Below are 117669 nucleotides of genomic sequence, written 5' to 3' on the forward strand. Positions count from 1 at the left end.
TTCACAAAAATATAACTCATTGCCAGGTCTAGAAGTAAATGAGGGAAAACTAAAATTATGATCCACCAATATAACCCTTAAAAATAATGAACAACATTAACATAGATTTCATCAAGCACATCATATTCAATATTAATAGTGAAACACACAAAAATAAATTTGGTTGTATGTATCCTATAGGAAGAACATAAAACACAAACAAAAGTGTGTAATTGTTTTCAGCATAAATAGGCAATGAATAAAGTGATTATACGTAAGGCTTTTAATTCACTTTTTTCCCTTAAAAATAAAGAACATTTGTAGAGACATTTCATCAAAGATTGATCATATTCAACATTAACAAAATATATAGTATCTTGAATCAATATTGGGAAAACAAACGAAAAAAAAAATTGGAAATCTAAATTTTGGCAGTTACCAAAATGAGTGCTATACAAAGGAACCAAATTTATTGCCATCCAGTGTTCACAAAAATAAATTTGGTTGTATGCACCCTATAGAAAGAAACATAAAACACAAATAGAAGTGTGTAATTGTTTTAAGCGTAGATAGGCAATGGATAAATTGATTATTTATAAGACTTTCAATCCACTTTTTTCCCTTAAAAATAAAGAACATTTATAGAAACATTTCATCAAAGATGATCATATTCAATATCAACAAAACAGAGCATCTCGAATCAATATTGGGAAAACAAATGAAAAAAAATTAGAAATCTAAATTTTGGGAGTTACCAAAATGGGTTCTATACCAAGGAACCAAATTTATTGTCATTCCGTGTTCTGTCTTTTTAATTACTTAATGAGACTATATATATATATACATATTTATTTTTTTTTTTTACAAAGCCGCATAAACTGGTAATTCGATAAGTTATTTTTGATAAAAACTCACAAAATTGGGTTGTTTAAAAAAAAAAAAAATTTACAAAGAAGAGTGCCTCACCGCCTCAATTATTTTTTGGCTTTTTTATATTTTATCCACCTGAATTTTGGTCTCAATCTCACTTCACCACCTACAAAAAAAAAAATTGTGTTAATTTACCACTTGAATTAAAAATTTGTTACACCTCTGACTTATTTTGTTTAAATTTTTGTTAAAAATAAAAATATTTTGCTCTTTTTCAAGTTCCTATTGTTAGAAAAATGATTTTTTAAAATTTTATTTGCTTTTAACACAATAAAAAATTAACTTAAGAAAATCAAAACACTCTTATTTTTAATAAAATTTTAGATAAAATGATTCATAGGTGGTATATTGTAACAAATTTTTAATTCAGATGTATATTGACATAATTTTTTGTTTAGATAATAAAGTGAGATTGAGATCAAAATTTAAGTCGGTAAAGTATAATAAAACTTTATTTTTTTTATTTTTTTTTGGGTTTTGGTGGAAAGACAAGCGCCTCAATTCAATTTATGAGGAAAGAAAATATAATATCTGGATTTGAGTCTCTGAACAGAAAGAGAATATAATTTCTGAATCCTGAACCCCATACTCGAACAGTATATATAACTTAATACAAAAGAAAGAAAAATTGGGAAAAAGCCATGGGAGAGGAGGAGCCGGTGATGGTGGGCTCGTCTTCTTCCGCCATAGACTCCTCCAATATTGGGTTTCAGGTACCCACTTGTAGCTGTATGGTTTTTACGAAATTCGAATAGGAGTTATTTTGTAGTTATGTGTTTGAATTTGAATGCAGCTTTTGAAGAAGCAGGGATGGACACAAGGAGCGGGTCTTGGTGCTTCCCAGCAGGTCTGTATTTGTAAACCCTTGATCTTTATTATTTTTTTGGGAATAGAATATGGAAATATTGGTGGAAGACTTGAAGGTTTAATGAATAAACATAATACGCTATTCATGGGTCAATTGTTACTCAGAGTCACCACCTCTCAACAATCCAAAATTGATATTGATTTATCGTTGTTCAGATCTCTCTGTTCAACTGTTTTATTCCTTGCTTCCACAAACCGCTTGAAATGCATGCCTTACTGGTCAGGGTATAGGTAATGTTTAGATTTTAGAATGATTATCAACAATTGAAAAATGAAGCAAGCTCTCTATTCTCTACTCTCTACTACACACCCCCATGCACATTTCAGGTTTAGGGTTGATAACTAATTTCTTAAATATGCCAAGCAAAGTAGTGAGAAACTGCTCTGGATCAACTAAGACCATATTCGATATCTGTCACTCACAATAAAAGGTCAGAATTCTGTTTAAAAACTATTTGGAAAGAACATCACAAAAGGAAAAATAGAATAAAGCCTTCATCCCCAACTAAACTTAGAAAGATAGATTTTCAGTTTTTACACTAGCTCTAGACAATGCAGGGGTTGCGACCTACGAACTTGGGTTCCAAGTTTTCATGGTTGGCTATACTTCCACATATGAATAATTTTAAAAGTCCTATATAGTAATCCAGAATAACATGTAGAGCGGTCGAGCCCACTAATTAAAACCTAACCTGGACAACCATCCCAAGAACCATCTGTTAGGATGATCCAAAAAGCCAAAATGCCTTTTACTCTAATAAAAGCCAAAATATTAGATTTGGACAGCAATCTTTCAACTGCTCCAAGCTAGTTTTGGGAACCTTGTCAAGTTACCATGCTATCTCTTGAATCAGTTTTTCTTATTCACTCATACCAAGCATATTGTTTGCATAAACGTGTCTTTTTCTATGTTGGACTGTTATACAATTACATATACGCACACGCACACACACACACGTGTGTGTTTTTATGTTTGTATATAAATGAGTCATTAAATTTATCTTGTCAACAGGGTAGGTTAGAGCCTGTTCAAGCTTACTTGAAGGACAACAGACGAGGCTTAGGAGCAGATACCTCAGAACAGAAATTCTTGCTGGTTTCTGAAAATTCAGATTCTAGTGGAAAGTATGAAAAGGTTAGGTTCATTGGCATTGCTAGTTTGTTCCTGAAATTCATCTCTTTTTCCTTGTAGGCAATGAGAGCCTGATTTAAGGCTAATAAACAAATTGCATTAGAAAATCATAAAAAAGGGCACAAGCTAAAGGAACTTGGAAGAGTGGTTGTTGAATCTGTGAAAGGAGAAGTGCACATAAGCAAACTAAACAAGAATGTATTCCACCTAGAAATGTGCATCAACGATCTAAATGATAAATTATCTGTAAATCTAAGTGGAAGAATGGAAGAATAATTTTTTTAAGGAAAAGGTAAGAGGAGAACATAATCCATTGTAAAGCTCTTGGGAAGCTGCCAGAGTACTATATATGTTCAGAACAATAACTTCATGCATTGGGTTCAGGAGGAAGAAGGTACGAGAAAGGACATGATGGTTTCAAGTTGTCCATCAACAGCCATCAATTCCTCCAATATAGGCTTTCAGGTATTATCTCACTGTCTTTGTATATATAGTTTTTCTTTAAAAGATTTCGATATTATACTACCTTTTGGTTTGATCATTTACTCATTGTCTTGTGATTGGTGTTATGCAGCTTTTAAAGAAACATGGTTGGAAAGAAGGAACTGGTCTTGGGATTTCTGAGCAGGTTATTATATTGATATCTCTTTGCTTTGTTCACTCCTATTTTTGTTTAATAAAAATCATCATCATAAAGAGAAAAACTTGCATGGGACGGACATATACGCCCTATGTGTCTCTCTCTCTTCACGTGACCTAGAATGTTCCTTTGTTCGGTCATCATTTTATAAGTCTGTTAAAAAAATAATTTTATAAGACACATCAAACACAATGATTTATGAAATGGGGGTTTTCAAGTTTTGTTTTCTTTGCTGCACCTTAACTTTGTACTAAATCCTACTAGTTATCTTGATGGAATGTCTGACTAGTTAATTTATCATGTAAACAGGGAAGGTTGGAACCTGTACAAACATACTTGAAGAATAATAAACGGGGCCTGGGAGCAGATAAATTACAGAAGGCACCAAAGCCCCCTAGTTCTACTTTGAATCGTAAAAATGACCAGGTGAGTTCATTTGCATGCGTAGTCATAAATTCAAATATTCAATTCTTTTTTATTCGTTTTGTCCTCTTTTCCAGCCATGAAACTATGTTAAAATATGAAGTGATATTGAAGATATGAAGAAATTACTAATTATGTTATTAGATAGAGGGGAGCTTCATTTAGAGAGGATGTGTTTGACCATGTAAGAGGCTATAAGTATTGCTGGATGTAGAGTAGGTACTTATTTTCTGCTGACAAATTAAAAGACCGACGCAATACAAATTGATCAATAACAAGAGCTACTTTTAGAATTAGTGAGAAAAAAGGATAACTCTTTGGTAGGTTTGCTTATGCCAAGGTGTTGGATCAATGATTCACTCAATACATAGAAGGAAGAAAGAAGTTAAGTGGACTATTTTAACTGGCCACATTCTATTGGACAGCTAATTATCTGCTTTTTTTAAATCTTTTTCTAAAGAAAATAAATCTATTATTTTTTTATTTTATTTATAGAATCTCTTGTTTGTACCTTGTACCCAAGGATGAAAATATCCATCTACATACCCATATTTTCATTGAAATTTTTGTGTTTTGAAGCCACCGCTATCAACTTATCAATTATAATGCGATGCTTAATTAAATTGTGTTTTGCATGTATGTGTTAATAGCAGTGACCTGCACTTTTTCCCATCATGAGTCAAATATCGTGGAGAAATTATTTAATGAATTTTTGTATGTTTATACAAAATTTCTGTTGTTTCTGTAAATTTTACCATTATCTCCACTGGTATGAACTACTGATATATTTACTGATACCAATCATATGATTGACCTGCATATGAGAATAATTTATAAGAATGCTGTTGGTTCGTAGGAGCTGCATTCAAAAAAGTCCAAGGGACTCTCAAAGAAGATGAGGAAAATGCAGGAGTTAGAAAAGAGATTGCAGGAGAAGGAATTTGAGCAGGCCTTTTTCAGGGAGTTCTGGCCAGATAATGTTTGATGGAAGAAATGCATCAAAACTGGTCATTGTCTTGTCCCCACCTTGCTTTTCATATTTTAGTTTCTGTACAGATGTGATTTATTTTTTAATTGAGTTCATGTTATAAAGTGTATAGTGGCCATATTACACACCACAAAAATCTAATGTGCCAATGTGTCGCGTGAAGTTAGATTGTTCACATCGTAGATAGAGTTGTATCCAACATCAAGTGTAGAGGTCGTTGATAAAACCAAGGAAACATATTTGCTTGCGTTTATTTCTAACAGGGCTTATTTATTCCATACAAGCAAAAGTTGATGAAGGTTTGAAACTCATGTGTGAATTTTTATGCCCTTTAGCATAAAGATAAACTTCAAGCAGCAGAGATAGTGATTTTTATATAGCTTATCCAACAAAATTCAGCTTGCTGAAATACTCTAATGGGAAAAGATAGCTTAAAAATACTTGCCTGTTAAAACAAGGAAATACCAATGGATTAATAGTTTAATACTTTACATAGATCGTGGCCAAAAAAAATACTTCACATAGATGAATTGATTCTGCAACCACCATGGCCCTTCGCATTAATTCTATTACTGGATGGACCCGTACATTTACAATCTAAATGACAGGAGTTAAAAGGAAAATGGGGTGTGTTTGGATAAGATTAGTTAGTTGATTTATGATATTATAATTGTTAGAAGTAATTAGGGAATACAACAAATTTACATGTAATGCTTTAGAAGATGGGTTATCAAATAATAACATAATACATAGACAATAAAGAAATTAATAAAGAAATATGAGTTGAAAACAAACAAATTTATCTATCTACCTGCTGAATATATGAAAGGATTTTTCAAAAAAATTATGGAAAACCTGAACTCGTGTAATATACTAAGGGACCCAGTACCAAATTAAGTGGAAATTAAATCCATTTGGTCATTTACAATTTTATAGTAGGCATTATACACGACGGATGTTTATGATTTCTTTTTCTTGTTATCATCAGGTTTAATGAGTTGAACAGGAGCTGCTGGTATCCTGACCCACCATTCTCTAATCCGCCTCACCCACCGGTCACTACTTTCTTTCCTATATGGCATTTTCCTTGTAAAAGCCTCCAGAAATACTAGCAGGATTATATATCTCAGAGGCACAAATGCAAACACTGCTGCCATGAAAACCAGCAGTATAACAATCCTGTCCGTCGCCTGCCAGACAGACCAATTTTGAATATATAGCACATTGGTGGGAGAGAGATAGTAAAGAAACTCTTAATAGAAATTTAAATGATATCTTATTTCATGTTCAATCTGTTGGTGTAACATATTGCAAATATCAACAACTCAATCTATAATAGTAAAGTATGAGAGCTGAAGAATAAAGGGAAACACAGGACTTTAACAAGTTTAACTGGATTGCCTTACATTTCAATGCAGAGAACTTAAGATGCAGTTATCTAATATTATTTTTTGATGAATTTTATAATGCCATATGCAGTTACATTAAGATCAAATAAACACCCAACAATAAGTTAAATTGGCTGAACTTTCTACCACTGAACCACAGGTTTATTCCAATTGAAAAATGCGCTTATAAAAATCCATATCCCATGTATACCAGTTTTGCTAGGAAAATTAGCATGGCTTCGACACATACCTGTGGAAGAACTGCAAAAAGGAGAGCTCTTATCTTCAGGAGAATAATATTCCCAGCTCGAAGTAATGCTTCAACTTGTGTGATGGCTTCTTGCAATGTCAGCAGCTGCTCTACTGCATTTCGGTTATGGGGAGGTGTTATCCTGAATGGTTCTAACGGTTTCCCTTTGTTAAAAAGCCTGCACCAGAGCATGAGAACTGCAAGGAATACACAAATGGATGGCAGTATATATCTGATCCAACCCCTGTACATCAAAATTAACAGCTTTGTTATTACTTATTTTCATCCAAGCTATTGCTAATATTTTTACATAGGGATCAAACTCAATAAGGGGGCCACATGCTCCGAAAATCCAGATTTAACAGCCATACAAATGGAGAGGAGCATTTCCGGTATGGACAGTCAAAAAATTATTAATACTCTTGGGACCAGGCATGGATAACTCCAGTCACAGACAATTACCTTACTATAGAGTAGCTGGTCAACACCAGAAACACTGTTGATTTGTAAGGGTCTTCCCATGATGCCAAAAGTTGAACACGGCTAGCTAATTCAATAACTGGAAACAGTAGTTCCTACAAGTAAAAAACAATGATCTTCACAGTAAAAACATAAGAAATTAAATGTGTAAGCTTTACAAACGTTATAGCAATGAGCTTTCAAAGGAATGAAAGCTACAGGTTGAAACAAAACCTTAATAATTGTGTATATTATAAGTATGTCTGTCCTGTCTCTATCCACATTATACTATGGGATTCCATTAAAGTAGAAAATGAACACCCAAGTACAACAAAAAGATATCACAGGATTTAGCCATAATGCAGAAGTTATAAATTGTTTTCACATCAATATGGCTTGCTGGATGTACTGCAATGGTTCAACAGATTTTTCTTTTATTTGGTTGAGCAGGAGGGACAGTACGGTTATCACCTATTCAAGAACAGATTTAGAAACCAGGCTCCCAGCTTAAAGTAGGGAGAAACCCCTTCATCTTTCCTCCACTATGAAGAACAAAATATAATCTCTCATAAATAAAACACTAAAAATAGATTCATCCTTAAAGGCATTTTTTTTAACATTTCTAAGTGCTTTCCTTCCTCTCTAATATTATTCTCGGAAAAAATGGAAAGTGTTTTGTTGGCTTGGAAAACCCAATTTAACATGAGAAGTTCAGTATTGACCTTCATTATTGCAACATTTGTATCAATCCCATCCACCTTCACCTCGTCCACAGTTGCCTGTGCAGCTTCAGCCCTCCCTGTGTCCAATATTGACTGTTTCACTGCCATTTCCAAGGGATTAGTCTCACCAACACAAACATCTCCGACTATTATTGGTTGTCCATCAAGGTTTACTTCTTTTTGTACTACGAATCCAAGTTGAGTAAGTGCTATAAGTGAAATTGGAGACAGTTTTGTCTGCCGTTTTGCATATGGACTCCCAGAAACATCCTGTTGGGCAGCACCGCAATTCAAAAGGACCAATCGACTTGACAAAGTTTTCAAAATCGAGTCTCCTCTTGGAAGACTTTCAGCAAGGTTAAAAGCAAGTAGGGTTTTATAATGAGATGAAAAGAAGTGGAAGGCTTCTCTAACTGCACGATATCGGAAGATGCCTAGAATAGCCCTTGCCAGTACTTCTGATTTCTGAATCTCTTTAAGATTGTTTTTCCGAATAAACATGTGCACACGCAAGATCTCAAGACAAATATCCAACCAATAGTCTCGGCGAGAATTGCCTTTGAATTCAGGAAACTCCAAATAAACTGGCTCTGCTCTGTAAATAAATTATAAAACAATTAAATAAAAAAATAAGTTAATCATGATCTGTAAATAAATAAATTGAAAACAATTAAATCATGATCCTCATAAATAAATAAGTTCCGTGCTATGTATATATGTCAACAGATAACATACACAGAAGTTGATTTGTACATAATGGCTTTATCGAAAAGACGAGCACCCAATGGTCCAGTCAATTCAGGTTTTATGACCTGCTTCATATCTGTTGCCAGATCATATCTAACAGCTTTGTCATACAAACCAACTCCCAGTGATTCAAAGTACAGCGCAGAATTGGTCAGTGTCAACCGCCCTACAAAAACAGAGATGGATATAAAACACTTTCCAGATTTATATAATGCATACAAAACTGAAACACATTATCAAAGCTTGCCACAATTGAGATCATGACCAGAATTAGTCAGAGCACTTTTGAAAAGTTTCCGGGAGAAAAAAAAAATCAAGCATCTGTTAAAAGAACAAAACATTTAAGACAATGGGTATGAAGAAGACCACAGCGAGCTCATGTTACAAATAACATCACCTAGTATCAGCATGCTACAGACATGAGTTCCAAACTGATGGAAACCTCATTATGAAAACGTTCCATGCAGAAATTGCAAGGATATTTGTGATCACAACATAGTATGAAGTGTGCTTTCCAAGAGGTCAGCTAATGAGATAAGGTCACATGAAGCACATCATTGAACTGGTGGTTTGACAAACCTGACAGATATTAGCAGGACCAGTGCCTAGCTAAGTAGGAACTGATCTTTACAAATAAAGGGGGAAAAAATCCAAGACACAACTAACAAGTCTATCTGGGAGATAAAAGTGCAATTGTACATGTGTCAAGATCAGATGTGATTGAATCACCATCTTTACCCAGAAAAGCAAATCTGATGTGATCTTTATTTATCTTTTATTGGGTACCCAAGAAAAAACAAAGTCAATAATCTGTATCGGAATTCAAAAAGGATCGCTTTTTATCATATCATTAGTAGACCATGCCCAAGGTACAGTCGTGTCTCAGAATTATATTAGCCCTAAAGTTTGTGGTTTTGAAGTAACCTGGAAAACCAAATTTACTAGATGCAATAATATTTTGATCCACCTTCAGGAATACCATCACTTACCAGGCCACAGGGACATCCCAATATGTTGTAGCACTGGTTGAGTGGGAACTGTACCATCAACATCAAGGATGATTTCTTCCTCTGTGAGCTGAAGATTTCCAATGGAAGAGGCCAATGCATTTTTGGAAGCCTTAATGATCCTGCAGAAGAGCCATTTATTATAAAAAAGATTGATAGTATTCTGCTTATAAAGATACAAAATATAGAAAAAATACGAACCAACAAGAAACAATAACATGAAGGGGCACACACACACTTTTAGGCTTTTAGCTATAACCAATCAAAAGTAGATATCCACATGCCGCACCCAACACACCACAGACATTTCACCAGATTTCACCACCATTCCAAAGGGACTGATGCACCCATATGCACACATGAGAGAGAGAGAGAGAGAGAGAGAGAGAGAGAGAGAGAGAGAGAGAGAATTGTACAACCAAACCCAGAAAACCTTCAACACTGCTTCAGCAATAAACCCATCATAGTTAGTACTCTCTCTCACACACACTGTTTCTTTTTTCAGTTGGTTTTTTTTTTTTTTTTTTTTTAAATTTTGGTTTTCTGTTCCTTAGCAAGATAGCAACACTTTTATTCTTTTTCTCTCTGATATATAACCTAAATCTAACAACCAAAGCTAAAGTTAATATAGTTTGATAGAGGAAAATGTATTTCTTACTAGTTACCAATAAAGTATACACCATTTTCATATCATTGCTCAAGGTGTAGTGCATGCATGGCCCAACCCCCTTGATTGCACCATATCATATATGCATCATTTTGTACAAACAAATTTTAGAAATGGTTTCCATGTATAGCATATTTCTTTCATATAATTAAGTTTTTCGTGATTGTCTGTTTCACCTTGAGGCTTGATATAGAGTTAGGGACTACGCATGCTGCAAATCGAAGTTAAAATGAACAAGAATTTGACCTTAAAAGCGACATCGAACCAAAGGGTGGCAAAGTGATATAAGGCCATGCCACAAGGATTTAAACTTACATGTGAATTGGGGTAAAAGTTTCACTGCAAAAAGGAAATGGAAATCACACAAATGATAACAATCAAGGAGCAAAATAATACTTTTCGAGGCTTCGTATGTATTTGTCATATACAAGGAAATGAAGTCGATGGCCAGAAGAGCTTGTGAGTGCATCATAAAGATTGTGGACAGTTATTATATCTGCAACAGCAGCACAGGCAGGAGCTATTCGTGCAAAGGCCTCCAACCCAACAGTTTTCTTGTCATCAACCTGAAGGAGAAAGCATAACAAACATAAATATCAGTACTTCTTGGAAGTCATGACAAAAATGTCTCAATAATTTGAAACTAAGCCGTCCTATGAATATGACTAGGTAACATTGGTATAATGTGCTACTTGCAGATAAAGAAACAAGGCAATTGATGAAGAAATGAACCTGAACAGCCATTTTTGTAGAACTTGAATAAAAAAGCGACCAACCATCTTCATCCTCTACTTCCTGGTTACTGCAAGAAGGGGTTTCCTGTAGTTGAAGATGGTTCAGGCACCATCGTCAAGCCAAAGTAGAAGAAAAAGCTTAGGACCTACACTTGAGAGTTTCTGACTAAATATTAGGAAGAAAAAAGTCTCTATTATCTTAAAATATCAACAGATAACAATGAGGGGCTGTCTCACTTTGTCTAGTGGGTTACTCTCAGCGCTGGGCGACTCCCATGCAAGCATCATGTCAAATGTCATACGACAGAACTCCTTGTCACTCAGATAATCTGGGCGACTACTCACTACATGGAGTGCTTGGTATGAGCAAAATTCCAAAAAATTCCTAGCATAAGTCAAAAGTTCCTTAACACTTTCAGGTAGCTGTGTGTCAAAATGATGCTGTAATTCTTCAGTAGGGATTTGAAGAATCCTGCGGCAGCATGAAATGCATTTAGAAGCGTAGTAGTAGTAGTAAGATAAAAAAAAGTATCAAAGGGTCCATTTGGTTATGCTGCAATATTTAAAAAATAGACATCAAATTTCCTTCCCCATGTGGAACACACTCAACAGTGCTCAAAGCGAAACGGTTTACAAGGTGTAAGACAGACTAGATGGGATGGTAGAAGGTTTCATCCAACATTACTTTTGACAAGTGAGATTTAATCCAGCAATAATGACACAAAATGAAGGAGGAGGAATTTATTTGTGTAATATCCAGACATGGAAAAAGCATATATTGAAAATGTCGAAACCGAAGCTTAAACAGTGGGTCACATAGTTATTGCTCATGACAAATTTCAACCTCATTTTTACTATTGTTCGATGGACCATTTTTAAAATGGTGAGCTTGGTATGGGACGCCCAGCATTCTAAAATCCAAGCAAATGTACGTATAAAAGACATTCAGATGAATCTTTATAGCCGCACTTGAATTGGCAAAACAAATGAAACCCAAATGCAGTGCGCAGTGCTAATTCTTAGACTTAAGAGTGTAGAACAACTCCCCCCTCTCAAAAAAAAAGAAAAAGAAAAAGAAAAACAACTGTGACCCAAATAACATGCATGTAAACGTAATGAAAAAATCTTTGTTTCTGGATTTAATGCAAAAGAAAATAAATATGAAAACCAACAGATATGGATACATATAGGGTGTAAAAGAAAAAAGAGGGAGGAAGAAAGGGAATGACTTGGAACAGCGAGAGACGACGGAATTGGCGAAAGGAGAGAGCTGAGGAATGGGTTTTGGAGAATTGACAGCGGAGGAAGGGGAGTCTTGTTCATCTCCATTGGACTTGTTGCGGCTGAAAAGGGATTTCAGGGACTTTTGATGGCTTCTTGTCAAGAAACCGTCCAACATTCCCAACTTCACGTTCTCCATTTTATTATTTTGTTTGGTCTCATCCATCTCATCATCGATACCAAAATCAACAACAAAACAAATAACTCAATAACTCATAACAAATTAATTTACGGACGTTTCTTCATTCCTCTACTTTCTGAGATTTGAGAAAATTATTGACAAAAAAAGGGGAATCAGATGCGTCAATCCAATTGTAAAACTAACACACACTATAGCCTGTCTATTAGACTATTACGCTATTAGAGATCGAATATGAAATTTGGGCCGACCCTAAACAGAGGCCCAAATTAGATGTAGAAACAAAGACAAGTACTGAATTGAATGGGCTGGGCTACCAGCCCACAATCTCTTGGTCGGTTGGTTGACTGATGAGTTCAGACTTGAGACTTGAGATAGCTGCTTTTTTTTTGGTCGAATAAGATAAGATGGCTGCTTATTGCAGCGGAGAAGAGGAATAGATAATAGAGAATAGTCGAATAGAGAGAGATAGAGAAGACGATGGGTCAAGTTCAAAGCCAGGCGGAGGCAGAAATAGTGGATCGACAAGGCCACCGGGTCTCCTCCTCCTCTGCTGTTTCCATGGACTCTCTTATTGCGGGTACGGACCTCTCTCTCTCTCTCTCTCTCTCTCTCTCTCTCTCTCTCTCTCTCCACCTCCTCCGTTCGTATTAGGTATATATAGGCTACCATTATTCCCATCAGGCTATGGGTGCTGTTTGCGGAATTTGTTCGAATTCATTTTTTCTTTTTATTATTTGCTTTATGCTAAAAAGGCTTCTTTTCTTGTACAACTTATTGTCCAATATCCAAGCCTAAATGTTTGCTCAACGGTACGATCACTGTGGTGCAGGTGCTTCAATAATTCTGAATCTTTGTTTGCCTTCTTGCACTCTCAATTTGTTATGATATCATCTAGAGAAAACTTTGAGATGTCATTTAATACACCAAAATCTTGCAACGGAACAAAACTCAAGTCCCCAAATATAAACATTAATTATAACAGTCCTACTTTGCACGATTACTGCCAAAATTGGCGGATATTTACTTTATTGGATTGCACTACTTTAGGCATCAACTGTGCAACTAATTTCACATACTAGTAGACAAGGTTTTCTTTAATTTGCCTCTACGCTCTTCTGTATAAGGTTTAACTCTTAGAGACAACTATGCTATTTGTGTTTTGAAACCTTAATTTCTGGAACATTGTTTTCCTCATCATTGGCTACTAGTTGATAAACTTTACAATGTTGTGCATGTACAGAAGCTGCAACATATGGCAATGATGGGAATGAGGTTGGTCCATTTCAAAGACAAACTTGTTTTTGTTAAAGGGGTAGGGCGGGGTGTTTGTAGGTCATAGGGTTTATGTCTTGCCAATAGGATATTTATTTTTAAAAAGGGCATACTTCCTTTTCAATTAAGAGTGGCAATTAAAGAAGTTGAACTATGCATTTTGCAGTCTCTTGATGCCAAGGCTCAGAAGGCACTGGAATGTCCTTGCATTGCTGACTTACGAAGTGGCCCTTGTGGGCTTCAGTTTTCTGAGGCATTTCTCTGTTATCTTAAGAGTACGGTGGAAGAAAAGGTAATTTCTAACTATTACTAAATACAATTTATGGGCTCCTTGTGCTGCAAATAGGATTATTTACCTCGTTGTGGCATGTTATTCTGCTACAGTCTACAGACTATATATTATTACATTCAAGTCCCTTTGTATGTAACAGAACAACATAATCTATAATACGGCATATTTATCAACTCTTTTTTACTTACTTGAAGTTGAATGTAATAACATAAAACATGTAACGTAAGATATGTCATAACTAGAAGGTAACATCACTATAAAAGAGAAGGCAAAGAAGAAAGGAAAAATAGGTCACATAAACTGAGTTGCCTCAAAATTGGAGCTAGTACTAGGATGTAGTTCTGGTCTAAAAACTATCATTTATTGACCTGGATTCTTAGACTTTCTGCTTGTAGGTATTTTTAAAGTTGAAAAAGAATCCACTTAGTTTGATTTAATGATCCATCTGGCTGCCAAAGATACTGGAGATCAGGAGAACATTTTTAATAATGGCTTGGCAAAGACATTTTTCATATATTACTCCCTTTTTTCTTCCCTTCTGCCGGATGACAAATTCCTTAATTGATTAGCCAATTCTGGTTATGGTTGTGCATAGATGCTATTACTTCGTTAGTTACAATGTTGGTCTGTTTGTACCTACTGAATACTGATGATGCAATCAAGTGAATGTCCGGTTGGCTGTAACTACTACAATTTTGATGGTTTTAAGTTGAAAATCCATAAATTTTACTGTCATTAGATGGTCCTGTTTCATGCGGAAGTAAATATATCAATAAAATCTCTGAATTCTCTACAAGTTATTGACGTGAATTCTTTTTTCTTTTTTTCTTTCTTGTAGGGATCAGACTGTGTGCATCCATTTGTAACTTTGCAGAATTGTATTAAGGCAAATCCTGATGCTTTTTCTAAAGACATTTTAGAAGAAGATGAAGTTAAGAAAGATGAAAAGCGGACCCAGAAGTACAAAATCATCCCTCCCACATGGTCCACAGAATCTCAAAGCCCAAAATCGAAGCTTTAGGAGAAAGATGTAAACCTCATTTATTCACATAGGGAACATAAACCATTGAGTTATTTGATAAATAAAGTTGGCCTTTTACAGTTTTACTGAAGATGCTCAAGCATTGTTCCACATTTATTTGTTGTAAAAGAAAAATTCTGAAAGTTGAAGCTATTTACTGATTTAGTAGGAGGGGGGAAGTTGAGCATACGTTTGGTGCATGATTTCTGTAATGAAAAATTGTACTTACCCTAATTAGTAATCTCTGCCAAGGTATGGCAATTAAGGGTTTTGAAGTGAATGTGCACAGTGCACATTGAATTTTTTTTCATTTTTTCTGGTAAAAAAATTTATAATGTGTTTGAATTGAGAGCAAAGAATAAAGATACAAGAGAATCTTAAATTTTCTCTTGTTTCTATGGTTAATTATTGTGAAATTGGAAAAAATAGAAGAGTTTTGTTGGAGCCTCGAATTTTCTTCAGTCCTTTTTATTTCTTTTTCTTATTGTGTAAATGGAGAAATTTAGTGCAATAAAAGTGAGATTTGTAATTTTTAGAACCATTTGGACGGAATGACTGAAAATTAGGGACTCGAATTTGAATTTTTTTTTAAAAGAAGAATTAATCCCCATATAAAAAAAAAATAAAAAATTGATTGATCTGCCAGCTACCTAATTAAACGAAGAAAGAAAGAAGAAGATAAAAAAAGTTGTAAGCAGAATAGATTAGAATAGGGTAGCAGCGAGCGGCAAGCGAAGTAGCTGAGTGAGGAGAAGTGAGTTGGCGGTTTGTTGAGAGTGATGGCTGTTGCTTTTGCGACTTCCTTTGCTTCCCAATTACTTCCCGGCGGAGCCGCCAAGAGTCCTCCGCCGTTGGTATTTCATTCTTCTAGACTGAGAGTCAGAGCAAGCAGACCCTTTTGCGTTGTATCCGCGGCGGCGAAGAGTAATTCCAATCCGACTACGACGAGTCCTAACCAAAACAAAAACAGTAAAGTGGAAGAAGAAGAAGAAGAAGAAGAAGCAGTCGTCGAAGAGGTGGAAGAAGATCTCCCCTGGATTCAGGAGAAGGCCTTGGACCTCGTGGAGTTCACCGGCTCCGTCACCCAGGCCATTCCTGGACCCAGAGTCGGCTCCAGCTCTCTCCCTTTGATTCTGGCTCTTCCTCTCGCCTATGCCGGTCTCACTTTCGTCGTTGCCTTTGTCAAGACCCTCAACAACTTGTCTTCCCCTCGACAAAAACGCAAGAGGCTGGTCGGTCTGCTTCTCTCTTTTTCTCTCAATTTCTTTAGGGTTTGGGATTTGGGCTCTGAAAATTCATTCTCTTGTAACAGGTCAATAAAAATGCTATGCTATGCAAATCAATAGACGACTTGTTTCACAGTGGCGCTGATCAAGTCACACCTCAAGCCTTGAACCAACTTGTGGAAAAGGTGACATTCTACTCACACATATGCAAATCATGTGTCTGTAACCAATAACTTCTCTATAGTCTACACCAACAATGTAATGCATAGTTATAATTTAGGATCTCCTGATAACGCTTTTGTCAACTGCTGAACCAAGCGACTGCCGGATTATTTCTCATTTCAAATTTGTTAATTCACTCAATTGGATTGATGGCTTTCCTGGGCATCTTTTTGACTGCGGCTCTCTTCTTGCCATTTTGAGTTTGATAACAACCCTTCATTCGTATCCAGACAGGTTTTGGCATGGAGGAGATTTTGCGCAAGTACATTCGGTATACTTTGAACGAAAAGCCATTCAACCCAGACATGGTTGTCAACTTAATTCAGCTCAGAAAAGCTTCCATGTTCAAGGATTCTGAGGTTGCTCAGATTCTAAATGAAATTTCAAGAAGAATTGTGCGAGACAAAGGTAACTCATTGAACTACTGCTCTCATTACCTGTGAGCTAAAAGAGATGGGTGCTACTTCATCTACTACTACTTCTTTTGATTACTTTCTCCATATATCATTATCTCTTCTTTATTTGTTCTTGTATGTGTGGTATTGCTTTTTTCATCCATGTATTGCTAAGATACATTGAACTAAGTGGCTTGCTTAATCTTCTAATGAACATATATAGCATGAAAAGTTAGAAGAATTCCTTCCAAAACTGTGCTATCAGATGCTGACAGCTTGTTTGTGACTTCCAGGCCCAGTTGTAATGGATGTGTCAGGTTATACTGAAAGGGGTTTCAAGAGAAAGCTAGCTGTTCAAGCCCTTTTTGGAAAGGTTTTCTATCTGTCAGAGGTAAGGAGCTGAACAGTCAAACTGCTTGTATGCTTCAGTTTTTCTCACTCTCCTTTTTCTTTTTGTATAAAATCTTACTCGTGTAGTTGTATAATACACATAACCCCATTTTGTGCTAATCTTTTCAATTATGATTTTGTTTGATTTGTGGTAAAAAATTACCTCATGATAAGAAAATATATAGCACTTATTTGGTTTAAGTTTCCAAATTAGTTCTTACCAGTTGTCCTGCCTCGGAGAAATTCTTGCATAGAACTGGTTTATACTTTATACCCCTCTCATGTTCACCCCATAGCGTCCTGGTCACATAACCAATTATTGTGAGAGAGGTGTTGTATACATTCTTTGTATGCAAACTTTTTTACCTGACTTGAGATGCATTAGTCCTTGGAATAGTCAAGCATGTGTGTTACGCATGTGAGGGTTATGGTCCAAACACATGACACCACCAGTTAATTTATCTAATTGGGCCCCTAAAACATTTTTGTCCAAAGGTGGTTGAGATGCTGAATTGTGGACACCAAAATGGATGTCATTTGGTAATATGACCTCAAAGATTCTAACTTTTACAGAAGCATGATGTGAGTACGTGCCCGACATGGAAATTTTATGCGCTAAATTTGCTTGCACCACATGTTTAGCTCCCATTCTGTAAAAGAGCCTTTTTTTTTTTTTTTTTCTTTAGAGAAACCCACATATTATCACTAATCTGAATTTGTAAGTTCTGAGTAGCCAGTTAATGTTTCCTTGGTTTTTGGGGCATTGTATGGTAATCTTGCTTTGTTACATCTTGGTTATTTTGTGAATTCCTTGCCTTCAGTATGTTAATAATCTTCATGGAAAATTTTGGCAGCTGCCAGAGTTTTGTTCAAGGGATAGCTCCTTAATTGTCAAAGAGATATTTGGTGTTACAGAGTAGGCCTCTATCCTTTATTTCTAACTCTCAAATATTTCTTGTTAAAAAATGATGGAAAAGAAATGCTAAACTATATATATGTCATTTGAATGTTTTACCATGCCACTTTTTTTTTTTTGGGGTGATCAGAACAAGACTTTAAAATCAATGTTTTCTGTGCTCATGATTAAATTTTGTCTCTTTCTTCTTAATCCCAGTGAAGATGCAGACACATTACGGATACTTACACTCTCTGAAGCTGGAGATATAGATTCGCTAGAAAAGATGGTTGATGTTTCAGATTCAGAAGATTCTGGCTAGGGCTCCGGCACATAAAAGGATTCTGGCCATGCCTAAACGAAATCTTTTTTTCTTTTTCTTTTTCCAGATCATGAGGAGTTACAAAATTTTGTTGGGAGCATCAGTTGAAATTCTGTCACATAAAGCGTGTATTAACTGCATTTTTAAATAGGACAATATTCGTTATATACCTGCAAGTTACTGGATATCTGTGGAGATGCAGTAATATATGGTGTTCTTTCAGAGAGGTGATATACAAGTTGATTGCAAAACTATTGTGCATGGGCATTTGGTTGTGTTGTGCCATGACAAGGCTGAGATGTCATCTCCATCCTCGACCATATGTCATAGCAGAACACAGCGGACATCCCTCTAGAGTCTAGAGCAGGTGGTGTTGCCTTTGTATCATGATAAATTCGAGACCAGATCATACAACCCTGCAGTCCACACTCCAATCAGCATCTTCATGCACCGTAAGCTCCACAAGGACCACAACCCAGTTCAAGGTTCAAACTATGGAAAACAAAGGAATGCATTACCTGTTTATAGTAAGTATGCACAGGCCAAACTTTTGTCAAATTCCCTATTTAGAATCCCTCCATGCTCGGTGACTTAGGCATCATAGTCTTTGACATTCTAGGCTTTCTAGCCCAGGACACTGGTATCACTTTGATAATTCGTCTATTTTTTTAAAATTATAATTAATGTTAATAAAAAAATTACATTTAAATTTAATCCAATCTTACTCATGTTATTACATGATCTTATATAAGATTATATAAATTTTTGGATGTTTTTCGTCCTTATGTAAATAGTAGTTTTTAGTGAAATACGATTTCTGCATAAATTCCCAACTAATAACCAGCAATACCAACTAGTATGTACCAACCAGACCAACCAAGAAAAATCAACAAATGACGGAAATTCCAAAGCCAAGAACTTTGGACTTGAAGTGACGCACCACAAACAACGAACAAAGTAACAAGAAGGCCTCCTTCAGCGGCCAAAAAAAAAACAAGAGAGGCCTCCTTGTACTCCAATCTAGAGAAGAAGAAGAAGAAGTGAAGAAAGATGATTCAGCAATCCCAAATTTCAAGAGCTTCTTCTTCTAATTCTTCAATCCCAATTCCAATTCCAATTGGAAAAGCGTTGGCGAACAGGAATGTGGTGCGATGGAGAATAGGAATACGATGTTCGGCCGTGGCGGGCGGAATCGGAACGGGAATGGGAATGGGACCTCACACGGGGAGAGACCCAAAGATAAAGAAAGCGGAATGGTTGAGGCAGAAAGCTCCGCAGGGAAACAAGTATGAGGAGGTGAAGGAGTCGCTGTCCCGTTTGAATCTGAAGACGGTGTGCGAGGAGGCGCAATGCCCAAACATCGGGGAGTGTTGGAATGGAGGTGGAGATGGTATTGCCACTGCCACCATCATGCTTCTTGGGGACACCTGCACCCGCGGCTGTCGATTCTGTGCCGTCAAGACCAGCCGAAACCCTCCACCTCCCGATCCCATGGAACCCATTAATACTGCCAACGCCATTGTCAGTTGGGGTGTCGATTATATTGTTTTGACCAGTGTGGATCGTGATGACCTGCCTGATGGTGGAAGTCGACATTTTGCTCTCACTGTCCAAGCCCTCAAGGTTCCTTTCTACTTCATTCTGAATGCCATTGCCAATTTGCCATGCTTATGCTTTCATTGTTATACAATACAATACCAATACAAACTCACTTTGCAGACTCTCAAGCCTGACATCATGGTTGAGTGTTTAACTTCTGACTTTCGGGGCGACTTGACGGCTGTCCACACTTTGCTGCACTCCGGGCTTGATGTCTTTGCACACAACATTGAGACCGTCAAACGCCTCCAGCGAATTGTCAGAGATCCTCGGGCTGGGTCTGCTGCTCTACCCATTCTCTTTTTCTTTCTTTATTTTTCCCCAAAGGCCTTTCGGTTATATTTTGCTTACTTCTCATCTGCGTCATGCATTTCTCATTGTCGATTTCACTTCTTGTCTGGATATCCCTTTTTGGCAATTTAACACCCTTATGGAATGATATCAAAGAGTGTATTGCTTACTTATCTATTTCCTTGCTCTTCTTAGCTTGCCTTATTTTACCGGGGATAGACAGATGGGTTTCAGGTTAAGTGTGAATGGTAATGAATTAATGTTTGGTCACAAAGGAGCTTACTTTGAAATTCAAATATGTTCCAATAGTTTGCACATGATACAAGGTCTATGAGAAATCGTGAATGTTGCATTATTAATTTTTGTTTTTGGCCACTGCATTATCAATTTACTTGAACAGGAAACTTAGATTAAGAAAAATTCCTTAAACATCTGTCTTGGAATAATCATATATGTCATGGAGTTAGGTCTGCACCCTAGAATAATCACAATTGCTTCCTTTCTGAATTGAATTTAGGAAATTATCTTTACTTTTAAACCTGTTTTGTATTAGATTGCCTCGCTATCCTGTCCAACCAATTGATGCAATTACAAGGGGACCTCTAATTGAAGAAATTAGTGAGATTGAACTGCCTAAATGTCACCTGTTTGCACCAATCCAAATCCAGTTTGATCATATGCTCATATATTAACCATTGGTTTTATTTTTGGACAATGAAACTTGAAAGCCAGAGATAGGCCACATTAACCACTTTGAAAACCTTGATATGGAGAAAACCTGTCCAGGCAGCCCACTTAGAGTCTCTTCCACTGCTCTGTGTGTGTGTGTGTTTGTATTCATGAAACTGTAGATGTGCTTTCCACTCATTTTAACTTAAACCTTCTGTAAGTTGATGAAATGGTCAAAATCTGTAACTCATTTTGAAATTATGCTCACTGCTGCTACTTGAGATTTATATTAAATTCGGTAATGCAGGTATGAGCAGAGCTTATCCGTTCTAAACCATGCAAAACAAAGCAAGAAGGGGATGATAACAAAATCTTCTATAATGTTGGGCCTTGGAGAATCAGACGATGAGTTGAAGGAAGCCATGGCTGATTTAAGAGATATAGATGTTGATATATTGACACTTGGCCAATATTTGCAGGTTAGTTAATATGTATAGCTTTCATGTAGTTAGCTTTGAGTAATTCATGCAAATACATTGGAACTTACAGATTGTGGGAGTGATGTCATTTCATTTGGGTACCCAAGGTTGGACCTGGAATTGAGGTTGTCTAATCTTGTTGCATTCTTAAAGAATGGCTGTGATATCTGTTTATCATGGTAGTTTTTATTTGCCATAACGGATTTACTTTACTATTTCTGAGACAATTTTCAAATGGGACTACGTTACTCCAGTACAATTTTGCCATAGAAATTTTAATTTTAATTGCTTAAATTGCTGCAGCCAACTCCATTACATTTGACTGTCAAAGAATATGTTGCCCCTGAGAAATTTGCTTTCTGGAAGGAATATGGGGAGTCTATTGGATTTCGTTATGTAGCCAGTGGGCCCTTGGTAAGATCTTCATTAATTTTTGCTTGACATCATGATGATCATCTTTTGTTTCCATTATTGAATGAATGCAGTGATCTAGTTTGAGCATAACCTAAACCGAGTTTGATTCTGCTACTTCATTGTGTTGTATATTTCACTCAATGGAGAATTGTATTAAAAACATTTTTTGATTAGATAACTCTTGTTGAGTTCATTTCATCAAGATATCTTTTCCATTTAATTTTTTTTTGGTTGGATGGTTAATTGGTTTAGGTGATCAAGCTCTTCATAACTGCACTTTTGAATTTAATCAAAGAGATCTTGACAAGAAATCTTTGTATTTTTTTTTTCAGGTCCGATCCTCGTATAGGGCAGGGGAGCTATTTGTTAAGACAATGGTCAAGGAAAAGGCTAACAGCTCTATTGGCATAAATTAGCAACTTATGCACTTCCATGTTAATGGCTATCAAAAGGACAAGAATTTGGTGGCATAAGCAGCTGAAAATAGAGCAAGTTATATAAATATCTTCAAAGTCAATGACCAAAAAATTTTGGCTAAATTTTACAAATGTTACCTGTAGTTGGGGTGATGTTTTAATGTTACACTCGTGGTTTTAAATTTTTTTTATTTCACACTTGTGGTTCAATATGTTTTCAATCTCACTTATTTCGTCAAATTAATGTTAAAATTCTAAGTCACCTGATAAGTAAATTTGTCTTTTCAAGTGAAAATTTATTACTTTCTACATAAAATCAAAACTGGGTTGGCCTCTGTGAAAGATATGATAAATCACATGAAAAATACAAGTTAGGGTTGCGAATAAGCATTATGGATTATACTTTAGAGTTACAAATTAATCTGTAACCATAATTCGTAATCTTAATTTGTAGGCTTATTTGTATCCCTAATCCGGAACTGTAATCCAATCATAAAATTTAGCCTATATTTTATCTTTTACATGATTGGTAAGAGAGGTAGGATAATTTTTATGTTTCTTTAAGAAGGTGTAGTATTTTTATCTTTTTTATTTAAAATAAAAAAAGGAAGATAAATGGTTACGTGGTCTTAAGAGTTGGGATAACCTGCACGGCAAGAGCAGGACAGGAGAAGGAGTGAAACAGCGTTTTTAATTAGCAAATTGGGAATTTGAGTGACGTGAAAGACTGAAACCCAGAAACGCATTCTGTTTATTGTAACCTCAGATTTCAGGATTCACGTACAAGAAGAGTAAGAAGAGTAGGCACATTGAAATATTGAATCATTGAAAATTGACATAACACAAACACAATAGTCGCTCGCATAAGTGAGTGCCCATGTGGGTTGGGTGGGGTGGTGTTGGCATTTGAAAACTCTTATCTATCACCTGTCTCTCTAGTCTCTGCCAACTGCCAAAAGCAGAATTAAAAATATTGAACCTATCCATCAGTAATCAGTATCTTTTTTTTTTTTTTTTTTTTGGCCTTCAGTAATCAGTATCTATCTAAACTAATATCACACCCTTCTCCATACAAATGACTTTCGGTGCTGCTTTTGGTCTCCTTGTTCCTTGCCTTTCTCCTTACGCCTCTATCTAGAACACCACACTTTTCTTCAATTCTCTTCTTTTGGCTTCTGGGTCTTTTCCTGAGTTATCATTTCGGGTAAGCAATCTTGGATCTCTCCTTCATGGCTGCTTAGTTTTCATTACCCTTCATAGTGACTGTTGCTTATGTTCTTTTTTCTATTCTTGCTTTGATTATTGCTTTTTTTTTTTTTTTTTTTTTTTTATCTCTTGCTCTCTTAATTATTATTATTACATTTTATGATGTTCTGGACAGCTCTCTGAATACCATCTCTTGAGCGATTAAGCCATTGAATTTGCATGCCTATATTTATCATTCTGATTCAAATGTCAAAGTCGAGCCGAAAGAATCAAATATTCGTAGAATTTTAAGGAATCATTTTACTTAGAGTTCAAATTGCATTTCCAATGTTTAGAGTTCAAATTGCATTTCCAATGTTCCTTCTTTCTTCCATTTGAAATGCGGAAGTTTGACCTATTAGTTTTGAGTTTGTTTTTTTAAATGAAAATAAAAGTTGGGTTTTATGGATCCTCACCTTCACTATCGTATTCTGTAAAGTGATATTTACATTAGTTGGGAAGATTCCGATATTTACTATCATTAGTATCATCATAATATTGTCACAGGCTGACAGGCCTCCTCAAACCATCTGGGTACTGTATTGTTCATGGAATTGCAGGCTTCAATTTGGCATTTCAGTTTTTAGGTGTTTGAACTATTGGCTTAGCCAGAAAAGCCCTCAATTTGGTGAAATTAGATGTGAAACTTGTGCATCACTGCCATTAATTCGAACAGAATGAACACTGCTTCCCTTATTGATGTTCACTATAATATTCTTTCACGGGCAGACATTGTTCATAAATTCTGCCTTTTTGATGATCCTTTTCATTTTATTTTATATATGGTCTTTTACAGTTAGGTGCTCAGTTATAATTTGTCAGTGCTTTGTCGAACCTTTGCGTCTGCTTATCTTTTGCTTGAATACAATTTTCTTTTTCGAAGAGTTTCATGGGGGTGCATCTGTGATTAGGTGTTTTTCTTTCTTAAATTTGTTTCTTTTGACTTGTAGAAATTATATATGGGCTGAGTTGAGCATTTTATGGGAGGTATAGAAGACTGTGAACCACCTTTGAAACGTGTTAAAGTTCCCTTGGGGGAGTCAAAGAGCTCCTCAGAAGATTCATCTATTACAGACCCTGTTGCTTCCTCTTTGGGAGACTCAATGGCTAGGCCTCTTCCCTCCCAAGGAGATGAAGAAATAATTGGTGCAAAAGGAGTAGTCAAAAGGTCAGAATTCATTAAAGTTATAACTAGGGCATTGTACTCACTAGGTTATGATAAGACTGGAGCCATACTAGAGGAAGAATCTGGAATACCAATGCACTCATCAGTGGTTAACCTCTTTATGCAACAAGTGATGGATGGACAATGGGATGATAGTGTGGCCACTTTACGTACTATTGATCTCGTGGATGAAAAGACCATGAAATCAGCTTCTTTCCTGATAATGGAACAGAAATTCTTTGAGCTTTTGAAAAAGGAAGAAATGGTTGCTGCCTTAGATACTCTACGGAACGAGATTGTGCCTCTTCACATCAACGTGAGCCATGTTCATGAACTTGCTGCCTGCATTATTTCTCCCTTTCAGCCTGTGCAAATTGGGCGTTCAAGTCAAGTTACTGATGGTGCAAACACACGGTCAAAGATATTGGAGAAACTGCAGAAGTTGCTTCCTGCAGCAGTCTTCGTACCTGAAAAGAGGTTAGAACATCTGGTTGAACAGGCCCTAGATGTGCAACGAGATGCTTGTGTGTTCCATAACACTTTTGATAGTGATCTGTCTTTGTATTCAGATCATCAGTGTGGAAGAGACCAGATTCCTTCGCAGACATCACAGGTTAGAATCTCTTCTGCATTTATGGTACTTGCTTCTGTTGCCTCTCATACCGTATATATGTTTGTTTCTTTCCTCCGTTGGCCTATGAGCTGATTGACTCTTGCATAGTCTTCGGAATATTGGAACCCAAATCTTCAGGGTTCGTAATTAAAATTATTAAAACAGTTTCCCCCTTCTATCTTTTGTAATAGCATGATGATTTGGTATTGTGCTGCATATAATTTGACATGTAAACAATATCTTAATTATTGTTGCAAGTCTGTATGAGAAGTGTACTTTTGGTTGATACCTATGTTGCACTTGTATGGAACTATATGTCATCAACATGATCCTCAGTGATAAATTCTTCTATGACTTGTTGAATTCCATCTTCTGTTCAATCAATTTTGTGCGTCCCATGTCTAGCATACCTCGAATTGGACTGCAAATTTGCATTTGTTTTTTACAATGTATTTTAATTGTTTGGATGTGTGACATGTGCCAATTTGAAAACTTTTGCTCATTTAATGTAACAGATACTGCATGCACATAGTGATGAGATATGGTTTTTACAATTTTCACATAATGGGAAATACTTGGCTTCATCATCTAAAGATCAGTCATCAATTATATGGGAGGTAACTATCTCTCTAATTATTGGCTTTTAATTTATTGAGACAAATTATATTATCTATCTATCTATCTTTTTCAGTTTGTTTATGTTAACTCATACAATATGCATAATATTTGGATCATCATTACAACTTATTCTGCTCCATGTCCTGAAAATCCCTTCTACAGGTGGAAGTTCCTGTTGAAATCTCTAATATCTCCTGCTTTAAAAATCAAAGACTCACATTGCAAAGTTTTTGATACTTTTTTAACCTATCTTTAACTTGTTCATTATAGTGACATATAGAATTGCAATAGATTATGCAGCAGGAAAAATAATTATTTGTTTTTGCCCTTTATGGTAATTGCATGCATGTACAATGTGATGCATTATGCAAACTTATGAACCTTGACTGAGTCAGATTGGGAATGGGCTGTGGCCTTCCATGATCTAACCTAATTTTGCCAAGTACTTATAATAACATTTTTAGTAAATATAGAGCAAACTATCTGCTTGTATTGACTCTAATTTTTCCATACTGTAAACAGTGTATAATACTGAATTTGCTCTATTCAATTATATGCCCTAATTTATGTAATTTCTTATATTTAGGCATTATGCTAGGCTTCAGTATTGTAGATTGATTATTCCTAATATTGTGTAATTACTAATATTTAGGCATTACGTTAGGCTTTAATTGTGTTAACTGATTATACTTGTCTTATTTGTCATTTAATTGCACCTATAAATATAGCCTGCTTGAGAGAATAATATACAGAAAATACTTTCAGGTCTAAATTTTCTTACAGTTCTTAACCTATTTATTTATTTTTGGGGCTACAGTTCCTTGGAAATAGTCAAAATTAAGCAAAGTAGACGTTATGTTTTTAACTCAAATAATTTTAGTTCAACCAAGATGTTGAGAACTATTTTTAATCACCAAAAGGAATAAACATATGGCATCTAGTGAGAGCTTAGTACTTCATCTAAGGATTGAGACTGAGGAGGCAAGCTGTGGTGGACAACCTTGATTTAAATGCCACCAAAGCAAGGAAGACATAGAGCACTAACCATTATTTAGTTCGTAGGAAGGATTTTACCAAATCTATTGATGATTAAAATGTCTAATTTCAAACAATAGTTGTCCTGATGCTGCAGTCAATCTATCCACATCATTGTGGTACTTCCAAGAAATGGCAGAAGTTGCAGAGACACCTTAGTGCCATACATACTATTTTGATGTGCACTTTACCTGATTAATCAGTGGACTGATATTTTTCTAATATCATTTTCTCAGGTTAGAGGGGATGGCCAAGTGTCATTGAAACACATATTGACTGGTCACCAGAAACCAGTGTTGTCAGTTTCATGGAGCCCTGATGACCTCCAACTACTGACATGTGGACTGGAGGAGGTCATTAGACGCTGGGATGTTGCTTCTGGAGAATGCCTCCATGTTTATGAAAAAATGGGTGTTGGCCTTATTTCTTGTGGATGGTTTCCTGATGGCAAAGGGATATTCTCTGGCATGACTGACAAGAGCATCTGCCTGTGGGATTTGGATGGAATAGAGCTAGAATGTTGGAAAGGGCAGCGAACGCTCAAGATATCAGACATGGCTATAACTGATGATGGGAAGAGGATCATAAACATATGCAGAGAAACTGCAATATTATTACTTGACAGGGAGGCAAAGTTTGAAAGGCTGATTGAAGAGGAAGAAGTGATTACTTCATTTTCATTATCAAAGGACAATAAGTTCCTGCTGGTCAATCTTATAAACCAAGAAATTCATCTTTGGAGCATAGAGAGTGATCCTAAGGTTGTGGCCAAATACAGAGGTCACAAGCGTGCCCGATTTGTCATCAGATCTTGTTTTGGTGGATTTGAGCAAGCCTTTATTGCTAGCGGGAGTGAGGATTCGCAGGTACTCTTTACATAAGCACATGCGTGGATATGCTTGTTCCTTTTGGAATTTTTTAGAACAGTTTGATTATTCGATATGCTTGTTTTCTCAAGATATTTGGATTTACGGTTGTAGTTTAATCTTCCTTGTTGTAGGTGTATATATGGCACAGAGGCTCTGGGGAGCTCCTACTGGCACTGCCTGGGCATTCTGGAGCTGTTAATTGTGTGAGCTGGAATCCTGTAAACCTTCACATGTTGGCTTCAGCTAGTGATGACCGTACAATCCGAATATGGGGTTTGGATCACCTCAACCTGAGCCAGAAAGTCTCTCAAAGCAATTACATTGCCCTTGCCCACCACTCTAATGGTAGAACTTGAATGGAATGATTTCTTTACACTTGGGGTAGTCAAGTATACTTAGATTTAGATATGTTCTTTAGAAGGTGTTACATTTGTGTAGTGTAAATTATTTGATCGGTTGCTTTCTTATTCTTGGCATAGCAGGCAAAGCGTATCTCTGATCCATCGTCTGTTATCTGCCGAATTCAAGACAAATTAATGGCCATGATTATGATTTGGTTCTGGTTAAGCCTGTGTGGAAGTTGTTTTTTATTTTTTAGGTGAGAGGGGAAGTTGCTTTTTCAGAAGCTATATTGATTGTCTTGCATGAAGTATCAAGCATGCTCCACCATCCGGCATTAATTCTGATTTCTGAATATATTTGAAATGTTAAACTGCATATAAAGTATAACAATGGATAGATGAGTTTTCTGGGTCATAATTTTAGGAATGCCATGGTAATCAGTACAGTAATCACATTGAAATACATTTATATGTGTAATTGTCAGACACTACAGTCTACAGTCGACCACACAGTCACTCTGAGCCTGAAGCTGGAACTAGGTTGCATGATATACAGACATACAAAGGATTCAAGTAACGAAATTTTCACTATCAACAATGAAAAATAGTTTGCTAGTGGTTTTTGCACTTTAATCTATAAATTGATGATTGATAATTGATGTAAGTTATCCCTTCTTTTCATATGTGAAATTAAATTAATTAATAGATGAAATAAGCATAAAAACAATTTTCGAGTTGGATACAAATGCACAGATTTCTCTTTTCTCTTCCCTTCCTATCGCCCCTTGACATGTGCCAGTGATTATCTTGTAACTTAAACCTTATAATAATTTTTTTTTGGCCAGGAAACCTTAAAATATCTTAAGTTGAAAAATAATACAATTTGAAATAGTAAAAGGCATGTATGATACAGCTCAATATATTTAATTATTTAGAAATATGGTAAAGAAAAATTCAAGGAATAGATTTGGAAATAATAGGTTACAAATTTACTAGGCAGTTGTATAATATTAATTTGACGGTAAAAAATCTTAATGGTCTCATTTTTACATTAAATAAGTTTAAGAATTAAAATCTAATGTTAACATTTATTAAATGTCTTTTTTCTACCTATTTCACAAGATTTATTATGATATAAGGCTGTCTGAAACCTATATCTTAAATTTCTAAAAAGCGACTACATTTTTTTTTGTTTTTGTTTTTCTAATAAAATTAGAAGGCGATCTCACTATCTTAGCAAGCGACTCTTTGAGGACGAGTGGTGTTAATTACGTAATCAGTATTTAATATCCTTAGAAAAAGAAAAGGAAAAAGAAAAAGAAAAGGAAAAGAGATATGCTAGTAATATTCTGTCGGTGAACCCCAAGGGCCAAGCCGCCATGGGTTGCTTTCTACTGTTTTTTTACTTTCATTTGTACTGGATACACTTAGGAGTTGTTTTTTACTTTTTTTACTTAAAAGTTTTTTCCTTTTGGGAATATGAGGGTACACTGGTTTTTCACCGTCCACTGGTTTCTAAGTTGCCCACGGTTTACACATTGTGCTTTTGTGAGTTGCGCTAAAGAGTAAAGAGAAGGGCAGTCAACTCAATTTCTACGCTCTGCTCTTTAGTGCGTACTGAGTGTTTAGGTAAGAGAAGGGAAGGTGTAGTCTACTAGTCTGTGAGGAGCAAAGCACGCCACCAGCAGCAAGTATAGCTTCAACTTTCTCTGTGTGTGTTGATCTCATCTAATATTCTAATTGATTGATTGATTCGAATCGTGTTTGTGGTAATCAGATCTTTGAATCAGTTGAATGGCGAACATAGACATAGAGGGAATACTGAAGGAGCTGCCCAACGATGGGCGTATCCCAAAGACGAAGATCGTGTGCACGTTGGGTCCTTCATCTCGGTCGGTGCCGATGGTGGAGAAGCTGCTCAGGGCAGGCATGAATGTCGCCCGCTTCAACTTCTCCCATGGGACCCACGAATACCACCAAGAGACCCTCAACAACCTCCGCACTGCCATGCACAACACCCAGATCCTCTGCGCCGTCATGCTCGACACCAAGGTCTCATTTCCCTCATATTCCTTATAATAATATTTCTTCTTTTCTATTTTCCTCTAGTAAGATAAAATAACTTAATAAATAAATGCGCAACAGGCCAGCAGCTACCTGCTTTGTCTCTCAGTCTCTGGATTTCAGTGTGTTTGTCCTAAATGACTTTTCTTTTGCCTGCCATATGACTTTTCTGCGCTCAAATTCTTCATCTTTAATATCATTTTGGATGGAATTTGCACAAAAGTGCTTGCCTAAAATGATGTTATAAAGGTTTGATAAAAAGATTTGCAATTAGCATCAAGTATTCCTCCTAAGTTGGCATTGCTTGAGTTTAAATAAACATATTATTCATTGTATGAAATTGTATTTGTAGGCATTCTTACTCCATAGTTTAGCTTCTGAGCATTCACGGATATCATTGGGTAATTCATCTACCACTTGCTGATGCATCTAGTTGACTGTTCGCGTTCTCTTGAGATAAAATGGTCTAGATCAGTAAACAATTGAGGTTCTTTAACTTAACTTTGTCCTTCGTTTCTGAAAGATAGAAGAAGAGTACACACAGTTGTTCATTATATGAAACAAAGACTCTGTAGTTCGTGCCTTCTACTGAAATTCTAATTGTTGGAATATAAAATAATCGTTGGTTCACGTCCTAATAGCTTAATTTTTTGTGAGTTTTGGTAACAAACTTTATCATGGTACCTGAGCATGAGATCCCAAGTTCGAATCCTTGCAATTGCAACCTCCCAATATTAAGTTGAACTGTACATGTTGGGCTCTAGTGGTGGAATGAGGTCCATATGTGGGGGGAAGTGTACAGAGTATAAATAATTGTTGAACCATATCCTAAAAGCTTAAACTTTTGGGAATATCGGTAAACCAACAAACTTTATCAATAATTGAAGATCGTATGGTCTACAAGTTCTTTAAAGCTCACATGTAGAAGATAAGGTTTTTTATTTTTTTCCCCCTCTCCCTTGGTATATTTTATTGATCATGAACAATGTGTTTTTATAAGGTCCTGTGTGTAAACTTAAAAGTCATAACCAGAGGATTTTTTTATTCCAATTTAAAAATAGAATGCTATTCTTTAGGGGTTATTTCATCTCTGAATCATTTTTGCTACACTTATTTTAGAAACTGAATGCCTGCTACTTCCCTTTCTGTCATGCCTGACTGACACTTCAAACAATATTATTCCACTCTCTGAACATTTAATGCAATTTGAATTCTGGGGATGATTTCATAATCTTGTTTGTAATAGATCTTCTCTTTTTGGCCTACTTATGCTTGAATTGCTTGTCACTAATTGGAATTGTTCAACTATGAAACTGTCATTTTTTTTTCTTGTAGGGACCTGAGATTAGGACTGGATTCCTCAAGGGTGAAAAACCTATTCAACTTAAGGAAGGGCAGGAAATCACCATTACTACTGATTACAGCATCAAGGGGGATCAAGAGGTGATTTCCATGAGCTACAAGAAGCTGGCTGTGGACTTGAAGCCTGGAAATACAATTTTATGTGCAGATGGCACCATTACTCTCACTGTCTTGTCTTGTGATCCAGAAGCTGGTACTGTGAGGTGCCGCTGCGAGAACACTGCAATGCTGGGTGAGAGAAAAAATGTCAATCTTCCGGGTATTGTGGTGGATCTTCCCACACTGACGGAGAAGGACAAGGAAGATATTCTGGACTGGGGTGTGCCAAACAAGATTGATATGATTGCTCTTTCATTTGTACGCAAGGGATCAGATCTTGTTAATGTCCGCAAAGTTCTTGGACCTCATGCCAAGCGCATACAATTGATGTCAAAGGTATGCTATTCCTTTTCAATGTTTAGTTGTTCATGTAGTAAGATGACATGTAGCTTCATTTTTTCAGGTTTCTTTTGTTTTGTTTTAAGTGTATGTCTTGTATGCTTAATTAGCCAAACCTGGTAATTTTTTCAGCACCCAAGCACAGATCAGCTTACATGACCAGAAATTTGTTTAGTGCAAGTTTTCATTTATTTTTTAAATAAATGAAAACTTGCTTTTACTTTTGAAAGAAATAAGCAATGCCCATGTGACATCTAATTGCTCTGTGTCTGTGTGTGTTTTGTATGTGCATGCATGTATGCAGATTACTCTGTTTGTTTGGATGTTAATGCTTGTATATGCGTGGTGAGTGCAATTTTGTAATTTGCATATTTGTGGGGAGTCTTGTATGCTTTTTTATTTTTTATTTTGAAGGAAACTTTGACATTTTTAAGAGCAAAATCAAGATTAGGGTTTTTTCTAGACTAGATATAATTTTAATTAGTTAACTAGTGAATTTGAGTTTGCTGTGGTTTCTGAAGGTTGAGAACCAGGAGGGAGTTATAAACTTTGATGAGATATTGCGTGAGACTGACTCATTCATGGTTGCCCGTGGTGATCTTGGAATGGAAATCCCAGTTGAGAAAATTTTCCTTGCTCAGAAAATGATGATATATAAGTGTAATCTTGTGGGCAAGCCTGTGGTCACTGCCACTCAGATGCTTGAATCCATGATCAAGTCTCCACGGCCAACCCGTGCTGAAGCCACAGATGTAGCTAATGCTGTCCTTGATGGCACTGATTGTGTCATGCTAAGTGGTGAGAGTGCAGCTGGGTCTTATCCAGAACTTGCCGTGAAGATCATGGCTCGAATATGTATTGAGGCAGAATCTTCCCTTGATTATGGGGCTATCTTTAAGGAGATGATAAAGTCAACACCACTTCCAATGAGTCCGTTGGAGAGTCTTGCGTCCTCTGCTGTCCGAACAGCCAACAAGGCCAGAGCCAAACTCATTGTTGTGCTGACACGTGGTGGGACGACTGCCAAATTGGTGGCCAAGTACAGGCCAGCTGTTCCTATTCTATCGGTAGTTGTTCCAGTCTTGACCACAGACTCGTTTGACTGGACCTGCAGTGATGAGACTCCGGCAAGACATAGCCTGATCTACAGGGGTTTGATTCCTCTATTGGCTGAAGGATCTGCAAAGGCCACTGATGCAGAATCTACAGAGGTGATCCTGGAAGCTGCTCTGAAGTCAGCAACAGAGAGGCAACTGTGCATGCCTGGTGATGCTGTGGTGGTACTTCATCGTATTGGAGTTGCCTCTGTTATTAAGATCTGCTTGGTGAAATAAGATTGAGGATGCAGAATGCCAACATTTGCATCTCAAGGCAATGTGCCTTGTTGTTGAGATGGACTTGTATTTTGGTTTCTAGTTTCTTTTATACTCTATGCTATTTTAGCCTTCACAGCGCTGAAAAGTCTTATTTTTTCTTTGCCTTGGAACTATGGGAGAGGGTATGATGCCTCTAGATTTTAATTTTTCTTGTTTTATGCTGTTCACTCAATCGGCTATTATGGGGTATTCTGATTTGCCCTCCTGGTATAGAAATAAGATTCAGGAAACCCTTCCGTCTAGTATTCTCGGTCGTTGGTCATGTCAGATGTTCGCACTTTCTCTGCTGAATTAGTCATCTTTACAGCTTTAGATGGGAGAAAATGCAACGTTGCATAATACTAGGAAATTCTCTAAGGTTTTTGGGGCCATGAGGTCCTCTGGTCCCAAATAGGACCGTGTGCGAAACAGAACCCCACACCATTGATACCACCAAGGTAACAAGGCCAACAAGGAAATAACAAAAGTCCAAACTAATAGTAAGGTAAACTTGTCAGGGAAGAATCTCGCTTCTATTGTCATATATATGTAAGTCACGTGATGTAGTAAGGCAAACTTGTTAGTGGCGTGGAGAGTAATCGCATGCGTGTCAGTTGGGTCACTCGCATAAAGCATGTGTGATTTGTCTCTACTAGCTAAGCTAGTGAGTGAAGTATTCGACCAAAAACAAAAGCCAGTGAAGTCTAAAGACCAACTTTCAGCTCCAACTCAACTCATATATGATTTGTGATTATCCTAATCCTTATCTTAATTTCAAATATCTAAATTAATTAGTCTTTCCTAATACACTGTACATATAAATTTTTTATGGTAAGCGATGGATGTTACACTAATTTAATTTCTTTATTTACTTACCTTTTGTCCTTATTTATAAAGACGATTTGGTGTCAGAATTAGCATTATAATTTATTGGGTTTAATATTTTGGTCCCTTGTAGTTGTTGCTGAATTCCTCTCCCTTTCCCAATAACAGTTCATGAATTAAAATGTTACCCGATCCCTATAAGATTGGTGGTACTGTTGTGAAATTGACACCACGGGCAAATTCGTCGAAACAATTATCCTTCTTAAAATGATTGTAAACCAGATTAATTAAAATGATTATAAACGAGTCCTTTTTTGGAAACATTATAAACGAATCCTTATCTTTTTATCCTAATCTTGTCTATATACACATAGCTGCTACTTTCATTAGACATTAGTTTAGAGAGAGAGTGTCTGTGTGTGTTTGTACAGTAGTAGCAGAGAGTAAACTGGAGAGCAATAGACTAGAGGAGAGAGTGACAGAGTAAGATATAGCAAAGAAGAAGCAACAGCAGCAGAGCAGAGCAGAGCAGAGCAGTAGTAGTAGAAAACAGAAATGGTGAACATGAGGAAAAAGGGTGGTGATACTCATACTGATGCTGCATTGCCAACAGCCACGATTGTACTATTGACAGTGATGTTATGCTCATTTGTATCACCCCCGATGTTAATGGGTGTTTCTGCTTCACAGAGAACAAGAATGATGGTCGCACATACCAAAGAGCAACTCAGACGAAATCTGCTTGCCAATGGGATTGGAATCACTCCTCCCATGGGGTAACTCCTCTGTTTTCTTTCTCTGTTTTTACTTGGTTTTCTTTAGTGGTCAGATCAGACCCAAAAATATCTTTCTGCAAAATTAGAAAATTGGAGTCTTCTCTTAGGAAAAAAAATAAAATTTGGTAATGACAATTTTGCATTTTTGCAGTAGTCGTAGCAATTCCAGTTCATGTAAATCCTTATCCATCGAATCATGAATCCAGACTGTATAACAAGGATAACAATTCATCTTTCAGCTTCTAATTATGTATATTACATTGACCATTTGATCTACTTTGTTGTAATCTCTCTCTAGTATATATCTCTATAATCTCTCCCTATTTTACTTTAATAATAATGGAAAATCTCATGATCTATTTACTCAATGATTCCTCTCTCATTTGAAGTTGTGACACTTCAAGGAATGATAAATTCTCTTATTGGTTGCACAAGATATAATATTCTCAATGTAGGAATAGCTTACAAATGAGAATAAATCGAATGAGAGTTGTTTAACTCTTATTCCCATATCCTATCTGTCCTCCACATGTGCAATTTTTTTTTGCCCAATGTTTTCAATCCTTTTCAAATACTTGTAGGTTTACTCAGTTTTCTTTTTGCTTAGGTGGAATAGTTGGAATCACTTCAACTGCAAAATTGATGAGAAAATCATCAAAGCAACCGGTAACTTGACCTTATGCTTAATCCAAGTTTCCCGTACTAAAGTCATGTTCACGAAGCTATGGCAGCATAGTGATAAATGCATCTATTGAGATGTGTTAGATCGACTTGTTGGTTTTGTACATTTAGGGGTTAATAACAGTTCTTGTTTCTCTGGTTTGACAGCCGATGCTCTGATTTCCACTGGTCTCTCTAAACTTGGATATACCTATGTTAACATAGGTACATTGCCAAAAAAATTTCTGTCTTTTCCATCTTTCATTTAGTCACAAGTGGCTGATGAAATACTTCATTTTCTTGCTATCTATAGATGATTGCTGGGCCGAAATAGCTCGTGATGACAAGGTATTTGTTTCTCTTTTTAATCACAAACAATTTTGGCTGTAAAAATTATATGAAAAAGATTATAGAGATTTACTAAACCTGAGATTTAATATTCAGGGTAATCTAGCACCCAAGAAATCAACATTTCCATCAGGCATTAAAGCTCTTGCGGATTATGTCCACAGCAAGGGTCTTAAGCTAGGAATCTACTCAGATGCAGGGTAACATGACCCTCTTACACTCTACTCTAATACAAATATATGCTGCATAATTGTTGTTGAATGTCGATATATAATACTCATATAATTTGTTACAACTAAACAAATAGTGCACGCACTTGTACTTGACAGGTACTTTACTTGCAGCAAAACCATGCCTGGTTCACTTGGTCACGAGGAACAAGATGCCAACATCTTTGCTGCTTGGGTATGATATGTTCTAATGATTTCAATCACAAGTAGACATAACATCTAGAAATGATGATATAATAGAATCTTGAAATACTGGACTTTCATTGCAGGGTATTGATTATTTGAAGTACGATAACTGTAATAATGATGGCTCAAAGCCAACAGTTAGGTAATATGGAATATCTGTCATGGTACCATACTTATACTGCATATTGATTGCTCTTTTTTGCTTGCACTTAAGTTTCCCGGAGTTATTTATCTGTATACCTGATAAGGATTTCCATACCTTCATGTAGATACCCTATAATGACCCAAGCTCTGATGAAAGCAGGCCATCCCATATTCTTTTCTCTTTGTGAATGGTAATCTTCTTTGTCAAAACTCAAACTCAAAAGCCATGTCATTTTTGATGGCAATGGTCCTAGTGTTTTTTGTTTGACTTTATTTTCTGTCCTTTTTTAGGGGAGATATGCATCCTGCTTTATGGGGTGCTAAAGTGGGAAATAGCTGGAGAACTACTAATGACATTTCTGATAAATGGGAAAGGTAGAGAAAATTGAAAATTGTGCTTTAGCTCTCAAATTGGTCTTATATTCATTTATTATTATTTGTTTTCGCCGGGGGGGGGTTTAAGTAAATTGGTCTTCTATTCATGGACCCCAGATAATGTTTTCTTGCATTTTCCTTGGCAGTATGGTCTCTAGAGCAGACATGAATGAATTTTATGCTGAATTTGCCAGACCTGGTGGCTGGAATGGTTAGCATTCCCTTAATTAATGCAAGCATGTTTCACCAATAGTCTTTGGGAACATGGTTGATGTTTTTTCTAAAAGGCTCATCTTATTTTTCTGTTGAATTTGAACAGATCCCGACATGCTTGAGGTGGGAAATGGAGGAATGACAAAAGATGAATATGTAGTCCATTTTAGCATATGGGCCATTTCTAAGGTACATACCATAAACATTTTCTTTGCTAGATGCATGTTCTTCTTATATAAAATGCGCATCTTTGGATCATCTGTTGGGTTACATACAAGCAACATTGCAGGCTCCCCTTCTTCTTGGTTGTGATGTGAGGAATATAACAAAAGAGACAATGGAGATCATTGCGAATAAAGAGGTTATCTCCGTCAACCAAGGTATCTACAACCTTGAGAGATAGACACCATTTCTCCTTCGCAATAGGTGAACTAGTCTGCAATATTAATAGAACTCTGAATTGATAATTTTGTACGTGTCGATTAACTATAACAGATCCACTTGGTGTCCAAGCTAAAAAGGTTAGAATGGAAGGGAGTCTTGAGGTAAGATTGAAAGTGCCAGCAATTTCTTCTGATATGTTTTATGTAGGCTGCTGTAGGTTCTGCATCCGTAAGAATTGTATCACTGTGAGATTGATATATCATTTATTTATGTAATGTCCAACAGGTTTGGGCTGGCCCCCTTTCAGGCTACAGAGTAGCTTTACTCCTTGTCAACCGAGGCGCTTGGCGAACTTCTATTACAGCCCACTGGGATGACATTGGGATCCCCCAAAACAGTGTTGTTGAAGCAAGAGATCTTTGGCAGGTATGATCCATCTATAACTATCTGTGTCTTGTGAAATAATAACTTACTGATATATATCTCTGCACGTCTCATATGCAGCACAAGACATTGAAGACACGTTTTGTTGGAAACTTGACAGCCACCATGAACTCTCATGCATGCAAACTGTATGTGTTGAAGCCAATCTCTTAACCATGAATTCAGTTGTATGAATTGATACTCATGATGTTGTAATATGAGATCAGCATGTCATGTGTCATGAAAGTAAAATAAAAAACGTAATTCAATTTTCTTTTAACATTAATATTATATTTCCCTCTCAATGCCAAACTCATTTTAATAATAAAGATAATGGAAGACAACGTGGCAGACAGTCGCCACCACTTGTGCCTGAACTGAGCCATAAGTTAAGACTTAAGAGAGAGAGAGAGAGAGAGAGAGAACATACTTGAAGGAAGGAGGGTTGGAGGGCCATTCAGGAACGTACTTGTCCAGAGGTTAGCAATGGAGTCTAAGATAGTCTCTCTAGTTGTGAACCGTCTCCTTTTTCACATTAAAACTGGTAGACAGTCTCATGGTTTTTGATGGGTCATCTGAGTACAACTTCATCTTTTCCGAAACTTGATTTCCAATAACAATATGGAGGAAGGACACAGAACTTCTCTCCCACTGGGTATATGTGTATCGATGTTTGCATTTTCTGGCATATGGATACGAAGGAATGAGTAAATCATTTGCCACATCACAATCCATATAATTTTTTATTTTTTTAATAAGTGAATGTCCTTTATTGATAGTTGTCAAAAAATGGTAGTTGAGATACGTCTGTGCAATTTTTTTTGGGAGCTGCTATTTGCACACCCCTATTTTTCTCTTTGCACACCCCTAACAACCCAATTTGTGAAAGTACTTAATTGACACAAAGAGAAAAGACCAAAAAGGACAACCTTTATTATTTGAAAAAAAAAAAAAAACTCTCCTTACACACCCATCCCAACACTCTTACACACCCCACCCAAACTCTTAAACCTCAGCCAAAATACTCTCATTGCACACCCCCTCCTCTCATAACCTCTTCTCTTCATTTTTCCTCCATTAAACCCTAAGTTTTCATTTTTCCTCATTGAAAGTGTTTACCCATTTTGCCAAATAAGTCTTCATTTTCATGAATGGAGCCTTCACTCGTCCCGTATTCGCCTTCCGACGAGGTATGATCGTGATTTTTTGAGTTTTTTTTCGTCTTTTTCATTTCCTGTTCGCGGTTCATTCGGCGAACCAGTACCGAACGTTTCTGCATTGTTCGACAGATGACTACCGAACATAACTTACATATTCGGTGGTTAGCTGCCGAATGAAAATTACAAAAAAATTTTAAAAAATCCATTCGGTGACTGTTTGCCGAATGAACTTATAAATTTCGACAGACACATGCCGAACATTGTACATATATTCGGAAGACATCTGTCGAATGAAGTATTTTGTTTACAAAAATCGATATTGTTCGGTAGTCAACTGTCGAACTAAGGTTATTGGTTCGGTAGATTACTACCGAACAGTATGATTTCGTTCGGTAAGCTTCTACCGAACAGATTCATTAAGTTCGGTAACCTTCTACCGAACGTACTGTTTTGACATTATTTTCATGTTTTATGTGTAGGATGATGAACCGACTGAGCAATATGGTGGTGCTTCTACTCGAAACAGCAAGGTTGAGGACTACATTGGGGCCGAGGTCGAGGTCGAGGTCGAGGCCAAGGTTTTGACCGAATACTCACGTGACTATAGTAATGAATTCACAACAAACGAGGTATGAATTTGTTATTTGGGAAATATATGTTGCAAATGTAGTTGAAATGTGAATAATGTAAATTTCATATGTGTAGATATTTCATTCGAGGGATGCATTGGTTAGCTGGGCACGTGCACAAGGAAGGACGAACAACATAGTCATTGTCATAATGAGGTCTAATACAGCAGGGGTGGGGAAGAAGAAAGCTAGAGTGTTCCTTGGTTGCGAACGAAGTGGTCACCATAGGCCATCCAAGTATGATGCTGATAGTTGTATAGTAAAACGTCCTAAGGATGGTAGGGACTCTACCACAAAAAGATGTGGATGCCCCTTCTCATTAAAGGGTGTGCAAACTGGTAATGAGGATGAATGGATGCTAAGTGTGGTATGTGGAGTGCATAACCATAGAGTTTTAGTTACTGGTGAAGGACACTCATTTGTGGGGAGATTATCTGAAACAGAGAGTTCTTTATTGGTGGATATGTCTAAGAGTTTAGTGAAACCGAAGCAGATTCTGACCATCTTGAAGGAAAGGGATTATTCGAATACAACAACAATCAAAACAATATACAATGTCAGACACCGCAATAGGGTGAAAGAGAAGGCTGGAAAAACTGAAATGCAGTGTTTGCTAAGTAAGTTATCTGAACACAAATACTTTGAGTGGCATAGATGTTCTGGTGGTGATGATATTGTGACTGATTTGTTTTGGAGCCACCCTGGTTGTGTTGATCTCTTACGTGCATTTCCACATGTATTGATCATGGATTGCACGTATAAGACTAATAGGTACCGTCTGCCACTCTTTGAGATTGTTGGGGTCACATCCACAGACATGACTTTCTCAGTTGCATTTGCTTACATTAGTTATGAGAAGGAAGACAATTACATTTGGGCTTTGACTAGATTGAGGTCGTTACTCAGCGATGATTGTCTTCCTGGTGTGATTGTCACAGACCGAGATCTAGCACTCATGAATGTAATCTCTGCAGTTTTTCCTACTGCTAGACATTTATTGTGTAGGTGGCACATTAGCAAAAATGTGATGGCAAATTGCAAGAAAAAGTTTGGAACCAAGGATGATTGGGATAAGTTTTATAGTTCATGGTATTCCTTGGTAAATTCAACGTCAGAAGATGTGTATTTAAGAGACTTACAGCAGATTGAATCTAAGTTCGGTTGGGTTCCTGGAGTTATTGACTATTTGAAGGACACTTGGTTGATACCTTTCAAGGAGAAGTTTGTGGCTGTATGGACAGACACATGTATGCATTTTGGTAATACAACTTCCAATAGGTAAACACTTTCACATATTTGGCATTACTTGTTAATTATTATATTGTGTTGTATATAAACTAACTTGACTCTATTAATAGGGCGGAAAGTGCACACGCGAAGCTAAAAAGGGAACTTGGCTCTAGCCAGCTTCCCTTTGATACCTCTTGGGCACATATACACTCATTGTTAGTATTGCAGCATACACACATCAAGGCATCATTTGAGAAGAGTCGAACGTTTGTCCAAGTCAAAATGAGACAGCCGGAATTGAAAGATTTGATTGGTTATGTATCTATGGCGGCATTGACTATAATTGCTTGTGAGATTGGCCGGTAATTTGGATACTAACTCAACTATAATTACTACCATGAACACTTCATTAATGTGATGCTTACTGACTAATATAATTCTTTTCTTTTTGTAGGGCCGATTCAAATCCGACTGGAACATTACCGTGTGATTGCACGATTCGCCATACACACTGTTTGCCATGTGCACATGAGATTTTGTCGTATAGGCGACGTAAGATGCGTATTCCACTTGATTCAGTGCATCCCCGTTGGAGAAAGTTGGATATGCTTCACGAACCACAAGTGATAGTGTCAAATCCACCGGTTCAGTCAACACTTGATAGACTAGCAATATGGATGGAAGGACAGAATGAGGACACTAAGAGGATGATGAGTTTGAAAATAGAAGAGCTTATGAATCCAGAGATAACGGTGCTAAAAGAACCGCGTGCGAAGGTAAAGACTAAAGGGCGCCCTAGTAAAGCCGAAAATTCTACCCGCCGTTTGCCATCTGCCTTCGAGTATGCACTTTCGGGTCAAGGTAGCCACTCACCATCACCTACAATATGTACAGTTGGCACCAATTCACCAAAGAAGATGCCAAAGGCAAGAGTATCAAAATTGAAGGTATATAATTCATTTGGATGATCTTACTTTATTTTACTAATACTCATTGCATAATCGGATTTATTTATATTTTTCTACAGGCATATAAGACATCACTCACGCCATCTGTTCCGACCCACCGGTATACACAGCAATTCAACGCTAGCATTAGGCCATTCATTACCGGTGCCACTGATGTGAAATCCGACGGTCATTGTGGGTATAGAGTCGTAGCTTTGGCATTGGGGTTGGGTGAAGATGCGTGGCGGAAAGTGCGTATAGATTTATTCCACTCGTTACGGTCATTGTCCATCCTATATGAGTCCATATTTGGTCGATCTCGAGTTGCTGAGCTAAAGCATTCGATTGAGTATTTTGAAGAACCTCTTATTGCACCAAAGGATTATTGGATGGACATGCCGGAGATGGGATATGTTATCGCGACATGCTATGGTGTAGTGGTGACCCATGTATCTAGGTCGTTATGCTTAACATGCCTACCATTTAGCGTACACCCAGATATACTAGAGGGATCCGAGATTCGTGAGATTGGTATCGGTTTTGTCAATGACGATCATTTCGTACAGGTACACATTGAACTACATGGTTTGTTTTATTGGATATTTAAATTATCTTTATAGGTACACTTAGTGGATATTTATTCCATATTTATTGAACTCATGTGTAATGCTATTTTATAGGTACACTTAGTACCGGATCACCCCATGCCACCTATTCCTACTGTGTGGACCTTGCATGCCACCGAAAGCGCAAAAATGTGGTATACTAGATACCAACATCGCCTTGAGCAATTCAAAGAATTTGTGTGCCATAGTGATCCATCCACACAAGAACCAGTGTCTCTTGATAGTGATTGATTATGTTCTGGACTTGATGCATTTACATTGAGTTATGATGAGATTATTGTATTATTTAAATATATATAAGTATGTGGATTTAAGTATATATAAGTATTTGGATATTTTTTTTGCATGAACCTAAGTATTTCACATAAAAAATGAGGTGGATTCAATTATATAAATTAACCATAGTATTTGACATAAATAAAACCTTATCTAGTTACGGAAACTACAAAAATATCAAGTTATAATCATTGGCGGAGACGCCGCCTCGAACCGCGTTGGTATGTCATAGTGTCCTGCAAATGCGTCCCCTGTAAAATATGTTGCAAACTCTGAACGGACTGATAGAGGTAAGTAGGACGTGTGATAGCAACTTCTTCGCCCATGTCAATAATCGGCTGGGTAATCCGTAGCATCCGAGCCTCGCGCTCCTAAAAGCCAAAATATGCGAACATTAACAGATGCAATCGGAAAATGAGAAAATTTATTGTGTAAATTTACGTACCCGGTAGTATGCAATATCCGATGTGGCGTGTGGAATATCCGATGTGGCGTGTGGGTCAAATGCACCTCTGCGAGTAGGGTTGTGGACGATTGGATGTGATATAGAGGTGAACCAATCGAGGTACCCTCTCACAGTATCCGATGGCCGCCTCACCGGTATACTGCGCGCCTCCTCAGACAACACGTGATTCCCCCATGCCTCCCACATACCAGCTAAATAGTTGTACATGGGTCTGTATGAGTGCGCATTCGAACCTCTAACCCCCTGAAAAACCGCACGTGGTGCAGGGGGGATCGTCTGTACCCTCCCAAACTGCCTAAGTACTCTCTCGGGACAATAAGGCTCAACAACATCAAAACACCTTATCATCCCTGTGAAGAATGCTATAGCTGGCAATGGGTGTGCTTGTCTTTGGGATTTGTATGGTTCCCAAATAACCTGAAAAAAAACAATAACATTATATAGTTGAAAACATAATATAATCCTAAATTTATAAAAATAATTGTAAATTACAAATCTACCTCGTCAGCCGACAAAACATCAAGTCGTTGCCGTATTCTTTGCACTGCTTCAAGATCACTGCCACCATCCCGCCTTGGAGTCCAGCGGAGCGCACGAGGGGTATTCTCGGAATAATTCATATCGTACGCTGGACCGAAAATGGTGTGCATGTGCTCGTACACCCAAGCCTCTATCAGTGTCATATATCCGCCGATTTGTTTGACACCAGCTCGAGAGGCAAATCCAAACTGCCTAAACAACCATGCTAGGCATCCAGCGCCCCATGCATAATGGCTAACGGTGTCTAGATTAGTGAGCAGTCTGAGATATTGCACTTGTACCCTTGTGCCAGTCTTATCTACAAACAGGGTACAACCCAATAAATACAGAAGATACGCCCGGGCTGCACATTGGATTTCATGCTCAGAGTCGGCATCAGTGACATCACTAAAGCACGTACGTAACCACTCTAATCGTACGTACTCACCACCAAAGTCCATCAACTACTCTGATGTCTGATCCCCACTAACTCCTAAATATGCAGTTAGTAGATATTCACAAGTAATGTTATCCTCCACAAGTGTAGCCACTGGTGCACCACCAACCGGAATGCCTAAAATGTTGGCTACATCATCTAGTGTGATGGTCATCTCACCAAAAGGCAGGTGGAATGTATTGGTCTCCGGATGCCACCTCTCAACAAAAGCGGACACCAACACTTTGTCAACCGTACGATAAGAACACTGCACCAGTGATGTCAACCCAGAATTAAGGACATATCCCTTCAACCGGTCATTATCTGTTCTGGCCCACAACTTCCACTCACGAAGCTTGGTGGTTTTGGACATGCACCTCAAAGGCTCCCGTTCCTAATTCAAACATAACCAAATAAATTCACTCATTATTACTGCAAGTTGCACAAGAATAAAATACCAACTGTTAAAGATCATACCTCGTTGTTCCAAATTTCAGCAGCTACGTGAGTTCCATAACTCCTCAGCAGGGACGTGTCAATGGGACCTCCCGGGAAAGGCTCAGCAAGCTCATTGGGATTATCCTCATTGTAATCCTGAACCGGAACTTCAGCTTGTTCAGGAACTGCCTCACGACTAGCTCGTGCTTGTACTAGCCTTCTTCGCCCAGATGCTGTGGGTCGTGTTCTTTGCATATCATCGGCAACATCGGGGACTTCCCCTCTAGATGAAGATGCACCACGTCTGATTCTTCTTCTGTCCATCCTATAATTTCAAACAAGAAATTGAAAATTGTTTTAGCAAATATATGATTTTTTAAAAGCTAAAAAAAAAAAAAAAAAATTTCAACACAGGTGGTTCGGCAGTCAACTGCCGAGCAAAGTGAAACTGTTCGGCAGTTGACTGTCGAACACAGTTCCACCATTCGGCAGATGGCTGTCGAACCAAAATAGGGAAATTCGAAATTTTCCATTCGTTCGGTAGCGTGCTGCCGAACTAATTCAATTTGTTCGGCAGGTAACCACCGAACCAATATTCATTGTTCGGCAGTCACCTGTCGAACCAAAGTATGGGCATTTTCTGATTTTGCATTCGTTCGGTAGGGTACTGCCGAACCAATTCATTTAGTTCGGTAGATGACTGCCGAATAGAATGAATTCGTTCGGCAGACCAGTGCCGAACGAGCTGCGAAATCAGAAAATGGAGGAACCCCGAAAATGCTCACTCCAAAACCCGAAATCCTCCCTACAAATCTAGTGAAACAGACGAAAAAGGTATTTGAGATGTATTAACTAATTCAAATTAGATAAAAAAGTATTAGATTTACATTTACAACTAATGTATTTGAGAAACTCACTGAATTTTAGAGCTGTGATGAGGCCACTGATGGAGTTCACGGCGGTGCTGACGACGGCGATGACGGTGGTGATGAAGCCGGAGATGGGTGTCGGCAATGGTGGGTGTCGGCAATGGTGGCTGTGGGGGTGTGTCGGCAATGGTGGCTGTGGCTGTGAGGTGAGATAGGGTGAGGTAAGGGGGTGTGTAGTGTAGATGTGTTTGTGGGGGTGTGTGTTTGTGGGGGTGTGTAATGTTTGGGTTGAGAGGGTGTGTAAAGAGAAATTTAGACTTGGTTGTGAGATTGGGGTATTTTGGTCATAATAGGGGTGTGTAAAAAAGAAATTTTATGTTTGACAAATTAATAAGGGGTGTGTAGGAGAAATTTGTGTGCAAAGAGAAAAATAGGGGTGTGCAAATAGCAGCTCCCTTTTTTTTTTATTGAGATACTAAGTTGAAAAATAATGTGAAGGTGAGGTGCATCAGATAACCAAAGCCAATCCAGTGTGGATACAAACTTGAGAATAAGAAACATAAACGCCCGCCTAGTAAGTAGGTACATGTCTCTTAAAATAACAGTAGTAAAGCAAGAAATGCGAGTGATTACTACCTTTGCATCCAGTTCCACTTGAAGGTGGGTGTAACCCAAGACACTGGCTAGCTTCAATTAAAAACTGCAGCCATGACTGATGAGTTGAGTTGATAATGGTAATTGGTAAGACACTAAGACATTTTTTGAATTGCGGAACAATCCATATCACAATAAAGAGTAATGTTACTACTGACCAAATGATCTAGCATCTGCCACATCACATTAGCATTTGGGTTGTTTGGTGACATGTGGCCCAGCCCAGATATGTGAACTCTTGTGGGGGGGTTAAGTTGGAATGAAGGGGAAAGAGAGTGAAAGAGAGGAGGGGATAAATGAAGGCGGCCATAGGCACAGGCAAGGGTGGGTCTGGGTCTGGGTTTGGGTTTATCTCTTATAATAATACTAGAATTGAATCCCGCTCTGATTCATGGAACAAGAAAACGCTGTTTCCCTATCCGTATCCGTATCTGCCAAAATTTCAGGTAAAGCCAGCTCGGCTCCTATTGGTGCGTGCCAATGATACCACCACGAATGGAATGGCCGGCGCTCCCAAAGGCTCGGGAACCACTGCCAGAGGACGCAGACTTGTCAAAATTCGTGAAGAGAAGAGGAAGCGCGAGTTCGATCGCCTTCACAACTATCCTTCTTGGGCCAAGTCGCTCTCTCTCTCTCTCTCTCACTCTCTGCCTCTCTTTTTTCTTTTCATTTTTTTAATATTAATTTGTTCTGGCAGAGTGTTAGAAGACGCCTGCAAAGACGATGCTGAGCTGCGAGCGGTTCTTGGAGATAGCATTGGCAACCCTGAGCTCATGAGGAAAAGGGTTGAAGAAAGAGTCCGCATCAAGGGCAGAGACTTCCGCAAATCAAAAACCGGTTCTATCCTTGCCTTCAAAGTCACCTTCAGAGAGTAACTTTTTACTTCAAATTTGCTTCTCCATCTCTTCCAATCTTTGTATAATGTTTCCTTCCATTTGCTTTTTTATAATACTCTTTTGCTACCTCACCTCACAGCTTCAATCCTCTTGATTCCTACATATGGTTTGAATTCTATGGATCGCCGTCTGATCGTGATGTTGATCTCTTTGGTAGTGTATGTGCCTCCTTTCTGTATACTCAACATTATTAGCCCATCCAAAACACTCTTCTTTTATTTTCCTGTCCCTATCATATTTATTATTTCTACTAAATTTAGTGGGAAAGTTATGCAGGTAATTCAGTCATGGTATGTTATGGGACGCTTGGGTGCCTTTAATTCTACTAATCTGCAGGTTCGTCCATAGTTTTTTTAACCAAATTCCATTTATATCCATAAAACATTTCAATATTACATAATAGTCACTGTGGATTCTCTTTTACTTGGTGTGCATGTTATTTATGTCCCTGTGCCACTGGCCTGCTACGGTTAACTTCATTGTTTCTTCAGTTAAGACCTTGAGTTCTAAAACCAAAACAAAAAAAGTATTCTATTTTACTACTTCTTTGAACATTTACAAAATCGTATATTGATATTCCGGAATTATTTGCCATCTAAAAATTCTTTTTCCTTTTTCTCTCCTCGTACAAGCAAACTGGGCGTAGACTCGTAAAAGGTGTAAGAAATTTGGTTTCTGAAGTTTATTTATTTATTAATTACTTTTTTGTCTCAGAAATTTGATACCACGGAGTCCCTACCATACCAGTTAGGCATACTGTTGCCATTGCTGTTATTAGATAGGAACATAGTATCAATTCGTATCAGTATATGCTATGTCAAGTGATTTTTGTAGATAATACTTGGCTATGTCAATAACACAATGGTGTAGATTCATATAATTGAGTTTATCATTCAACTAATTCTAATTGAGTTTATCGTTCCTCTAATTGTAATTGAGTTTATAAAATATATACATGCAGAAAGTTTGTGCCTCATCTTGTCATTATCAGCTTTATTCTTTTGAGTAATAGTTGTTGCTATGTGTAAAAGGGTTGAAACGTGCTAATAGAATATTGATGGCAGCTGGGAAATTCATCTATGGAGTACAATCCCCTCTATGATGTGGATAAGGGTTTCAAAGTGATGCCATCTTCATTTCATGATATCAGTGATGTTGAGTTTCAGGATAACTGGGGTCGTGTTTGGTATGCCTTCCACAACTTAAGCTGAATTCTTATTTTGATATACTTTTGCAACTCTTGTCCATATGAGAGTTTCAATATAAATGTATTACAGGGTAGACCTTGGTACAGCTGACTATTTTGCCATTGATGTACTCCTCAACTGCTTGACAGTCTTGAGTTCAGAGTAAGTTCAACTAAGAAAACAATCTTTGACTGGACGGACTTTCATTCTTCGACTAACTTCATTTGTCCTTGACTAATTATTGCATTGTTTCCTTGCCATCTTGGTGGCAGATATCTAGGCATTCAGCAGATAGTTTTTGGTGGTCGTAGGATCGGTGATTGGGAAGAGGGGATGACCAACACAGAGTACGGATATAAGTACTTCAAGATCTGAAATAGATGTCTTTAAACCTTCTTTTACTGTTTGGAGGGCTTTGGGTTGACAATTTCAGAGTATGTATTTGACACCAGTCTTACACCATGTATTTACGCTGTCCATGTTCAATCCTTACCTCTTCAAAGGGCTTAGACTTTTAGAGTTAACAATTTTAGGCCGTTTATATTTATTGCATGTATACGCTTTGCTCCTTCCAGCACCTCCTCTTTCCCCATCTCAAACTCATGTCTAGTTTATCTTTTCATTTCATTTCCTATCTCACAAACTTGGTGTTCTTTTCTATCTTTTGTGAAAGGAGCCAAATTTTAAGTGGGGCTTCATGCGGTACCATTTAATGACACTATTGTAACTAAATAACAAAGTCAATAATAAAATTAGAGTGCATGTAACTGTTTTTTTTTCCCTTGGATTTGTGTGTTAATTTTCACATATAACATGTAATGAAAAGATATTTGTATATTGTACCAAAAAAAAAAGAAGATATTTGTATATGAGAGAGGTTCCATTAAGAGATCCCTTAATTAACGATTTATTGTGTGGCACATTCTGAATTGTAAATTTGCAACTCACTAATTGGAACCATTTATTTTTCAAGTATTTATTCAAGAATTATCCCTGCAATAACCATTTGATTAAATTGTGATATTTCTAGTGTTTATCAAAAATATTGTGTTTGTCTATTTATTTTGTTACAATCAAATGTCTTAATAGTTTATGATTTTTCTAATTTTATTTTTATAAGAGTAACCATTGAATACAAACATAAAAGGTATACTTATTTAAGAAGAGGTTTCTTTGTGAATACTACCTATAAGTATAATCATAATTGTCAAATATAATTGAGTAATAGTTACAATAGATCCCATCAAAACTTTTTTTTGTTTTTCTTGATTACTTGAGTTTGTGTATGCCCTTATATAATATAACCACCACCAGCAGCCCCCTAAAATTAACAAACATGATATAGGCTATGCATCCCAAATTTGTATCTCAATGAAGAGATGTGTTTCCGGCCAAAAAAACAAAGAAGACATGTTACACGTGCAAGCAAATAGGTCAATTGTATGAGGCCACCCTGTGGTGGTGTGGTCGTTGATGAGAGTCACACGTGGATGTTGATGCTAGGAATTAGGATCTCTTTAAAAAGTTTAAGATTGGCTGTTGAGCATCTAATTGAATTTGGAACAAAGTGAGATGGGTGGTCATGTTTGGCTCCCACAAGATAAACTAAAGAGAAAAAGGGGAGAGAGAGAGATTGGAATTAGTTGATACAAGTAAATCATCAATTAGAATGAACAATAAATTGATACACCAAAGAAAAAAAAAAAAAAAAGGAAAAAAGAGGAAAAGAGATATAGAAAGGTAAGAGGGAGTTAAGGAAGGTGAGTGATAGTGATGGGTGTGTTGTGTGTAGTCCCTTGAATTTTGATTTGGGGAGGGAGGGAGAGAGGCCCCCGCCCGGCTCAATTGCTCTCATTTTAAGACTCGTTTTAAAAGACGAAAAAAAAAAAGCAAAAAAATTAAAAAAAGAAAACACAAAAGAAAGAATATCGAAATTAAATATTGAAACGGGTACTTATAACTCATAATTAACGAGAGAGAGGGAGGGGACGGTGACTCAAATCGTGAACTGTGTCGGTCTCTAGATTCATCTTCTTCATGCATATAGCATATATGATATATTGGCCTGCCGCAACGGAAAAAGGAAAAGAAAATCTTGGTGGACTCTGCTCTGGAAATCACTAACTCTCCGTTTACTCACTGCCACAGTAACTTCCTCCAAAATTATCTTCTAAGTATACTCTATTACGCTACTGTTTGTTTTGCCTTTCTCTCGCTTATATTCTCACACCAAAAAAAACTCTCAACTTTGAAGGAACAACGAGGAGCAAGCAACGTTTTTCATTTCCTTCCACAATGCACTTTATGTAAGCTTCTATTCTTCATCTTTATTAATTATTATTCTCTTTTTCTCTCTTCATACTCTCGAGTCTGATCGAATCTATTTTATCCCTAAAATTATTGTTTTGCTTTAAACTTTTGAAATTTGAAATTTGAAGGCACGGACTGAATTCTTTGAGATCTGGAATGAACCAGTTGCAACGACCATGATCATCATCATCAGCACAAGATTTGATTTGAATGTGTGGAGTGGAGAGCTGCTATTTCTATATTTGCTTGCAGAAAAATAAACCATAAAAAAGAATTAGAATTGCTAGGGTTTCTCTTTCTCCTTCTGTGCCCATGACTACGAAACGCGCTTACAAGCTACGTATCCTCCTCTTGATTTAATTAGATTTGCTATGTTTCTTTTAATGTTGAAACCGATGTATGTATGTATGTATGTATGTATCAGTATGAGTATCAGATTGACAAGAATATATCCGATAGTTTTAGCCTTAACCAGGGTTGTGCCTCAGAGGAATTCGTAGCACATTCCGCAACTGTCAATTGCCTCAAAATTGGCAGGAAGTCTTCCAGAGTTCTTGTCACCGGCGGAGAAGATCACAAGGTCAATCTCTGGGCCATTGGGAAACCCAATGCCATACTGGTGATATTCTCTCCCTCTAGACACACTTTTTTTTTTTTTTTTTTTTTTTTTTCTCTTTCCGCTTTCATCATCTTTTTGTGAGTTGAATTAATACTGATGCAAATTTTCCAAGGAAATTGTATAATTATCAACGGCACTTTCTTTCTTGGATCAATTTTTTTTTTTGTTATTTTATTTATTCTAATCTACTCAACGTGCCTTCATACCCAGAGTTTGTCTGGACACACCAGTGGAATTGATTCCGTAAGCTTTGATTCTTCAGAGGTCTTAGTAGCTGCAGGAGCTGCAAGTGGTACAATTAAGCTTTGGGATTTAGAGGAGGCAAAGAGTATGCCTTTTATTCTTTATTGTGCAATATATTCCTTAAATTCCTCAAAACGATAGACTCCCCCCTATTGAAACTGCACTGAGTTTTTTATATATCTATTTTATGCTGTCAAATTGTTTTTTAGATTTGTTTGTGCTTTTTCAATGTGATTTCTTTGTAGTTGTTCGCACACTTACCGGTCACAGATCCAATTGTATATCTGTGGACTTCCATCCTTTTGGGGAGTTCTTTGCATCTGGCTCCCTGGACACAAATCTCAAAATATGGGATATCAGGAAGAAGGGGTGTATTCACACATACAAAGGCCATACACGAGGAGTCAATGCCATCAGATTCACCCCAGATGGTCGTTGGGTTGTTTCCGGTGGAGAGGACAACACTGTTAAGGTTAGAATTGCTTTCCTCTTGTAAAATAATTAATAAAAAAATTTCTATCTTCTCGGGCCATTATGCATGCTAATACATGCAATCTGTAAATAGTGAACCAAAATATGTCATTTTCTTCTGAAAAGTTTATAAACCAATATGTAATGTTTTAACAGTTGTGGGATCTGACTGCTGGAAAGTTGCTGCATGATTTCAAGTCTCATGAGGGCCAGATTCAGTGCATAGACTTTCATCCCCATGAGTTTCTGCTAGCAACAGGTTAATGATGCTATTTTTTTTTTTGTACTCATCAATTATACATTTTTCCTGGCTTTATTAGCTGTCTATTGAAATGCTATTATTTCCTCTGTCAATTGAAAATGGGTCGAGTTGTATCCTGATTGTCCTTTGAGATATTGGATTATTATTTATATGGTAAAGTGTCATTTTGTCATCCTACACCTGAACACAGGTCATTGCCTCATTATTGGCCGATTCTCCCTTGCTATAGATAGTAGTTTAGCAATTTTTTATAATTTTCTTATGAAAAATCGGTCTGCCTCTTATCTTTTAACTGTATCGAGCAATAGTTTGATCATTGAATACCCTGGTCTCTGGGGCTTTGTGTTGTTTATAGTATGTTTTGTATAATGGACAGGTCAAGCTATAAAGATGGACCCCTTCCCCCTCTTTGGGTTTAGGAATTCATATTGACTTCTTTATAGATTGTCAATATTTATTTCTTTAACTTAGATTTGTTTTGGTCTGAAATTTCCATAGGCGGGCGTTAAGCAATCTTTAAAAGTGGAGCCACTAGCTTTAAATTGGTTTAAATTTTTTTAATGCTGATCAAATTATATTTATATATCAAAAAAATCATGTGGATAAAATATTTAGACCTGGACGTTTTTGTGATGCCCCTAGTAACCAATGAATGTCTAGTGCTTTTCCTTGTGGGTATCCTATTTGAATGGGAAATTGATGAGTCGATCTGCCTACAATTGCTGTTGCATTTCTTAGAGGCAGATTGTGTATCAGCGGCCAATGTCCCTTTCGAAAACTAACAATAATTGTGTCATTTTAAAATTGTGTGGTATGTTTCACTTATGTTTATACCATGCTGTTCAAATCGTATAAATTACTTATTACTCTAGCTTGTGCCAGTATGACCCTCTGATAATGTGTCATCATGAAAGCTACACATCTGTCCTTGTGTATTATTTTCAAATAGATATTGCTTCCTTATTTTTTCCTCATTTCTTTTCAGGTTCCGCGGATAGGACCGTTAAATTTTGGGACCTTGAAACCTTTGAGCTAATTGGCTCGGCTGGACCTGAGGTAATTTTTTGTCCCATTGAATACTGCTCGTCTCTTAACTAATAAAGTTAATGGTTCAAATTGCCCAGCTAAGGTTCTTACAATATTCTTTCAATAAGGAGATTATCCGTCTAATTTCTATGTTTCCAAATCAGACATCTGGAGTGCGTTCTTTGACTTTTAATCCTGATGGGAGGGCCCTACTCTGTGGATTGCATGAAAGTTTGAAGGTGAGCTCATGTGATCCTTTATAATAATTAGGGTTATGAAATATGCGTACTTAAACTTTTACTATGTAGGTATTCTCATGGGAACCAATAAGATGCCATGACGCTGTGGATGTGGGATGGTCTCGATTGTCAGATCTTAATGTTCATGAGGGAAAGCTTCTTGGATGCTCGTACAATCAGAGTTGTGTTGGAGTGTGGGTTGTAGACATCTCGGTATGACTCAGTTTATAATTGTCTTACATTGATGTGTTTTCTTGTTTTCTAGCCCTGGAGGTATTAGCTATTAATTTCAAACTTATGCGTTGCTTGGCATAGCGTATAGAGCCGTATGCAATTGGTAATGCTAGCAGATTGAATGGGCACTCAGAATCTAAATCCTTGTCTGGTGGGAACCTGTCAGTACTCAATGAGAATACTTCTAAGTCTAGTTTGGGCCGGCTCTCTATTTCCCAAAGTTCAGATTCTTTAGTGAAGGAAACAAAATCTCTTGGAAGGCTATCAGTTTCTCAAAATTCAGATCCCGCTAAGGAGCCAAAAATTTTGGCATGTATGCAAATTTTTAACCTTTTTCATTTTAATTTCTTCATGGAGTATTTTTGTGTTTGTTTATTGTTTTTGGAATTCTCAGATTTTTTTTTTTTTTTTTTTATCACAATGTTTATCTCATCTTCTTTTTGTTGTGACTTCACTCTGATGTTTAGACTTTTTTATGCCTGGTTATCCATCTTGAATGAAGCCACAGGAAGTGTTCCTGGTACTCCTCAAAGGATCAATTTGAACCCCAGTCCAAAAACTATTGCAGCTAGTTCAGCAGCAGTTCCTAGTGCAACAACCCTGAAGAGGAATTCCACTAAAACCCATTCAACAGCCACTGTTCCGACTTTTAACAAGTTGGATGTCGTACCTGTAATTGTGCCTAGAACTAGTATAAGGTCAGAGCTGGCAGCCGAGCCCCGAAAAGAGGTTGGTGTTGCTGGAAGAACAATGACATTCTCTATGCAGTCAAAGGCAACTGATTTCCGAAAGTTTTCCAACAGCAGAGAAGAAGTGGATAAGCCAACTGTCTCTTCAGTGTCTGAATCCACTGCTTCTAAGGCTACTGAATCAAGCAGTGTTGCAGATAGGAATGGTTTCTCAACAGTTATAAGCTCAACCCAGGGAATACATACTGCTGAAAAGAATATGAAGGATGACAGACGTGTTGGACCTGGGAAGCATGAAACAGATTCAATGATGGAGCCCAATGCTAGCTATCAGCATGATAGTTGTATGTATCTAATCCTTAGTACTATACTTTCATTTCATAGTTTTCCTACACAAACAACTAAGTACCAAACAACTAATATAGTTGGCAAGAAAGACAGCGTTCTGCTTAGAACTTTTTTAAATTTGTGACTAAGCGTCATAGCTACCATGAGGTGCTTGCAGTCTCAATTGAAACATCATTTCATTTGTTAAGTTGTTAGATTGAGAATGTGGAACATGTCGCAGATGTACATCTACCAGTGGCAGAAGGCCAAAACCTACCAAAACAATATAATCCATCAACATGAGTGATGACAGATCTCTTGGATATAAGAGTGTGGTTTGTTGTTGTCATTATCAGTAAATAGTATTACTAGTGATGGTTGTGGTGGTGGTAGACTGGTAGTAATGCAGTTCATTTGATTCCATGTCAATTGCCATGGTTAGTTTCCACACCAGTCTTTAAGAGACACCTCCTTGATTAGAAGAGGGGTTCTTTTGGCAAGGAAGTTTGTTCAAAATAAATTTAAGAGACACCTCCTTGATTAGAAGAGATCAAGAGAAGTCCCCCCTCCCCTCTGTCCCATCCTCCTAAACCCATCACTCTTTAGTACCAACATAATGTTATATAGGTGTTTATACGATAGCTTGGAAATCAAACAGTGAATTTTTCATAGTTAGCTTCAAAGGTTGTACGAAGCCTGTTGAATCAACCATTCACACACTAGAACCACAAACCGTCTCATTTCCTTAAATGGTTGGTAATCATTCTTCCTCTTAGGTTTTAACAAAATAGTCACTTCAAAGAAAGGGCCTTGTTAGACTAGTGTAAAAGCAAAGCAGATGGATCTCAGAGCACAAAAACCATAATGCAACTAACCATTTGACAGGAAGAGGTATTGCCAACACAGGGGATGGGGAAAACCCTTGCTCTGAGGATGCATTTTACATGTGCATACACTTATGGCAGTTAAAGGAACATGTATATGTTGTGCATATTAATTGTCGCCATGTGCTTTATCTTGGTTTCTCTGTTGCCTATTATGTAATTCTTTATTTCTTGTAATGTTTTCTCTAATGATTGATGGTCTTCTACTGTGCATGTGGATTTCCCTATCTGTCTTAAGTTCTTAACATGTACATTTGTCCTTTTGAGACCAAGTGTCATACTGTCAATGCTTAAGCTCCTCTTTTTATTTATTTTTTTTCTTCCTTAGATGAAACTCGGGGGCACAAGCTGAGCAGAGACGCATATTCTGCTGAAGGTCAAAGAGGAGGTATAACTTTCTTTACTTTTGCTTCATTTCTATTTACTAGTCTACTGTAGTATGACCCATGTTCTTTATGGTATATTTAGGAAGAATGCGCTCAACTGCTGTGAATTGGGAGAAAAGAGATAGATATTCTAACTATGAGGGACCTACGTCCAATATTACCCTGGGAACCGCATCTGCAGTGAACATTCTCCCTTTGAATGCGGTATGGCCACAGTTCCAATTTGTTCTGCCTTTTGTGACACCTATATTTCTTGACACAAATAACAACATTCAAGAAATTTGTGCACAAATAATTTTTATTTTTTAATGAATGGCATCTTACTATAAGTTAAACTTAATTGCAAATTTATTGCCCAATCCTTAAAATATTTTTCTTTCCCCATAATGCCATTGTATAAGAATTGCATAGAAACCATGAACTGTACAAGGTTTTATCATTTTCTCATGATAACTTCTGGATGGTTGTTTTCTTTTGGTGGGTTAAATTTGTAATTGATACAATCCTCTATTTGTTTTAGTTCAAGCAGAGAGGATATCCTACATCTACTGAAAAAGAAACAGTGTCTGCTAGTGATGAGGATGCTATTGCAGATCTCATGGAAAAACATGACCAATTTGTTAGCTCCATGCAATCTCGTTCAGCCAAGTTACAGGTTCCTTAAATGATTTTGAGGCTATGCTTATGAGTTTATGTAGTGCCATTGGTTCTCTATGTATCTTTTCTTTCTTTACACGGATTTTGGGTGTCTTTGAGTTGATTGTAGCTCAGTGCTTGTTAGTTGGGGTAGTCAATTATGCTTAGATGGACTTCTTGCCCATCATTTATTGTATCCCATCTTCCTTCTTTCTTTTTTTTTTAATTTTTATTTTATTTTATATATAAGTTCTTATTTCCTATTAAAAAAGAAAAAAAGAAAAAAAAAAGAACCCATTAGGCCTCCTTTGAAATCAAATTGCAGTTCAATATTTCTTTGCTGATTGCAGGTGTTTCTTAGTAGCTGTTAATATCAGTGCTTTGTGATGATAGCATTAAATATGGGAGAAAAGCTAGGGGATAGTAGAGGGCTTGGGTTTGTGATAGGTTTGAAGTTAATGGTATCTAGGTTTGCAATAGGAGATTACCAAACTCTTAGAACAGCTGAGCTGCATTGTGGAATTAGCAATCCTTTTATGTTTTGCTTAGTTGCCATAATAATAGTGAAAATTTGCAGATGGAATATATTTATTATAATCAATAAATTGCTGAATCTTGTGGGTAAATCTTTGCAGGTAGTCTATAGATACTGGCAAAGGAATGATGTTAAGGGTGTCATTAGTGCGATGGAAAAGATGTCTGATTGTGCTGTAAGTATATTGTGTGGTATTTTCTTAATTTGGTTTTTCTTCAGCCCCCAGTTTCTAAATACTATTGTGGAACAACTGGCTCTTTAATGTTTGAATTTCGTGTTAATTTCTGTGCTGTTAATCCAGGTCATTGCTGATGTAATTAGCATTATGACAGAAAAAATTGACATTGTCACACTGGATATATGCACTTGTCTTCTGCCGCTCCTTACTGGCCTTCTAGAAAGTAGCATGGATAGGTAAGAAGTTTTAGCAATCTCTTCTTTTTTTGTTTGGTGCCATTGTTGCTAAGTAGTTTCAGGTAGCAGATCTATGTTTGTTTACTTGATGCATGAAAGCATCAACTGTTCAAGTGAAGAGCTTTGCTATTCTGCTAATTTTTTTTTTTTTTTGTTTTTAATTTTTATATAAGTTTTAATTATGGTAAATTAACGCAGTACTACAGTTGTTTATGTAAAGTTGTTGCACTTAGATTTTCTCTGGTATTCCCTAGTTTTGGGATATGCTCTGTTCATATCATCTGAACCATCCGTTCTGGTCATGGAAGAGTCTTAAGCACAATTCTCCAGGAAAGGATGTACCTGGGGGATGCATTATGATCCTGCATTTGATTGCTATATGGTAGGATGACATACGCCTTTCTAGTACTTGAGCTGAACTTGATAGGCAATGCTAACATTTTTAATTGTCAAATAAAATCTTAACCAGCACTTGTTGGATTTTGTGTTTGGATTCTTTCATCTGCAATTTTGCTGTTCATTATTTGATGGCCTGACCTTATCCAGGCATTTAGGCATTTCTTTGGAAATGCTGCTCAAGCTAGTTAGAGTATTTGGTTCTGTGATCTATTCAACGTTATCAGCATCATCATCTGTTGGTGTGGATATTGAAGCTGAGCAAAGGTATACTTTGCTTGCTCTGATATACAATTTTCTTTACCTTTTTTATTTAGATTTTAAGCATTGATCAAAATTGAGATGGGTTTCTACTTTTCATTGGTTAACATAGGCTGGAGCGTTGCAACATCTGTTCTATGGAGCTTGAAAAGGTCAAATGCTGTTTGCCAGCTCTTACCAGGTGCCAATTTTTTTTAGTTTAGTTGGCTTGACCACTATTTGTTTTGCATAATAATTCATTATGCCAGAGATGCCAATATCCTTTTGTTCACTCTTTTGCCCATAGAAGAGGAGGATCAATTGCAAAGTCTGCACAGGAGTTGAATCTAGCTCTTCAGGAAGTTTCATGACTGAAAGTATTGCATAGTGAAAGTGCAGTTAATTCTGTTTTGCTCATGTTGTTTTTGAGGGAGTTTGTGCATTTTGGAGTTACGAACCCCTCTTCTTGCAACACTTGATGGTTCGATGCTCTGTCTTGTCTGGCCCTGGCTTGGGCAGGCCCTGGCTGTACATTAATGCTAAGTGGAGACGTTAACTACAAGCTAATTCTAAACTACTCACTAAAACGAGAGGCTACTTGACATGTCACTCTACATCCTGCTTGCACAGTTTTGTCAACTATCAATCCATTTCTGCTCAGCGGAGAAGAGACTACTACTCCCTTTCACTCTAACCCAATGTGTAGCATCAAATTGTATCCTTTGGCTACATTAATGCTGATTAAAATTATTTTTAAATATCTATGTTCCCAATGTATAAGATTGATGATCGACATCTTCATGTGAGTAATGGCTGAAAAACCTTCATGTGAGTACTGGCTTTAATATGAGATTCTTTCAAGGCCTCTTTCGCCTTTGTAATGGTGATCTATATTTTTTTATTTTACCTTTTAAAACTCTTTTCCCTTTGTTGAACAGCCCTCTTTCTCTGATTATTGCTATGTACCTTTTTAATTGAGGATATCTTGTACCTTCCAAAGATGGATCACATCTCTTTCTTTTAGAGAGATGATACAGTAGGGACAAATAATTTTCTTTGAAGTTAAGTAACCATTTACTTTTAGAGTCCGTTTGGTTAAAACAATTTTTGGTTCAAAGGAAAGTGATGCTCAAAAAGGGAGAAAATGAAACTTTCATGCTAACTTGGGTTTGGTTTTTCCTTCCATGGAAAATGTTTTTTCAAGACCGTATTATCCCTTTTAAAAACTGAAAAATGCCATTGCTATCTATAAGAAACTGTTGAGTGTTGACAGTCTTTTTATTCAGTAAATATAATAAATAGGGGTATAATTAGAAAACTGAACTATTTTTGTTTCTTAATATTGTACAAACCAAATATGGAAAATGAAATCAAATATTACTTTCCTAGCATTATCAAATATAAGAATGGGAATCTTGTATAAAACCCACTTTAGATTCATTTTTTTAATCTTTGTATTTTGTTAATTAAAGGGTAATTATGATTGTTAATATTTTGACATCTAAGGAAGGCTAGAGATTTATTTAGGTATATCAATATTTTTTTAAAGAATTGGGGGGGCGGAAATAGGATTGGCGAGTGACAATAGTGACATTCTAATTTGGGAAACATATAGTTTGCATGTAGTTTCCATCATAATTAAACTTGCCCTCAGAATGCTTCAAAACCCAACCCCCGCATTGGTCCCTGTTGGTGGCCACGTCTCTACTTCTGCCATCAGCACCGCTCCATGTACATTCTCGTCGTTTCTCTCTCTTTGCGCTAAAACAAAAGACTTGCCGGCCAGGTTTTGGTGGCTAGCCGATGCTGGTCGGGGAGGGGAGTTGTAGTCAAGGATGGGTGGGTATAATGAGTTAAGGAGTGTGTTATAAGGTACTAAAAGAATTTCTCTTACGTTTACAGAAAAAATAATTTTACTGTGGCACTTTAAAAAACTCCCAATGTTAAAGGTTTTTCTGCAACTACAACAAAACAAGAGATATTATGAAATAGTACTGAGTGAACAACAAATTTAAAAAATTTAATGAAAAAACTTGTTAACTTTTGATTTCTGCTTTCTTCAAAAAATAATGAGTTTTTTTTTTATTCCATACTGGACTCAGAAGGACAAAACAGCCTACATGCGGAAGCTTATATTAAGTTTGTCCACTTTAATGAGTTGAGTGCTCGACACTTGAATTTGTTGAGTAGTTTCATCAAATCCAGTTGAAACAGTTCAACAACACTAAAATCGTATAAAAATGATATTTATACAAATATTTTGAGCAATATATATGTTCGTCCTCGTGACAACACCAAATACATTGTTTTTTTGTTACAGATATGTTTAGGAGGGAATCTTTGTAAATTTGTAATTAAAACCTTACGAAATTGTGAAAACCAGAGCAAAAGAAATTAAAAGAAAAAAAGTGGTAATTGCAAATTTCCGTTACTTTTTAGAAGTTGTCAGTTGCATGTCTGGCTTCTCTCTCCATTGGCCAAGTGTGAAATCCGTTGCTGTCTTTGTTTGCATTCAAAGATGCCAGCAGTGCTTCTGCCTCAGTCACTCCGTCACTCTCTAGTCTCGAGTCTCCTCATATTTAATCTTGTTAATTTCTTTCTTCCATAAATTCATTTTTGCCCCAGATATAGTTTCTATATATTCGTTTGAAAATTGAATGAAAAGGAAAAAGACAGATGCATTAATGGAAAACATATCTGGCTTTGTGCATAAAGTAAAGGAAGAGATTAAATTACTAACCCTCTGAGTTCTGACCACGAAAAGAAACGCAAAAAAAAAACTAACCCCAGGTAATTAATATTTGTGAGCAAGCAAGACGACAGACAGTGACAGACAACAAGGGAGAGAAAGAAGGGGAAAGTGAGCAAAGGGAATGATGGATATATAGTGAAGTGAAATGCTAGCTAGGTGTCTGGTGAATATATTGATGAAGGGAATGCAATTCAAGATGTGGTAATGGTAGACTTCAATTAGCAGCTGGGAACGAATGCTTTGAAGCTCTTTTTCTTTTTTACAAATTATTATTTATGCTTTTATTTTATATATATATGAAAATGTTTGCTTGAGATCGATCAGATATCATCCCTATTTGCTAATACCAGTAGCTGCTGCAGGTAGAATTTGGTCTAGTTTCTCAAATATCTAGCGAGCTACCTACAAGTAATTAAATACCAGCACAACATCAGATTAAACCTAATATATATATCATGCCACACTCTCTCTGGGACATGCCTTTGCTATCTGATCCCGAGGAATATTCCAACTTCCAATCTTTTCTTCAATCTACAACTCCCTCAGTCCTCGCTCAGGAGCTTCCCAAGGTTCGTACGTAATCATCAATACAATTTCATTTCCTTTGGTTTTAATTTCCTTACATTTTCTCTTCGATCTCTTGAGATAAAAACATTGTGGCTAGCTATATTAATTAAAGTAGATCGATCTTCTTTTGTTCCATTTAAATGGTATTGCTAGCTATGATCGATTAATTGTCAACTGTAGGTGTTTTTGTTTCTATTATATATGCTTTAGATCCTGCTGTAGTAGCTAGGAATAGTAGTATATATGCAGATGTAGATATGATCTAACACACTAGAATAAGTACCAATTAATTGTTTAATCTTTTGCCTAATATTACATCTCTTTACCCTTTATCTTACGCCTCTTGCCTATTAATTGCAGCCCTTATTATTGTAACAAGATTAAAAGACTGCATGAAAAAATCTTGGATGATGTGGAGGGCTTGTATCTCCGCGTAATCCGGCGCCAAAATTCGAATCTCACCCTATTTTACCTTTTTTTGTAACCACAAATAATGTTGGATGACGTGGAGGGCTTATATCTCCGTGTACTCCGCCGCCAAAATTCGAATCTCACCTTTTATTACTTTCTTTGTAATCATAAATAATGTTGGATGATGAAGCTTTTACAAAATTTATTACGCAAGTATTAGTAATTAAATGTGTAGGTTTTTTGTAACTTCATCGCTACGTGCGATTACCTGAACCCTAAGACTTAAAACATGTATAAAGTCTAGGTAGGTTTTGTTTCATGAAATGAGTTATTTTAAAATGTTATTCCTATATATATATATATATATTTGCCTATTCTACAAAGATGAGAATGTTATTTTCATTTGAGTGTTTTGTTTGTGTAGTAATAGGAATTTTCAATCAATTTCTCAATAATATCCTTATTTATTGTATTTAAATATTTAGGACTATATATGTGCATTATTTGTCATTAAAACCCTTATTACAATTTAAAAATGATTGCTTAATACTAGGGTAAAATCATGAAAGACCATAATAAATGCATTCTTAGGGGATGAGAGTGGCAAACCTAATAGGCCCATGGGTCTCATATTCTCCCCTTTATGGGTATTCAATCTATTCTCATGTAAAATGTAACAAATTTTCAAGAATAGATCGATACCAAGTTTGAGAATAGAATCTCATGCTCTTTCTTAAGCTCTCATTAATACAAAACAAATACTATCTAAGTTCTAATATATTCTACATCCTAAATTTGTCGGAAAAATGAGAAAATGCTCTTTTATCAAACAATAACTCTAAACTACAAATTCGTTAAAGAGTCAACCTAATCAATTATTTAGATTTACAAAGATGTGTCACAATGTTCAAACTCTCATGCTTGAGCATTCAAACGTTGTGAGACATCAGACACGATTAGCCTAAAAAGCTTCTCGTACGCACACACACATATATATATATATATATAACGTACCTAAATATATTTTTTCCAAATCAAGCCCTTCTATCATCAATTTCCAACCCAACCTTGCCTTTCTTGTGTAATTTCTTCAAACCTAGCCATCTCACCCCTCAACGCGTGTTACACATCTATCTATTGTCCCCAACAACTGCAGCCATCAGACGACGTACCCATCATTATTGAAAACATCCAACCTTATGCACCATTGTAGTCATCTCTCAACATGATTGTGTTTATTCCAAATTGGAGCATCTATACTATTATAACTACAATTTCTTCATGTAACCATGTTGTGCTTTCTTCCTTAATACAAAATAGAAAAAAAAAACTTATTGGCACGTGCTTCCAAGCGTGCCATTAGACTGGTTAATTATACTAATTGTCAATTGGAATGAGGTGGAAATTGAAATATTAATTGTAAAGTTTGATTGAGTTTTATTTTATCTACTCATTGAACTAATTGGAGTCTTTAATATTGAATGTCATAGAAAATTTTCTGATTTTTCTATGTAGGAGGAGGATATATAGCTCAAACCTTTATTAAATATTATTTATTTATGGAAGGAGTAGTGCTATTAATGCGGCCTTCAATTCCTATTTTTAGACTCACTCTTGTGTAATTTTTCGGTGTAATCGTAATATGAGTACGTGGTGTTACTAAATAGAGATGGAAATTAAAAACATATATATGATTGGATAATAGGGATGGGAGCCAATAATAGCGCCACTCTTTGTTGGTTTCATTTGTTAATTTTGGGAAGAATGAGATGAAGAAAAATGAAGTTCTCCTAACGTACATGATCTTATCAATGATCAAACCATTATGTTTTTTATTTATAGACAAAAAGTTGGAATAAAGAGTTCTCCCACAGTATATTGTAATAATATATATAATATTTTATTCATTGTTTTTATTTTTGCCTGAATTTTGTTTGTTTATTGTAATAAAATTAAATATGAAGATGAACTGCAAATGCAGAATGGGATTTGGCAAGATACTACGGAGTGCTTCTCCTTGAAGGACCTTTGGGAGTTTTACAAAGAGTGGAGTTGCTTTGGTGCTGGTGTCCCGATTCTATTGAACAGTGGCGATAGTGTCGTACAGTACTTTTCTCCATCCTTATCTGCTCTCCAAATATATACTAGGAAACCCATTAAGTATTCCAGGTATTTAAAATTAGTTAATTTAATTTCATCTTTCTCCTGCTCTCTCAAACAAGTGCATGTGATTCATTTGAGTTGTGGTAACATGGTTGGGGATGAAACTGGAGAGTGACAAAAAATCTGTTTCTTTGAGTAGGACCTCAGATGATTCTACCAGTGACCATGAAACAATTGATCGCTTTGGCCACCTGTATTGCAAGTACAATGAAACTATTAGTCCTTATGATAGATTTCCCTTAACTGACAAGGTAAGTATCCGAATAATCCTCTATTTCTTTAAAGTTAATACAACTAATTCCTTGTTTTGATCATATATATGTAATGGAATGTTTGATCAGATGAATGAATTAGCTAAGACTTATCCTGGCTTGGTCAAGTTTCAAAGCGTGGAGCTCTCTCCTTATAGCTGGATTGCTGTTGCTTGGTATGTATGATTTATTCTTCTTATTACTAGTCATGTCATTTTCAAGTGAGGACTCCACTACAAATGCTTCTTCACTGTTTATTAGGTATCCTATCTATCAAATTCCATTGGCAAGGAATGCCAAGGAATTATCTGCATGTTTCATCACTTATCACACATTATCCTCTTTTCAAGGTAAAATGTCTTCCCTTTCTCTGTCTCCCTCATTTGGAATTCTGTTATTTATTTCTATGCATGCCTTGTTTACTTTTCTAAGCATACTTTGTTTACTTTTCTAAGCATATTTAATTACATTTATATATTCTAACTTTCTTTAATTTTTTATACCTTTTATGAGATTTAATATCTTTGATTCCTTGCAGTTATATGAGACACAATTTTTAATCAATCATCTATATATATGCAATTCTTTCCTTATATATACTTCATAAAATTAGATTGCCATTCAAGACTTGCTCAAGGTGGTAGCTAAATGTAGAGAACGCTGCTATAACTGCAACACATATATTACACCATATATGATAAGTCCATATTGCAGTATCTAAATTAATATAAACGAACAATATAGTGCACAAAGATTATTGAATATCTTAAATCTATTTACAGACTAAAACAGTACATTACAATATACTAGAAAAGTGCTTATTGCCTAATTTAATAATGTATTTCCCCTTGATCCAACAGTTAGCTCTTGGAATCAAGTTTCTTCAATCATACACTATGTACTAGCATTTTGGACGAGTATGTTTGTCTCCTTTCTTTCTCTCTGGGGTAGAATTTTAACTTCCATTGAAATTTGAGGGATTCTGAGGTTGTGGGCTTTGCTCTTTCCTCTCCTTGATTGCGATCATTTCATTGTCACCATCTACACTTGATAGTAGGCTTTGGGGTCTTGAGTCATCAGGTATTTCCTCATTTAAGTCTTTTTTCAACACATTAAACGTGAATCACGCAGTCACTATTCCAGTCCATCCCTTAGATTTGGAAGGCCTAGGTGCCAATGTCCAATTCTTTCCTTGGATTGTTGCAAGCAAATACTTGTGAAGTCCTTCAACGGAAGAGGCCATATTTGTGTCTATTGATTTCTTCACTGGTGTACTCATTGTCCAGTGACTGAGATTGTGGTATAATTTGTTTCAAGCTTCTAGGTTGAGCTGGGTGCTGCCCTCATCATGTAATGCTTTGTTTGTGGAGAGTTTTTGTGCTTTCAGTAGTGGGGAGAGAGCAAAGGTGCTGTGGAGATGTGGAGTGTTAGCCATTCTTTAGGTTATATGGACGGAAAGGAATAATTAATCTTTGAGGGGAAAGAGGGGGAATCTGTGGATTGCTTATGAGATAGGGCTAGATTTTGGGCTTCACTTTCAGCATCAGTTTCTTCTTTCCGTCACTGTCCTTTCTTTCTTCTTAACTTGGACTAGGATGTGACTGTTTCTTAGGTTTATTTGATTCTAGTTGTCTGGTTTTTGCTTTGATTTGTTTGTTTAGTAGTTGTTTTGACTTGCACTTCAGTTAAGGATGTCCTGTTTTTTGTCAGCTTTAGGCTTGTTTTGTTCTTGTGAACTACTTGGGTCCACTTTGTTAGTACATCTCAATTCTTATATATTAATATTTCCATTCGGTTTCCTATAAAAAAACATGTATTAAACACCCAATCAGTGCCTTCTTCTCCCTTGGATCATAAATCTTCCAAAGTGTATATTTTTGGATCCTTCAAGTACATATGTATGTTTACCACAGACCCAATCTTTAATGTCTTTGTACTTGGAAAATCCAAACCCTAAACCCTAAGATAAAGAATAGTGGCAAACTCAAGCACTGAAAGAAACCCTGTTTAATTGTTTCATATACCTATATCCCAAAGCTTGGAACAAACTCTTTTTTGGTCCCTCATGTTCTGAGGATTTGAGACAAATTAACCCTGTCCCTCTCGTTTGGTGTTGTATCCAATCTTACATGTCTACAAATACAAATGTCTCTGAAATTCTTACAAACTCATCTCTTATAACTGTAAATGTTTCATATACCTATATTAACACTTATCGTTTATATTAAAGTATTCTATGGGGATTATCTTTTCTAATTTTATGGGCATAGGTGGGATTTTACTCAGTTAAATGTATTTTTCTTCAGGACAGGTTTTTACCTTTATATGTTTGATATTTGAATTTGGTATATATTGATACACTTTCACTTATCTTGAAATAACGTGTAATTTATCAGTGGTTGGATTCATGTAATTTTGTTAATACTTAATAGTATAAGATACAAATTTACTGGGAGCTAGATTGCAGATTCTGAGATAACATGGGAGCTTAAAAAGTTGTTTAGTCTCCTTGTAAGAAGCAAGTTGGACGCTCCAAAATCATTTTCCATATGCCAGCACAAGAGAGATTGTTGAAGTGTATAGTAATTGAATTGATAAAAAGCATTAGTTGAATGATTATTAGCATCTAATTAACCATATACTTGAAATGATGCATATGATGGTGAGTTTTCTGATAAGATCAAACTTTGTGAAACTTTATAATGGTTGGAACTGAACTTTCCTTTTGTATTTGTTGGTTCTTAGGGCTCCCAAGTAGAATATCAGAGGAAGATGAGAGGTTTCAATGCATTAATACATTGGGAAAGGAACATGGAGGCAGGCTGCAGCTAGAAAGAGATGGCAGCAGAGGTGAAATTGTTCTTCCTCCTTTTGCGGTGGCCACTTATAAGATGTATGGGGAAATTTGGACAAATCCTAAGACTGAGGATAAGGAAAAGATTGCCTCTTATCTGAATGCTGCAAATTCCTGGTTGAAGCAACACAAATTCCAGCACCATGACTTCAATTTCTTCATGTCTCGTAGGTAGTCATGTCCATCCTCAGCTAATTACCTTCTTTTGTTTACAAGTTCTAATTTGAACCTTGGACATAGTTCAGATGCTATGGTTTCCCGTTAATAATATACAAAACTTATGTTGAAGGTACAATTGATCACAAAGACATCCAAAATAGAGCTTTCGTGAGCTTATGAGACAATGAGTTTTAAGGAATGAAATGCATGCGAATTTCATATTTATGTCTATATATTGTGTCCAGAGGGGCCTGATGGTTTTCTTTTTTGCATGTGGATATTATTTCCTATATCATTGAGTTGCAGCATTTAGTTGTTGACCTCATATGCCTGTCAAAATTTCTGATTTTCTCATGTTGGGCAAATAAATGGAATACAAGTTTGGTTTAGAATGAACTTGGCATGATAATTTTGGATGAGCTCTACTGAGTTTAAGCTTAGGTTGAGCTCAATTGCTTCATAGATGTCCGAACTAGAAGCCCTTTCTAGATCTCTATAGATCTGGAGTAACTTCCTCTTTGAAGAAAATGTTTCAAACCCACTCTATTGAAAATGCATTTCTTGACCTTACTGGAATGTGGATTATTCTAACAATACATATCCTAATTGATTCCAACACTCTTGTCTCTCATTGATCTCAAAATCTACAACTACGAAAAACCCCTGAAGACAACTAGGTGTTCTGTAAAAAATTGGAATTACTAGTAGTCTATGGATTGGCTTTCTAGAGAAATAATTTAGGTCAAATTACGTACCTCTATGGTTTTGAATCATATTTTAATATTAATCCCACGGTTATAATTTTCAGATAATACTCTTGTAATCAAATTCGTTACCGATCTCAATTTAACTTGAGACATGTGTCAGTTCTCTATTGGTTTTCGAGTCATCTATTTATTTTTATTCTTTTTTTCTAAACGAAGAGACTTTTATAAACACACCATAACATAAACAGTTACTCTATTTCACTACAGGTTTCTGCGGGGTCACTTCCATTTTATTACATTGTAAACCACCAAAGATGGCGGACCCATGGTGCTCACCAGCCTCCCTGATGTTGGTGTTGCCAAGGAAAACAAAGAATCTATATTCTTTGAGTTTATAAAAAAAAAAATAGTTACAATTTTCTTTTAAGATTTATTACTTCTAAGGGCAAAAAACTTCTTCAATTACTCAAAACTCTGTCAAATGACATCTACTTAATTTGTTACTCAAAATAATTGTTTGTGCACATCCGCTAGCTAGTTAGATCGTCGAGTGCTCAACACTTTAACCGAGCACTGAGCAGCTGCATCTGCAGTTGCCACTTGAGATTTTTTTTTGTTTTTCTACTTGAATCTAATATTTGTGGGGGTTTTTTTTTTTAGTGTTAAGTATGTTTTGGATTGATTAGTATTTGTTTTATTGAGAATATATAATGTAACTACAATATTGTAACTGTAGATACAATAAATTATAGATGTAGCTACGAGTCATGTAGAAACAAATAAAGAATTTGAATTCATGGTCGGTGGTAATAGTGCCACTTTTACTAGGTCATGCTAGTTACAAATATGAAGGTATTATAAATATTTGCAAAATGCTAGTTTCCCTAAATCAACTAAGGAAGGTCATGGTGCACAGAGTAAAGGAAGAACTCCCAAATGAAGTGGATCCTCTACCAGATTTTTTGGTACCCAAACTGTACGAGACTATTAATTATGGCCATCCAAATTGTTTACATTGTGCCGTTTAAATATTTTCGCTGTTCTGTCGTGCATGCATGAAGGGACCTTCTCTCTTTTCATCATTTGCAGAGACCTCTTCTCCTCTACAATTCATTCTCTCTTTTCATCAGTAAATCATCTCCATTTCTCTACAACCATACAAGTTCCACTCTCACCTCACCTCCATCTCATATACCCACTTCCTACAAAGTATCAAATTTAATGTTGTTGGAAAAAGAATTAGACTTGATAATGAAGAAACCCATTAGTAATGATACAGAAGCTCATTAAAGAATTAGATCCTAGAAATTGACTTCCTCTTTTCAACAGTAGATCCGATGGTTTGTACTGTTGCTGCCGGAAAAAGAAAAAAGAAACCCAACTTACTGAAATGGGAAAATTTTTATCCTCTAAGAAAAAGTGGGTATGAGAGGGAGCTTAGGTAGAGATAAAATGGTGGTTTATTGATAAAAATAGAGAAGGAGATGTAGGAGGCGACTAATGAGAGGAGCTCTCTGCAAGTGATGAAAAGAGAGTGATATAACAAAAAGAACAATGAACAGTGAACCAAAAAAATTAAAACAGTAATGATGTGGCACAATGTCAACCATATGATTCTTTTGGATGGCCGTAATTAATAGTCTGGTATCGAAAAAATTGGTAGGAGATCTACTTCCCTTCCAAAATCCTAAAACTAAATACAGGAATTTTTCTTAGGTGCGGATGATTGGCACTTGTTTCTTTGCGTGTGTGTATAGGATGATGTGCTTCTATACAAGCTTCTTGTATAAAAGCATGTGCTAAACGCATCTGCAAAAAAAAAAAATAAGGGCAGAGTGCAAACATCCTCTCTAGAGAAGGACTGCTAAATACAGAATATCTCCTTCCAATACATATTTAAATGGTGCAAAATAGGAATCCAGACTCTGCAAGAAAGCACTTAAAAAACATTCTTATAAAACAAACTCCATAAAAGCTTTTGATAACAAAGAAATATGCATACACCTTTTGGAGGAAGTGTATGTATTTCCTAAAAAAATTTTATGTATTAAGATGCATGCCTTTATATGTAAAAATAAAAACCATGCATATACTAATGAGCTTCAGTTGCACCAACGCCTACACTATATAACAAAGAACTAAGCAAAAAGCTGACTTCCTTAATGATAAAAATGAATGCGCTTAATGATCAAGGTAGCAGTCTGCTCTAAAGAAAAAATATGATGACGATGACATTAAAGCTCCACATAAGCTTAGGCTTCTATTCTCACTGTCTAAGCAAATTTATACCAGTTTTCCGGGCTCACCCTGGTATTAAGGCTAAGAATTCATATACAGATTGTTCCAATGGATCATAACATTCAACTAAGAGGATAAAAACCAAAACTAATTAACTGAATCCAGTATAAAGTCCAGGAACAAACTAAAGTAGAAAGTGAGAGAATCTTAAAAGCACGGTGGAAAAACAGAAAGAGAACATATTAGAAGTAACAAAAGTATGCCTTCAGTACAAAAGAAATCCAACACTAACAAAATAATCATCAACATGTAATCCTGCAGAGATCAGTTCTAGGCCAGGATAAGTTGGTCCAACCCTGCTGAAAATAGAATTCTAAACAATGAAAGAACCTTCTATATTCTTGTTGAATTTGGACTGAACATTGGATTCTGGTAACCGTCTTGAACATGTGATAAAAAGCCCAGTGTATTGAGCAAACTAGCTGAGGGCACATTCCACAGATAATGTCCTGGTTTTAATTAATTATCCTGATTAACGTCCAGCAAAAGTGTCTTAAACAACTTGGCTTCCTAGCAATGATATACTAATTTCTTTTTTGCGAGACTCCATTAAATAACTTGGGATTAGCATTATAATCCACCTCCACGATCATTAAAGCAATCAATTAAAGAACTCCAGGATGCCACAACAGCAACCTCTCTCAAATTTGTCCTTGTTATCAATTCCAGTCTATGAAACAATAAGGCAAAATACTCTCTTTTTTGATTTATCAATGCAACTCTAGCTAAGGGTTGGGCAATGGGCAGGCTACCCAGTTTGGAAGCCCTCTTTGCCTAACCAAATTTCAACAATACCAAAATAGGGGGTGAGATTCATGAGCAAATACTTTCAAAGAATGAAAATTCGAAATAGCTCTGCTTTGTTAAGAAATCTCTTGACTAAATTTTTGTTACATACACTAGAATGTGACTCGGGACAAAGCGAAATACAATTGTGCATGAATCTCGAGCCACTTAAAGAGTCATTCTAACATCAAACATCAATGCTTAATCAATTTAATAGATTGGTTAAACCAAAAAGATCAACTAGATATGGGCAATGGAAATAATGACAAGAGAATAAGATGTCGATTCGTGCGAAATACATACAAATAAAATAGAATCCATGTGGCTAATGTTATTTGATATATAATGAGAGAGAGAGAGGGGGGTAATAGCCTGATATATATGGATGATCCATTGATCAAAGGTAATCGAACTCGTCCTCCTTGAGATGGGCGAAGAACTTAACAGGGCCACGGTCTTGGACATCGACAACGAACTGCACCTTATAAGGGAGATTCGCCGAAATCCGCTTGCCCTTCCAGAGGCCAACATACTGCTTGAGCTCACCTTCCATGGCAGTGATGTCGACCTCTGGCACTCTCGGCACGTGGTACACCTTGAGAGGTACCTTCACCCTAACCCTAGCTCCGATTTTGGTGGATGCGGAGGTTGATGGAGACGCATCGGCCTCGGAGTCTGATCTGATAGCGACCTCGCAAATAATCCTTCTACTTTTCCTCCTTGGGGCGAAAGCGGTGGGAGTCAGTTTGTGAGGTGGAAATGAGATTGCGCAAGAACAAGCGAATGAAAATGATAATGATTTCATTTGTCCGCCATCTGCGGCTGTGGCTGCGCCTGAACTTAATAAGCCAACTGTTGCTGTACTCATCGTTTCTGCCTGCCTCTCTACTGTCTATCTTATCATTCTTATCCAAAGACACTCAATCACTCTTCGACCATAAAAAAATCTCACAATTCCTTGTTTTTGTTTTCTCTGTTTTATTAATTTAAATATATTTTGTTTTTTTATTAACAATAACATCTGTCTTTATTTTTACTTTAATTGAGCATATTTTTGCAACAGAGAAAAAACAATTGAAAATTAATAAATTAAGAATATGAATAGTCTCCGCATGTATACTTTACCACTTGTCTGTGCGATCTCACTCAAATCCTGACAGGTGTGTCAAAGTGAGCATCACAACTTGATTCTTCCTCATCGCAAACGAATGGGCAATAACCACTCTACCGAGCTCTCACTTTACTCCTCTAGTGTTTCCTCGAGCCAATCGTTTTAACTTTTAACTTGAAATCGTTTTAAAGTTTGGGACCAATATGTATGCATGTAACTATATAACTATATATAGTAAGTTTGGGACCAATGAGTGCATAACTACATTTTTTTTCAAGTTATGCTTACATGCAAGGAAGTTTATGAAAAAATATCAAGTTATATGTAATCCAAATAAATGAACTAGGGCGAACATATCTGAACAACTGGTGGCTGATCAATTGTTAACAAAATAAATATCATATGAAGATGAAGATGATCACAGGAAAGTGTGTGCCAGAGTCGTAAATACACAAGCAGCTCGCACCAGATAGCAAAAAAGGGACAAGGTTACATAATCCGCAAATGAAATAAGAGCCAGAAACCAATAAACAACAACAGATAAACATAGCCGAACAAAAAATTTACAGGCGCCTCAGCTGTTTAAAGGTGCAACGGCTAAGGGTCAAACAGAAATAGTGCAGACGGTCTTCTAGTAGGTATATGGACAATCTTGCATATTCCATAAAGTGAAAAAGAGGATAGATGCCCCTAGCACCCAATAAAGAGATCCAGAAGAAGATGCATGGTAGTCAGACATGATGGCTAAGGGTGCGACCAATAAGTCTGCATTGTTCTGGAAGTAAAGAAGAAATGACTTGCCCATTAAGTGGAAAAAGCTCTCCATCGATGCCACAACCATTATGGGTGTGCTTTCCTGATGCCTTAATCTTCACAGACTTTACCTGCAATGGAAGACCAAATTAGGGAGCCCCCTCTATAAAATTTTACGTATTTTTTTAATTAAGCACCTGCACAAGAAACAGCATATAAAACCTCCGATGCCCTCCATCCCCAGAAGGCCAGAACCCAACCACAAAAAGGAAACTAAAGTGCATCTTATTGTTTTTACCAATGACAGAACGTGATCAAGAATCTGCCATGTGCCTTCTTCTGGACCATGACAGAACATGATCAAGAATCTGCCAATCAAGTGACAACTTTGCCACTTACTGTTTGCTTCAACCAGCATGTGAAGTGCACTCAAATTGCAGCTTCATGGTCTCAATAAATGCAGTTAGTCAAAACCCTAAGTGCAAAGGCATTACTGGAGTAAATGCCCATACCTTGACATTTTCAACGTATGGCAGTGAAAGGTGTCTACCCATCTGCAGCAGCATGAAAAACCTCAACAGCCTTAATCGCCCACTTCCATGAACTAGGAGCAAATCCAAGGTGTTGTCATCATGCTCAGCTTTTGGTGCCACCACTTGGGAACTCTGAACAGTTCTGCACGCATGATTGCAAACCAGAATACCAAGAAACTGGCCCTTATTCACAACCCATTTATCTTCATATCTAGGCACAACTTCCCTTGTTCCTGCTTCCACATCATCTGATGGCCCTGGCAATTCAATAGGATTTTCCACATCCCAATTAGGTTCGGTGTCCCACTTCGGTTCAGCATCCCAAATTGGACCTGGATCAGACAGGGTTGATGATATATCTTCTTTATCATTTGTTCCAGCATTGCCCCAAGAAGATCTAGAGGAATCATGTGTGGCTGTCAATCCAGTCCATCCTTTATCTGTCCTCGACTTTGACCGAGTCCTTGGCCAATTTGGAGTTGTTGACAGAGGTAGCTGAGGATGAATAACTTCTGGCTCTGCAGTTACATTGCTCCTTCCAGTTGATAGTCGTTTTGATTTTGGATCTAGGCCACGCACATACTCAGATGGTTCAATGCTAGCATGAGTGCTACTGCAGGTTGTATCCAAGTCTCCTCCAGACATTTGACTGGGAGTCATAATGGAGTCAATACTTGATAAACTAGAGGCTCTTGGAATCCCATCTGTGTTTGATCTCCTCATAATGTCTATGTATAGGTCTGACATGTCAACTACTTCCTTTTCTGCTGAGAGTTTTCCTTCTAGATCCTCTTTTGCTGCTGGAAGATATTCAATGTCATAGCTGTACTTCGGTAGGCATAAGAATTTGAGAAATCCAGCAACAAAATAACGCAGAGGACCAAAGCGCTTCTGATATTTCTCAGAAAGCTCCAACACTGCAACCAATTCAATGAACCAATGTTACCAACCCATCTGTCAAAGAACCAATGGATCGTAAAGCTATTAATAAAATTTAACAGCCACAGGACACAACAATATTGAATACAGAGGCTTTGGACTAGCTGCCAATCCGTACACACACACAGTAAAATTTTTGCAGTAAAACTTTAGCAAAAACAATTATCGTCGAGAGAGAGAGAGAGAGAGAGAGAGTTTATTCTTTGAAATGATGTACTTTAAAAAATAAAGTCTACTAATGTCTTAACACATATTGCAAACTTTCACACACATACACAGAGTGTTCTAATATCTTGATCACCATTGATCATGAAAATCCATGATCACCATTGGAGTTTGATCCAACAATTGTTGACCATGAATTTTCAGTCAATGGTAAAAAGTAAAATACTACTAATGCAATATAGATGGAATGGCTAGAGATATAAGATTGACTGGGAATTTGGTAAATATTATGTACATGATAAAAACATTAATCCAAAGGTAGGTCATTGGAAGGCTTGAGATTTATGTCAAAAATAACTCAACTTAAATTAGAACTTCTTAAACAAATATAGAAAATAAGAACATCAGATGACTCTGATCAATCTTAAAAACTTCCTAATAATTTAATAACATGTAATTCGAAGACTATCAGAAAGGAAGGAAAGAAGGAAGGAGAGAAGGAGAGGCTCAAGAGGGAGAAGCTCAACTGTGTTTTCATACTATCAGTTGGATTCGGACCAAGCACCAACAAACAAGTGAAAAATTGAATACTAGGACTGAAATCTAAAGTCCACATGCTTGATGCTTTCAGGGAAACTTAAAAGTTAAAACCCATAGAATTCAAGCCAACTAAAGTGTTTCAAAATCCAAACAGGGATTGACTAAACATGAAAACCACAGAGTAAGATAAAAGTATTGCATTAATAGTCTTTATTCACCTAGTTTGCTGATAAAATCTAGAGGAGATGAAATATTGGTTCACCACATTACAGATTAAGCTCATAAAGATTTAATCCTAAGTATCAGAAATTACCATCACTCACAAAACCATAATATGATACCGTCATCCCAAAGTGAATAACACCAGTCTGAATCCACTCAACAGCAAAAACATCTGTAGCAGTAAGACCCCCCTGAAACCAACAAAAAAGCACATCATTCAACTTTTTTTTTTTTTTTTTTGAAAAGATCATATCAATTTAAATGAATACTAATAAACGTAATGAGAACCTTACAGATAAGAATGTAGTTGAGAGGTCCTTACATAACTCCAAAAAAAACAAAAAAAATTAATGAATAAATAAATTAATGAGATCTTAAATTGTTATGCAATATAGCTGATAAGAGGTTAAATGGAATCGACTTTGGGTGTGCCCTTGAGTGTTGAGTTTGTCTGTCCTCCAAAGCCTTCCAATGAATTTGGGGTGTCCAGTAGCCATACCCTAACCAGTGTCATGTCTAATTGGCATAGGTACAGAAGGATGAAGTATTAGGGTCTGTTTAAGTAGTGTTTTAGAACTAAGTATTTTCAAAATATTTACAGACCATAACAAAGTTCGCCATATCAGTCTCATGCTCACCCAGTTGGTAAGAAATTGATTGCAGCAAATTTAGAGCACTTCTTTGCACACACAGACACATAAAAAAGTGAATTGATTGCAGTAAGAAATTGATTGCAAAAAATTTAACACGCAGACAGACATATATACCCCAGTGATTTACCTCATCCAAGATCAACAATTGGAGGAGAAATAAAAATAAGAGGATTAAACCATTTCTTCTGACTCTTTTTCAAATTTGAGGGGTTTTCTTCGTTCCTGAGAAGGCTCTTTTTAATGCTAGCCCTTGGGACGAGAAACCCTTGTATCTGACTCAGGGTCCGCAGATTCTCCATTCCTCTCGTATATCGTCGTAACAGGTTGACGTGGATAAGGCTTATATGTAGCATAGGGGTTGAGGGTAAGGGTGCATCCTCGCAAAGCTGGTAGCACCTCTTCTAGGATTTTGACTAAACTTATAGATGATTTGACAATTTATTCTAATAAGCTACACTTTCTATTTTAAAAGGAGGGAACGGGGTGACACTTTCAGAAGTAGCAGGCTTATCAATGTCTGATGTTAAGAACTTCCTGTTTGAAGAGAGATCTAGAAAGGGCTTCTAGTTCGGACATCTATGAAGCAATTGGGGAGGCATAGGGATTCAGATAATTATTTTGAAAGGGCTCCATTCCTGATCAGCACCAATTTCCCAATACCAAGTCCCCCTTTCTCCTACATCTGGATACAAGCTCCGAGCATATCAGATGATCTTTCTTACCTTCTTCTACGGTTCTACCCCATCCCACAAAAAATCTCTCATCATTTTTTTGAACCTCTTTGCCACCCCTATTGGAATTTTGAACAAAAGATAAATAATAAGTGAGTAGACTGCTTAGAACTGCTTGAATCAACGTAAGTCAACCGTCCCTTGAAAGAAATGCTTTCTTCCAACCCTCCAACCTTTTTTCAATTCTCTCCATCACCAGATGCCAGAAATTGGCTCCCCTAGGATCGCCTCCTAAAGGAAGTTCCAAATACTTCAAGGGGCATTGTCCAACTTAATTAACATCCCAATTCCGCTGCCAACCTTTCTACTTTGATTTCTTCTGTGTTTATCCCAACGAAGGAACATTTGCCTTTATAATTTTCAAACCAGAAAGCATGCAGAAGCAATCCAAGGCTGAAATCAATTTGGCCCACTTCTGCTCATCTCCATGCACACACAAAAAAAAAAAAAAAAGGTATTGTAAAAACTGTATGTGTATGGGTAAAACTTCCACGTCCTCCCTTTCAACAACCAGCCCCGCCACCAATTGATTTTCTTGGCTTAATCAATAATCCTGCTTAAAACATCCACCAGTGGAGTGAAAAGAAAAGTTGACTGATAAGTATTCATACCTCCCTGAGCATCAGTCAGTAACTCCAAATCCACCTCCTAGTGGGGAACTAGGAATAGGTGATGCAATTATCTTTAATCATCAACTTTTGAAAAGCAGGATAATTGATTAAGCAGAATAATTGAAGATATTAGGTGCTGAGTATGCTTAATTTAGTGCCAAAAACCTTCCCAGAGAAAATGTATCAAAATCATTGAGTATAGCCCTTTCTAATATCTCCTGGTAGTTAAATTCCTAATATTGGTTTCTCCAATAAAAAAGAATATCACAACCATGCACTTTTACATACCTCACCCTCTACTAAAGTGCATCCATCCAATAAAATGTCATAAATTTTTAACCCCATAAGGCAATATTATGACGTTGGACTACGGATCACATTCCAATTCAAGCTCAAATCTATGGTTAGCATGCAATTTACACTCAGAAATAAACACTGGAATATCCTTACAGTAGGCTTCATTTATCCCATTATAGGGCACCAATACAATGGACCATAAGATTCTTAGCTGCAGGACCTACTTGTCACCCCTCACTGACATGACCTCTTCTTCAATTTAGTCATCTTTGATCATTAAACCCTCTCCCTCTCCCTCTCCCTCTCCCTCCCAAAAACACACTCATGCACATGCACCTATCCATGGGAATCGGTCTGATGCAAACAGACAGATATAATTTCAGTTAATGCCAACATATTAATATGCAATCAATAAGTTAGAGATTCTTGTTGCAGAAAGAAGACAACTCACTCAATCTTCAAACAGATCCCATGATTTTTACATTTGCACTGAAAAACTTGAATTGATTTTGTTTCAACCTGTACCTTCAGTCTTCCTTTTACCAAATGCGAGAGTTTAACGTACAATGCCATTTCAACCTAGGTTTGCTTGTGGGACAGTCTTGTAGTTCATGCAAGTTAGCTATATGATGTTGGTCTCAAATGGAAAGTTAGACTCTTTCATGGAAAATTATTTCTTGTAGCATATTTACTTTAATTGGATGTCATCTACTTTTTGTTTATAGACGTAATGAACCCTAAGCACATTACCTTGACAATAGCCATTGCAGCAGAAACTGGATCTCTAACTCCAAGAACAGTCCAAACTAATGAATTATCGGAACCAGCGGGTATAATTCCAATTGGTATGGAAATTCCTTCTTTTTGGTTGTCTCTACTAAGTAAACCATTTAGAACCTGTACACAAATCAAGTTTCGTGTAATTGTTTAAGAAAGAAAAAAGACAGAAGTGTTAATGCGGTATATAATACAATACACAGCATTGAAGTCAGCAGAACAAGTAACCAAACCAAAAAGAATAAAACAATGATGATCCTTTTTTTTTTTTTCTTAAATGTCAAACACACAGACACGGAAAGAAACAAAAGAATAGGATTCACGTTAGTGTGATATTGTTGGAGAATTTGATTGGTAAAATAATGCTAGGAGATGATTATCAAATTACATCAAATTTTCCAAGTCCTAAATGGACATTTCTTGGGTCCTCACTAGTAAGGAGTGAGGACTCACTTTGTCATAACCATATGCAAATCTTTCAATGTGTCCAAGTCAATTAAAAGTGCAGGAATAAAGCTTCCTTTAAATAAATAATTAATTTGGACACAACAAAAAGAGAGACTATTAAAAAATAGGGAATGATAAGGCAAATGATTTACCTCATTAATAATTCCATCACCCCCAACACATATGATTCCTGAAAAGAAAAATGTGGTATAAATGGACAAAAGCTCTAAAGATGATGAAGAAAATCAAAATTCACAAGGAAAACCAAAAATAAGCCATGTACTCAGATAGTGCATTATCAGTAGTACCATCAGGGCAAGTGCTGATGTCAACACTAGATGCAAGTTTCCTAGCATGACCTGCAGATGTTGTTTTGACTACCTCCACTTTGAAACCTGCAAGCTGTCACAGTTTACAGCTGCAATATGAATATGAATATGAACAGAAAGTCTGAAAGAGTTCGTTAATACCTATCACGATTCAAGCAGTCCGCGAATTCAACCATGAAGGTCAAGTAAACAAGAAAAGAGAATTATAAAGAAATGAATTAGAGAATGACTTTATAAGAGTCGTATAATATACTTCTTTACCTAGAATATACATGATTGGGCTTATCTATGAAACTAAGTTTGACATGTATGCTATCTGTAAAGGTTATAGAATCTTATATGAGGAAGCTTCAAGTAAGGATGTCCTTACTTTAAGTAAAGTCAGAGCAGAGCATCCTCTCTGGACCTACAATTCAATGATCGGAACCGTCCATACTTTAGGGCATCATTCAAAGATCACCCTTGCAAAAAATCAGCTAAATTGGAAACTGTTTAGCCAGTTTATTACTATCAACATCATTTCAATTTTATTTGACGGACTGTGTTTGTATGCACACTTTAGATGACCAAACAATTACCAATTTGACTGATTTTTTACAAGGACGATCATTGAAGAAGGACCTAAAAAATGGATGGTTCCGATCATTGATCTTCATTATTGGGTGGTACCCATAGAGGATGTTCTTACTTTTCTTAAAGTACAGACATCCTTACTTGAAGCTCCCTCCACATTTCAAAGTCTCAAGGATAGATATTTATCAAAATTTTAGACACCAATTAACAAAGCTAACATAACATACAGCTAACATTATCCCATGAATCTAAGTCGCGCTACAAATCCACCGTGCCAATCCTAACAACTTGCACAGTAGTTAAGGAGCGAAAAGAAAGTTGATCATCTTTCCATCTGTTTAGATATTTGTTTGAAGAAAAAGAGAGGGAAAGGCAACTTTCCTCGTTTGGCAGCCAATAAGTATACATATGTATATATATACACACACACACTCTAAGCGGTCAAAGGTTATCTTTGAAGAGGTTTAGACAAAACAGGAAAGCATTTGTACAAAACTAAATGACTAAGCAGTCAACCACTAACTCCTCCTTAAAATTGTACAGCTTTGGAAAAAGAGTGCACAAACTTAGAGTGATTTCCTCCAAGGTCCTCTATTTTTACCCTTCCTCAAATAAAAAGAATATACTCTTCCTCCCCCATGCTCTTTCCCTTCTCCCTGAGTTTCTTCATCCAAGTACACTCTTCAAAAAGTTTCAAACATTAAAAGCAGGGCAAGAAGTCATATGCATAGTTATCACTAGAGGCATATATAGAATTCAGACACAACTGGAGCCTTAAGAAATGAAGCATATATATATATATATATATATATATGAAAATCCAAGCTCTAACATCTACGAACTATTACTACCATCCAAAGCATATTTAACTCTCTTAAGTTTGAATCTACAATATAAAAATGTTCAAATAAACGGAAAGCATATATACACACAAGCAGCAATTCACAAATTTAAGTTTTACTTTCAGGTAAGCTGTGTGGGAGATGTAGTAAATCTAAAATAAGAATAAGCAGTTTTTTTTTAATGCTACTTGTGTACGTGGGTTGCACCCTTGGTCCTTTTCTATATTTATATTAAAAAAGGTGCATACATGAATAAAAATTGTATTTTCTTTTTGGTGAGACTAAAGATTGTATTTTCTATCACAAATAATATGTTAGATATAACATTCTACAAACAAATGGAGATGATTAAGCCTTTCACAAGTATGTGTGACATGCAGCAAATATAAATAATCTATCTCCTGAATAACAAAAAGCAGTAGAATTATCAGCTAGGATTTAGGAACAGGAAATGCATCATACCTTAAATATGGGTTCAACGATGCCATGAAAAACCTTACTTGAACGGCCACGTCCAGATCGTGGATTTAATATCACAAGCATTTTTGGCGGACTCTTACATTTGAAAATTAATTCAGGAGGAGTATCAATTGGAAGTAATTCTGAAGAAGCCTGCTTCTTAGAAGATAGCAATGGATGAGGCAAACAATTCAAATAACACTGCTGATCCGCAAACCCACCAACCCATTGAACTGCCTCTTCTATACTAGAAGCCAAGAATCGAAAGTCCTTGCGACTTCTTCGAGGTTTCATAAAACAAGAAAGGCCACAGGAACCCTTTTTTAAGGGATATGAATGCACAGTAAAATGTCTGAGACCAACATTGTATGAAACCTGCAGAAGCAGTTAAAGAAAGCGATTACTGATTCCTATTTCATTCCAAAGAGGAAAGAAACCTTGTGATTTGTAAATGTTGTAACATGTAGCTATGATCATGTTTTGGGGGTTAATGTAGGAGGAGGAAGTGCTTACTGAGATAACATCGTCAAGATGCAGCATGTTGGAACCCCAAATTAAAGCCTTGCTGGTAAGCTTAGCATCAACAGCTTCCTGGTTGGCAATGTCAGCAGAGGAACAGTTTTGTTGTTGTGCATCAGTAGAAGGACTAGTGTTTATACTAGTGGTCTTTCTCTTGTCCAAAACTAACTTTCCAGAGAAGACAACATAGCCCAACAAATCAGACTTTTCATCTCCAGCAGTAGAAGCTGGAATGTCAATCCTGTGCTCGAAGGTCTTAAGTGTGTTGGGATCATCAGCAGAGGCAGGGGTAAGTGGAGTCTTAGAAGCCTTGATCTTGTGTCGTTTCTGTTTCTCAGGAAAAACAATTGGGGAGGAGTGCTGGCCGCCAGTAGCAGTAGCTATTTGGGAACACAATCCCAGTCGCCTAAGAGACTGCTGAGGCGTAGTCACTCTCAAACTATTCTTGGATATACTCCCACTCTTCTGCATATTATTTCTATCTTTCTTCTTCTTGCTTTTTCTTTGTAAAATTATAATTATTATTCTTGTTATTGTTATTGTTATGACTTGAAAAAGGAGAGACACGCACGCAAAGATGATCAGCAGCAGCTGGAAATGAGGTTCCAATTCTAATTGCGAAACAAAGATTACCAAGTAATTGCGGCATAAAAATGACTAGATCAACCAGCCTGCATATTTATTGTTTCAAATTAGATGGCAATTCTCCATTCAAAAATCGAATTAAACAAATCACCATTTCTACAGCTGGAGCTGGGACTCTTCAAGAAATCTAATAATAATTATCATTATTACAATTAAATACAATAATAAAAAAAATCGAGAGGGAGTCAGAAGTACAAGGCGACTTACGAACTGAGCTGAGCCGTAGATCGCAATACTGACCGGAGGTGGAGATGGAGATCTTCGGAATACAAAGTCGCACACTTTCAGTTTCAGACGTAAAAGGGCAAAGCACCCCTCTTTCCTCTTCTTTCATCGGGGTCGCCGGGTCGGGCCTCAATTATCTATCAGTTTTCCTTTTTCTATTTCTTTTTTCTATTTTTTTCTAATAATATTTTGGGTGTACCGTGTACCAGCTGCTATCAATACTTTATCAGACTATAGTCCTATTAGGACAATGGTCACCTTTGGGTGCAGCTCTATGTTCACCCCAACTAATTTAGACCAACCAAATCTTGACACCTACTATAATAACAATAATAATAAATAAAAATAAAACACAAAAGCAACCACACCGGTAGCGCTATTTGGACTTTGTAATTCAATGGCCGACCACAACTACAAGCCACGGTAACCACCAATCGTTGGAACAAACGATTCCATTCAACCGCATCAATGTGTTTAAACTTTCCACGAAACTAAAATCAATTCAAAATTATCAATTATAAAACTCCCAAAATGAAAAACCACACAAAATCCATTTTATTGGAATGAATATGAATAATTTTTAGCTTCTATGTGCAATTATGAAAATTCCATATCTTAAAAATGGGGAGTGTGAGAATTTTTTTTTTTCTAAGTTAATTAGAAATTGTGTCGAACATGACTAAGGAGAAATAAAGAGTTGCAGTTTGAGTGGTGTGGTATAACCGTATAAGAGAACATGGCAGACTTCAAGGTCTTGACCCTCGAGCTGCAAGGTGTCTTTCTTGAATATTCTTCAACACAAAAGGAGTATAAATGCTATAATCCGAAATCAAGAAAAATGTTTGTGTCTCGAGATGTTCAGTTTGTTGAATCAAAAGCCTTCTTTGGAAAGCAATTTGGAGTTAAACTTCAGGGGGGTATTCTTTTGATCAGGTTCCCTTGCTATCAAGTGTAACTCATAATGAAGATGCATCAGAAAATCCTCCTCCAATGAATAAGCCGATATGTAAGTATGTAACTCATGATGAAAGGTCCAGCTCAATAAGTCCAAATGATGCTCCTCGAAGATCATGCAGAGAAAGACAACAGCCAGTAACGTTTAAAGATTTGTTCACATATCACCCTTCCAGCTATCCAGTTCATGTCGTATAACAATGTGTCGTCTTCACATTTTGCCTTTTTTAAGTAGCATCTCAACAACATTAGAACCTTCATGTTTTCCAAAAGCCAACTCTCAATTAGTATGTAGGAGAGCAATGAAGGAAGAACTACAAGCTCTAGATGAGAATCAAACTTGGACTATTGTCAAATTTCCAAAAGGGAAGAAACATGTTGGGTGTAGGTGAGTTTACAAAACCAAATTCAACAGTGATGGGTCAATAGAAAGACATAAAGTAAGGTTGGCGGTTAAAGGATTTACTTAAACTTACAGGGTTGATTACCAAAAACAATTTGCTTCAATTGCAAAAATGAACATTGTTCAAGTTCTCGTCTATTGTTGTAAATTTTGATTAGCAAATATATCAAATGGATGTCAAAGACGTATTTTTGCATGGAGATTTAGAAGAAGAAGTGTACATGAGCATTCCTCCGAGACATCCTCAAGTAAATCAAAACGGCATGGTCTAAAGTAAATAAAGCTCTTTATGGCCTCAAACAATCTCCACGTGCCTAGTATACAAGCTCAGTTTAGTCATTGAGAGTACAAGTTCTAATAGAAGTAATGCAGATTCTTCTACATTTGTTAAAGAATGATCATTTGGAAAGTTTGTTGTTCTAATATATGTTGATGATATCATCATTACAGCTTTACAGGGAGCAACATGGATGAGATTCCTAAATTAAAGTTTTTTCTCTCTAAGAAATTTGCCATTAAAGATTTGGGCAAACTGAAATATTTCCTGGGATAGAAATTGCTTCCTCAAGAAAGGTATTTTTTGTTAATAAAATGAAGTATGTGTGCTAGATCTTCTTCAAGCAACGGGTGTGCTTAATGCCAAACCTGTTGGTAATCCAGTTAATAGCAAAGATAAACTTGGCTTGGATGGAGAGTTTTTTCAGATGCTGGTTATTACCAAAGACTAGTTGAGATGCTTATTTACCTCACTATCCCTCGATCCTCGACGAAGCCCGTTTGGCACTGCTTCTTAGAAGTACTTTTATTTAGTAGCGCTTTTATCAGAAGCGCTTATGTTAAGAAGCACATATAAATTTTTATAAAACTTCTAAGTTGTTTATGCAAAAGCACTTGAAAGTGCTTCTTGAGAAAGCACCTGTCAGGTGCTTATCAAAAAACTCCTTAAAAGTGCTTTTATAACTCAAAAGCACTTCTAATTATTTTTGCCAAACGATATCAAAAGCGCTTTTACTAATTTGAAAGCGCTTTTGACAATTTTAAAAGCAGTGCCAAACGGGAAATATCACCTATTATGTCAGCTTGGTGAGCCAATTCATACATACTCCAAGGACCAATCACTTGACCGCGGTAAAAAGAATTCTAATGGGCTGATTTGCTTGAGTCGATTGGGCCCATCTGGCCAAGGTTTTTTTCTTACCCCCTCTTGTCTTTCTTTGGCCCATGCCATGTGGCAAGCCCAATTCTGAAGGGTCCAAACAACCCCCTCTTTTTTTTGGCTCCGCCACAAGCATGCACTCAATCATCTAAAGCTATGAAGTACTGTGCAACTATGGTCTCTTGGGACATCTAACGGTTTTTTTCATTAAAATAAAATAATAAGTAAAAAAACAAGAGTCTCTCACAAAGAAAAAAAGGGGTTCAAGTCATAGATGTTGTGTTTTGTGATTAGTCATCGAGGATACAAACAAAGTCCAAAATGAAGAAAACGTTGAAAACCATTTTCAGACGTTGAGATGCATTAACGTGTAAAGCAATACAAAGCATGATAGCTCCACTCGCGTAACGATATGGCTCGTCTCGGGTTGGGCTTCGCTGCAGATGAGAACTTCCCATATCGGCCACAACCGGACACGTGTTACTACAGTAGCATGCCGCGTCAGCATGTTGACATTTGTACCCTTCGAACTTGTGAAAATATCGGAGATATGACCCACTGACTGATTAGAACTGTAGGAGGAAATTTATTTCAGTTGCAGAGAATCATAGCCAGGAAGAATTTAAGTGAGCCAATGACATTGATTTGGGTCTTTCACTTCTGTGTAGTAGGGACACCTTGGGTAAAGGACAAAACAAGTTGTGTCTACTCTTGTCCTTTCCACATTTTCATTTTGCCTCCTTCCTTTGTCTATAGATTTGCATTTCCTTCCTAACATTTGTAGGTCCTTGTTTATTTCAATGCTAATTTGCTCTATAGCGAATGAAAATTGGGTGTAATAACATCAATCATCAAGACTAAAAATCCTTGTGAGCATATTGAGATGTTTAGAACTCGGACACACTAAAAGAAAAATGTTAATGTACTCAACAGCCATAAAATTATAATGACATTATCCAAAAAATTGAGAAGGTCAAAATTAGAATCGAGAATATTAATGATATAGTTAATCTAGTAGGGCTGATCTAAGTGTTTATGGGAACTTGGAGTCTAATTGATGAAGCGTATCTATTTATATGAGAAATGATTCATTATCAAAATGGGTCAAAGAGTCGGAACTATTAACTTTTGAGTAAAAATAGTAAGCATCTAACTAAAATTAGTCATTTTATAAAGTTTCATTTTATTGTATTGAAATAAGTGTATAATTTTTGTTTCATCAAACAATATTAGGAGAATGATGATTCCAACTTAAAAAGCTTAGGATAAGGAAATGTTCTTAAACCACTAAAGCTACAAGGTACGAGTTAGTATTTTAACTTCAAATCTTAAAGATCGGATTTTAATATCTATTTGGTAATTTATTTGTGGAAAGAATACAGGTTAATAATGAAAACTATTACCCCTCATTCTCAAATATGTGATAATTAATAAAAGAGAAAACAACTAAGTACACAAATAATTAAAAAAAAAAAAATAATAATAATAAAGGAGAAAATTATAACATACGGTACAAGAACATCAGAGCGCGCGAGCCAGTGGACTTTTATTCTTGTGTGTTTTTGGTCGGTTGTTAGGAAAAAAGAATATAAAACACAATTTTAAAAGTTGGTTTTTTTCTTGGCTATAAGAGGAAGGAGAAGCTTTTAAGCAACTTCCCCAGTCTCTGTCTCTGTATCTGTCTAGATCTTGGCCGAATCTCCTAAATACTAAGACTGAGCATCCCCCAAAGCATCGGAACTCTAATGATACTTCTCTGCTCACTCTAAAGGTAACCCAAACGGGTATTCTATAGTATTCTCTTTACCATGCCGGATTATGCTGGTGGTCTATTTGATTTGTCAAGATTGCTAATTTTGTTTGATTTTTTTGCATTAGTTATATATCATAAACTGTTTTTGGGTCAATGGGTGTAAATTTAAGTTCAGGATTGGTAGTTTACAGTACGTTTTGTTCATATCGATTGTTTTTCCTATGCTTATTCAGTTAAAAAGAAAAGGTTTTATTTGCTTTGTTCTTAGTTTAATTTCCAAGAAAATGTTACAAATAATGGAATTAGAATATTGAGTGTTCTGTATTCTTTAATTGGGTCCCAGAACTAAGACTATAGTCACTATACTCACCTGGGCTGAGAACACTTCATGATTTATATAATCATAAATTGTTTCTGAATCATTTGATTTGGTTGATCATTGCAGAATTCAATTTGTGGGAATGGAAATACTGTCATACAATTCTGCACCAAGCTGTGATTTTGTAAATTTAAGGTGGAATTTTGTTGTAAAAAGCTCAAATTTACCTGGATTCAGGCTCCCAGCTTTTAGAAAAAATAGATTTTTTTGTGCTAAATTTGATTCTAGAAGTGGGGTTTTGAGCTGTTACAATTTCAATCAATCTTTCTTAAAGCAACCAAATGACCCCGGTTTCAGGTCATTAGACACCCGTGAAAATTTTAAACATGTTGGTCCAATTTTATCAAGTGGAAGCTCTAATGGCTATGTGATTGGCGGGGAAGAGGATGCATGTATTTCAGAAACGGGGGAATCAGTAACTAAAATTTTGATTCCCGGTGTACCGGGTGAAACCAAAGGTGAATTTAGTGCTCCTATAAGTAGTTGCTTTTGGGAATGGAAGCCCAAATTCAATGTGCACTATGAGAAAGCTGGATCTGAAAACTTGGGCTCCCCACCAGTGCTGTTTCTTCCTGGTTTTGGGGTTGGTTCCTTTCACTATGAGAAGCAACTGAAGGATTTGGGACGTGATTTTAGAGTATGGGCAATTGATTTCCTCGGGCAGGGTATGTCATTGCCATTTGAAGACCCTGCTCCTCGTACTAAGGAAGAAGGTTTGTTGGATGGGAAAGATTTTGGGTGGGGCTTTGGAGATAAAGCTGAACCATGGGCAAGTGAGCTTGTTTACTCTATTGACTTATGGCAGGATCAAGTTCGTTATTTCATAGAACAGGTACACAAATGCTCAATAGTTTTTCCTTGTTCCATTATCTGATTGAAGTGCAGTGAATCATTTTCTCTCTGTTTTTTTTTTAGTAGATACTCATATTGTAGCTCATGGTGCTTCTTTGTTACCTCTACCTACCACTGCACATTAAAATTTGGGGTGCACTGTGGGGTGGGATAACTTGGAGAGATATCTCCTTTTTCTATGGATTCCTTTATTCACTTTGCATTGTTGTTGTGCCAATTTGAGCATTATACGTGGTTCAATTGGTATGAGATTTCCATGACTTCTACTTTGTTTCCAGTGATATGCAGCCAAAATAACGCCTTGCAATCATTGCTTAGTGTATGACATAACTTTCAACATGTTAGCACTTTTGTCATAATAGCCTTCATTTCTACTTCTGCCACTTCTAGTTCTATAAGCAATCAATGTCACCAACATCTTTTTTTTTTTTGGTAAATATATCACCAACTTCTTTTTTTTTTGGTAAATATGTCACCAACATCTTTGTCATCACTGTTTATGTGTCATTTTTTAACATGAAAAAAATTGTGGGCAGTTGATGAAAACTGGTTATGTGTCATACACAATTACAAATATCATTCATATTCACAGAGTGAAGTAACGAGGGTCATTTTTGGGTCCATCAATATTTCTAGTGACCATTTTTATTGAAACTAGAATCTACTTTAAGTTCTTATTGTCCCTTCGTATGCTAGTTCTACCATCAGACAAAAGTTAGAAGTTAGAACCCATGGTGATAAATGGAAGTACATTTTGAAATGTACTTTTAAATACCTTTTTTATATGATGTTAGGTTCCATTAGTATGTACATGTTCATGGGGCTGCTCATATGGTCACGCCTTAAGTTGGATTTATAGATTAAAGATGTAAGGGATATTGTTAAGCACTGACAACACAAACATTGAAGTTTTGTGCATGATTCCTACTTAATGTGAAGCATGAATTATCCTCAGGCATCGCTCCTTGTTATAGCATTTGTTTTGTTGCATGAAACCATTATCAGGGGACTTTGTTTGCAAGGAAACAACATTTAATTTTAGTTTATTTATTTATGATAAGTAGCTCTCTCTATCATATCCTTGACCATCTACCTGTGAGCAATATAATCATAACCATCTTTCCATGCAGGAAATCGGTGAACCTGTCTATATTGTGGGGAACTCACTAGGAGGATTTGTTGCTTTATATTTTGCCGCATGTAACCCTCATTTGGTGAAAGGTATTACATTGCTGAATGCAACTCCTTTCTGGGGATTTCTACCTAATCCCATAAGATCTCCAAGACTAGCAAAACTATTTCCATGGGCAGGAACATTTCCTTTACCTGCCAGTGTGAGAAAGCTCATAGAAGTTGTGTAAGTTTTTTTTTTTTCTTTTTTTTTTTATCTGGCATAATTTTTTTCAATATATTTTTTTTTTTCTTATTTAGATTGTAATTTAGTATGTTTTACATCAGTACGAATTCCGTTCTTCTGGCCTAAATTAAAATTAAGTGAAACAATGGGGCTCAAATATCCATCTGTACAAAGTTGTTTATTAGAAAAGTTTCTGTAAGGCTTGTTTTATTTGGAAATGATTTAATCTGAGAACTGAACTGTCACATCTTTAATATTGTTATGAGCTTTGCCTCTGTGCAATTTCTCTTTCCTTATTTTCTGTTCATCGAGTTAAGACTGTTTGAGTTTGTTTTATTGATTTCAGTTGGCAAAAAATAAGTGATCCTAGGAGTATAGAAGAGGTACTTGAACAAGTTTATGCAGATCATTCAACAAATGTTGACAAAGTATTTTCCCGTATAGTCGAGACAGCACAGCATCCAGCTGCTGCTGCATCATTTGCCTCGATTATGCTTGCTCCTCAGGGACAATTATCATTTAAGGAGGCTTTATCCAGGTAGGCAATACAGAAGTTTAAACTGCTGAAGACAGTTTTTTATCTACTTTCCTTTCTCTGTTCCAAGTTAATTAAGGAGTTCCGGTGCATTTTTATTTGTAGATGTCAAATGAACAATATACCAGTTTGCCTTATGTATGGAAAAGAAGACCCATGGGTGAAACGTATTTGGGGCCTTCAGGTGAAGCAGCAGGTGCCTGAAGCTCCATATTATGAGATCAGTCCAGCTGGTCACTGCCCTCATGATGAAGTTCCTGAGGTATGCAGCCTTTCAGTAATTAGAGCAAAAGTACAGCAAGAATAGTTACCACTTACCAATTACCATACATAACTAATAGTTTGTTATATGTTTTATCTAATTTTTAATGTTTATTGTTGGTCATACTTCATGATAACTTGGACCTTGTTTCTTGTTTGCACTAGAGTTCCACCATTTGATATGGACCATTTACAAAATTGTTAAAATTGTTTTAGAGGTCTAGCCCACCCCAGAAAATAATCCTAGCTCCATCCCTGTATACACAGGAGGGAAGTTGCAGATATCCAACTACTTCTAGTAGACCCACTAGAATTTGGACAGTGACAATAGATGGAATAATTGGCAAGAAACTGACAATATGTCAAAAAATTGATGTGGCATTCCCTGAAATCTGTTTCCTCATTTGAACAATATTAAATGCATGTAATGTTATAGACAAGTTGATAATTATTTTGATACTAGGAATAGAATATGAATGAATATCAGGATTCCAAATGCTTATAATAAAATGATTTAGAGTTTCCAATTCTTCACTCAATATGGAGTGAACATACTTTGTTCTTTTAACTTTTGAAGGAATGAGAAGCCGGAATCATGATATAAGTGGGGTGGGCTGCCTACTGTTTGAGTTATTATGTTCCGGTTTAGATATCTGAAAATGAAAGCTAGTGCATAGGAAAACATCTATTTCTGTGTTTGAAACTTTGAGGAAGACAGTGGGGTATCTTTTTTCTTTTTGAAACGCTAGGGAAAACTGGGAGACAAAAGAAAGAAGAGGCAATGCATACAGATGTAGTTTTAAACCATACTCTAGAATTTGTTAAAAGTTTTAGGGTGAATGTCATTATCTGTCGCAGCTCTAGGGTTTTACCAATTTTCTTCTCTCCGGGACCCAAAGCAATACCATTTGGTGAGGGAAAGAAATTAGAATTTAATTCAATCGTCAAAGACTCAAAATCAAATCACTATTCACTATCAGCTTTGTATTGGAGCAGTCTCTATTGGGTTTTGGATTTCCTGCAACAGCTATAACCGGTTGCTTTCCTTGGGCATTATTTCCCTTCTTGCTTTGTATTCTCAAAAGACTAATTATATATTATGTATGTTAGAATATCCAACTCAAAACCAATTGGGAACGGATGGAGAGGCCAAACATTATTATATTATAACACAAGGCTTAATATTTTAAATGTGGGATACACTCTCAACATATATTATTGTCATACAGGTTGTGAATTACTTATTGCGTGGGTGGATCAAAAACCTGGAGTCCAAGGGTTCAGTGGCATTACCTTTGCTTGATGCCCCAGAAGGTATGCAGTACAACATTGACAGGGACTTGGAATTTGTAAGAGATGGATCAAAAAAGTCAGTGAAGGTGCGTTTCTTTGGATCCAGGTTCTCACTTTGGGACAGGTTGAGCTCTTATGTCAGATCTGGCTTTGGAAAATTAGAGCTCAAATCATGATGTGTATCATGTTCTTTATAGATTGGATAATGTAGATATTGAAATGTATCATATTCTTTGATTAATAGACATCTTCTATGGATATAGCTTTTGTGTATTCCTTGAATGTTGCAGTATGTGCCACAGTGCCACCTCCAAATTCCTCATCCCGCTCAACTACTTTTCAGTTCTCACCCTTCGCAAAAACTCTAAATAATAATAATAATAATAATAATAATAATAATAATGTTTTGCTCTCGCAAATAATGCTCTCTTGTAAAATTCCATCATAAAACTATCAACATTAATGCATTATTTTCTCTTTTATTGCTCCAATTGATATACCTCAACAAATAAACTTTAATTAATTAAAACTATCAAATAAAATGTTCAACCAAAATAATTTTATAGAAAATTAGGATTAAATATCAAATATCAATAGTTTTTTAGTAAATCAGCAAGACACTAATTTTTTTTTTGTTTAGGTACTAACCTAGAGTAAAACATTTTGGATTAGGTCACAAATCAGTTTGTTATACAGTTGTGACTGTCGAACAGTTACAGTTGTAATTGTCAAATAGTCACAGTTGTGACTATTTAAAATTTATAAAAAATCAAAATTTTTAAGGGTTTCATAATTTTGATTTAGGTTTGGGGGATGAAGTCCTATAACCCAAAAACTAAACATTAAAGTTTAAGCATTGCAAATATTGAAAAAACAACAAATCAATAAAAAAGTTATGATTGTTAGACAGTCAAAGTTCGATATAACCATGTTTTTTAAAGTTGGTACCTAAACTGAAACTTAGTACCTAAAGTGAAATGACATAAATGTTTTAGTAGTTGAAATGAAAAAACATTATAATTTGGTACCTAAAGTCAATGGACCTATAATTTTAAGGGTAATAATTATAATATAAAAAATATTCATCATCAGTCAACATTTGATTTTATAAAGATTTCATATTTATAAATTTGTTTTGAGTACTGGTCTATGCATGTGTTAAATGCATATGAGTCTCGTAAGGCCTAGCACTATAGCGCCGGAACCCAAACCCAAACCCAAAACCTATTTTGAGTCACAAATGGGTCTCATTCTCTCAATATAGGCCGGATTTTGGATTTTGTGACCCATTTCCTCCTAAGACCCAAAGTGTGACCAAGAATTAAATCACACTGAGACCCAAAATGAAAGAGACCCAAAATCAGCAAGGCCCACCCACGTGACAAAAAAGCGGGAGGAGGGCCAAGTATATGTATTTTTTTTAATTTAATTATTTTTATTTTTATTGTTTTTTGTTTTTTGTAATTATTTATTTTATTTATTATTTTTTGTGTATGTGGCTATTTTTAAAGCCACGTTATTGTGCTATATCGACACTTAATGGTCTCTCTGATGGAAAACTTAACCTAAATATATAGGTGTCAAAAAATGATAATTTAGGTACATTTTTGTAACTTTTTTAAATTAGGGTACCAATTTAAAAAAAAATAAAAAATGGTAAAACCGTAAAACTAAATGTAATTTGCTATATATACAACTACCAAGGGTAGGGGTGGGCATTTAAACCGGGAACCGGGTGAACCGGACCGAACTGGGAGAAAAAAAACCGTAAAAAACCGCTTTGACCAAAATTGGTCAACACTGGGACCGAATTGGACCGGACAGGTCCAATCCAATTCCGGTCCAGTTTTGCACTTCACAGAACTGGACTGGACCGAATAATTAATATATATTTTAAATTTTTATACAATTTTATACACTTTTTAAACATTTTTATACACATTTTTACACATATTTTTACATACATTTTACACATTTTAGATAATAAAATTTAATATTAACCTAGCTATTTTTTAGACCCTAAATATATTTTATATAACTTATGGCCTATATAACTATATTCTATATATAGAATAATTTTTTAGTATATAATTTTAGTTATACCTTTTATAATAAAATTAGTATATATATTATTTATACTCTATAATCTATACACTAAATCCTATATACTAAAATTATTATAGTTCTAGGGTATGGTATATAGTTATAATATTCTAATAGGGGAAATTATGTATTAGTGTTTAGGGTTTAAAGTTTAAACGAAACCCTATACCCTATACCCTAAACCCTAAAAGTAATAAGTATATAACATAATAACATATATAACTAATAACTATATAAGTATATAACCCTAATTGAAACCCCAATTAGACTTATAATCAACTATAACCCTATACCCTAATATAATTATAACCATATACCCTAAACTATATTAATTACTCTATACATATATAAGTAATAAGTATATAAGTATATATTATATAACCCCAATCAACCCTAAACCATTTTTGTTATGTTTTTTTTATTTCCAATTGCCCAAAGGCCCCAAAGTTCCAAACCCCAATCAACCATAATTGAAACCCCAATTAATCCTAAATTAGTCAATTACCCAATTGAAAGTTGAAACCCCAATAAGACTAATTAGTAATTTAGTACCCAATTGAAACCCCAATTAGACTAATTAGTCAATTGAGTAAATTACCCAATTGAAACCCCAATTACTCCTAAATTAGTCAATTACCCAATTGAAAGTTGAAACCCCAATAAGACTAATTAGTAATTTAGTACCCAATTGAAATCCCAATTAGACTAATTAGTCAATTGAGTAAATTACCCAATTGAAACCCCAATTACTCCTAAATTTGTCAATTACCCAATTGAAACCCCAATTGAAAGTTAAAACCCCAATAAGACTAATTAGTAATTTAGTATCCAATTGAAACCCAATTAGACTAATTAGTCAATTGAGTAAATTACCCAATTGAAACCTCAATTACTCTTAAATTTTTCAATTACCCAATTGAAACTTGAAAGTTTGAAACCCCAATTACTCAATTAGACTAATTTAGTCACCAAATATTACCCCAATACCCCCAATTGAAACAACCGAGTACTCACTCATCTAGTCAATTTAGATGACTAAATTAGTAAATTGACTAATTTAGTCAATTTAGTCAATTGATCACTCATTCAATTCAGGCTATTCAGCATTTCAGCCATTCACTCTCGCCTCTCGACCCTAACACTCACTGTCTCACTCAGTCTCCAAACTTGTGTCGCGCCGCCCTCTCTCGATCTCGAATGTCATCAGCTCTCAGCCTCTCACGGTCTCACCTCTTCTCTAGGTCTCTCACCTCTCACTATCTCACTATCTCACTCTCGGTCTCACTCATTCTTTCAGCAGCCACTCGCAGTCAGCTCTCGATCTCTCTTTCTGGGGTCGCCCTGCAGCCCAAATCAGTGCTCATGCAAGCTGTAACATGGATTTAACCTGCAGAAACTTGCTCTCAGTAAATATGCTGCACTTTTGAATTGTCTGAAGGGTACGTTGATGAGCATCAAGTTGTTGTTCAGTAGGTTGTGATCTCAGTTCCTCTGTCTCCGTGTCTCGATCTCCCCTCTCGGCTCCTCTGTCTAGAGGTCCAATGCACTGTTCTTGTTCAGTAGGTTGTGATCTCAGCTCTTCTGTCTTCGTGTCTCGATCTCCCCTCTCGGCTCCTCTGTCTCGAGGTCCAGTGCACTGTTCTTGTTCAGTAGGTTGTGATTTCAGCCCCTCTGTCTCCGTGTCTCGATCTCCCCTCTCGGCTCCTCTATCTCGAGCCCCAGTCCCAAACAGTGCACTGGACCAAACTGGAACCGTTACAGATCAGTTTGGTCCAATTCTAGTGCTTCACGTCCAGTTCTTAGCACCGGACCGGACTGGATAACCTTCACCAGTCCAGTGCACGGTTTAAGGGGGGAACTGGACTGTACTGGACCGTGCCCACCCCTAACCAAGGGGTTAAGGGTGTGCCGTTTTCTTTCTTAAAAGAGCGGCCTCCAAGTATTGGTTACATTGCAACTTTAAAACAACCATCTACCAAATCAAACCATTAACGGTTTTTTCAGCTGTAAAGACACAAACATATATAAATGGAAAAGTTCAAAACTTGCAAACTCACCCGAAAATGATGAGACGGCTCTCAAGGATATTCCCTTCGGTAAAGCACCCAAACCCTAACCCCTCAAAATTATCATCATCGCCACGATCACTATCAATCAAATCAGAAGCAACGCCGAGACTGCCGAGTCCTCCATCAAAATCAAAATCAAAATCAAAATCAAGGTCATGGTCTGTGTATCTCATCCTTTCCACCAATACCCCCATCAAGACCTACGTTGGTGTCACCACTGATTTCTCTCGCCGGTATGTCATTTTGGGTTGGGATAATTAGATGTTTATATGGGTGAAGTCGTCCAGAATTTTTTTTTGCCCTTTCAGAATTGGGTTAGTTCTGAAATCTGATGCTAGCTAGCCCCTGCTTTTGTTTATGATTATGGCTTTTCCCCTTTTGATGCGTAGCTAATTAATAGAAAAGTAATCAATGCTATGCAATGAAGTGCATTAAATTGGTTAGAAATTATGCAAACTTCCAGCTTGTAGACTTGTAGTGTATGAAAAGTATTTTATATCTGCAACTTCATTTTGGAAATTATCTATTTTGTTTTCCAGTTTGATGAGTGGTCATCATTTAATATATTCGTCTAGATAAATCAATAAATGTGCAAGGGGAATTGATCGCCATAAATGTTTTGGGGGAAGGGAGCAGAGATGGGGTTATAATGTTGAGTTTGAATTTTTTTTTGGCCTGTTAGGTATATTTGCCTTCCTTGTTAGTTGTTGTAGGGCCTATTGCAGCTTGCATTTTTTGTCCTAGAGTTGAGGAGAAAATTTGCTACAGCATTTCACATATTCACTTATGGTGTACTTGTTGATTGTGTTTCTGTTCTAATTGTTCTTCTTAAAATAAATACTTCTGTGTGATTAGGATCCATGTTTTGTTTGAGGACTCAAAGAATTCTGGTAATCATTTTTAAGTGTGTGGTCAAGCAGTAAGTCTAATAGGTTTATTAGAATTTTTTTGCAGTTTGAGACAACATAATGGTGAACTAAAAGGTGGTGCAAAAGCATCCAGTGCTGGAAGACCATGGGTTTGTGCATGCCTAATACATGGTTTCAAGGACCAAAGTGAAGGTATTTGTTGTAAATTCGATAAAAGCTAGAGCTTGTGACTTTCACATGATCAGTCCTGTGTAAGGCCTATAGCCAGCCCTTCTAGAAGCCTGTGTGGCTATCAATTAGGCCGGTCAGTTTTTGCTTGAGTTGAGGCCTCTTGGAAATTTATTGGCTCAATTTTTATTACTCTAGCCGCTAAAAGATTGCTGCCAACTATGGTACACATATTTTGAAGTGTCAATATAAAGTATATATAATATTGTATGGTCTGCAACAAGGGTGCCTGGTTAATGTTGCATGAGCTTCTTTCTTTGGATGTGAATAAAGAAGTTCTAGTTAGTTGTTACCTTGAGTTAATAGGTGACTTTGTTTCTGGGAATCTAGCTTTTATAAGAAATTTTAAATATTGAGAGCTCCTTTGGTGGATGATATTTTAAGAGTTTCTTCAAGCACAAGAGTGAGAGGGATGGGTAGTGATGTTGTCACCTGGTCTTTCTGTGGTGGGATTCTCTAGTGTGAAGTGTTTTTATGAAGCTCTGGTGGATGTTAGTGATGGTTCTTTTCCATGGAAAGGGGTTTGGATCACTTATGAGCCATATAAGGTTGCTACTTTAATATGGATTGCCATTCACGGGAAAATTTTGACCATTTATAATTTGATTATTAGAGGATGGTTTTGGTGAACAAATTCCATTGGTGGGAAAATTTCTTGACTTTTTTTTGTTCAATCAAATTTCTTACTATCTATTAAAAAAAGATAATGACCTTCATTCATACAATATGGATGTGGACTACTGTCAGCCTTTACAACATCAAAGTACTACGGAACTTCTTAGTATAAAGTGGAAACTACTTATGTACCTTTTCAAAATGCATTGTTTATAGTTTGTACTTTGATTTTGTTATGAGTCTGACCATATGTTCTTATCGTAGATTACTCAAGTGTTGTGTGACTTCTGTCCTGGTAGGATTTTGTCTGACACCCCATCTATCTTTCATGCAATTTCTATACAAGATTAAATTGAAACTTGATATCATATTATCTGATTTACTGAACTGCATGCAGTAGAAATGGTTAATGACATTTAAACTGTTGTCCCCAAAATTAGGATCTTGTTGGAAAAATAATTGTACTTTTCTCCCTACTCCTTTTATCTTTACATATAGGCCTGTGATGGAGTGGCTGAAAGTTAAGCTACACACGTTCAACCCAAACAGACCAAGTAAAATCTAATCTCCACAATACATCCTGGGTTGACTCACCAACATTGATTCATTATAGATAGAATTTTTGCCTTCATGAATAAAATCGAAACACAAGTGGTTGCTAATGCTGGATTCATTATTGATTCAATGGATTTTACTTGTTGAATACCCTTGTTTGGTAATACTGGATTTTTTAATTCATTGGCCGAGGATCCTTGTACTGGTAAAACATTTATGTCTATGTAGAGATCAAAAGCTTTATATTGTCTGCTTTGCTATTCGATCTATGATACATTGTTGTTTTTTGCTTCATGCTACTAATTCTTTTTATGTATTTTTTGTTTGTAGCTTGTGAGTTTGAATATAAATGGAAAAGTGTATCAAGGAGTTTGCCTCGCAAAAGAAAGAATGAAAACATGGTGGAGCAAGTAAATGATCGGTCACTTCCATTGCTACAACACAGGAAAGCAGCTCTAAATAGAGTTAAAGGTAAATCGGATTGCACTCACTTAGCAATTGACTGGAAACTGAACCCCTTGTGATTTGGTAAACTTCATGGTCTCCAATTTACTTTACCCCAATAATTTTCTCATTATAAATTAATGTTTAACCAACTAAAATGTTGTAAAACTCAGGAAGATCAATCATACTTTTCTAGGATGGACTATTACTAGTCTAAAATTGTAGTATACGATTGGTTTAAAAGCAGAGTCTGATAGATGGACTCATGTCTAGTTGAGGTCCATTCAAATGTATTATTACTCTTTACTTAATGCTTATTGTCTCAAGCAAAGATGATAAATGAGAAATAAAAGATCATTTGTTTTTGTTATCTTTTATTGGCTTTGAATTAATTTGTCTTATTTTTTCTAAGGTAAGGTAAGGCTATTCTTGTAATATCTTATGAACTTTCTATTGTAGTTGAATGTAGAGCATGACTTAATGGTTATATGTCATATGGTGACCTCTTTTTCCCGAAACAACTAGAGCCATCTCTCTCCAAGAATGAGTGTATAACTAAATTTGAAGTTTCTGTATCTTTATCATTTCCATCTTATGGACACACTGAATACAACTTCATCAGTTCATCATCACCTTTTGTTCTATATTAATAATTAGTACTAAACTGCCTCGTTTGCATGCCAATTGCTTGGTAATGCGACCAACTTGGGACCAATGACATACTTTGCCGCACTGATGTGATTTTCAAACTGGCACTATAAATAGATGGGCATCATGTAACTCTTTGGAGACACAGGAATTATGAAATATTGAAATCTTATTGCCTCCCTATTGTTGTTCTTTTCCCGTCTATTTCTCCTCTCTTTCTAAAAACTAGGGGGATCCAAAATAAGAAACAAACTACACTGACAAAATTAGTCATTTGCCCTTTTTAAAATTGTTAGGGCTATCTTATATAAGTGTAAAGAAAAAGAATATGCCAAAATGCATTTTTGGTCCCTATAGTTTGCACCACCTTACACTTTTGTTCCCATAGATTTTTTGTCATTTTCGTCCTTATAGTTTCATTTCGTTAGCACTTTTAGTCCAAAACTACTCCAAACCGTGAATTAGGTTTATTTTTGTCCACTTTTGTTATCATTGTTGCCTTTTAGGTTCATTTTGTTATCATTTTGGTCATTTTAGTTTTATTTTGTTAACATTTTTGTCCTTATAGTTTCATATCATTACCATAAAATAGACTATAAAATGAACTTAGTTAATAGTTTGGACCAAAAATGGTAACGAAATGAAAATATGAGGACAAAAATGACCAAAAAAAATTAAGGGGAAGAAAGTACAAAATTAATCAAACTACAAAGACAGAAGTGTAAAATTGGTCAAACTATAGGTATGAAAGTGTAAATTTAGTCAAACTACAGGACCATTGGTGCCTTTTGGCCATACACTAGTGATAAAATAACCACTTCGTGGATTTGACACTCCATTAATTATTAGCATAGAATTTTAATGATCATGATTCCGCAGATAAAAAAAAATGATCATGATCTCGCAGAAGGTCAAGTCGTCATCCAATTATCAAGAAAAGAACATGGAAAATTGTCCAAACAAAGCGACACCCACCAATTTTGAATGGAACTCACAATCCCAACAAATATATTAGATTGCAAATGTAGATTGTATTTGTAAATGGATAAATTATATTTTGGTTGGTATATTTTCATCAAATTTTCATTTAATTTCCAATGAAAAATGCTATATATTTTTTTCACCAATATTTTTTTATATTTTTCTCATTCCGCAATGGGACAGTGTTGTTTTATAATAAAAACGGTTCATTTTTTAGATTTTTTTTCAAAAATTATTTATGCAAAAAATCAATCAAACCGAAAATCGTTTGATTATGTAAGTATGACCAAATAAACAAACGTTTTTGCTAAAAGTTAGATTCACTATCTATTTCTTTGATAGTTATTATATGATCAAACGATTTTAATTTTATTGATTTTCTAGAGAGATTCTTTAAATGAGTCTAGCGTCCACATTGAACAATATAATTTTCTTTTGAAATTTTTGTGGTGAGGGAGACAAGTAACTGGAGTGCCATAACTGCTTGATTGTGCATGGCTATAGGAACTTAAGAAATGGTTGTTTTTGTGGCGCATGGCACATTTCATTCTTGTATATTAGATCTTTGTTTCTTTAATTTTCAAAGCCTACTTCTGTAAATAAGAAAACAAAGACCCTCATTATCAATTCTTCATCCTGTTGAAGTGAGTCAATTGTGCAGATATTACAGAGATTTGTAAGAGAGATTTGTGGGATCGTGTAGCTTAATTTGTGTAGTTGACCTTAACTATTAGTTGACTTACCATACTTGTATATATGTATTCCTATATAATTTCTCTAATTGAGAAGAATAAAAATATCAGAAAATCATCCTAAACCTTGAGTTTTATCATGGTATCAGAGTCGACTCTGGTATCCTCTTATCTTTCTTAGGAACCAGATGGTGTTCATGTTTGTGGGTTGTTTTTTTTCTGATCACTAAATTAATTTGGTTAGTGATTTACCCATAAAATCCAAAATCTAATGCTCTTTGTTTTCAAATTGATTACCATAGAGACACAAAGTACCTGATTTCTTCTTCTCGGTACCTATATCAGTACAGAGAGTGCATCTCCTCCGTGACCCAGCACAGCATTTCCTTCGCGACCCACCGCACGACGTCCACTGCCTCCGTGACTTACCGCGCACTGCCCAGCCACCGCGAGGGGTGTTGCACTGCTCCTCCGTGACCCACCGCGTGTCGGCCAACCACTATGAGTGTGCCCTGCTCCTTCGCGACCCACCGCGAGTCCGCTACCTCCACAAGAGCGTCGCACTGCCCTCGGCGACTCACTACGCACCACTCAGCCGCTGCGAGTGCATCTCACTGCTCGTCCGCTTGCACGAGTGCGTCGCCTAGCCTAGCACCACCACGATCTCTCTGCCCTTGCGATTCCTCTGTCACGTCCTCGCTGCAGCCGTGATTCCACCATAGCCCAGCACCTTCGTGACTGACTTCTCTGCTGTCGCGACCCACTCTGTTGGTTGCTCGTTTATCTTTTTTTCAGTTCTTTGTGTGCTGTTTATTCCTCTTTTTTCTTCTATTTATATGGCATAAGAGAGTAAACAGAAAATGATGGGTGATTTTAAATCAAATAGATCTGACACAAAAAGTGGTCCCAGTCAATTCCCACCTTTGCCACCGCTGTCCTCACATGAAATCAATTCTGCTATTGCACCACAGAAATTAGATGGCACCAATTATGTTGATTGGGCCATTAATGCGCAGATCAACATTACTGGAAGAAGAAGATGGGGCTTATCAGTGGTTCACGATTTGCACCCGCTACCGATTCCGTTGAGTATGAAACTTGGAATGAGGAAAATTGTATGGTAAAAGCCTGGATGTTGAATTCAATGACTCGAGATGTGAGAACCATGTTTCAACGGATCACAACTGCTAAAGACATTTGGGAGGCTCTCCAGCAACAGTACTCTGTTAATCAAGATTTCAACAAAGCTTATCAGCTCCACTGCCAGGTAATTAGCATTAAACAAAATGGTGGCACTATTATGGCTTATTTTGGAAAATTGCAAAATATTTGGCAGAAACTTGATGCACTTCGCCCTTGTGCATTGACAAATGCGGATGATATCCGGTACAAGAGCTGCTGAAATCAATGTTGATCGCATTTATATCTTCCTAGCTGGTCTCGATTCACATCTGGATGCAGTTCGTAGCCGGATTTTAGCATCCTCAACTTTTCCCAGTTTAAGGGAGGCTTATGTTGCTGTGTGTACTGAAGCCAACAGACAGAAGGCTATGATGGGTAGTCCAGTGACCGAGAAAGAAGCCTTTGCCGCCAAGAGAACTGGTGGAAAGTTTGATTCTAAGAAGTCTGGCAGAAAGTGCACCTACTGCAATGGTACTAACCATGTTGAGGATACCTGTTTCAAGAAACATGGGTACCCTGAGTGGTGGGAAAAGAAGAAGGCAGAGAAAACCGATCAGACCTTTGAGTCTTCTGCGCAAGTTTTCAAAAGCAACTTAGTCACTGCTTCCGGATTCGTTGCCAAGTCAGGTATGTCTGGTTCTGCTCTTAGTTTTCTGTCTTTTACTGGACATAGTACATGGATAATTGATACAGGTGCAACTGACCATATGACTTGTGATCGTTCTATGTTTAGTCATTTTACCTCCAGTTGTCCTAAATCCATTATTACTAATGCCAATGGTGTGTCTTCTCCGGTTGTTGGAGTCGACACTATATCTTTGACACAATCTTTGTCTATATCTGGCGTTTTATTTGTTCCATCACTAGATTGTAATCTTATTTCTGTTAGTCAACTGACCAAATCTCATAATTGTGTTGCCACTTTTTTTCCCACTCACTGTGTTTTTCAGCACATTCATACCAATGAGAAGATTGGCAGTGGTAACCGGAGAGGAAGTTTATACTATCTAGACAATGGATTTGCTCAGCCTGGTGGTCAGGCACTAGTTCATGTCATGGGTGATAACATTTTGCGAAAGAAGAGAGAGATTTGGTTGTGGCATCGGCGACTAGGTCATTCCTCATTTAGTTATTTGAAACGACTGTTTCCATCCTTGTTTACTGGATTTAGTATTTTCGATTTTGTTTGTGACACTTGTGTGATGGCCAAAAATCATCGTACTGTTTTTTCTACAAATGATAATAAAGTTGCCGCCCATTTTGCCTTAGTTCATTCAGATGTGTGGGGTCTTGCCCCTCTTTCTACAAGTAATGGGATGAAATGGTTCGTTTCTTTTATTGATGACTGTACCAGGATGACCTGGGTTTATTTTTTAAAGTATAAGAGTGATGTTTATGCTATTTTTCGCCTGTTCCACCAGATGGTACTCACACGATTTGGTGTTTCTATCAAAGTTCTCCATTCCGATAATGGGGGTGAGTATGTCAATAAAAAGATGACTGACTTTCTGCATTCCGTCGGTACTCTTCACCAAACTTCTTGCCCTCATTCTCCCCAACAGAACGGAGTTGCTGAGCGTAAAAATCGACATCTCTTGGAAGTTACTTGGTCACTGTTACTTAGCGGGCATGTTCCGTCCCACTTGTGGGGAGAGGCATTGAGCTCTGCTGTGTATCTCATTAATCGCACATTCTCCAGTGTTCTGCATTTTCGCAGGCCTTTGGATGTGTTATCCGACCACTGCACGCTTTCTTCCATTGTTCATTTGGAACCTCGTATGTTTGGGTGCGTTGTGTATGTTCATTTACATGCTCACCAACGTACTAAGCTTGATTCACGTGCTTTGAAGTGTGTCTTTGTGGGGTATGGTTCTTCTCAAAAAGGTTACCGTTGTTATCATCCGTCTTGTTCGTATGATTAATCGTCTGGGCATAACGACAAGTCACACAAGGCCTAACACCATGCTGTTTGGGCCTAGACCCAAAAGACTAAGCCCTTCCTGGGCTCCTAGCCCATGATCTACTAGGCTCCGGCCTCCTAGGCCACGACCTTCTAGGCTCCGGCCTCATAGGCTCCGGCCCCCTGGGCCCCGGCCTCTTAGGCTCCGGCCTCCCAAGCTCAAGCCTCCCGGGCCCCCGACCCGTGTCAACTCACTCGGATCCTCGAGACCGGTGACACGTGGCGCTCGTACAGTGCAAATCACCACAAAGGACACGTGTCGTCACCGGATTGGTTGACACACCTCCAAAGGTACTATAAAAGAGGTACCTTCTTGTCACAAAAGGACAACTGAAATCAATATTATACTATTCACTCACTCTGCTCTCAGATCTCTCTGAACACTGACTTGAGCGTCGGAGGAGCTTTGGCCGGCACCACACCGGTGCCCTTCCCGCTCACTTTTGTGTACTTGCGCAGGGTGCTTTGGATATCATTCTCTCTCATTACTCACCAGTCGGACCAGCTACCCGTTCCTGCCCCACTTCGACGTGTCATCCGCTCAGTGGTGGGTCAACGGGCCTACGTGGTTCGACTCGACGTTGACTGCTCTACCATTTTTGGGCATCAACAGTTTGGCGCCGTCTGTGGGAAACGTTACAACTTTTCCCCATTGAATTCTCTACCCTCAGTTGAGGTGCAAAAACCTTCCGAGCTTCCGAGCCCCCTAGCTTCCGAGCTTCCTAGCTTCTGAGCTACCGACCCTCACAATGTCTGACGGAGGTCCTATCCTCGACCAAGTTGACAACACCCCGCTGGTTGACAAGCGAGGTAAGAAGACTGCCGAATCTGATCAGGAGGAGTACATCCAGCGATTGGAGGCTCAGCTCCAACGAACCCAGGAACAGCTCGACCTCCAAAAAGGTGCAACACAGCTTTATGAGCGACTCCTCCGCGACAGGGAAGGACATACCACTCCCCGGAGTGGTGAGAGGAGGAACCCCCATGACAGGGACGAACACACCACTCTCCGGAGTGGTGAGAGGAGGGATCCCCCCCGAAGGGACCAAAATGTTTCGCGTCAGCTGGACGCGGGGGAAGGTAGCCGCCCACCCCCAGGTTTCCAAAAGAGACTTATCCACCCGGTCAGCCGGGCTCGATCTGGCGAGCATCCTACCCGCTCTGAGGAGTTCCACATTTACCGGGACTGTCGTCATCTGCTCGACGACAACCGCTCTCGGCGAGAAGAGCAGCGGACGAACCGGGGCGAATCCAACCCGCGTCCCCGAGATTTGGAGGAGGAGCAGGGGCGATCCAACCCGCGCCCCCGAGACTTGGAAGAGGAACAGGCTCCCCGTCCCAAGCGACGACGGGGAGAAGAGCAGGTCCTCTCGGCTGGGCGCCGCGCAGAAGGTAACACTTACGTAAGTGAACAAGTCGCTGACTCCGGTAACAGCGGCTCTCTTCCACCAGACCAGCTCCAGCAACTTCTCATGGACATCAGTGAGCGCCTGAAAAGAGTGGAAGGAGGAAGTCGGGGTGGGCACCCATCTTTAGAAACAAGGGAGCTGCCTGGACCTTTCACAGCTCGCATCCTATCTACTCCTCCGGTTGGCGACGTCCGACCTCCCAAAATCACTCCATACACAGGGAAGGAAGACCTATATGACCACCTCATGAGTTTCCGATCCGCTCTGGAATCTAAGGGTGCTGATGACATTACGAAGTGTCGAATCTTCCCTTCTACCCTCTCTGGCAGTGCAAGGGACTGGTTCTACCAACTCCCTCCAGGCTCAGTTGATTGTTTCAGCGAGCTTCGAGAGCTCTTCCTGGGCCAGTATATCATCCAAACCGATAGAATTTACACCACGGATGACCTGACGCGGGTCCGCCAGGGCAGCAGGGAATCCCTCCGGGAATACATCACTCGATTTCAGCTAGAACGATCTCGGTGTCGCGATTGTGATGAGAAGGTAGCCTTCGCTGCTTTCAAGGGTGGTCTCCTAGAGGGGGACTTCCTGTTTGAAATCAACCGCCGCAATCCGCACACCTACAAGGAACTCATGCATGAGGCCATTGCCTATGCCACGGCTGAATTCAAAACATATGGGAAGAAGCCACCTACCATGGATCGCCCAAGTACCGACCAGGCCATCATAGTGCCACCCCAGCCCAAGCCCTACTCGGGTAACCAGCATGGGGGGTCCGGGAAAAAGTTCAATAAGTTCACCAATAAACAATTTGGTGATGGTAGAGGTGGAGGACAACGAAGGGAGGAAACCTATCAGACATCATATGCCTCCAGGTTCAAAGTCTATACAATTCTCACTGTTACTTATACAGAGTTGTATCCCCAGATCAAGGACATGCTTCCTAAGCTCCCACCCCGCCCACCACAAACACGATACCGGGCTAACAAGAATTTTTTTTGCCTTTACCATGACGACCATGGCCATGACACCGAAGCATGCAGAGCTTTTAAGGAGGCAATAGAAACTTTGGTACAGGAAGGAAAGTTGGATGGTTTCATAGACAAGGAGGCCACCGAGAAGGCCAAAACCGACGGACAACGCCGGGGGCGGGTCAATACCATCTGTGGGGGCCCGACCCTCGCTGGCAACTCCAACAGAGCTAGGAAGGAATACGCCCGAAGTGCTCAACCATGCTCCGGCGTTATGGCTGTAGACTTCCACCGTAGTAGAAAGACTCCTAAGCTCGGGTGGTCGCCCATTTCCTTTGCTGAGGAAGAGGAACGTTATTTGATCTTCCCACACGATGACCCCTTGGTCATCGAAGCCACCATAGCTAATTTTGATGTGGCTCGGATCCTTGTCGACTGTGGTAGCTCTGTCAACATCCTCTTCGCTCCAGCCTTCACCGCTCTTGGAATCGACCAGGAGAGGCTTGACCGGTCGGTCGCTCCTTTGCTCAGCTTTTCGGGCGACATGGTCACCCCTCTTGGTGGGATCTACCTTCCACTCACCCTTGGAAGGTATCCTTCGTCCGCTACCACAACTACTCAGTTTTTGGTGGTCGACTGCCCCACAGCTTACAACGTCATCCTGGGACGACCGGCCCTTAACCCATTGAGGGTTATGATCTCCACTCACTTACTTTTGATCAAGTTCCCGACCCCATGTGGAACGGGGGTAGTCAAAGGCAATCAAGTGTCAGCCAGGTCCTGCTATATAACTTCAGTCAAGAAGAAAAAAGAGGTCAAGCCCTCTATGGCTGTTTGTGTCTCCAACACCTGCCCTACCCCAGACGCCCTACAAAACCATTGAGGTCGTCCGCCCAGGCACATACAGGCTCCGCGCCACAACCGGCAAGGAACTCGGCCGCCCTTGGCGCGCCGAGCACCTCTGCTACTTTTACAAGTAGACACATGTTGTACCCCCCCGGGACTTTTTTCAATTTCATCTATGTTATCGCTTTCATAAATGAGAGTCCTACCACGGACACATTTTTCTTCATTTTCATTCAAAGTGTTAATTGTCTGTATGGGCCCCCGGGCCATCCGGCATCCGCCCCTACCCATATCCGCCCCATGCATTCAAGGGAAGCTAAGTACCATGCATTCAGGGCGCGGCTATGGCAAATGCATTCAAGGGAACCACAGTACCATGCATTCAAGGGAAAATCAGTATCATGCATTCAAGGGAAACTAAGTACCATGCATTCGAGAAAATCCCACAATACCATGTATTAAAGGGAAGGGCATCCTACCCCATAAACGGGTTGGACACCCTCCAACTCATCCAAATATCATAAAGAACAAACTTAATAATCAAAATAGTTTGTAATTTGGTACGGGCTACATCCGACCCGCCATATAACTCAAACAAAAATAGGGCGATGGTCCGCCCACCCCTGCCCCCGGGCCATGTTTGCTTCAAACATTTATTTGGGATCCTCTCCCATGTCATGCTCCCCACCTGTGGATGCTCCATCCTCGGGCTCTTCGCCCCTGGGCACCTCCCTCTGGAACGTTGGCATGTCCATCATTACTGCCAGCCCCTAACAGACCACCTGCTTGGCTTGGCTCAGCTCCTCCTCGCACTGCTCCAACTCTTGCCTAGCCTGGTCTGCCTCCTTCCTGGCCTGCAGTAGCTCGGCCTGCAATGCATTGATTAGGCTTCCTGCCCCGGCTCGAGCCCAGGCTTCCGCCCTGCTCACCACCCAGGCTTCCGCCCCGCGCACCCACTCAGGCTTCCTCGCCGCGCACCCACCCAGGTTTCCGCGTCCCTGACGCCAGCTCTCTCCGAGCTTCCGCCCAGTGCACCACCAGCCCCGGCCCGAGCCCAGGCTTCTGCCCCGCACACCTGCCCATCAAAAAAAAAAAAACAACCAAAAATCAAGATGGGAAGTACTCGGAATACCAAGACAACACCAGGGACATATCAAGATCGCTACTGGTTTCCCACCCCTCATATGTGCTCTTCCACCCCCAAATTTACAACATTCACCCTATCACTTTTCACATGCTCAGCCACCAACCATTTATCAAAGCCAATATTCAAAAAATCAATTCAAGGGGAAGAGCCATGACAACCCATGCCTTACCAGTCTTCCGCGGCTTCAACAGCTCAGACGGGTTCCGACCCACTAATCTTGTTTTCTATGTACCTGGCAAAAAAACACAACAATACCCAATAAATTACAAAGTCCAAAATGTAGGCGTGTGGCCTACCCAGTGCTCGGCAAGGTTCATACCCACCTGCCCCTCCCCCTGCCTCTACTCACATTATCCACAAACTTCCCAAACAGAATTCCAAGGTCCGCCTCAGGCTGGACGACCACAACTTCCCAAAGTTCTCAATTTTCAAAGGAAAAATCAATATATCAAGTGGGTGGAAAAATTCTTATTTGAATTACCTCAAAGTGTGAAAATTGACCCAACCCGAGCCCACGGCGCTGCACCAAGTGCTCCGAGCCGAGCAGCCCACTGAAAAAATCACGCACAGGCGTGAAGCGCCGAGCCCCCTCACAGCCTCGGCCCGAGCTGAGCAGCAGCACCCCCCCCGCAGCGTGACTTCCGAGCAGACCCACGACCACCTCGAGCAGGCCCGCGCTGCCAACAAAATCCGGCCCGAGCCTCCCCTGCACAACGCCTCCGCGACAAAAATTTCGGGCTTCGCCTCCGACCCGAGCAGCGCCTCAGCTGCACGCCTCCAGCCCGCGTTCCGACCCGAGCCCTGCAGATCCAAGCCGAGCACTCACGCCGAGCTCTATCCTTCTCCGCCCCGAGCTCTATCCTCCTCCGTCCCGAGCAGGAACCCAGGCGCACACCACGGCGCCGACCCGAGCACGATTCGTGCTCTCCTTTATCCGACCCGAGCCCGACGAGAAGACCCTCTGCGCACAACCCCCGCGCGACCCGAGCACCCAAGACCTGCGCGACCCAAGCCTCCTCCTGCTCCGGCCCGCCCCTGCGACCTCGGCACAGAACCAAGCAACCCGCGCAACGAACAACCCACCCGAGCCCAACACTCGCCCGAGCTCGCCTCTTCTCTTCCGACCCGATCAGCGCTACCCGCCCCGCGCAAGTCCGGCCACCTCTGCTCCGCGTCGCCGACCCGAGCAGCTCTCCCCCCGACCCGAGCCCCTTTGCTTCATCGCTGTTCCCAAACACAGCCGAGCTTGATATTTGGTCTCTCTCCTGTTTAAAAAAAAAAAAAAGGGGCAGCCCCTATATTCAGTTATCAATAACAAAAAGGGGGGGGGGAGCTCTATATTGCGTTCTTTAAAGAAAAACAAGGCTGCCCTCCTTCTCTCTCCAAGATAGTCACGCACAAAAAAAAAAAAAAAAAAGGGGGGGGGGGTCAGCTCTCTCTCTCCTCCAATGGTCACAAAAATCCAAAAGACAACAAAAAAAAAAAAAAAAAGGAGAAGGGAAGATGTGGGTGCGGAATCTTTATATTTGGGCTCTACCATTTAATTCAAGATTTTCATTTACGAAGGGCGACATCCCACCATTAAAATCGGACGAGATTCACTGGGATTACACGAAGCGTCTACTGCTCGGAATACAGGGTGATCAGAAATTCAAAAAAAAAAAAAAAAAAAAAGGATCTTCCATATGTAACCCCCAAGCTTTCCTACAGTACAGCTTTTCTTGCTCAGGAACTTGGGGGACTTCTAGATAGTAGCTTAAGCAGGAACAAGTGTGTGGTTACTTGTCGTTCTGCTCGGACTCTTTTTGTGTACAAAGTTCCCAACCAAGAAGTATCTTTTGCTCGGAAACTTGGGGGACTTCTGTTCGTATGATTAATCGTCTGGGCATAACGACAAGTCACACAAGGCCTAACACCATGCTGTTTGGGCCTAGACCCAAAAGACTAAGCCCTTCCTGGGCTCATAGCCCATGATCTACTAGGCTCCGGCCTCCTAGGCCACGACCTTCTAGGCTCCGGCCTCATAGGCTCCGGCCCCCTGGGCCCCGGCCTCTTAGGCTCCGGCCTCCCAAGCTCAAGCCTCCCGGGCCCCCGACCCGTGTCAACTCACTCGGATCCTCGAGACCGGTGACACGTGGCGCTCGTACAGTGCAAATCACCACAAAGGACACGTGTCGTCACCGGATTGGTTGACACTCTTCCAAAGGTACTATAAAAGAGGTACCTTCTTGTCACAAAAAGACAACTGAAATCAATATTATACTATTCACTCACTCTGCTCTCAGATCTCTCTGAACACTGACTTGAGCGTCGGAGGAGCTTTGGCCGGCACCACACCGGTGCCCTTCCCGCTCACTTTTGTGTACTTGCGCAGGGTGCTTTGGATATCATTCTCTCTCATTACTCACCAGTCGGACCAGCTACCCGTTCCTGCCCCACTTCGACGTGTCATCCGCTCAGTGGTGGGTCAACGGGCCTACGTGGTTCGACTCGACGTTGACTGCTCTACCATTTTTGGGCATCAACACGTCTTCACAAAAGTTTTTTATGTCCATGGATGTCACATTTTACGAACACATACTTTTCTACTCCAAAGCTATCCCCGATTCTTCTCTTCAGGGGGAGACTAAGGAAGAAGTTCAGAATCGTGATGATATGAATTTGTTTGCATATGACAGTCTTGAGAACTCCATGGAAGAAGTCGATACATCATCTGATACTTTGTCCTCCGAGTGCTCCGCTGATACATGTGAAAATCAAGTCTATGATAGTACATTGTTTCCTACTCCTTCACCAGAACCATTGATCCAATCTTCTCCGGATAATCCCTTAGAGGTACCACCTAATTCTATTCTTCCTACCCGTACTGATTCTAATGATTTAGGTAATGATATTGGTCTTGAATGTGAACCACCTAGATATCATCTTCCACCACGGTCTAATCGTGGCCAACCACCAACTAAATATGAGCCTGATCCCAAAGCCAAAGTTAAGTATTTCATAAATAGTCATGTATCGTCTCACAGGTTGTCCAAGTCATATGTATCTTTTGTACTACAATTATCCTCCGTGTCTATTCCTAGTAAATTGCAGGAAGCTTTGGCAGATTCCATGTGGACCAAAGATATAGCAGAGGAGATGGCAGCTTTACAAAAGAATGCTACTTAGGAACTTGTACCCTTACCAAAGGAAAAGAAGACCGTGGGATGCAAATGGGTATTTACAATCAAGTACAAAGCAGATGGGACTATTGAGAGGTTTAAAGCTCGGCTAGTTGCAAAGGGGTATACACAGTCTTATGGTGTAAATTATCAAGAAACGTTTGCACCAGTTGCCAAACTCAATACAGTGAGAGTACTTCTGTCATTAACAGCTAATCAGAATTGGCCACTTCTCCAATTTGACGTTAAAAATGCTTTCTTGCATGAAGAACTTACTGAAGAAGTGTATATGGATCTTCCCCCTGGTATATCACTATACTCTGACACAGGAATGGTGTGCAAACTAAAAAAATCTTTGTATGGGTTGAAGCAGTCTCTTAGGGCTTGGTTTGGCAGATTCACCAAGTCTATGAGGAATTTTGGCTACAAACAAAGTAACTCTAACCATAAATTGTTTTTGAAACATAGAAGAGGTAAAATTACTGCTTTAATTATCTATGTTGCCGATATGGTAGTAACAGGGAATGATCATGAGGAAATCTCTAATTTACAACAGTACTTAGCTACCGAGTTTGAGATGAAGCAACTTGGAGACCAAAAATATTTTCTTGGAATTGAAGTAGCCCGGTCAACACATGGTATCTTCTTATCCCAATGAAAATATGTCCTTGACTTGCTATCTGAAACATGGATGCTTGGATGTAAGCCGTGTGACACACCCATTGAGCAGAATCACAAGTTATTTGAGTATTTGAGTGCATCTCCTACTGACAAAGGGAGATACCAAAGGCTTGTGGGAAAATTGATCGATTTATCTCATACCAGACCTGATATTGCATATGCAATAAGCGTGGTAAGTCAGTTCATGCATGATCCTCGGAAACCTCACATGGATGTCGTAGATCGCAAACTGAGATATTTGAAGGCTGCTCCAAGCAAGGGTCTATTGTTTTTTAATCATGGCCACTTGAAGGTGGAAGGCTACACTGATGCTGATTGGGTAGGTTCGGTTGACGATAGAAGGTTACCTCCGGGTACTTCACCTTTGTCGGTGGTAATTTTGTAACTTGGAGAAGTAAAAAGCAACCAGTAGTAGCAAGGTCAAGTGCTGAAGCTGAGTATAGGTATTGCACTTAGAGTATGTGAGTTACTCTGGCTACGGAACTTACTTAGGGACTTGGGTTTAAAACCAAGAACTGCTATGAATTTATATTGTGATAATAAGTCAGCTATAAATATTGCACATAACCCAGTTCAGCATGATTGGACTAGACACGTGGAGATTGACAGACATTTTTTTAAAGAGAAGCTTGAAGCTGGAATTGTTAACTTTCCATTTGTGAAGTCCGAAGATCAATTAGCATATGCACTTACTAAAGCAGTGGCCAGCAGGGTATTTAATGACTCACTAGTCAAGTTGGGTATGTGCGATATCCACTCACCAACTTGAGGGGGAGTGTTGAAGTGAGTCAATTGTGCAGATTTTTATAAAAATTTGTAAGAGAGATTGTGGGATCGTGTAGCTTAATTTGTGTAGTTGACCTTAGCTACTAGTTGACTTACCATACTTGTATATCTGTTTTTTTATATAATTTCTCTAATTAAGAAGAATAAAAATATCATAAAATCATCCCAAACCTTGAGCTTTATCACATCCGAGAGAGGACAAACAAGAAAAGAAAAAGAAGATCTAGAGAGCGAATGGGGGGTGAGATGAGCAACTTCTTTAAGGTATGGCTCTCAGTCTATTTCTGTCTATGTTACTGCTATGCAACTGCCAAGTTTGTGCCCAAAGGCTGCACAAGACTCCTTTGTTTCCTACCAATTGTGTGCCTCTTTCTCTACCTACCTCTCTGCATCTCCTCCGTACACCTTGTGGGCACTACATCATTTTTCATCTCTTGGCTTGCAAACTTCAAGCTCTTGCTCTTTGCCTTTGGTAAAGGACCTTTGTCTTCTCAACCATCAATCTCTCTCGGTTGTTTTGTAGCTCTTGCTTGCCTTCCCATCAAGATCCAACAACAAAACCCACCTCCAAATCCATTAGCCAAATCCCAAAAAACCCAAAATTCTACAAACCCGTCTCCCCCAAAATCTCAAATAAATGACCAAAATAAAGAAAACCCAATTCCCCAAAATGAAACAATTACATCCCTACCAAAACAAAATCCTCTGAAATCAGCAAACAAACCCCAAAAAACTCAAAATGAAACAAACCCATCTCCACCAAAATCACATACTAATGGCCAAAAAAAAGAAAACCCACCTCTTAAATCACCAAATAAACCCACAAATCACCCAAATGGAGCAAACCCATCTCCACCAAAATCACACATCAATAGCCAAAACAAAGCAAACCCAATTCCCCAAAACCCCAAAATAGGTCACACATTCAAATTGCCTCTAAATTATGCAACAAAGGCTCTTATTTTGGGCATTTTGTTACGTTCCTATGACTACAGCGACCACATCCACCCAAAGGCCTTGTTGCTTCTCTATTGCTTCCACATCTATTTGCTCCTCGAACTCATCCTCGCCGTGGCCGCATCCCTCGCTCGAGCCCTGCTGGGCATCGAGCTCGAGCTGCAGTTCAATGAACCCTACCTCTCTACCTCGCTCCAAGACTTCTGGGGCCGCCGATGGAACCTCATGGTCACCAGCATCCTACGACCCACCGTTTACTCACCCGCCCTCGGCGTCTCCAAACGCGTCGTCGGCCGCAGATGGGCCCCGCTGCCAGCTGTATTTGCAACGTTCGTCGTATCGGCTCTGATGCACGAGGTCGTATTTTACCACATGGGAAGGATGCGGCCCACGTGGGAGGTCACGTGCTTCTTCCTGCTCCATGGGGTTTGTCTGACGGTCGAGATCTTTTTGAAGAAGGCGATGTTGACGGGCAGGTGGCGGTTGCCGAGGGTGGTGTCTGGGTTTTTGACCCTTGGATTCGTGATGGTGACCTCCTTTTGGCTGTTCATTCCGCAGTTCCTTCGGTTTGGGGCTGATGTTAAAGCGTTCCAGGAATACGCTGCGATAGGCGCGTTTTTGAGGAGTCTCATCTCATTGGCCCATTCGTTTCTTTGTTAAGCTAAAAGAGGACGATTGCTAACTTACTATTTATGTACACTTTTAATTCATCATGTGTTAAAACTTAGATTAGAGTATTGACTCATTTATCATGCAAGACTGCAAGAGGTATTGATCTGGATCTGCTACAATATTTCTTTTCTATATTTAAAATAGGAGAAGTCGAACGTCTTTAATATAGAAACGAGGAATAAGTTGAATAACAGTTTTCTTAATAGCTAATTGATAATAAATAATATGATGTGCAAACACTATGATACGTGACAGAATATAATTTGCAAACACCAAAATATTTCAAATATATAATCATGTTATAAAAAGTAAAGGAAATAATGATTTATGTCTTTTTGGTTTTATTTGCAAAATTATAATATATAATTATTTTGTGATAAAAATTTGTGACGCTATTTTCGATTGATATTATGTAGGGCTGGGTAGGTTTGACCGAAAAACCGAGACCGTACCTGAAACCGGTCCAACCGATACCGAGAATAACCGTACCGAAGAGGAACCGTACCGAGATATCGGTTTGCCAACCGAACCGGTATGTTCGATTCCGGTTCCGGTTCTCAGATCCTGAAACTGTCGGTTTACCGAACCGACCGAGTATATATAACATTTAATTTCAATATGACATTTTTATACATGTCTATACCCTAAAATACATTTCTATAATACATTTATATACATTTCTATAATTTATATAAAAAATATATAATTTAGAAACCCTAAACCCTTTATATACCCTAAATCCTATAATTAATAATTTATATGTTTTTTAATTTATATAATATATTTCTATATAAAAACTAATTAAAAATACCCTAAACTAATATTATACCATATTCTAAACAATTGATACCATATAACTATAAACTAAATACTAAACCCTATATCCTATATCTCATACCCTAAACTCTATTGTGTATTTTAAAATTTTTAAATCTTATACCTTATAAGCTTATTACATCCTATACTAATATACCATATACCCTATAGGACTATAATTGATAATTATTTAATAATTTATAGTTAGTATATAACTAATAACTATAGTCTATATAAATGTTTAGTATGGTATAATATGATAATAGGCTATAACTAATAACTATAGTATGTCTATATAAATGTTTAGGGTATAGAAATGTATTATATAAAATATGTTTTATATAAATTATAAAATATGTTTTATATAAATTATAAAACATATGTAATACAAAGTAAAAACTCCAAACTCCAAACCCCAAAGTCTAAACCCTAAACCCCAAACCAAATCCCAAAATACCTTAATGTCTAAATTTTTAATGAATTTAGGGTATTTTAGGTATAAAAATATATTTTAAGGTATAAAAATGAATTATATAAAATATATTATATATAAATTATAAAACATATGTAATAAAAAGTAAAAAGTCCAAATTCCAAAATATCCTAATGTCTAAATTACTAAAATAGTAATTTTTTTATTTTGTCTTTCTTCCCTTATTATTATTATCTTTTTCGGTACAATGGGGCAAAGCCCAAAAGAAAGAAAAAGCTACCTAAGCAATCACTAATCTAGGCCTAGCCAACCCAGCCTGATCAGCTCTAAAGCTGAAACAAAAAGCTTTGTTCCCCCCATTATTTTTTATTCTTATCTAAAACCAAAAAGGTTTGTCCTCCACCCCCCACCTTTTCTCTGCGCGTGCGTACTGCCAGTGCCCAGTGCCTCCCTTTTATTTTCTTCATCTTTTTCATTCTCTGAAACAACTTTCCTCTCACTCTCTCTCTCTCTGCGTGCGACCTGCCCGGCCAGGATTCACTGTTGCCGGCCACCCCCCAGCAATCCAAGGCTACTGGTCGACTCCCCAAGCCGGCGCAAACACAACCCAGCCGCCACCTAGCTCGGCCGGCCTCCCCACGCGACGGAATCACAGCTCCAAGCCGCACCTTCCTCGCCGGATTTCTTCAAATTCCGGCAGTATTTTTCGTCGACCCAAGTATCAAAGTTTATCCTCTCTTCATTCCCTATCTGATTATATAAATGGATTGGGTTGTTGTTGCTTAAAACTGAAACCCTCTGTGTCGCTGCCTTCTCGCCGCCCACTCGCCGTACCATGCCGGTCAAGACCCATACCGCGCCGAGCCGACCGAGAATGCCGGTCCAACCGAGTGCCGGTTTACCGACATTTCGGTACCGGTCTCGGTAACCAAAGTGGCCAACCGATGGGGTCCGGTCGGTACACGGTTTGGGGTTCTCGGTTCAGTAACCGTACCGAACCCACCCCTAATATTATGTACTACTAGCCTCTTTTTATAGGCTATCTTGTGTGCAAAGGGTTCATTCTTATTGGTCATACTGTTGTGCAAAAGTTAGTGGATGAGTTCAAACCACCTACAACACCAAATAGGTGTGAGATTTTACTAAAAGGCTTCGACGTTAGTGTGTGTTGTCTAATTTTTTATATTCCAATTAATGATTTTTCACTTTTTCAATGTGAGATTGGGTCAATGATCCAATCGAGCCACTTTTATCCAACACATACACCTACTATCTTTTTCCAATAAAGTTAACAAAATAAAAAATAAGCAAGGAAAAAATGACTCTAAAATTTTATTCTCTTAAGTTTTTATTTCACTCAATTTTTGTTTTCTATCAATCTAAAATTGCTATATATTTATCCTAGGAAATTGCAAAAAAAATAAAATGAAGATGACAACTGAAGCCATAAAGGGATTTATAATTAATACTACAAGATATGGTTTATTGGTTGAGTGATTTTCAATTTTAATTTTAGTATGATGTTCGAGTTTAAAGATGACAATTTTTTATACAAATAAAAAACAATATAAAATAAACAAGACCTTCAAATCGGAGTGAATCGTGTTCCAAAATTGTGTCTACCCATTCAATATGTTTAACCCACCTAATTTGAAAATGACATGAATTGACATATCTAGTAATTGTGTCAGCAGAAATATAACATATTATCTATTTAATATGGTTATAACCTATTTAGAAATTTGATTATAATTTTAATGTTTATATATTATTTTAAGTATAATTATAATAAATAAAACTGATCAAAATTTTAATTGCATCGAGTTATAACGTGTTACGAGTAAATCATGTTAATTCAAACAAGACTTAGGCCCCATTTGAGATTGTGGTGGAGGACCCAAAAGCTGCTGTGGATAACAATTTTCAATCACCTACAGTAGTTTTGGTGTTTGGTAAAAAAATTAAAATCTGATTTTCCCCGCAATTCTCAACTCCCCACAGTAAAAACAT

The 117669-nt window shown here is 37.6% G+C and overlaps 17 protein-coding genes and 1 pseudogene across 23 annotated transcripts; 15 read left to right on the forward strand and 3 right to left on the reverse strand.

The window, feature by feature from the left end:
- The first annotated feature begins 1417 nt into the window (after positions 1–1417).
- On the forward strand, positions 1418–6088 carry LOC147295896 (D111/G-patch domain-containing protein). Of its 2 annotated transcripts, XM_086230272.1 has the most exons (8): positions 1418–1622; positions 1703–1756; positions 2789–2911; positions 3293–3373; positions 3483–3536; positions 3858–3974; positions 4828–4978; positions 5948–6088. In XM_086230272.1, the coding sequence occupies exons 1-7, from the start codon at positions 1551–1553 to the stop codon at positions 4954–4956; spliced, it is 630 nt and encodes a 209-aa protein (XP_086086398.1). In that variant the 5' UTR covers positions 1418–1550; the 3' UTR covers positions 4957–4978; positions 5948–6088. The 2 variants fall into 2 exon arrangements, with proteins under 2 accessions (XP_086086398.1, XP_086086397.1); XM_086230271.1 differs by lacking the exon at positions 5948–6088 and having other exon boundaries at positions 1419–1622; positions 4828–5219.
- LOC147295897 (polygalacturonase inhibitor (DUF639)) lies at positions 5829–12510 on the reverse strand. The gene is made up of 10 exons (XM_086230268.1): positions 12163–12510; positions 11171–11405; positions 10932–11018; positions 10596–10765; positions 9515–9654; positions 8514–8691; positions 7779–8373; positions 7060–7172; positions 6598–6841; positions 5829–6149 (listed from the first exon to the last, which is right to left on the reverse strand). Exons 1-10 carry the CDS (start codon positions 12378–12380, stop codon positions 5919–5921), a joined length of 2211 nt encoding a protein of 736 aa, XP_086086394.1. The 5' UTR covers positions 12381–12510; the 3' UTR covers positions 5829–5918.
- Positions 12511–12761: 251 nt separating this feature from the next.
- On the forward strand, positions 12762–15128 carry MIA40 (Cox19-like CHCH family protein). Its single transcript, XM_086230273.1, has 4 exons — positions 12762–12933; positions 13597–13628; positions 13795–13920; positions 14759–15128. Exons 1-4 carry the CDS (start codon positions 12834–12836, stop codon positions 14939–14941), a joined length of 441 nt encoding a protein of 146 aa, XP_086086399.1. The 5' UTR covers positions 12762–12833; the 3' UTR covers positions 14942–15128.
- A 482-nt stretch (positions 15129–15610) lies between these two features.
- Positions 15611–18578, forward strand: LOC147295899 (ribosomal RNA small subunit methyltransferase J). The gene is made up of 6 exons (XM_086230270.1): positions 15611–16173; positions 16254–16352; positions 16620–16797; positions 17078–17175; positions 18029–18090; positions 18289–18578. Exons 1-6 carry the CDS (start codon positions 15721–15723, stop codon positions 18389–18391), a joined length of 993 nt encoding a protein of 330 aa, XP_086086396.1. The 5' UTR covers positions 15611–15720; the 3' UTR covers positions 18392–18578.
- A 669-nt stretch (positions 18579–19247) lies between these two features.
- LOC147295900 (Radical SAM superfamily protein) lies at positions 19248–22554 on the forward strand. Its single transcript, XM_086230269.1, has 5 exons — positions 19248–20014; positions 20111–20268; positions 21258–21429; positions 21733–21843; positions 22176–22554. The coding sequence occupies exons 1-5, from the start codon at positions 19442–19444 to the stop codon at positions 22257–22259; spliced, it is 1098 nt and encodes a 365-aa protein (XP_086086395.1). The 5' UTR covers positions 19248–19441; the 3' UTR covers positions 22260–22554.
- Positions 22555–22919: 365 nt separating this feature from the next.
- On the forward strand, positions 22920–28895 carry LOC147295901 (transducin family protein / WD-40 repeat family protein). 2 transcript variants are annotated; one of them, XM_086231986.1, is made up of 6 exons: positions 22920–23463; positions 24455–25282; positions 25798–25899; positions 27172–27801; positions 27936–28149; positions 28287–28895. In XM_086231986.1, the coding sequence occupies exons 2-6, from the start codon at positions 24485–24487 to the stop codon at positions 28301–28303; spliced, it is 1761 nt and encodes a 586-aa protein (XP_086088112.1). In that variant the 5' UTR covers positions 22920–23463; positions 24455–24484; the 3' UTR covers positions 28304–28895. The 2 variants fall into 2 exon arrangements, with proteins under 2 accessions (XP_086088112.1, XP_086088113.1); XM_086231987.1 differs by having other exon boundaries at positions 22921–23463; positions 27936–28895.
- A 773-nt stretch (positions 28896–29668) lies between these two features.
- On the forward strand, positions 29669–33630 carry LOC147295902 (Pyruvate kinase family protein). Its single transcript, XM_086231949.1, has 4 exons — positions 29669–29836; positions 29923–30197; positions 31545–32006; positions 32531–33630. The coding sequence occupies exons 2-4, from the start codon at positions 29940–29942 to the stop codon at positions 33341–33343; spliced, it is 1533 nt and encodes a 510-aa protein (XP_086088075.1). The 5' UTR covers positions 29669–29836; positions 29923–29939; the 3' UTR covers positions 33344–33630.
- A 974-nt stretch (positions 33631–34604) lies between these two features.
- LOC147295903 (alpha-galactosidase 1-like) lies at positions 34605–38210 on the forward strand. Of its 2 annotated transcripts, none has more exons than XM_086230305.1 (15): positions 34605–34965; positions 35573–35631; positions 35794–35850; positions 35939–35973; positions 36070–36173; positions 36303–36378; positions 36473–36531; positions 36659–36724; positions 36825–36908; positions 37055–37119; positions 37228–37310; positions 37411–37501; positions 37617–37666; positions 37791–37931; positions 38010–38210. In XM_086230305.1, exons 1-15 carry the CDS (start codon positions 34745–34747, stop codon positions 38100–38102), a joined length of 1284 nt encoding a protein of 427 aa, XP_086086431.1. In that variant the 5' UTR covers positions 34605–34744; the 3' UTR covers positions 38103–38210. The 2 variants fall into 2 exon arrangements, with proteins under 2 accessions (XP_086086431.1, XP_086086432.1); XM_086230306.1 differs by having other exon boundaries at positions 34669–34965; positions 35547–35631.
- Positions 38211–40180: 1970 nt separating this feature from the next.
- Positions 40181–40734, forward strand: LOC147295904 (protein FAR1-RELATED SEQUENCE 5-like). The gene is made up of 2 exons (XM_086231294.1): positions 40181–40678; positions 40723–40734. Exons 1-2 carry the CDS (start codon positions 40181–40183, stop codon positions 40732–40734), a joined length of 510 nt encoding a protein of 169 aa, XP_086087420.1.
- A 7-nt stretch (positions 40735–40741) lies between these two features.
- On the forward strand, positions 40742–42866 carry LOC147295905 (uncharacterized). The gene is made up of 5 exons (XM_086234280.1): positions 40742–40995; positions 41076–41309; positions 41402–41894; positions 41975–42460; positions 42575–42866. The coding sequence occupies exons 1-5, from the start codon at positions 40745–40747 to the stop codon at positions 42749–42751; spliced, it is 1641 nt and encodes a 546-aa protein (XP_086090406.1). The 5' UTR covers positions 40742–40744; the 3' UTR covers positions 42752–42866.
- A 3345-nt stretch (positions 42867–46211) lies between these two features.
- Positions 46212–49035, forward strand: LOC147295906 (structural maintenance of chromosomes-like protein, putative (DUF3531)). The gene is made up of 7 exons (XM_086232987.1): positions 46212–46797; positions 46876–47049; positions 47154–47232; positions 47351–47410; positions 48139–48260; positions 48352–48423; positions 48534–49035. The coding sequence occupies exons 1-7, from the start codon at positions 46475–46477 to the stop codon at positions 48634–48636; spliced, it is 933 nt and encodes a 310-aa protein (XP_086089113.1). The 5' UTR covers positions 46212–46474; the 3' UTR covers positions 48637–49035.
- Positions 49036–50212: 1177 nt separating this feature from the next.
- Positions 50213–59073, forward strand: LOC147295907 (katanin p80 WD40 repeat-containing subunit B1 homolog KTN80.4-like). Of its 4 annotated transcripts, none has more exons than XM_086233109.1 (20): positions 50213–50408; positions 50516–50567; positions 50700–50911; positions 51060–51190; positions 51401–51518; positions 51679–51905; positions 52061–52163; positions 53152–53222; positions 53357–53431; positions 53501–53644; positions 53747–53978; positions 54168–54698; positions 55894–55953; positions 56034–56155; positions 56472–56606; positions 57223–57297; positions 57424–57536; positions 58083–58199; positions 58306–58374; positions 58483–59073. In XM_086233109.1, the coding sequence occupies exons 3-20, from the start codon at positions 50884–50886 to the stop codon at positions 58541–58543; spliced, it is 2412 nt and encodes an 803-aa protein (XP_086089235.1). In that variant the 5' UTR covers positions 50213–50408; positions 50516–50567; positions 50700–50883; the 3' UTR covers positions 58544–59073. The 4 variants fall into 4 exon arrangements, with proteins under 4 accessions (XP_086089235.1, XP_086089236.1, XP_086089234.1 ...); XM_086233110.1 differs by having other exon boundaries at positions 56481–56606; positions 58480–59073; XM_086233108.1 differs by having other exon boundaries at positions 50214–50435; positions 58480–59073.
- A 4616-nt stretch (positions 59074–63689) lies between these two features.
- On the forward strand, positions 63690–67573 carry LOC147295908 (uncharacterized). The gene is made up of 6 exons (XM_086234275.1): positions 63690–64071; positions 64205–64316; positions 64407–64492; positions 64578–64666; positions 67062–67341; positions 67460–67573. Exons 1-6 carry the CDS (start codon positions 63878–63880, stop codon positions 67467–67469), a joined length of 771 nt encoding a protein of 256 aa, XP_086090401.1. The 5' UTR covers positions 63690–63877; the 3' UTR covers positions 67470–67573.
- Positions 67574–71342: 3769 nt separating this feature from the next.
- FTRA2 (ferredoxin/thioredoxin reductase subunit A (variable subunit) 2) lies at positions 71343–72058 on the reverse strand. Its single transcript, XM_086230514.1, has one exon. It carries the CDS (start codon positions 71986–71988, stop codon positions 71518–71520), a length of 471 nt encoding a protein of 156 aa, XP_086086640.1. The 5' UTR covers positions 71989–72058; the 3' UTR covers positions 71343–71517.
- A 544-nt stretch (positions 72059–72602) lies between these two features.
- LCBK1 (long-chain base (LCB) kinase 1) lies at positions 72603–82674 on the reverse strand. Its single transcript, XM_086230513.1, has 9 exons — positions 82474–82674; positions 81616–82292; positions 81106–81477; positions 79208–79301; positions 79052–79089; positions 78426–78572; positions 75475–75574; positions 73497–74434; positions 72603–73115 (listed from the first exon to the last, which is right to left on the reverse strand). Exons 2-9 carry the CDS (start codon positions 82090–82092, stop codon positions 72963–72965), a joined length of 2319 nt encoding a protein of 772 aa, XP_086086639.1. The 5' UTR covers positions 82093–82292; positions 82474–82674; the 3' UTR covers positions 72603–72962.
- Positions 82675–86616: 3942 nt separating this feature from the next.
- On the forward strand, positions 86617–91707 carry PPH (pheophytinase). The gene is made up of 6 exons (XM_086234358.1): positions 86617–86775; positions 87203–87968; positions 89119–89345; positions 89692–89883; positions 89986–90142; positions 91371–91707. The coding sequence occupies exons 2-6, from the start codon at positions 87219–87221 to the stop codon at positions 91608–91610; spliced, it is 1566 nt and encodes a 521-aa protein (XP_086090484.1). The 5' UTR covers positions 86617–86775; positions 87203–87218; the 3' UTR covers positions 91611–91707.
- A 3839-nt stretch (positions 91708–95546) lies between these two features.
- On the forward strand, positions 95547–98780 carry LOC147295912 (Excinuclease ABC, C subunit, N-terminal). Its single transcript, XM_086233960.1, has 3 exons — positions 95547–95839; positions 96561–96667; positions 98204–98780. Exons 1-3 carry the CDS (start codon positions 95601–95603, stop codon positions 98395–98397), a joined length of 540 nt encoding a protein of 179 aa, XP_086090086.1. The 5' UTR covers positions 95547–95600; the 3' UTR covers positions 98398–98780.
- A 14173-nt stretch (positions 98781–112953) lies between these two features.
- On the forward strand, positions 112954–114518 carry LOC147295913 (acyl-CoA--sterol O-acyltransferase 1 pseudogene; annotated as a pseudogene).
- Positions 114519–117669: the final 3151 nt, after the last annotated feature.

The sequence above is a fragment of the Dryas octopetala genome, chromosome 2 (genome assembly GCF_963921425.1).
Source record: "Dryas octopetala chromosome 2, drDryOcto1.1, whole genome shotgun sequence".
NCBI classification, from domain to species: domain Eukaryota; kingdom Viridiplantae; phylum Streptophyta; class Magnoliopsida; order Rosales; family Rosaceae; genus Dryas; species Dryas octopetala.

Excerpts from the sequence above, each read along its gene's own strand:
- LOC147295899 (XM_086230270.1), top strand. The coding sequence starts at position 15,721 with ATGGCTGTTGCTTTTGCGACTTCCTTTGCTTCCCAATTACTTCCCGGC. Across the intron at positions 16,174-16,253 it reads GACAAAAACGCAAGAGGCTG|GTCAATAAAAATGCTATGCT; the intron begins GTCGGTCTGCTT and ends CTCTTGTAACAG. Across the intron at positions 17,176-18,028 it reads AGGTTTTCTATCTGTCAGAG|CTGCCAGAGTTTTGTTCAAG; the intron begins GTAAGGAGCTGA and ends AAATTTTGGCAG.
- LOC147295904 (XM_086231294.1), top strand. The coding sequence starts at position 40,181 with ATGTCTAAGAGTTTAGTGAAACCGAAGCAGATTCTGACCATCTTGAAG.
- LOC147295908 (XM_086234275.1), top strand. The coding sequence starts at position 63,878 with ATGCAGAATGGGATTTGGCAAGATACTACGGAGTGCTTCTCCTTGAAG. Across the intron at positions 64,317-64,406 it reads GATTTCCCTTAACTGACAAG|ATGAATGAATTAGCTAAGAC; the intron begins GTAAGTATCCGA and ends ATGTTTGATCAG. Across the intron at positions 64,667-67,061 it reads CACATTATCCTCTTTTCAAG|GGCTCCCAAGTAGAATATCA; the intron begins GTAAAATGTCTT and ends GTTGGTTCTTAG.
- LOC147295912 (XM_086233960.1), top strand. The coding sequence starts at position 95,601 with ATGATGAGACGGCTCTCAAGGATATTCCCTTCGGTAAAGCACCCAAAC. Across the intron at positions 95,840-96,560 it reads ACCACTGATTTCTCTCGCCG|TTTGAGACAACATAATGGTG; the intron begins GTATGTCATTTT and ends ATTTTTTTGCAG. Across the intron at positions 96,668-98,203 it reads TTTCAAGGACCAAAGTGAAG|CTTGTGAGTTTGAATATAAA; the intron begins GTATTTGTTGTA and ends TTTTGTTTGTAG.
- FTRA2 (XM_086230514.1), bottom strand. The coding sequence starts at position 71,988 with ATGAGTACAGCAACAGTTGGCTTATTAAGTTCAGGCGCAGCCACAGCC.
- LCBK1 (XM_086230513.1), bottom strand. The coding sequence starts at position 82,092 with ATGCAGAAGAGTGGGAGTATATCCAAGAATAGTTTGAGAGTGACTACG. Across the intron at positions 81,478-81,615 it reads ATCTTGACGATGTTATCTCA|GTTTCATACAATGTTGGTCT; the intron begins GTAAGCACTTCC and ends CTGCTTCTGCAG. Across the intron at positions 74,435-75,474 it reads TTATGGTTTTGTGAGTGATG|TGTTGGAGCTTTCTGAGAAA; the intron begins GTAATTTCTGAT and ends AATTGGTTGCAG.
- LOC147295902 (XM_086231949.1), top strand. The coding sequence starts at position 29,940 with ATGGCGAACATAGACATAGAGGGAATACTGAAGGAGCTGCCCAACGAT. Across the intron at positions 30,198-31,544 it reads CCGTCATGCTCGACACCAAG|GGACCTGAGATTAGGACTGG; the intron begins GTCTCATTTCCC and ends TTTTTCTTGTAG. Across the intron at positions 32,007-32,530 it reads GCATACAATTGATGTCAAAG|GTTGAGAACCAGGAGGGAGT; the intron begins GTATGCTATTCC and ends TGGTTTCTGAAG.
- PPH (XM_086234358.1), top strand. The coding sequence starts at position 87,219 with ATGGAAATACTGTCATACAATTCTGCACCAAGCTGTGATTTTGTAAAT. Across the intron at positions 89,346-89,691 it reads AGAAAGCTCATAGAAGTTGT|TTGGCAAAAAATAAGTGATC; the intron begins GTAAGTTTTTTT and ends TATTGATTTCAG. Across the intron at positions 89,884-89,985 it reads TTTAAGGAGGCTTTATCCAG|ATGTCAAATGAACAATATAC; the intron begins GTAGGCAATACA and ends TTTTATTTGTAG.
- LOC147295901 (XM_086231986.1), top strand. The coding sequence starts at position 24,485 with ATGGGAGGTATAGAAGACTGTGAACCACCTTTGAAACGTGTTAAAGTT. Across the intron at positions 25,283-25,797 it reads TTCCTTCGCAGACATCACAG|ATACTGCATGCACATAGTGA; the intron begins GTTAGAATCTCT and ends TTAATGTAACAG. Across the intron at positions 27,802-27,935 it reads GCGGGAGTGAGGATTCGCAG|GTGTATATATGGCACAGAGG; the intron begins GTACTCTTTACA and ends TCCTTGTTGTAG.
- LOC147295900 (XM_086230269.1), top strand. The coding sequence starts at position 19,442 with ATGATTCAGCAATCCCAAATTTCAAGAGCTTCTTCTTCTAATTCTTCA. Across the intron at positions 20,269-21,257 it reads GTCAGAGATCCTCGGGCTGG|GTATGAGCAGAGCTTATCCG; the intron begins GTCTGCTGCTCT and ends TCGGTAATGCAG. Across the intron at positions 21,844-22,175 it reads ATGTAGCCAGTGGGCCCTTG|GTCCGATCCTCGTATAGGGC; the intron begins GTAAGATCTTCA and ends TTTTTTTTTCAG.
- LOC147295907 (XM_086233108.1), top strand. The coding sequence starts at position 50,884 with ATGACTACGAAACGCGCTTACAAGCTAC. Across the intron at positions 57,298-57,423 it reads AAAAGATGTCTGATTGTGCT|GTCATTGCTGATGTAATTAG; the intron begins GTAAGTATATTG and ends CTGTTAATCCAG. Across the intron at positions 58,375-58,479 it reads TGTTTGCCAGCTCTTACCAG|AAGAGGAGGATCAATTGCAA; the intron begins GTGCCAATTTTT and ends TTTTGCCCATAG.
- LOC147295906 (XM_086232987.1), top strand. The coding sequence starts at position 46,475 with ATGAAGGCGGCCATAGGCACAGGCAAGGGTGGGTCTGGGTCTGGGTTT. Across the intron at positions 47,233-47,350 it reads ATGTTGATCTCTTTGGTAGT|GTAATTCAGTCATGGTATGT; the intron begins GTATGTGCCTCC and ends AAAGTTATGCAG. Across the intron at positions 48,424-48,533 it reads TTGACAGTCTTGAGTTCAGA|ATATCTAGGCATTCAGCAGA; the intron begins GTAAGTTCAACT and ends TCTTGGTGGCAG.
- LOC147295897 (XM_086230268.1), bottom strand. The coding sequence starts at position 12,380 with ATGGATGAGACCAAACAAAATAATAAAATGGAGAACGTGAAGTTGGGA. Across the intron at positions 10,766-10,931 it reads CTACAAAAATGGCTGTTCAG|GTTGATGACAAGAAAACTGT; the intron begins GTTCATTTCTTC and ends TTTCTCCTTCAG. Across the intron at positions 6,842-7,059 it reads ACCAGCTACTCTATAGTAAG|GGGTTGGATCAGATATATAC; the intron begins GTAATTGTCTGT and ends TTTGATGTACAG.
- MIA40 (XM_086230273.1), top strand. The coding sequence starts at position 12,834 with ATGGGTCAAGTTCAAAGCCAGGCGGAGGCAGAAATAGTGGATCGACAA. Across the intron at positions 12,934-13,596 it reads CATGGACTCTCTTATTGCGG|AAGCTGCAACATATGGCAAT; the intron begins GTACGGACCTCT and ends GTGCATGTACAG. Across the intron at positions 13,629-13,794 it reads ATGGCAATGATGGGAATGAG|TCTCTTGATGCCAAGGCTCA; the intron begins GTTGGTCCATTT and ends TGCATTTTGCAG.
- LOC147295896 (XM_086230272.1), top strand. The coding sequence starts at position 1,551 with ATGGGAGAGGAGGAGCCGGTGATGGTGGGCTCGTCTTCTTCCGCCATA. Across the intron at positions 1,757-2,788 it reads GTCTTGGTGCTTCCCAGCAG|GGTAGGTTAGAGCCTGTTCA; the intron begins GTCTGTATTTGT and ends TCTTGTCAACAG. Across the intron at positions 2,912-3,292 it reads CTAGTGGAAAGTATGAAAAG|GAGGAAGAAGGTACGAGAAA; the intron begins GTTAGGTTCATT and ends CATTGGGTTCAG.
- LOC147295903 (XM_086230305.1), top strand. The coding sequence starts at position 34,745 with ATGGTGAACATGAGGAAAAAGGGTGGTGATACTCATACTGATGCTGCA. Across the intron at positions 35,851-35,938 it reads ATATACCTATGTTAACATAG|ATGATTGCTGGGCCGAAATA; the intron begins GTACATTGCCAA and ends TGCTATCTATAG. Across the intron at positions 36,532-36,658 it reads GGCTCAAAGCCAACAGTTAG|ATACCCTATAATGACCCAAG; the intron begins GTAATATGGAAT and ends ACCTTCATGTAG.
- LOC147295905 (XM_086234280.1), top strand. The coding sequence starts at position 40,745 with ATGGCAAATTGCAAGAAAAAGTTTGGAACCAAGGATGATTGGGATAAG. Across the intron at positions 41,895-41,974 it reads CAAGAGTATCAAAATTGAAG|GCATATAAGACATCACTCAC; the intron begins GTATATAATTCA and ends ATTTTTCTACAG. Across the intron at positions 42,461-42,574 it reads ATGACGATCATTTCGTACAG|GTACACTTAGTACCGGATCA; the intron begins GTACACATTGAA and ends GCTATTTTATAG.